This window comes from Erithacus rubecula (assembly GCF_903797595.1).
Source record: "Erithacus rubecula genome assembly, chromosome: 5".
Classification (NCBI taxonomy): Eukaryota; Metazoa; Chordata; class Aves; order Passeriformes; family Muscicapidae; genus Erithacus; species Erithacus rubecula.
This window is the reverse complement of record NC_136687.1, coordinates 20547523-20691701: the sequence shown is the minus strand read 5'-3', so window position 1 is coordinate 20691701 and position 144179 is coordinate 20547523. Positions and strand designations below refer to the sequence as shown.

Sequence of the window (144179 nt, the reverse complement as noted above, 5' to 3'; positions counted from 1 at the left end):
CAGGAGGGGCAGGGGAGTAAAATAGTAGTAGTTACCCTAATTATCTGCAGTCTCTGTTTTGTGTTGGATAGATGCTTTAGGTGTGCTTGCTATCTGTTTGATTTCACTAATGGTACTTCATAAATTATATGCAAATAAAGAATGCAGATGGGAGTGATTTCAGACTAAGTATGAGAATTTTATTGCTGACTATCAAAGACCTTCTAAAATGCTAATTTTTTAGACACAGTCCTTTGATCACTACAGATAGTGAATTTAATAAAATAAAACTCTGACATTGTTCTTGTGATTCTAAATGGGAAGTGAACAGTAGTCTGCCAAATTTTAATTGCTCATTTGGGCTATACTACTATCACTTTGCAAATCTCAAAGCCTAGTATTAGAGAATATCCTTCTTAAGAAGAATAATATATTTCTGGAGACATGCCTGAATATCACTGGCTTGAAAGCACAAGTATTCCTCAGTTCTGAGAACTGAATTAATACTTCCTCTGCAGCAAGTTGCTGTGCTGAGTGTATTGTGGGTTTGCATAAAGGCAAGATTGGACAGAATATTTATAGGTTAGCTGGAATGTGGGGTGATGTGAACTGCCACACTCCTCTGACAGGCTGATGGCAAGGCTCAGCACGGCTCCCCAGCTTTCAGAGCTCTGCAGGCTGCACAAGTGAGGCCACCACAACATGCCACCCACCATCCCACTAAGCCATGGCCTTTTGACATTCAAATTGTGTAGCCAACCAAGTTATGGTTTACCTGAAAAAAAGTGAAACAATAAGGAGGGAAAGGAAACACCCTTGTTGTCTTCTGCCTAACAATCCTCCAATGGGGGAGCTGTAACTTAGCTCCAAAGTATGAAGAAGCCTCTTTGATTGGATAATAGGGGAAAAAAATACACCCTGGAGGAAAAACATTGCAAGAAAGAACAGCACTTTTTTCCCACCTCTTTTCTTAGACTCAGGTCATGCATGTTTATATTTCTCAGGTGTTTATTCTACAGTAAAACTGAAACAATTATGAGATGCTGTTTGTAGATTACTTTCTAATTCAGACTTTCAGGTATGAATCAAAATACTGAGGGGAAAATGCTCATTCATTTTATAAATATTGGGATTTTTTAAAACATCCTTCTGTATTAATCTCTGATAAAACACTTATATGAGCATTTTTATGTGGCTCTATCCTGCCCTTTTCAAACCTCAGTTATAAGCTTCTAACCTCCTTTAGATGGTTTAAGAAGGAATGAAAAACTTTGCATATACATAAACGTGTGCAGTCTTGACTCTATATCCCTACACCAGCTCTTCTCCATGTAACAAAGGGAAATTTCTCAAAATAACCCAGAGAGAGGCTGATTGTGGAGGAAGTACCTCCATCATCTTCAGGGATGAAGTTCCTTCAGGAAGGGGAAAGAGCCACTTCAGTTCTCTGGAGAAGAGGTTCTCTGTGCTGAGAGTGGCTTCCCCACCCTCCTGGCACCAAGCATGCATGTGCCTCACCAGACAGGAATCTCTGTCCTCGGGTAAGGTCCTGCCTTGGGCGGGCAGGGAGCAGGGGAGGGGGAGCAGCGCCCCGCAAAGCCGCCCATCCTCAGCCCGGGGCTGCAGCCAGTGCTGGCAGGAGGGGACACGAAATGGGAGAGGCTGGAAAACTTCAGGGGGTAAAAGTTATCTCGAGAAGGTGTGGGGACACCTGTGGAAAAGACTTGGCCATGGCTCTCCCAGATATTATTATTATTACTATTTATTAGCTCAAGAGCAAAGAGCAAAGGCTCTTTCGTGCCTCTTTTCTTATTTCAATGTTAAAGAGCAGCAATAAGACATATTAATCTTTAACAAAAAATACTTCCTCCTATTTTTCCTGGGAACTCTGTCATAATAATGGTGGTGTCTGGATGTCCCCTGAGCAGGTACAAAGACAGAGGCACAAGTCTTTCCTCACCAACCCTAGGGATACAGCCAGAATGCCCTTTTGACATAGTGCTTGCCATGCGATGTGCTAAGAAGAAACACTCCACTTTCCTGGACACTGTGTGTTTGCAAGAGTTCACATCATGCCAGATAAGCATAAGAGGAGCTGGTATTTCATAGAATCACAGCATGGTTTGGGAACCATTGGTTTGGAAGTGGCCTTAAAGATCATGTAGCAAGCCTCCTGCTATGGGCAGGGAACCTTCCACTCAGAGCCCTGTCCAGTCCAGTGTTGGACATCTCCAGGGATGGAGAGCCCACATACTCTCTGGGCAATATTTTACTTCAAAATGGAACTGTAAAGCCTTTGCAGAGCTTTGACAAAACAAAAGTTGCAGGCTTTTTGTCAGAAGTGGGCTCTAAACAATTTTCACTATGTGAGTGGCACAAAGCTAGTGCCCTCAGAGTCCCCCTGAGGTTCTGCTTCTCTGCACACACCATTGCAGGATTTCTCTGTCAGAGATTTTGTAGTCTTCAACCTGGTGAGGAGATTTTAATTTCTTTAAATACACTGGCAAATTTTATAGTCAGAATAGGTAGGATGCTTAAAGTAAGGTTGAAAAAATCCTTATTTTGTGTGCAAAATATTATTCTGCCACATACATATATGCTGATACACATATCCAGCTGTGGGATGGTGCATTATTCCATTGAGCCAGGACAGCATGTGGACCATGGTCTATTTCTATTCTAACACCACATTAAGCATTAATTTGTTAACTGGCAGTGATGGAAGTTAATGTGGTTTCTTGAAAGGCTGACTGCTTGGCATTCATACTTCAGCAGCAGACAAAGGGTGGTGGGGCTGATACAACAGAAGAGGATCCCTCTGCTATATTTGGATGTGTGCCATGGAAGGCACCCACATACCAGCAGGGAAGTACCAGTGCTGGCCCTGGGGCAAACTAGAAAGAAAGTGCTCCAGGGAGAGCAGAATCCATGTCACTGCTAATATGTGCAATAGAAAGATCTGGTAAGAATATGGCTGAATATGGGATTATGTGTTTTTCTCTTAAATATCTACATGAATAAAGATGTAATCTGCATTAGAATGGGGAAACATAATAGATAATCAGATTATAATTTTCAAATTAATAGTATTCTGATTTCATGCACTGTGCCTTCTACTTTCTGCACCATATTTTATTTAGGTAGTGTTTAAGACCTCCTGTAATAGATTGGGCATCTCTTTTGCACAAATACAAGCTCACAAGATTTCCTGCTTGGGCTCTGGACCATTTTTTTCTTCTGCATATTTTCTACTACAGTCTCCAGGAAGCATACACATGCAAAAGACACTATTTGGTCTGTAATAGGCATATAATTGATAAGAGGTATGATGAAAATTCATGAAAACTTATATTTGAGATAATGCTGGAGTGTATATAGCTACTATCCACAATGAATTTAAAAGCATGAAGGCAAGGATTGTCTGGGTTTATTGCAATTGCACTGCTGGCATGTTAATCATATTGCATGAATGGTGTAAATAGTGCAGAGCATCAGCAAGTACATAACCTGTGCTGGAAAGTAAATGATGGCATGGAAAGAGCCAGAAACCAGCAGGTAGTTCCTTAATTCACCATGGACATTGTCCTTCCCACACAGTAACAGTCCCTCAGACTTGGCTGAAGTGTAGCTCAACCTTATTATAAAGATATAAAATCTTAATTGGAAGCTAATTTCTGTCTCCTCTTTTATTCTGCTGACAAAAATGGCTTTCTAAAAGTCCATTACTCCTTTAACCATAGTCTATAAATGCTTTTAATTACATCACCTTTCATGGTATGACATTAATTACAGATATTTAAATGCTGTACATGGTTCAGGTATCACAGAAAGCAGTTTCTCTTGAGCTGTTATCAATAAAAGCATCCATGATAGAGCTACAGATTTATGGAAAATAGATGGTAATTTTACTTTTGCCTGACATTATAAACATATTGAGATGGATTAAAAAAAAATATTTGTCAAAGGAAATTTCCTATACAAAGGAAAGTCTTTTTTCCACTAGGCCTCAAAAAAGCCCAAATCAAAACAAAACAAAAACCAAAACAAACAAACCAAACCAACCAAACAAAAAACCCCAAACACTAAGCCATGGCTCAAGGCCATTTTTCCCTGTTACTGTTTATGGATGGTGCCCCACACACATGACCAGTGCTGGGCAGAAAGATGGAAATACATCTGAACTCTCTTGAAAAATGTAAATGTCTTTCCTTCCTTTGTAGATCAGGTTTAAACTGGGTATAATCAGGTTATCTGTGAGAAAATAAATATAATAACCATCTGTATATGGCCATTTGGAGGAAGTTAAATACTAAAGTTGCTTTCCTTACATATTTGTGACAGTAAGACCACTCTTAGTCTAATTAATGATAAGAAGTATATAATGGGAATAATTTCTCCTAGTCACAACCATCCTAAAGTTAAAATAACAAATAATTAAAAATATCAAAATCATTCCTTCCAAGTAATATCCAGTAAGAATATTTTTGAGATTTCCCTTTTGCAACATCTCTTCTGTGAGCAGAAAACACTGTTTTTTTGTGTTTATAAAATGGGCACAGTTTTGATTTAATTTTTAATTTAGAAGTGGTCTTGGAAGCAATTTTTAAGCAGCTATATTTCTGTGGATTATTCCCTCGGTGTTGTTCATGACATACAGAATTACTAAATGTCACAAATCATCCTGGGACACCACGTGTTGTACAGGGCAGATTCATTTTGCCAAGTCCAGGTTTTTCTTTCTTAGCTTTAGGATTTGGAAGCAATCCCAAAGGTAATAGGGAAGTTTGAGAACCTTCCTTAAATATGCCTCTTGGCTGGCTCCCTTTCCTGTTTTCTTGGCCTCTCCAGGGACACATAATCAGTGCTACTCATGCAGTCCTTATGCAGTTGCCCACAGGCCTTCTCAACTTCCTACATTTCAGAATAAAAACAAAATAAAAATTTGAGCAGATTGTTTTGAAAACTAGGCTTTTCCTTTTAATTCACAAAGTCTAGCTGCTTTACAGTTCTGGTTAATGAAGCTACACATGACTGCTCCCAGCTCTCCCACACCTGCAATGTGAGGGGTTATAAATCAAGTTCACTACTTTGCCTTATTTTGCTTCAAACCAGGTCAACCTCCCCCCAGACAAAATTCCAGAAAGCAAAGAACCAGAACAATTGGTTGCTGCACATAATGTATCTCTATGTACATATATGTAATGATTCTAATATATCTCTGTGTATCTCATATGTAATGATTCTCTATCATTACATAAAGAATTTAATAATAATAATAATAATAAAAAGCTGAACTTCTTATTCAGGGATTTCACAACTGGAGATAAATGGAGGTATCTCAGTTTGTCTGCACTTGGATGTTCTTTTCAGCTATTTACCTTTTCTTATTATTTTGGTACAAAAAGGGTTGGCTTTTTTCTGTATCCCTTCATTTACTAAATCAAACTCAGGTCAAAAGGCATCAATGAAGTTCAGTACAAGAATTGGATTGATTTTCTGTTTATAGTTAAGAGGGAGAATGAAAGCTGAGTTCCAACAACAGCTACATATTTACATGAATTTGAATCTAGCAAATTGAGTCTGTCAACTTAAAAATTCATTTCTCTTGAATTTTATGGACTTAAAACTCATTTGTCAATAATCACTTTTTAGTTATGAATATGTGTTATAAAAGAAGAACCTTCCTTCTTTCTGTTTCTGGAGAAATTTGGATTTCAAAATCTCACCTCTGTTGCTTTTACAGCTGAAATAATCACCCTTTGCCTGGATGTCAGATGATGTCCTCACTCACATCCTGCCTTTCATACCCTCTCCCCATGAATATTGTGCAATACCAGTCTTGAAAAGAATCAGCTTTGCTTTGAATGGAGCAGAAAGCCTCTTGGAAAGTAGTATGTGGTCAGGCAGAGAAAGTGCTGTTACATGATGTATGCCAAGGATATGAATCAAAGACATTTAGGCCTTTTGCTAACTTATTAAACACCTCCTAAGCAAGGATTTGGGCTTTGATCTTTCAGCCTTAGAGGCCTTTTAGCACTGTTTAATCTAATTATGTCAAACCTCACTGGAGCCAGCCAGAGTCCCCACACACTGATCATCATAAAGTGAAAGCACTGTTTTAATCCCACACTTATTCCTACATGTGGGCAGGTGTGACAGGTGTGCTTGTCACATCTTTCTAAATATCCCAGTGCAGGATCTCCTCACGTCCCAGCTTCTCCTCCTCAGTGCAGGAGTCTTGTCAGCGCCATCACTGTGAATGCCATGGTCACAGTTCTGGATATGTAGAAGTGTTACAAAATAAAACTTTATTTAAAAACAAATACATAAAATTTAATAGAGTATGAGAGCCTCAGTCCAATAGTGCCAGATGAGCATCCTTCTGATGGCAGCCTGAGCTGAGATCTGCTGAGACACACGTGACAGCTACTGAGGAAACTGTGAACAGGGATTTTGTGTGGTCCCTGCAGAAGGACTCTGTATTCCTTCAGAGCTTCTTTTGTGCTGTCAAACAATTCTGTAAAGAAAGGGATTATCTCCCTGGTGCTGTGTTGCTAAATTATATTCAGCTCTAACAAGAGAAAGCCATGAGGAGAGACAGTCTGAGATGCTGGGGTGCAGGGATGTGTAGAAGGTTATCCTACACAGCCCAGGGAGATGGAGCAGGCTCAGGCAAACATCAGCTTTGGTTATTGTTATCCAGTGGAAAGGGCATTAGACATTGTCAGGAGCTGGATTACACATCCTCTGCACTGCTGCCAAGTGCTGCTGCTGGCTTACTGTGTATTTCCTTGGGTCATCCCTCACACTTCTGTTTCCCATCCCAAAGTCTGACAATGTGATCTGGCTTTTAGGGCTCTGCTGAAGCCCTGACTGCCCTTGCACAGAGCACTCCTGACCCCAGCCTGTGCTTTCACAGCAAACAAGGGTGATTCATGCCCTTCTGAAGGTTTGAATTCACCTGTGGTAGATTTGGACATTTGCAATGCCTTTTCTTTACTGTTTTAAATAAATTTCTATTCTAGGAATAGAAGTGTTTATCAAATAAAGACTGAGAGCAAAACAGAAAAAGTAATAAATTTTCTGTATTTTTTGCTCATGGTGGAATTCACAGCCATCAGAGAAGTGAGTACAATAACTAATAGATGTATTTAAATTTATTTTTTAAAAAGGTTTTGAAGTTTTTAAGCAATTTTGCTGACACTATGAAGTAAGGAAATCTTCACTGATTCAGGAATGCCTTTAAAGGTCTTAAGCAATTAATAAGTTGAATTGAACTGATGAGTCTGTTACTTTGATAATATTGTCCATGGACACAGAGGAAGCATATCGTGTGTAAGCAAATAAAAAATTATTAGTATAGTGGAAAATGTAGCAATCTAATTCTAGAGTTGTCATTAGTCTAGGACTAATTGTTGCTGAAATAGATGGATAATTCTTTTTGACAAAGTCTCAGTTATAGTAATGTGGTCCATCTCTCAGGCAACCAGCAGTAGGATAGGAGGACACCATCTAAAGCTGCACCAGGGCAGGTTTAGGTTGAACATTTAGGAATGTTTATGCTAACATGCTTACTTTTATTTTTCTTCTTTGGTCTACAGTATCCCATTACATCAGAATTTAATATATTTGATGCCTTCTACCAAGGTGAATTACTGTTTCTTTGTTCTGCTTTCCCCAAATACAGTTTAGTGCAGCTCCGTACTTTATCATCCCACATCTGCCTTTGTGCCTTCCCCTGTGTCTCTGCTTCTCAGGGTCTCTGCTATTGTATCAGACCTGCTTCTTTCCATCATTGTATTAGAGCTGTCAATTAATATTTTATTCTACAGGAAGCAACTTCTTACCATGGCTACCAATATAAGAGATTGTAGCATGCAATGATAAGCAAATTAATTATCTGTAGATACCAGGTTAGTTAGAAAAATTGCTGCAACAGCCAAACTCAGTAAAGGCAGCTGAGGGAAGCAGCAACCTGACAAGGCTCAGCCCCAAGGCTGTGCAAACTCACTACAAAAGTGATGGTCTGGCTGTAGCAATGATATGGCCACATTATGGAGTTATAGGGCTACCAAGGCCCCAAAGCCTTCTGCCCACAGGCAGTAAGGTTATCCATCTCACTGCAGCAAGCTATGCTTCTCATGCACTTGTTTAGGTCAGAAGGCACCTCTGGACAATCTGGCCCAAAATCCAGCTCAAAGCAGGGCCAGCTTAGGTGGCCTTTAAAAGACTGCTCTTCAGGGCTGCTCTTAACAGTGGCTTTTCTCACCAATTAAAATCCAAGGTGTGATAGTGTTGTGGTTTAACTCCAGCTAAGCACCACACAGACACTCACACCCATCTCTCCTTCCCTGGCCAGATGGGGGAAGAAATAGGAAGGATGAAAGTGAGAAAACTTGTGGGTTGATATAAAACCAGTCTAATAATTAATAAAAAGAATTGTAATAATAATTCACAGTAAAAACCCTCAATGTTAATAAATGGGATGCAGCAGGGCAGAGTGGGAGGATAATAAAAAGTAAAATCCAAGAAAGATGAGATAAAACTTGAAACATTAATTGTAGGTGAAACTCCTCATCATCAATCAAATGATGCCCAGCCAGTCATCAAAGGGCAGTCCCTCACCAACATTATTGTTGAGCACAATGCCATGTGGTGCAGAATATCCCTTTGGTCAGCTGTGTCCCCTCACAGCTTTTGTGCACTCCCAGCCTGCTCAATGGTGCAGTGATGCAAGAAGCAGAAAAGGCCTTGGCTCTGTGTCAGCACTGCTCAGCAGGAACTAAAACATCCCTGTGTTATCAGCTCTTCTCAGCACAAATCCAAAACACAGCCCCATATCAGCTACTGTGAAGAAAATGAACTCTACCGCAGCCAAAACCAGCAGGAGGTGCCTTAAGGTAAAGAAGCCAGAGTCAATGGGCTTAATTTTCTCTATGAAATAAAATAAACCTCTCAAGCATCCCAAAACTATCGCTCTCAAAACAAGCCCTACTGAATAATAATGACTTTAAAATAATCAATTTCAACTTTAAAAATCAACTTTCTTCATGTTATATGGTTGGTCTAACATTATTTTAGTTGAGCAAGATGGAGAGATAAGAGCCTGGGCAAGGCATTGCTGGCACACCTCTCTAACTCAAGTTCCTCCAGCAAGCTTGCCCATCAATTACAAGGACATATCTCTGATGTCACTGCACCTACTCCTGTGCAGAGCAGGAATTCCTTGTGACATTGGGGGTTCCCAGAAGCTGGAGTGTGTCTGCCTGCGTGAAATGTGGAGCCCAGCAGCCTGGGAGAGAGAAGAGTGGGGGAAGTGAACAAGGAAGAGGATTTTTGTTCCCTGGGGCCCTTGGTGAGCTGGGAAGAAATCCGTCAGTGAAAGGTGCTCTATATCCAGGATCACCAAAAGCAGATGTATTTATATGCTTATCTTAGAAGTACATGTTTTTAAGGTATTTGCTCAATGTGTCAATCTACTCAGATGGAAATAATCAGCAGGGGAGTGGTGTTTTATTTAAAAAGTCTCCTTGGTTATATTTCATGAGGATTTATATGCTTAAATAAGTCATAGAGGGGTTACTTGGGTGAACCAGCAGTGGCTGGTGCCAGAACTGAGAAAGAGCAGAGATATCCTGCAACCCTGCACACTGGGCTGACACCAGGCCAGTGTGCCCTTCTCACTGTCCCAAGGAGACTACTCTGGATTTCGAAAAGGAATATGAGTTCAATGTGGCAAAAGTAAGATAAAGTTCAAAGGCTGTGAGCTGTGGTGGAGCAAATATGGAAATAGGAAATATATAAGAGAGGGTGCCAAGAGGATGGAGCCAGGCTTTTATCAGTGGTGCCAAGCAGAGGACAAGAGGCAATGGGCAGAAACTGATGCACAGGAAGTTCTGCCTGAATATGAGGAAGAATTTTTTTACTGTGAGGGTGACCAAGCACTGGAACAGATTGCCCAGAGAGGCTGTGGAGTCTCCCTCACTAGAGATATTCAAGAACCATCTGGACACAATCCTGTGCCATGTGCTCTGGGATGATCCTGGCTGAGCAGAGAGGCTGGACCAGATAACCTCCTGTGGTCTCTTCCAACCTGACCCATTCTGTCATTCTGTGAAATTAATTTCCAAGCAGCGTTAGCAATTAATCATGGAAAGGACTTAGGTGCCATGAGCTCTCCATGTCTCATTTCTAACTAAAATTCTCTGCTAAAAAACATAGAATGATTTGGAAAATAAATAGTTCAGACAAAGCTTTGACCAATCTTATTTACGATGTAAAATGAAAACTTTCCTGGAAAACAATCTATAAATTGATCTACATATTTCCCTCTAGTGGCAAAGTGACATAGTCACTGTTTGATCTCGGGTTGGTAATTAATCTGATGCTGTTGTGACTTGTGGCAGGTTTTCTTGCAATGTATAGCCATAATTTAAATTACCATGTTCTGGATTACTGTTTGTAGTATTCCAGGAAGTGAAACTACTGCTTTTCTCATTCCTTTTTTTTTGTTTGTTTGTTTTCTTGTTTGGTTTGGTTTGTTTTGGTGTGTTTTGTTTTTTTTTTTTAGGTAAAGCATCTTCACCTAAAACTTATTCACTTATTGTCCCTAATGATCTTCTTGAATTTTCCTATTCCAGATTTCCTGTAAGAAAAACAGTAATGAATAAATGTTAGCTATCAGCTCTATGAATCTCAACCTAAATCAAGTATGTAGACAAAGTCCTGATTGATTGGTAATGCTGACATTTTTCATAATCCCAAATAAATCGAATCTTTCTTCTTAACAAAATTATTTGTTGTTGCATCCTTAAATGATCTGTTAGTAAACAACTGTATGTTTGCCTATATAAACAAGTTTTTAGTAAGTAAGGTATTAGCCCTAGAATTTGTTTCTCAGCTTGCTCCTTAGCCAGTTTATTTTGTTGTCCAGTACCCTGCACTAGACATGACTGACCAAAATGTTGATAAATAGATCAGACAACTGGTCCCTGTGTTCCACCATGCAGTCATGTCCTGCCTTTAAGAATTTGAGATTTTTGTTGAAAAGTATGTTGATATTCTAATATTTTCCCCCAAAGCCTTATCATTCCAACATATTTTTTTTCTGAGGCAAATAGCTACACTGATGCATTTTCTAAACACTTTTACTTAGTTTTGACTGGGCCAGAATATGACTAAGTGATTAGGGTTACTTGTGACTGTACCACTGGACTGTGTGGATATGGGCTGAACAAGAGTGGACTGAATTGAAGGGAAGCAAGAGTATGGAATGAGATTCAAACTAGGAGAACCATGAGTTCATTTGACTGGTTTGGATCAAGACAGAGAGGAGCCAATTGATGGATGCTGATGGAGGGGAGTATAGAAAGGTGCAGCTGGGCAATATTAGCTCAGTGGGAGAGAGCTATGGGCCTCCTCCTTTCCAGGCTTAGGTCCAGATTTGTAAAAACTGTTTTGTTTCATTCCCACCATTTCTTCTACACATATTTCTGAAAGCCTTTCCTTTATAGTTGGAAGTGGTGATATATATCACACATTTGGCTTGCAAAGTAATTATCTCCTTCTTTATGCCTGCCTTGCGGGGCTCCTCCAAGAACAAGCTCAGCCATATCTGCTGATGATCTATTTGAGGAAAACCTTTCCCAGTCCCACCTTTCTGGGTGTTGATAGGACAGCAAATTAAAAATTCAAAGCCTCTGGCATAGGGGTGGCTGTTTCAGGTACAGCAGAAACTGAAGACACCTCCTCCTATCTTTCTTTGATGTTAATCAGTTATCAAGACACTGGCAGGTTCCAGCACTCTGTCTAAACCAATGATGTCATTACTACAAGAAGGCTTGGAGTCCTTGGAAAACCAGCCCTGTTTGTTTCTGCAGTCCTTAAGAGCTCTGTTATTGCTATTCCTGATTCAAATTCAAGGCCTTTGGAAATTCAGTTGATGTTAGATCCAAACTCAGAGCTCTGAAGCTCTCCTTTCCTGGACACCTATTGGGGCAGGACCTGAGCATACTTCCTGTGCTTGCCTAAACAACACAGGCAGCAGCTGAATGACCAGGAAGATTTTCTGAATAGTCACCTTGTCCTTGCTAAGCCATAAAATCTCTGTAAGAGATTATATAACAAAATGTGACTGTAGTTGAAATACCAAGAACAAGCAGGATTAGTGGGTCAAGGATCTCTCACTTTTCTCCCTTATCTTCTCTCACAAAATGTCATACATTACACAGAAGTCCTAAAGTCACTTGCATCTACTCTCCATGTGAAGGAGCTTCATACTTCATGCATTATCCAGTGCTACATAACTTTTTCCAGGCATGTGATTTTATAAATGAACATTTATCAGTCAATTCATCATCTCTATTGCACAGTACCTTACCATGACCACAGACATTGAAATTAAGAAAACCATGTCTAATTCATACTTACTCAGAGACCCCACCTGCTCTTTAGTGACTCCCTCTATGCAGCTTTTTCTGATATGAGCTATCAGTTTTACACCAAGGTAGTGGGAGAGTGCCAGCATTCTTCTCTCAAGGCACAGTCACAGAAGTTCCAAGGGTGCTCACTGCTCAGAAATGGCAGGCATGGCAGAGGCTTACACACAAGACCAAGGTGGAAATGTTGGAAAACTGTTTCCACAAGTACATAGAAAACGCAACTATAAATAGGCAGAGCTATTATTTAAGCTTACACATATAGGAATTTGCTGCTTTAAGAAGGATCTTTGGTATTAAAATTCTCCAGAGACAATAACTATAGTGACCCCAAATAATCTAGTTTATGTTTGCCAAGTGACAAAAGCCAGTAGTTTGCTGTTTAAAGGGTGTTGGAAAGGACTCCAAAAAAGAACAGAACATCCTTTAAAATCTAATAAATATAAGGAGATAAGTAATGTCAGATTATCAAAGAGTATGGGCAACCCTCTCTCTGTGGGGAGAGGATGTTTTTCACAGTAGTCACTACTGAACCTAACAGTAAGATCTGGTGATGTAAGACTGAAGCTAGAAAAATTGCTATTGGAAATGAGGTACAAAATTTAAATTGTGAAGTTAATTAAAAGATGGAGGATCTCATTGTGGACTGGGGCAGATTCTTCACCACCTGAAGTTTTATATCAAGACTGAACATCTTGGAAACAATTTCATTATTTCCTGTTGAGATTACTGAACCTTAGAGAGGAATCACTTGCAAAAACTCCATGTTCTGTCGGAGGTGTCAACATGGTCCCTTTTGACTTGAACACCTGTGAGAAAAATCAGAGCCGTTTTCCTTCTCTGTAATAAGAAGGCCTTCCATGACATGTCAGAGACTATGAATGGAGAAATGTGAAAAACTTAAGGAAGAAATATATGACTTATGAAAGGAAATGTCAGTCTTACCATTGCTGTGAATCTGTCACTGGAGCACACAAGATCAAGTGCTGTGTTTATACAGCATCTGGCTCAGAAGGAAGCCAGTCTCTAAGAAGGTAGGTACTCTGATAGGAAACAGAAAGTCTGAACAGAGGAAAACATGCTCCTTGGGATTACAGCTGAAGTACAGCTGCAGGGGAGGTTCTTGAGGCCTCCCATCTCCATGCTGGCAGGAAAGGGCAGGCTGGGTGGAGTTTCTCAAATGTATGGGGACAATTATCATGTGTAACACCGACTGCTGACTTTTACCATCAAATTATATACAGCTGACTGATACTTTCATTGTTTGCCATTTTAAAGGCAATTGGAAGTTTATTCATTTCTGCGGAAATAGGATTTGGCTCTTCAAATGGAAACCTAAGTTTGATCCTGTTTTCTCTGCCACTCCTTTAAGAGTAAGACTGTGGGCTCAGTAGAAAGATTAAAAAAAAAAGTCAGAATCTGTTCCCATGCTTTAGGTTCAGTTCTGAATCCATCGTAAGAGAAGCAAAAGCTGTACCATTTTCTGGGATGGGACAAAGATTGGGAAAGCAACCTCCTCCAAAACAAACAATGTAATTACAATGGCAGAAGAAGGCAGGTAAATAAAGCAAACTGGATCCACCAAATGAAAACACTGGTGCTCTAACACTGCCTTCCTCCACTGATCTCACCCAGTGCAGTGTTCACATAAATCAGACAGGGGTGTGCCTGAGAGGCATTAGCTCACTGAAGACCCAGGTCAGAGACCGTGTGATAAACTGGAGCATGGCTCCAGGCACTCGCCTTGGGATTGAGCAGCAACCTGCAGAGATATGCCCTGCTGAAATGCATCCAGATGATCTGGTTCATCAGGTCAAAATGATCCCAGCTTCCCAACCCACCCTGTGTTCCACCTGGCTAATCCATAAGCAAGGCTTGCCATTCCTGCAGGCTCCTGGTGTCATGGGCTGAGGTAAGCTGAGCTGCTGGGCAGCTCTCACAGGCACACGCTCCACTTCACACGAGGCAGCAAAGTACACACACGTGGCATTTTCAGAAAACCTGCTCCCTAAGTCAACAGGAAAATCCCCACTGATGTCAGCAGATGCAGGTGGAGGTCACTGCTCAGTGCTTTTATGCTCATTCACCCATCCTTGTAGAGCAGCACACCCCTGCACTGGTGTGACACTGTGTGGGACAGTGACACAGAGATCAGCACCAGCCCTCAGCTTCAGCAGGTCTCAGGTCACCCCTCAAAAAAGGTGTGGAACAAACCAGTGTGCAATCTTCACAGCTTGGTACTGAGGGAAGGTGACCTACTAAAAGGTGCTAACAGCCTGACCACACTGCCCCGATGGGAGGAGACTCTTCCTGGGAGATTCCCCAGGGAGAAATGCCTCAGGAGAAGCTCAGGACATGACCACATTGAAAAATAAGGTGAAGATCCATTTGTCTTGCTTCATATGATTGAAGTTCATTTTTACCAATAATTGAAATCCATTTTCATATGCTTTCGAAATAAACATACTCAGTGAGCAGAGCCTTTTCCTTGTGAGCATTCCCTTACATTTCCTCTGCAGTCAATCAATTCACAACCTTTAAATAAAAAACACTGATAGGGCAGTTGCAATCAGCAGTGCCTTTACATGTGTTTTCTCACTGAGCACAGACAAAAGCCTCCTTTCTAGAGCTTACTCGGTCTGTTTAGGATGGAAATAGTTGTTGGGATAAGTACATTATAGAGCTCTGCCTTGCATTAGTCTCCAGACAGGTCATGCTTTCCTGTCCCTCCTGCCCTCACCTTTCTCATGCCCTGGGGAAGCCTCTCTGCCTGCCTTCTCTGCTCTCACACCTGACCCAAATCCTCGCCCTCCATCCTTGACACGATGCCATGTCCCACACCCAGAGCATGTGTCCTTCCTGCCCCTTACACAACTGTGAGGGAGGAGCTGTGGTTTGGCTGCAGACATCCCATCATGGACGTGTCTCTGCAAAGCAAGCTTAGCTTGAGATGAAAGCTGTGGCAAATCTCAGGTGAAATCTGCTCTTCACATGTGGTGGTCCCTTGTGGTCAGCTCTGAAAAGGCAGCCCTGTGTTTCTGAGGAACACCCACCAGATATTTGTGTAAAGAAGATCTGGCTGGTTTTATCCACACTCAGCTCAGGGAACTGATGGCTCTCCCAGCCAGGCTTTCTGATGCAGCCTCAGACTGTGATGAGCTGTGAAATCCAGTCCTGGAGGGGCTCTGAATGAGAAAAATCATACACTAGAAACCTTCCAGACTCCACAAAAAAACACAGCAGTCACTTAAGTTACTGGCATAGATTTACTCTGCTGATGGTTCCTGGAAACACCTGCCTGTCCATCTTGTCACTGGAGAATACTCAAAGCAATTTCACCTGAAATCTCCCTGAAACTAAAGAGGAAAAAATAAGGACAGTGGGAGGTGGATTGGCAGATGGATGGGATGTAAGGAAGTTATCATAACTGTATGACACTGGAGCATGAGAAAGCACCTTTTTAATGCAATATTACAAAGAAATTTCAGCAGGGTAAGTGATGCATGCCAACCAGCATTGCCTCAGAAGCTGTGATTGCAGCACCAGTACTGACTGCATGGCAAGGAGCATTGTGAGATTTTCAGTTTCTCCAATAATTAAAAGCTTGCTCCTGCCAGCTGCTGAGCATGCCCATCTTGTGTCCCTTCCAGGTGAAGGTAAGGACAGTCATATCTGACAAGAAGCTTTGGCAGGATTACAGGCTTTGAGGGCCAAAAGTTCATCAATAAAATCACATTAAACATTTACATGATAAAAAATAAAATCTGAGACTAAAATTAAAAATCAACACCTCTGTCTACCAATACACAAGCCTCTTAATTTTCTTGCCTTTCTCTTGATCTGGGTTTTAAAAACATGCTGAATTGTGGGAAGCTGTTCCAAACCTGCATAATGAAAATGCAGCCTGTGGAACTGATGAATTGCAACTTAGCTGTTAAACACAGGACATCCAATCTTTCCTGCTGCCACAAACCAACCTCTTGGGAAAAATTGGAGAAAACCAGAAAATATTATATATCAGTAGAAAGATGTATCTTTATTAAAGATAAAGAGAGATACAGAGATAATCTTATCTCTATGTCATACATGTTCTTGTCAAGAACAGTCTGGAGAATTTGAGGCAACCAATGGATTCCTAATTTTGCAATTATGTCAAATTTCAGAATACAGAAATAGTAATGGGATGATAAGTACATATTAAGGTCATCTACTGTACAGAGCATTCTGTGGTATTCAAATAAATATATACATTTTATAATCCCTGAGAACACAGTTGATTTGGAGAGTTGAACAATTTAAGGTTTGAGTTGAACAATTTAATGTTTTTTATGCTGCAATTGAGCAAGCAGCTTTTAAGTCATTCAAAGCAGACACTAATTTGAGATAAGCAGTTTTTTTAACACTCTTGCTAATTCTTCCATTAATTCATTGACTGAGGAATATCATTGGCAGTGATATGGTGAACATCAGTCAAAATCCTGGAAGACCTAGATTTCACAGGTGATATCTGAGTCATTGACCAGACATGATGGCATGTGACTGCACAGACTGACAATGAGAGGAAACTGAAATACACAAACTTACAAAGCAGGAAGCTGATAGAGGAGGGAAGATAAAAGGGATATTGAATAATGTAGCAAAACAGACTGGAGAAGTAGAGTCATTCAGGCTGAAAACTTCGTGAGTTTGATGCTATGACATTAAAGAAGATAGTACTGGGACTGGAGGGGAACCAGCTGCTTTTACTGTTTCAAAGTGATGTGTAAATTAAGATTAATGGAGAAATAAACTTCAATTCTCAACAGAATGTAAAGGGAATTTTATTGAATAGGTCAGAGACACTGGGGACCACAAAGGAACTGATGAGAGCACTTCTAAACATTGCTATCCCTCCACATTTTAGACAGTAATGGATGGTTGGATGGATGACAAATGAGAGTACAGTTTAGTACAAGGGAGACACATCAAAGCTACTACTAAAGAAAGTGGAAATGGATTAGCCACTGTCTGAGGAAATCAGATATCAGAGCTAGCAGTCAAGCCATGGAGTCGGGTCTACAGGGAACAGAGAAAAAAGGAAGACCATAAAGATTTGTGCTAATGAAGATTTGTCTGTCTTGGAAAAACATCAACCAACACTGTAAGAAAAAGATGAGTTATGGATCATCTCAGAGGCCCTAAGTGTCTCCTAGATAAGTAATATTAGGAGGAGACCTGTCCAGTATGCCTTAGACAAGTCTCTGTGAATTGCATTGGAAAATGGAGCTGTGTTAAACTGGTGGCTTACATGTGTTCTCATGAGGGTCACACTTGACTGTGCATTGATGATGCACTGGCTGCTTAATCGATATCTGGTTGAAATATATGGTAACTGTAATTTAGGACATGAAAAAAATACAATTTTTAATTTTTGCTCTGTACTGCTGCACTGCTAATGTCCAAAGCAACTGTTGTGACAGAGACACATTTCAGCTTTTTCTTACCCTGTCACAGCAGTGACCTCACTCAGCTTTCCTCCCTTCTCTCCTCTCAATGACTCTCCTGTTTCTCCTGTTCCACACCAGCCAAATTTTTTTTCTCTGGCACTTGTTTCTCATTTACTGTAGCCACTGGTTTCCTTCACTGCCTTTACATAAATTTTGTCACGATGTAAAAGCAAGAACTACCAAGTGGACTTCAAGTTATATGGAGAGGAGGAACAGACACAAGTGGGGACCAGACACAAGGACCTGTATCTTCACACGTTTTGTGGAAAATACAAGTCACTTTCCTTCATGAAGGGGCCAAGCTTCCCCCCTAGGAATCTACAGCAGGAATTACTCTCAGAGAAAAAGAGAGAGAAATGTTTTGTATTCCATATTGGCATGAAGTTAGCTAGTAATTAGTTGGGGTGAGCTAACCAAAACATCAAAAGAAGCTGTGTAGAGGACTCAGACAGCTTTCAGGACAAGAACCTTGCAGAGTGATGCACTGTGTCTAGTGCTTATGAGTCCAGGAAACTATCCATCTAACCAAAATACAGACTTTCATCAGGCAGGCTACTGGAACTAGACAGATTTGGAATTATTGACATTTAGAAACTCATTTTCAGAGACAGGCATCAGCCAACAAATGGGAAATATCCAAGCCAAATGGACTACTGTAATGTGCAAAATAAATAATGCACACACTGAATTATTTATTAATTAATTAATGTTGTCATAAACAAACTTTTACTGCCTAGCCTTTCAAAAAGTGTAAACTCATTTAAGTAAAACACAACTCAAGCTAAAAGGAAGGGAAAATTATACTGGATATTGAAAGCAGTGAAGTAAAAAATCCTAACGAAAATTTTTGTTAAACTTCCTACCTTGGGGTTCACAGAGATTGGCACTACCAAAATACTGATAAAAAAGATGGTGTCTCTAGTGTAGTGATTTATCAAAATACTTCACAAAGTTCTTAACATACATTGTTAAGAACACAAATTCCTCAATGTAATTTCAAACTAGTTATCCTAATATTCACTCATCTTTAATTGCCAGTGACTTCACTCAGGCCTTGTTAACAGTTCCTGTCTCAAGGAGTAGTAGTGGCACAAATATTTGCTATTGCAAACCTTTTTTCCTTTAAACACATCATTATTAAAACAAGTTTCTATAAAGTGTACAGTTTTTTTACCTTGTAGTTGCATACAGAGAATTAATCTCTTTATCTCCTTGTTTATCTCTGCTAAACTCATAGTCCAAATCCAAGTTCAGTCTCAAAGAGAAATATCCCTCAGCTTGATTTTGGAATCATGTTTTTTGGCTGAAAATGCTTTAGGGAACTCCATTCTATTGCAAATTCACACAGTAATGCAGGCAGAATATGAAAAGCCCTGAAGTGAAGTAGACCCAACCATTCCTTGACCCCATTAAAAGTAAGCTTCACACATGAAGACTTAGCTGTTCTGGCAGTTTCCTTGGCTGCTTCCTAAACTTTTTTTATGAGGAATAGCATCTGGTGGAAAATAGTTTCTTCTTCCCACAAAACTACAAGACTTTGAAATCTTTCCTATCCTGAGTTGGACAAAACCCAAGACTTTTTGAAGCAGTTTTCAAAAACCAAGAGATGCTTCACCAGCCAAGAGCCTGGTCTGAGGTGCTCAGCAATGATTGTCCTTGTCCCTCGGCTAGAAAGCCATTTGTTCCACCTGCCCCAAGGTGAGAAGAACCACTAACAAAGAAAAGAAACAGTTATGTCTGCAAAATGAGGAATTTTCTATAACAAGCATAGGAGCTTTCACAGAAACCACCCAAAACACATTTCGTATCACTCCCCAGCAGAGAAAACACTTGGGAAGGAAAACAGTGAGTGCTGTTCCCTTGGCCTGGAGCTGGCAGGGTATGTATGCAGCCTTGGGCTTTTGTCTCATTCCAGAGGAGGGCTCTAATCCCAAGCAAACGGGATGTTATGACCAAATAGCCTGTTCTGTCCTTACAAGCACTGCTCTTTCTGTCCCTTTAAATAAAAATGAAGAAAAAGAAAGAGGGAAGGGAAGGGAAGGGAAGGGAAGGGAAGGGAAGGGAAGGGAAGGGAAGGGAAGGGAAGGGAAGGAAGGGAAGGGAAGGGAAGGGAAGGGAAGGGAAAGGGAAGGAAGGGAAGGGAAGGGAAGGGAAGGGGAAGGGAAGGGAAGGGAAGGGAAGGGAAGGGAAGGGAAGGGAAGGGAAGGGAAGGGAAGGGAAGGAAGGGAAGGGAAGGGAAGGGAAGGGAAGGGAAGGGAAGGAAGGGAAGGGAAGGGAAGGGAGAAAAAGAAAAAGAAAAAGAAAAGAAAAGAAAAGAAAAAGAAAAGAAAAGAAAAGAAAAGAAAAGAAAAGAAAAGAAAAAGAAAAGAAAAGGAAAAGAAAAGAAAAGAGAAAAAAGAAAAGAATTTTTTTGATACATGCACATCCTAGTGAAAGTTTCTCAAGCCTGACCAGAGCAGGCAATATCTGCATTTGGCTGCAAAATTCATGACCCATTCTATTTGATAACTGCTATGCAGAGGTAGCTTTAACCACCGCTGCTCTCTCCGGGCTGCTCCGTGTTTGTTTTTCCATATCCCCTGGTAAATTTGCACAAGGGTTCAAGGTCTGCTGCCGTGTGTGCACTCTTTGCCAGCCTTGTTTGTTACGTGTCAGGAAGCTTCAGGGTGAGCTCTGCAGTCCCATTTCGGTCCCATTCCAGCCCCATTTCAGCCCCCTGCCCCCCGGACTGGGATGTGCCGGAGTGGGATTTGGGATGCAGGATGTGGGATGCAGGATGAAGGATGCGAGATGCGGGATGCGGGATGCGGGGTCGGGATGCGGGATGCGGGATGCGGGATGCGGGATGCGGGGTCGGGATGCGAGATGCGGGATGTGTGATGCGGGATGCAGGGAGCGGGATGCTGCCAAGGGACTGCAAATCTCCTGGAGCAATGCGGAGCTGCTGGGGCTGCCTGACCCTGCGGGACAGTTTTGTCGCTTGGCCCCCAGCACACAGCTCTGGGCGGATATGATTTCTTGGCTTTGCCCCCAGCACACCCTTCCTGCCAATTTCTCCGCATTTGCATTCTGCTGGCGCTCCCGATAGAAAAGGCGCTGCTCCCGCCAGCGCCAGCCACACCTGCTGGCGGGTCACAGTGGCCCAATTCACGGCGCAAACCTTCCGAAACTCCAGCCTCCCCTTCTGCACCTTCTGCAGCCGCCTTCGGGAGCCCGGGGTGGTGATCTTTCCCAGGACAAGCCCCTGTTCCCTTTGCCCCTCTCCCAATGGCACATGGCACAAGCTAGCATGTCCAAAAGAAAAACCTCCAGGAGAATAATTTTAAAGTCTGTGTTAGTTACTGCTCTAAATGTAAAGAGGACAGCAAAGGGAAAAAAATCTACTTAACTTTCAGATCCTTGGTAGCAAAAGCTTTGTTGAGTCTGCAACTAAAATATTAGGGAAAGATCATCAATAAATGAGATTTCTTTGGATGAACAGGAAGGTCTGCAGGAAAAAAAATAAAAGAGACAAAATTAGAGTGGGGTAAAATCAGACAACTAACTAGAGTGAGGTGAAATCCACAGTGGAATCAAATTACTAAATTAAGAAGACATAGCTGAAGAAACAGAATTTTTTAGGCTTGATTTTCGTTAGATACAAGCAAGTATGCATGGAAAGTAATCCAAACCTATTGTGCACCAGCTGCTCTGAGTGAGTGCAGTAAGGACAGCCCAGGCACTGGTGCAAGCTGTACACAGCCCTAGGGCACAGTCTATCCACCAGTCACTTCTGGCTGCACTTCTTCACACCACAAATTATATGTGTTCTCGCTTTTCCCTATCTCTTTCTTGGTTTTCTGTCTCCTTTCCCTTAAATTCTCAGTCTGTAACTAAAAAAAAGGATTACATCACTTAGTACAATGTAATTAACCTACATGGAGGAAATTTAATTTACTAGGAGGAAATCCTGGTTCTGCTCTAATGCTTCCTCCTTGTTCTGGATATTAGGCTCCAAAAGATCAGAGGGAGAGAGTACCTGTTTCATCATCAGTCTGTTTTTCCTTAAAATGTCTGGGCATCAAATGCATGCATTTACTTTGCTAATCATTCATAGCCTTACTGACTGGCATCTAATGACATCAAAAAGTCAACTTATAGCACATGACATATGAAGTTCTTCCAGTTCTTCTTCAGGAGGTTTTCACCATTGGCCTACACCAATTTCAGTGGTGCTGCCCTGCTGCATTACCCCACTTTTTCCTGTACAAGCTTTCTTCACTCAATGCTACTCACATTTCAAAGCACATGGATGCTACAGGTGAAGTATTCAGCTCAGCTTCACCTCTTTTACCTCCTGCAGGGGTTCACCTTGCTAAAGAGGCTCAGGTGAGGCAAGGATGCAGTGGGGATAGGGACTGAGGGAACAGTTTCTCAGCATCTTTTGCAGAAATGTGTTGCCTTGGGGTGCAGCTTGCAGCTGGCCAGCTGTGCTGCTTCAGTGACCCATGGAGACTTGGAATGTACCTATCTGTCACACCAGTGATGGGAGTGCAAGTAGACTCCCCTGTGCTGGTTTATCTATGGGCAGCAATGCAGAGAGCTCTGCTCCAGCTGCAGAATTGCCCAGACACAGGTGCTTAGCCTGTGGGAAGCCAAGGCATGAGGTCATGTTAGGCCATGGTTCCTTTGCCAATTCTGTGAATGGCCAAAGAAATTTTATTGGTGTCACCCTCTCTCTGGACTCAGCACGGTTGTTTGTAGAGAGGCAGCACAGAATCACACACTTGCTCTCAGGCAAAGTGATCTCAGGTCTATCAGTCTGCCTTTTCCAGAGGTGTTGCCTGCTTCACTTCACCTCGTGTGTTTTGTTCTGCACAGACTGTCACAGGATGTATCCTATCACCCACTCAGTCTGTCACGCTGTGCTCCAAGGTGCTGTCCTCCAGGATGAGCACAGGAGAGCAGTCTGGGAAACCAGCCTGTTTCAATCAGTATCAGCCATGTCCCAGTGGTGCCCAGTGGCTCTCACATGTTGATGCTTTTCTCCAGGCCCCCTCTGGTCTTAAGAGTTACTCTTCTCTGGATCTGCCAGCCCTGCTCACACTGAAGACAAAATTAGGGAATTTTGGAGTGCATTGCTCAATAAATTGGGCTCCTGCCATGCCTTGCTCCAGTCCTGCCCTGTTCACACATCCCTGGCCAGTCACAGTGGCCCCACACCAGGCAAAGGGGTGTTTGCTGTCCAGAGGTGCCCTGCCCAGCATCTCATTGCTTGCTGGTGCTGCACATATTTCTCTACTTGCATGGAAAAAAGGATTCATTTTGGTGTCCTTGAAGTTTATTTTTTTTATAGAAATACATTAATTTGAACAAAGGAAGTTAATCACCTTTTGCTAAAAATAGGGATGACTGCAGTGCAGCAGTATAGATCTGTGGTGATTTAATGTTAGGGCCCACTCTTGGAAGAACAGCTAAATATTCCAGCTTTCTAAAGGTTAAGATACATCTAATCGTGATCTATTTAGAGAAAATAGTTCAGGCATCCAATACACAGCCAAAAGTGAAAGGTACTTCTTAAAGTCTGGGGTGGCAAGCAGACTGCTGCCTATCCCTACATCCTAGCACTACTCACAGCCCCCCAGCCCAGCAATGGCTTTCAACATTTTCTGCCTCTACAGTTGAGCTTCTTTGTCCTGGCTCAGTGCCACCATGCTCTGCACTTTTAAGAGTTTATGCCCAGGAAAGGCAGGGTTATTTCAGGGTTAGAGTGTCTGAGTGGGGCTAAGGACTCTCCAGCACCTGTCTCCCTTCTGTCTCTGCTTTTGCAGAGCATGGTGAGCCCAAACAGAAACAGTTAAACTCATTGTGTTTCCACCACTGTGCTTATAAAGAGAGAAAAAATGGGATGTCCTTTGAAAAATCTGCAGATGAAAAGTTCTATAAAAGAGCAGAGAAATGGAATAATGCTTTCTAACTAACTGTATGGTAACACAGATGTAAAATTGCTGGATTTGAATTTGAAGTGACAAGTTGAAAACATAATTTTTTTTCTAGGTAAGATTTTTCTTTTAATTGTCAAATTACAATATGAAGTATTAAGTTTCATCATATTGAAAGATTATGAGCATAATAAGCTGCAATATGACCCAAACATCTCACTCATGCTAATTTTAACAAAAAATCTGCATTTTCAGATCTTTTTCTCTGCTTGTATCTACAAACTGAGCAGTGACCTGGCAGCTGTGCTGTGTGTCAGCAATGTAAAACAGATTCTGCCCCTTATACCTGACTTGGAAGAAAATTGTGAGGTCAAGTATTGCCTACCTCTGGGAGTCTGATATTCAAGACATTCCGAGGCCCCAGAATTAGATAGAACAGCAGGTGCAAATTAGGGGGAAAAAAGCAAGAAAAAAAAAAAAAGGGTTTTCCAGCTGTCTTGTGTGTTTTCTGTGAAAAAAGCACACTGAAGTTGCTCTGCCAACAGTCAGGCACATGCCTTGTGTAAGGTTGAGTGGGCCTTGTGGGTTGCTGTCACCAAGTATGGACAGAAATTTGTATTGTGTATAGAAGACGGGCTGCCCAGAGATTTTCTTAAGGGCTTGTTCTGCAAGCCATGTCACAAGTGCTCTCTTTCTGTGTCCAGATGATCACAATATGAAGAAACTACTGCTTTTCATAGTTAGAGGCTCAAGAGGGTTGTAAAGGTCATAACAATATAATGTGAATCTTAAATTATCTTGTTATGCTTCAGAGCTGTTTGTGACAGAATACTGTGATAAAATCAGTATATATGCTGTGGTGTGGTGCAGACTGGGTAAGCACGATGTACTCATCCTTCTTGGTCTTTAGCCTTCAGAGGCAGTTTTGGCAGAGACAGCACCATTTAGCATCTTTAGAAATAACACCACTTTTGCCTTTTTAAACTCAGGTCTTTCTGACTTGTGTGATTGCTGCTCAGTTGGGGACTGAAATAGACACAGCCACAAGAAGGTGTCTTTGGTGGGTAGGCCAGCTAAAGCAAGCAGGGTAAGCAGTGTGGAATGCATGGGATGCCTAACCTTCCTTCAGTTCCGATGCTGCAGCTTCCTGCCTGGACAAATGAATACAAGCTGAGCCCAGAAGGATATCAGATATGTTAGCTCTGATTAAAACTATTACCTCTCACTGTAAGTGTTGCCTCTCTAGATAAGGCGTGGGCACAGCAACTGGCAATGGGACAGTGCCCTTAGAAGTGCCTGCAAAGACTTTCCTGAGTGAGAGATTTATCTCATGTCTCTTGAGAGAGAGATGAACCTGTTTCTCTGATTTAAAGCAAAACCGACAGTCATCCATTATTCCATCTAGCAAAGAATAAGGAATACGGATCCAAACTTGAAGCAGAGGCATTACATTTTTCTCTTCCAAACCAAATGGTGCCTTTCCATAACTGTATCAAAAGCCATAACAATGTCTGTAGCCAAGACTGGAATAATTTGTTATCAATAATTAATGGAAACACATTGCAGAACTATTGAAATCCAGAATTGCTACTTTAAATTGAACCTCTCTTAAATTTTCTGGGGTGGTACCTTTCTTAATCTCTTGTTCCAAGTGAAAGGTGAAAAGTCTTTTTTTAAACTTCACTTTATTACTAAAAATAAAACTAGCACAGATGAACTTAGAAGTGCATGTAATTGAGTCTCATGTGATCAGAGGATCCAGTGTTGACAGGGACTCTCTTACTTTATATAAGTAAAATGATGATGTTCTCAGCCAGTGCTTGTGGAGAGCAGGTCATTGTTTGCAAACAGAATAAATCTGCTTTTGATTTGTAACATTGGTAGGTCACCTCGAAGAAACAGACTGAACTAATTTTAGGTTCATATTTGTAATACATCAGTTTAGATCTGTCAGCACATTACAGTAAAATGTAATGTTAAGAATTTCACTGAATTTTGTGACAAATCCTAATACAGAAGCTGGAAACCTTAGGTTTCTAAGGCAGAAACCTTATTTAGCTTTAATGTTATGTGCTATTTAAAGACTTTAAAAAACATTTTCCAGAGCTGCACTGGCCTAAGATATTTCCTGGGAGCGAAGCTGCAGCTCTTTGCTTGCAGCACACACTGGAACTGTGCTTCTTCTTGGGGGGCAAGTTAGCACCTTTTTGTTTCATAGTGGTTGTGTTTTGCTGAATGCAAATAAATAAATAAATCATGTTTGTGTGACAAGGGCCACGCCTCAGTCTGGAGTGCAGTCCATGCTCTCCGTGAGCAGTCAAGAACCTGTCCCTGATCTGCTGTTCCTGCAGGGCCAGCACAGCTGGAGCATGGAAGGTGTCTGGCAGTGCTGCCCTACATGCTCTCCTGTCACAGCACACTGCTGCAGGGCCTGCCCCCAGCCCCACTGCAGGCACACCAGCATGTCCAGCCTGCCAAACCCAGCCCCAGCCAGCAGGTGAGAGCAGCACAGCTGCTGTTTTCCACGTATCCTGATATACCAAAGAGGTTTGCTAGTATCATTGCAGAAGTGGTTTTTTGCTCCTCTGTCTCCATTGCCATAAAAGGAGGAGAAGAGCACTTTTCTACTCCCCAGAAAAACTGTGGCTAAAAACAAATGGAGGATTTTGAGTCACTCAGCAACAACGATGGGTATCAGATAGCATAAAGCAGAGATCATTGTGCTTGTCTTCTGCATTCTCTGTCAATTGATTCATTGCTTACAGACCTTTTCAAACTTGTTTCATTAACTAAGACTTCCACGATCCTAGCAATTACAGTACATACAAAGTTTTCATCAAAACATTTTCAAACCAAAAATTATTTATAATAACTAGAAACTTTTTTCTTCTCCTAGTCATCTGAAGATAATTTCTTGGACATATCTCATGGCTTCCGCTTTCTCTTGGAGTTGTTGGCATGGAAGAGCCTTTAAACACAAACTATTTGAAACAACATTACCATCTAGTGGAGAATATGATCCAGCACTTATGTAAATTCCTTAATGCAGAAATATATACTGTGTGACTTCCACAAATGCTGAATTAGGAAGCCAACTAAGTATTCATTTTGAAAACCAATGCTTGCAGTTATCTGGCTGGTCTAGCAGAGGAGTAAAAGAGTCTTTGAGTCATACTGTCAATCAGTAATATTAGAAATGCAGGAAATCAGTGTTAATATCTCTAGATTACTTTTAATTCCCTAAGATTTTCAGAAGAAAACTTTGATATTCATTTTGATGAAGCAGCTACATCTTTATCTGGAAAAGAGATAAAAAAGTGCAACTACGCTCTCTCTCTAAAAAATTATGTAAAAAATTGAGCCTGAATTTGAACAATACAAATCAAACCCAAGCTCTCATCTTCATGTTGGTGTAAATGGAAATCTCGAGGCACACATAGCCACATGACTTGTTCTGGAAACTTCCTTAGGCCTGACCAGGTGCCTTCTCCCTGTCCATCCTCTGGTGCAGGCAGCTCAGTGTCTCTGGTGCTGAACACTGTGCAGCACTTACAGTGTGCAGGACAGGAGCTGGTGACCACCTGGCCAGTGGCAGAGGACAGGACTGTTGGCCACAGGGCTTTCATTTTCCACACCTCCTCCCGCCCTTCCTACTCTTTCTCTCTGATGCTCAGTTTGTTATTGGGTTTCTCTTCTGTGTCCCACCAGTTGCTTCCCCTGCACAGGTTTTGGTAAAACAGCCAGTGTTCAGTGGGGCCTCCACAGTGAAGCACAGCTCTAGGAGTGTGCAGGACATGTAACAACTGTCTAGAATCTGTCTGGTCTCATCTGTGTTCTTCCTGACCCACCATGCTTCTTCCCTCATTGCCACATTCACTTCAGCATTGTGGTTGAAACCAGTTGCCAGTTCTAGACTTGGCTAGTTTGGCAATCTTCTGTGGCCTAAACCCCTCTGATTTAGGCAAAAATTCACTGTTAGGAAAACACACCATCCTCTGGGGACACTAACTTTATACAGTGCTCAAATATTTGGCTCAAATGCCAAAGCAGAAAGCTTGACAGAAAAATCAAGGCCAATGAGTGCTTTTAAACTCACCCATGATGAGGGCCACACTTCCACTTGTAGAAGGTTGCCTAGAGCAACACACACAAGTGTGACAAGTCATACTAGGAACTTGGTGCACTTTCCCTGCTGCTCTGCACAGCCCCTGGTATCATTGAGGAGAGCTGCATCTCATGGGAGCTGCTGTCTGGAGGAGATGGAAGTGCTCTGTGCAGCCACAGTGGTTGCACAACACTGAGTAACCGCGTTACAGCATCTCCTTTGCTTGGGGTCACAGTAGCGGCTTTGCTTTGGAGATTACAGCCTTAGGTCCTAAACTCCAAGGGTAAACACGTTAAAAAACAACCCAGCAGCAACAACAGAGCCCCTCCCCCAGAGGCAGTTTGTTATCTGAGGTAGGAATAATCAGGGTGTCATCCTGTTCCTGTTGCAATTGGTGATGAAATTCCTCCCTGGGTATAAATTTAGGTACTTTAATACTAGGCATTAAAAGTAATGTAAAATGAGAAATTAAAATATCTGCCAAAAGTTTTGTGAGGTTTCTTTCTAGAATCAAATTTCTTCCCTTCTGATAAGATGCAGAAGGATAATACTTCATCATTGTTGGTATTTCTTTACTTACATAGACAGAACACACTAGGTTTGAGGGAGAGAAAGTTCTTAAAACTTGCAATTAAGAAGATCATTATAATCTGCTCAGGGTAAGACTATACTGAAATCAGCCTGATTTTTGTGATGGGCCTGGGTATGAGACCTGTTTAATTTTCAAACCTTCTCCAGTAACAGCAATGGATACATACCCAGGCTAATTGCCTGAAGCTTTACAATCCTTGTGCAAAAGATGGTTGGAGAGAGCTGAAAAAAAAGCCCTTTCATTACAGTCAGAAAATAGGAAAAATGATCAAATGAATTAGGGCAAGAGAATGAGCTTGGCATTTTCTTTGTGGAATATGCAGTACATCTTTTCACAACTCCATCTGCCTCAACAACAACAACAACAACAACAACAACAACAACAACAACAACAACAACATCTTTTGGCTCTGCAGGATCTTCAATGTTCTGCTCTTGTTTGACCCTACGAGATCAAACTGTCATGGAAAGTGGAAGAGTAATCATCTCTTGACACTGCTGTTGGTTTTCCAGAAGAGATGCTTCACCAAAATGCAGAGGATTGGCATTAGTACTGAGCCAGTGACTCTTGTGGACCTAACAGCTCACAGAGGAAAGTACCTGAGTCCCCAGTGATGTTTTTCCTCTTGACTGCCACCCAAAGGATAGTACAGGGTGTTCAAGTGACAGACAACACAGCTTGCAGATGTTTGGCTTATGTCTGTGCTGTGTGTATGTCCCACCTTTTTGTTGCAAGATAGAGTAGCTAGTGGGAGGGGAATACAGAAGAAGGAGAGTATAGTTATAACCTTCCCTCTGAGAGAGTTTTTAGTCACTGCAGTAACTAAAAAATCCTGAAATTTGTAGCCCACAGCAGTGTGCTGTTGCATGTTTTTTGCTGGGATCTTTCTGAAGGTCATACAAAGGGTTTGGATAAATCCCTGCTGTCAGCTCTTCGCTTCTGAAACTCTCATTTCCTCCTTCTCTCGCATACACTTTTGTTCCTTTAATCATAGAACTTCCTACTTCTTTTTTAAGCAAAAGCTGACAATGGAAGTTTTTATCTTTTGTTGAGGCATGAAGTTTTTTAAAAGGGGAAACAGGAATTTACAGTACTTGCAACACAGTGAATAATAACTAGCACAGATCCACTCAAAAGTCCAAATGTACATTCCTTAATTTGCTCACAATTTCAAGCACCTGTTGCCTTAATTTATATCTATTTAGTCATGTCTTTTAAACACAAGCCCCATTTAAAATGGTACTGCTTCCTGGAATTGAGATGCTAGAACAAATAAGGAGAGAATTTGAAATGCTGGGTTTTGGTTTTTTCCCCTCCTTTTAAAGAAATGCTAATAATCTTGGATGCCTAAAGATGTTCTGAGGATAGAAGACATTGTTTATGCCTGCTTGATTTAGGCTAAAACTGACTTATTTTTCCTACCCTATATGGAACTTAGCAGCTACCAGAGTATGGGTAATGGCTTGCTATGGCACCTTTCATGCCAGCCAGCATATCTATGCCAGCATGCAGTAACACTGAAGCCAGCAGTTATATATGACTCCATCTCTCTATCCCATTAAATCCTCCAGGAGCTGATTGGGCCACCTGGAGTTTCTGCAGCTACAATTTCTATTCAGACACAGTAAAACACCTACACATATGTTCTGTCTCACCATCCCTTTTCTTGTTTTCCTGCAAAGACAGTGCATTAAAGCAGTCTTTCTACTCCTTTGATGTAGTTTAGCAGTTTAATGCTAAACAATGAAGTTAAGGTCTGAAACATGACAGTCAAACAATAAACCCCAAATTTGTGAGCAAATAATTTTTTCATTAAACAAAGGTAAGGTGGCAGATATCATCAAAACACAGTTCCAGCAGAGGTTGTATAATAATAGATCAGCATCATGGACTGCTTTTGTGTAAGCTCCAGCAAAGTTACATATTCTAAGTCTCTGTGGCTGAACTTGCTACTTAAATAATTTGATTTCTAGGTGCTATGGAAGCTTGTTCTCAGCATGATGAAAATGGCAGTGAATCCCAGAGATATGACAGAAGCTCTTGCAAGATATGGAAGATATTTCTGAATCAACAAGTTTTCTTTCATTTTCCGTTCCAGCAGGTAATTTTGACCAGCTGACTATGTTATGTAATCAGGTATTACTTGGCTTTCTCCACTATTTGAAAAGAACACTTTATCAGAAAAACACTGCTGACACTGAAGCCTACCTTAAAGAGCTCCATAAGGAACTGCAAAAAACCTGAAGGTTTTCTGAGGATTATCCCAATTATTTCACTATGCTCAGATTCATACTGCCTCTCAGTTCAATGATTATTTGCACTGACATCTCTTTGTGGTACATCAGACATCCTACTGCAGGTCTTGAAAATGCCATGGCTTCATCCCGTCTGGCCCTACATACCTTCTTAACAGTCCATCTCTTTCCATTTTTAATAAGTATCTTGGTTTTTCCTTATCTCAAAATCAGAATCATGTCTTTATCAACTTGCTGGACACATTTACTGTATAGAATGCACTTCAAAGGCTCTAGAATGATTCTGTACTTACATACTAATTGCATTGCTATTTTTCCATTTGCAAGGTTCACTGCTCCTCTGTGTCTGCCTGTTACCTCAGTCTCTAACCACTGAAACCACCCTTTTAACATTCCTTATCAAAAATTACCAGAGACAATTGGTGTATCAGGCCATTAAACACTACACAACAACCACATTTCAAGTTTTGTTTGTTTTGCAATCAGACTTTTTGTGATATGCCCTAAGAGAAAACTGCGAATAATGAGCTGGGAAGAGTTACGTGTGTAACTAATCCCACCAAGAATCCACGGCTTCATGAGCTCAAAGTCCCAACCAGCAGCTGAATCTTGAAGCTACCCTCAGCAGAAGCAAAACAATAACAACTGGAACCTGGTGGGTGACATTGACTGGCTAACTCATCCACGAACTCTGGGACTTAATCCCCAATATGTAATTAAATAATTCTACTTTGTATTTAAATTTAGAACTGTAATATATGGATAGATTTCTTGGTTAAAGAATACCAGTCAAATATTGTTTACTGTTCTTGCACAAGTTGCTGCCATAATCTGTAGGTATCACTGTGAAATTTACCAATTTCTGAAAGACATGCTTGTGAGTTCTAACTTATGGAGGTGGAGCAAAGGCCACTGGTACATGAATGACAGTGAGCCTCTGTTAGAGTTGTTGCGCCTTTCACTCGCCCAGGCAGACTAAATTAGCTGCAGTGAGGCTGTCCTGTGCTATGGGCTGTTCCTCCCCTCCTCTCCTGGGAGCAGTCTGGCAGGAGGGGTAGGAGAAAGGTCAGAGCCACAGAGCTCAGAACAGCAGGGCTGGGCCAGCAATGGCACAAAAGGGATCTAAGAGGGAATGCACAGAGACTCAGGGCTTGTGGGGTAGAATCAGTGCTCCCCCTGATCTGGCAAATAGGGCAGCACTGCAGACTCAGGCATGAGGCATTTATCTGCAGCAATTTTATGAGAGTAAACATAGTGGACATGTCTCATCTCATCAGATAAACATTAGATCCTGCAGTTTGTAAGATGTTTCTGTGCTGTAGATGTGGATGTATGTTTGAGGTGAGCAGCTAAATCTGCTGGTGTTTGCACTAACTCTGGGTCCCATCTGGGTGCTGTCTGGTGGAAGCTCTCTGTCTCATGAGTGGGTCCCAGTGGAGACACCTGAACTGCAGATGCAGCTTGTGGCAAGCAGAGCATTGGATATTTATTAGAATTTATTTTCTGCATCTCAATTACCCATTGGGAATCACTCATTTCAGGTGATTCCTTTTATGTGCCTGGAATGAAAAGATCAAATACCAAATTTTCTAACGGTTTGTAGCTGTCTGGTGCAGCAGACTGGGATGCAGAAGTCTAAAAGAAAAGATGTTTTGATAAACATCTAATGCTCTCCTAATATATAATAATTACTTCAGAATTAAGAAAGGCTTTGCTCCTGAACAAACTTGACAACAAAGACAGATGTAAATGACGGCGTATTTTGGGGGATTCATTTTCTATGTCTCTATTCTATGTTTAATTGCTGTTCTTCTTTATATCACTATATATACTTTATATAGTGTATATATATATATATATATATATATATATATACACTTTATATAGTATTTGATTATGTAAAATATTGTTCTTGTTAAATTGTTTATTATTATTATGTTTATTAGTATGTATTTGCTATTAGATATTTGTCTAATGTTAGACATTTATACTATTATTGTAAGAAATTGATCAGTTATTAAGTTTTTGTTGTTAATAAAATTTAGAATAGAGTCTTGACAAGCTCATAGAGGCCTTGTCAAGCCTCTGAAGGGGGGAAATGAGGCCTTAAGATCCAAGTTTTCTGTTCTGCTGGGGTGTGCTTTCCGTTATGCTTTAGGGTGATAAAGGCAAAACAGTCCGATACCAGCTATGGACTCAAGGACAGTTTCTTCAGACTGCAGGCCCCAAGTATAAACAACGTGAGAAGAGGAGGGCAGGCCAGCCAGGAGAAGAGGAGGAGGAGACCTTACAATGTGAGACTGTTAACTGGATGGTTGACTCCTGTATGCAAATGGGCTGAAGTCTATAAAAATGTGAACTCATGTGACCAAGGCCTCTTTTCCTTCCATCTTGGAGCCGCTCAGGCAGGGCAGGGGCCACATGGTGGCACTGGTACTGCCAGGGCGTGGCCTTTGGAGGCCTCCCAATAAACACCCATTTTATTTCCCCTAACTCTGTGTGATCTCTGTTCCAGCTCCTAAAGACAACAGGAAAAGGGGAAGTGCAGGAAGGAACGAGGAAACGAGAAAGAAGGGAAAAGGAAAAGTGCAGGAAAGAACGAGGGAAGAAGAAAGGAAAAGGAGGAGTGCAGGGAGGAACAAGGGAACAAGAAAGAAGAAAAAAAAGAAGGAGTGCAGGAAAGAATGAGGGAACGTGAAAGAACAAAAGAGGAGGAGTGCAGAAATGAGGGAATGAAAAAGAAAGAGAAGTAACAAGGGAACGAGAAAGAAAGAAAGAAAGAGAAAGAATGAAAGAATGAGAAAGAAAGAAAGAAAAAGAGAGAAAGAAGTAACGAGAAAGAAAAAGAAAAAAAATGAGAAAGAAGAAAAATGAAGGAACATAAGAAAAATGAAAGAAAAAATAAGGAAAGAAATAAAAAAGAAAAAGAGAGAAAGAAAGAACGAAAGAGAAAAAATTAACGAATGAGAAAGAATGAAAGAACAAGAAAGAACGAAAGAGAAAGACAAAAGAACAAGAAAAAATGAATGAGAAAGAAAGAACAAAAGAACAAAAATGAACGAAAGTGAAATAAGAAAAAAAGAGAAAGAATGAAACAGAAAGAAGGAAAGAGAAAGAAAGAACGAATGAAAGAGAAAAAAAAGAAAAAGAATGAAAGAACGAGAAAGAATAAAAAAGAAGGAAAAAGGAGGAGAACAGAATGGAAAGAGGGAACGACAATGAAGATAAAAAGAGGAGAGCAAAGAAGAACGAAGGAACGAGAAAAAAGGAAAAAAAAGGAGTGCAAAAAAGAATGAGGGAAAAAGAAAGAAGGGAAAAGGAGGAGAGCAAAAAAGAACGAGGGAACAAGATAGAAGAAAAAAGGAAGAGCGCAGGACAGAGCGAGGGAACGAGAAAGAAGGGAAAAAGAGGAGTGCAAAAAAAAATGAGGGAAAGAGAAAGAACTTAAAAGAAGAGGTGCAGGATGCAAGGAGGAAATGAAAAAGAAAAAAAAAGGAGGAGTGCAAAAAGCAATGAGGGAACAAGAAAGAAGAAAAAAGTAGGGGTGAAAAAAAGAACGAGGGAATGAGAAAAAAGGGAAAAGGAGGAGTGTAGGATGGAATGAGGGAACGAGAAAGAAATGAAAAGGAGGAGTGCAAAAAGGACATAACAAATGAGAAAGTAGGAAAAAAGGAGGTGTCCAAAAAAGAACGATGGAATTAGAAAGAAGGGTAAAGGAAGAGTGCAGGAAGAAATGAAGGAATGAGATAGAAGGGAAAAGGAGGATTGGAGCAGAGAATGAGGAACGAAAAAGAAGGGAAAAGGAGGAGTGCAGGAAAGAATGTGGGAACGAGACAGAAAGGAAAATGTGGAGTGCAGGACGGAATGACAGAACGAGAAAGATGGGAAAAGAGGAGTGCATGAGAGAAAGAGGGAACGAGAAAGGAAAAGGAGGTGTGCCGTAAAAACAGGGGAACGGGAAAATGGGGAATGAGAAAGAAAGGGAGAGAAAGAGAAGGAACAAGGGAACGAGAAAGAAAGGGAGAGAAAGAGAGAAGGGACAAGGGAACTAGAAAGAAAGGGAAAGAGAGAAGGGAAAAGGGAAATAGAAAGAAAGGAAGAGAAGGAGTGAAGCAATGAAGGAAAAAAAAAAAAAGGAAGAGAAAGAGAGGAGGAACGAGGCAAGGAGAGAGAAAGAAAGAGAGGAGAAACAAGGGTACAAGAGACAAAGGAAGAGAAAGAGAGGAGGAAAGAGGGAATGAGAGAAAGAAAGAGAGGACGAAGGAATGAGAGAGAAAGGAGGAGAAAGAACGAAAACGAGAAAGGAGAGAGAATGAATGAAAGAATGGGGAAGAAAGAAGAGGGAAGGAAAAACGAAAGAATGAGAAAGAAAGAAAAAGAGAGAAAGAAACAACGAGAAAGAAGGAAAGTGAAAGAAAGTATATTTCTCCTTTCGGTTTCCTAGCTTGATATGCTAAGGACTGTAGTTAACTTTGGCATTGCCTGTAAGGCAGGATATGAATGACTAGGTAGATGAATTAGTTTAAAATAGCTTGGATGAGTTTAATGGTAAGAGTTTGTCTGGAATTTTGACTTTGGTGGTGTGTGTATTTCCTATATGCAACAGCAACCATGGCTCTACTGGCCCAAAAGGCCCAAATTTGGTCTTCAGTGGCTTCCTTCATGCCTTCCTTTAAATTTTATCTCAATCTTTGGATGAGGAAGCCTGGAGAGCCCACAGAATTCAAAGGATAAGGGTCACCAGGGATTTATGCAATATATTAATTTTTACAAATTACTGTTTAGCACTGAATTGATATTTTTAGAGAACTCTGGCTGTAGATTTCATATCCTGCAGTTAGCGGTAAGTCCAGAAATTGTCATTATTAGGAAAACTTAGGGTTTTCCCATTGCACAGGACTTTATATTGATATTGTAATTAAAAAGAAGCCTGCCCTGAAAAATGATACTCTGTGTCAGGAGTTGGCTAGACAATTAATTATACACTTAGTATATAATTCTGTATTTTTATTAATTATGCATCTCTTAAATGTGGGGAAAACTTCATTTTAATATTAATCCTTGGTGTTCAAAACAAAATCCCTTGTGCCAATGTTTTTGGTATTTGTGATGTAGAGCAGTGTTCTTCAACAATGATTCATAGAATGGTGTATGATTTGAAATGAATTATTTAATGAAGTAATGACTTTCAGGGTTGATGATAAGGTAGATGTAGGAGAAATATTGCAACTGAAGGGATCTGTCTGCCCAAGAGGGCTGGAAAATGCAGGAATTTAATATATGCAGTCAGAGATGGAATGAATCTTCTCCCACATTTTGGAAAATTTTTACATTATTTTGTGAGCATTAAAAAACATATGATGGGTTCTTGGAGAGAGGAGCAAATGAGAGTAGAGTTTTCATGTCACTTCCAGGGGGGATTTGTCAGCCATGTAGCCTCACCTTGGATTTGTAGAGATGCTTCCTTTTCCTTTGGAGGCAAATTTGGGTGTGGGAGTGAGAACAATTTCTGCCTGCACCAACATGTACACGCCAGTCGCTTTATCTAGCTGTGACCTCCATTCTCATTTGACTGAAAATATTTTTAATTAAAGCTTCTTCATTTTGAGAATTCAGAGATATGATGACATTTTCCACTTGCACTGGAACACATTGGTTTGGAAGGAAATCTTGCTGTTTCTCTCCTGCTCTTGTATCTCTAGAATGCTTTGGTTTTTGGATAAGATTCCTGTACAGAGATTCCTGTGTGGTTTACAGACCATACCCTGTCCCCAGCCCTTTCCAGGATTTTTCAGTGACAGTATCAAACTCAAAAAAATATGGAAAGACTACAAAACCCAAAGAGAACAAGTTTTATACAGGAGAGAGAGACATGCCATTAATGTGTGGGAACATTACAGCTGCAAATTCCAGTTCTTTCTATGTTCTTGTCCTATTTTTTATATAGCTGGGAAGAGTTACGTGTACAACTAATCCCACCAAGAATCCATGGCTTCATGAGCTCCAAGTCCCAACCAGCAGCTGAATCTTGAAGCTACCCAGCTCCTCTTAACTAGCACATGGAAGAAATGCTCTTTAAAACAACCATTGCCTTGGCAATTTCAAATCTGCAACATTACAAGAAATGTCATTATCTACAGAGCCAACAACATCCTATGCATCAAATGCTGGCAACACAGAAAAAAGACTGTATATAGGAGTGTTATTAGTATTCACTCATCCTGTAACAGCTTATGGAAAAAAAAAAAATTGAGAAAACTGAACTTGAAATTTCTTAATGCTGGTTTAACAGTCAACCCCTGCCCCTCCTTCTCCCTCCCCTTCTTCCAAAAGAAATAGGACAACAGAATGGACCAAATTGTAGCAAGACTTTTTCCTGAGGACCATTTTAATTAGAATGACTTGCAAATAACTGCTGAGAAATGGAAACTTGCTGCCTCACTAGTAACAGAGGAGCAGACAGATACAAAAGATAATTATCATATCCTGCTTTTAGCTAGAAAATGAAAAATATATTTCTATCTCCTTTGCAGACAAGCAGCCTAATGTGAAATGTTAACAAAAGGAAAGATATTACAGAAGAGTTCTAGAGAGTGACAGAAAGAAACAGGAATCTGGTTGAACCTAATATCAATAGCAGTTGTCAGAACATTTTTGTCAGTTGTTCCTAATCAAAAGAGAAATGTAATGAAATGTTCCTAAAATCTCTTTGGATCTGAAATGATGCATGAGGAAAGTCAGGGATGGGGAGCTGGTACAAGCTTTTCCAGAAGCCATGCTCTAATCATCTCTGCTCTGTCTGCAAGAGGAGTTTCATCATCTTTCAACATCTATAGCCCCAAAGCTTTTCTAGCACCATAAAAATATATGATACAATTAGACAGAAGGAAAAAGGCATTTATACAAAAGAATAACTAGAGTCTTGTACACAATGAAGTCCTTGATTTGCTTTGGGTTATGCTGAAAAGACCTACTTTGAGGCACAGAGTTCTTGCAGCCTCAGGTTTGTCTAGATGAAAGGAATATTTTCTGGCAGCTACATGAGCAAATGAGTGCCTAGCGATCCACCCTAATCTAGGTTATGTAAAACTTAGTGGGTGTAAGCCACACATGTGCCTTCCGAAGGCAATGCCTGGATTGCACTCCCAATGATTGGCCTGGCTGCCAGTGCTCTTCTTCCTCCCATGCACCTGTTCCAGTAAAGCTCTGTTGAAGAAAAATTATTTCATGTCACAGAGTGTGACACCATATAAATGCTATGCAGTGAACTAAAGTGCCTCAAGCAACCATTCATTGAGCTGCATTCAAAATGCATTTTTTTCATTTCAGGCACTTTTTCTGGCATCATCAACACCAAAATTGTGTTTGCAAATACGGTGCAGTGTTTGATGTGGAAAAGAATGTGAACATAGAATTTTGAAACAGATGGGAGACTAGCAAGGGCTGTGTTACATAGAGCAACCATTGTGCTGGAGGTGCCTAGGCAGAGTCTAAGAGAAGAGGCTGGGTTGTTGAGGGAAGAGCAGGGGCATGCACAAACACCTAAACAAGTCCTGACCAGCCCAGCCCCATAAACAGCAGCAGTGTAGATATGAAACCTGAGCTGTGTGGTGGGGAGCAGCAAGAGCAGGGCTCCTCTTAAGGGGACAGTGAGTCAGGGGCTGAGGGTGACAGGCAGGCAAAGGGAACAACTTACTGACAAGGGCATGTCCCACAATACCCAAAGAACATAAGCAAGGCAGGTGAACAGTTCAGACCACCAGTCAAGGCTGAGCTCAAGCAGGAAAGCCAAGCCCATAGGTCAGGACCAATAAGGACACAAATCCAAATGCAGGTGAAGCTGCAACATAGCTCAGGCAAAGAGCAAGCACAAGAAACACTGTTTAAATGCATCTCCTAAAAATGGTGGCAGTCTGGGAAGCACCTGGCTTCTTCCAGCTTTCTGTTGGATGGTTGCAAGGTCAGCAGGCATTGAGGCCCAAAGTGCCTATAAGACAGATGTCTGCATTATCTAAATAAGCAGCCAAATCTCCAGCAGCCAGATCTCGAGGAGCAGGGGGAATGCAATGAGGGCACAGAGAGTATCCCACATGACTTGGCTAAGAACTGGTATGCTCTGCCATTTTGACATAACAGGCTGTTTTATTACAGTGGAATTACAGCACCCATTGAAGGGGGCTTGAAGTAAAAAAAGGGAAAAAAAAATTGATTCAGTTCCTTGTTCCACTGAATGATGGTGCAAGATCCCAAAGGAGAAGAAACACAAGCTATGCTGTCTTCTTTGCCATGCACAGACTTCTGTCCATTCAGAGTCCTACTAGCTGCAGTTTTGTGACTTAGTCCTAAATAATGCAATTCCTAGCAGATTATTATGTTTGAAAAAATTCCCAAGGATATTGATTGACTGCTATACTACAGTCCTTGCTGCTCGTGATTGCTGGCAGTGCCTCCACTCCAGTGTGTGTCAAGCAAGAGCTGGTGGGTGTTGGGTACCTGCAGAGGAGGTACCTGGTAAGCACACGTGTTTTAGTGGGACTGAGAGAGTTACTTTTGGGAGGTAGGAATAGCTGCCAGTAAAGGACAAGGTTCCAGTTGCTGCATATCCCATTTTACACTGTTCCAGCAGAGCATTGCCTGAAATACCAAGTACACATTACAGACCTTCTGGAACAATCTTTCAGAAAACCAGTAAGACCGTTTGACAAGACTTAGAAGATCTGGATTGCACTGGATGGCAGCAACCAGTGAGAAACTGAAATATTTGGTGCAAGTCATTGCACCTTTCTGTGACTCAATTCTCACTCAAAACATGGGATTTTGTGCCTTTATGAAAGTGCTTTGATCTTCCCATGATGGGGACTGAATAATTTCTCAGATTCTGTGTTAAAAAATGATCTCTGGAAATGGGCAACAGGGCCAGAAGCATGGGGAGTCCCAGCTACCTACCACAATTACTCGTACTTGATAGAAGAAAACCAAACCAGAACTGGTGACCACAACACACCACAGCTGGTCCTCTATCCATGCAATGCTGTTCACTGCAAAGGTTTCAGAGATCCTGCCTTTTTCTTGTTGCACATGTCAACATTAATTCTTTCCACATTTCAGGCTAATCTCTCTCTGGACTATTGCACCCAATTGTGCAATTCATCCAATAGTGCAATTCACTAGTATGCTTACACTGCACCCCCTGCTGCCTTTGTCATGCACCTTTGGAAGCCTAAGTTATACATGTCAATGAACTCCTTCCTTCCTTCTTCACTGCTTCTTCTTTTCTTCAAATATTAGGCATCACTACTGGGGGATTTTTATCTGTAGAAGTGATATGGAGAAAATGTTGATTATTTCAATTTGGATTTTCCAGGAGTGGTTCATTTGCTATTTCTGCTGAGGCATTCAATATATGGATTTGCAGGTGGCTTTAAAAAATTCTCTGAATCAGAAATTACTGTTCATAGGGAAGACAGTATGTGATGACAATTTCTGGTACTCAGAGAACAGGAAATCTAATTTTACACATTCTTAAGGATGTTCAGCTATAGCACAGTTGGAGTATCAAGTACCTGGGACTAGCTCTGGGCTCTGTTACTTCTTGCTCATGCTTCTGGAGGGAAAGCCCCAAGCTTTTACAAAGTTGGGAACTTGGTAAGTGGTATTACTTCCTTTCAATCTCTAGTCCAAAGCCTTTTACTGAGAATTTGTGTAAGTCCATTACTAAGTGCACTTAGACAAGAACTAGAGTTCTGTTCTCAGGGAGCACAACTATGTTTTTCTAATTATATAGAAGCAACTGTTTCACTTTACCAGAGAGCTAAATGGAAATTAACAACCACTGTAGATAGTACCATACTTCCAGGGGAAGTCTCATTTTAGGTGGTTCTGAACTGGCACCCCACCAACTGGGTGTTTTTCAATGTCAAAAAATGTAACAACATAGATGTAGGTATAGATTATTATTTTTATTTCTCTTGTTAAAAAGTCAGTGTATGAACTACGGCACTATGCTGTAAAAACAGAACATTACTGAGTGATCTAACAATATGAGGTCCATTATAACAAGATTTTAGACATGAAGCGTAAGCTTCACTGTGGATTTCCAAATTAAAAAAAAACAAGCTTAAGAGGTAAATGGATTAATAGTAACTGATGTATGTGGAATTTCAATACTAAGTGAATACAAAGTGGACTTGCAAAAACCAAACATATAAAAATCACATCCTGGGTGAATCTCAATTATAATAAAACACAAGTACCTATTAACTCAGTGCTTAGAGACTGAAAAAACTATGGCAATATTCCTAATTCTGAAACAAACCCAAACAACAGCACATTCATGGGTATTATTGCAGTGTTGCTTTAACTGGCTTGCAAACTACTTTTGCATTAAGGAAAGTGAGACTTACTTTTTTAGCTATGTAATCTTATTTGAAAGATGTATAGCAAAAAGAATGGTATCCAAATTAGAACTTCTATATCCTTTATGAAATGGTTTAAGCTTATCTGGCACATCATGAAGCTCTTGAAATGACTTCACTTCTTCAGAAAAAGTCTTTACATTTCTCAGAGGATAGGTGGACACAGAGTCCACCAGAGAGAGAGCAAATAAAGAGAAATAAAGGGAAAAAAATGACAGTGAAGATTAGTTTCCCAGTAAAAAGATGTCTTACATCACACAGCAGATCAGAAATAAATAAGATGAAATTTGAGGAGTCTGAATATAAATCCTTGAATGATGCCGCAAGAGTCACAGGCTTCACCAAATTAATGTCAGTATATTTTGTTAAGAATAATGCAGTTACTATATACAGTATGTTTAGCAGATAATGCTAACTAACAATACACTAAATTAATGGTAGTTAAACAAGAAATATACTAAACCAACATACTTGAAAAAAAAGGAAGGCAACCCCCAGTTATGCATAGTTACATATAATAATGTCCAGCTCCCTGGAGTCCAATGCATTGACACCTTCAAGCATCAGGAAGCAGTTTTCTGAGGTGTAAACAATATAATTAACAGAACCCAGCCAAGCTGTAGGGGAATTACACTGTCAAAAAGCTCAAGTCCAACCACAAATCACCTGAAAATCTTACCACTGCATAGCAGCAATGGGGGCAGTCATCCATTCAAAGGTTTTACACTGACATATATCTTCAAAAGACCTTCTAAAGGATGTGCTATTTAACATGGTGGCAATCCAGACACAAACAAAAATGTGACAAACCCAAAGCACTTAGGTTTAGAAGCACTTACTGAAGAATTTTACTGTATTTACAGTGTATTGTGTACTGCACACACTAGTAAGAAGTTTCTCCTGTTTACTATTTCTTACATGGTATCTTACTCTTCATAGTATTTCTACTATACTAAGAAGAGAAGAGTCTTTTCCCCAGAAACCAGCTTCTCTGATATGGAAAGCCACCATGCCCATATCTTGCTCTGCCACAGTAAGGCCTGTACAACGAACATGACAACGTCAAATCCCCATGGATGACAAAATGACTCAGTTCTTCCCTTTGTTTCTTGCTCAGCTTCTCTGCTCCCTTGCAACTGTGCAGGTCAGTCAGCCTCCAGTTCTTGTCTAGTAAGTAGAGGCTTCCCATCTGTATCACCCATCTTTTTTTGCATCTCTTCCACAGCTTTCAGCAGAGCTGCTCGCTCCTGCTCAAGAGTGAGAATGGACTGCTTCAGTTTGCCTTCATTGGTCAATAAAAGCTCTACTGTAGCTTCAAGGTTTTGGATTTTTCCATTAGCCACCTATCAAAGTAAAAAGACAGGAGGGCAGAAAGGATGGGAGGGGAAAAAAGGTAAATTCATTAATGACCGAAACCATCTTTAAACTATTTTTTGAGATACATGAATACATATAAAATACTTCAGAAATTATGAAAAATTAAACTGAGAATATAATGCAAAGTAATGAAATTAGAAAGTTTCCAAATCTGCAAATTTTATACCACACAACTGCAGGTTAAGATAAGCTTCTGTATGGGTCAGTTGGGAGATATTTTTGGCCACTTGTTTTGCAAAATAAAGACCACTCAACATGTTAGCTGCATCCTCATTTCATTTCAACATTGAGTCCAACAAATACCAGGTTTGAAGGCAAAGGAGAAGAAGAGGATTTAGAGCAATATGCAAATGGAAAACACACTGTGAAAAATTTCAAAAATTCTCCCTCAAAAGGCTGCACATACTGGCATTCTACTTCACGGTGAAAGAAAATACTAGATTGTTCAAACTCAACATGTGAGACCTGTAGGTACTTTGACAACATCAGATACATGTTTGGAAGTTTCAGCACTGGATAACATTAGGCGACATGAGTATGGTCTTTGCTTTCACAAAAGTGTTTGTGTTTGTCTTTTTGATGAGCCCATTACCCATCATGTAATTATGGTGGGTTAGAAAGTTCAGCCTTTGGGGGCAAAATACTGACAAATAATATGGACCCACATTATCTGGTGATGCACTTTCCTCCTGTCAGCAATGGGTCACCTTTCACCCTATGAAACAAAGTCTGATGAAGCCCACCACCAAGACAAAGGGCTTGCTCCAGCACTACAGTGTTGGATAGTTAAGTTCACTGCTGTGATTCTAGCTGCTGACTTGCCAGCAGAGATGAGCTTTGTAATATAAACTGCTTAAGGCTGTCAAGTCTGTAGGGACAGGAGTGGGTGGAAGACCACAGAATCACAGAGTGGATAGGGTTGGAAGGGATCACTGGAGGTCATCTAGTTACAACCTCCCTGCTCAACCACAGTTCCCTAGACCATGTCACTTAGGACCGTGCCCTGACTGCTTTTGAATATCTCCAGTGAGGGAGACTCCACTGGCCATCTGTGCCAGTGCTCAGTCAAGCACATTGTAAAGTTCTTACTCATGTTCAGGTGGAACTTCCTATGCATCAGTTGTGCTTATTCCCTCTTTTCCTACTGCTCTGTACCACCAAGTGGAGTCTGGCTCCATCCACTTCACACCTTCTCTCCAGATACTGATGACCTGCTCCAGGAGCTCCATGTCTCTCATGTCTCAGGAGCCCAGAACTGGACACAGCACTCCAGATGTGGCCTCACCAGGGCTCAGGAGAGGCACAGGATCACCTCCCTCGACCTGCTGGCAATGTTCTCCCTAATGTCCCTAATGTCCCCCCACCAAGGATCCCATTGGCCCACTTGGCCACAAAGACACATTGCTAGGCCATGGACAGCTTGTTGTCCACCAGGACCCCCAGGTCCCTCTCCACAGAGCTGGTTCCCAGCAGGTCAGTGCCAGGCTGTGCTGGTGCCTGGGGTTATTCCTCCCCAGCCAGGACCCTGCACTGGTTCTTGATGAATTTCAAAGCTCTTCTCTGCCTGTCTCTACAGCCTGAGGCCCTTCTGAAGGGATCACAGCACTCTGGGGTATTGGCTGTTCCTCACAGCTTTTGTGTCATCAGTGAACTCACTGAGGAGGTATCTGCCCCTTCATCCAAGTCCTTGATGAATAAGAAAAAATTCTGGGCCCAGTACTGAACCTTGTGCAACACTGCTAGTCCAGTCCAACTAGACTCTGTGCCATTGATCACAACCCTTTGAGACCTGTCATTCAGCCAGTTTTCAATCCACCACACAGTCCACTGTCCAGCCCACATTTCCTGAGCTTACAATCCTTGACACAGGTACCTATAGGAGATCACATATTGAATATCATCCCAGAAATCCATCTTCCTCTTACTACATTCAGCAATTTCCTTGTTCATTTTGCCAAAAGCTTCATGAAAATATCATGTAGAGGAGTGCCTTTCCTGACTCCTCTAAGGCTCAACCTAGAACCTAAAAAAGGATCAGACCTCACAGGATCAGAATATGCAGCTGAAGTAAATTTTTGTTAGATGGGGCAATTTAAATCTGCATGACTGACTAGCTTTAGTCAGGATAAAGAACCAAATGTCTGAGAAAACTAAACTTCCCTCACCAATTATCTTACAAAGTTTATGACTTCAACAATAATCAAAAGGTCGGAAATGTCTGCTTCTTACCCTTGAAGTCCCTTTCTCCATCAAATTAAATTCACAGTCAAAAGTTTTATAGCAAACATCATGTCATAAAGCAGCCAGAAAGCTGATTTCTTGCTCATATAAGCAAAGAATAACCCCTTATGCAGAACAGGTGCACTACCTCTGAAAAAACTTCAGACTGAACAGGCATTTAGCATATATTAAAAGTTATTATTCCACATAATGTTCAAACAACCTGGATAACTGTTAAAAAAATCATAATAGAAAGTATGTCCTTATAGACAATGGATACTTTCTCTAATGTATCCTTAAACTGGGACACTGCAATGAGTTTACCCATTTTTGACAGAGTAGTGTCCCTGCTGTAATAAAGCAGTGACTAAAAATATAAAATGAAGTTGAAAAAGCATTTTAATTTTAGTTATCTTCTACAGATATGATTTTAATTACAAAAGAAGAGGCAGTGTGTTGAATCAGCTTTTCACTAACTACAGGGATAGGCTCTAACCACCCCTCTCTCAGAATTTCTTTTGCATGTAAACTTTGAGGGCTAAACTAAATAAAACTTTTAAGTGGCTACATTTTAAATTCACTAGATCAAACATCAAACCTTCCTGTGATATGATGTAGGACAATCTCTTCTGAAAAGGTGTACAAATTAGAAAATCAGTACATTAATCATAAATTGTACCTGCAGTTCTTCCAGGAGATCAAAGTTTTGTTTGCGCAAGCTACTGTTTGCCTTTTCTAATTTATCCAGTCTCTGATTGTCATTTAAAGATGAATCTATAAGCTCATCCTGAAGCACATGATATTCAACCTCATAAGCTTGCAGCTGTTTGGCAATGTCCATTTCAAACACCTGTTGGACATAAAAATATTATTAGATGCTGTGCAGATCAAAAACATTGTTCTTTCAAGGCTTTAAAATCCATTGATGTAGATCTAACTTAGATATTGAATCAATGTATACAAAAAAGGACTTATTTTTTGGCATTCACATTTCCTATTGCAGAAATGGCAAGCCTGAGGCAGCAGAGAGCAATATATTGGCATTTAATCTACTTAAAAACTTTGCTACTGATTTGCTGCCTGACTTCAGCAAAACTACTTAGACTGAAGGTTTCAAGGGTGTGGGATTTTTAGGGTATTCCCCTTTCAAACTTAATACATCTCAGTTTGGCATAAACCCTTCTAGTTATACCCAGATTAGTTGTCTGTTCAGAAAAAGTGTGCCACATGTGAAGGTGTAAGGCTAAGTAAAATAAAAGCTTTAAATGAAAAACTTTGATTCTATAGTAATTTTATAGACTGAAAGAAGATGAAATGATCTATCCTTAACACTAATACACTTAACAAAACCATTATGTAACATCAACATAGATTTCTATTATTGTTAACTACAAATCATTGAAACTAATGCTCAGACTTGTCCATAAACATTAGGAAAGCCTTTTATTTTAAAAGCAGATAAATAAATTAAGATGCAGAGTGACCCAAAGGAAAAAACCTACTATTTTATTTTCCTTTTCCTAGGTTTTGGTAAGCATTTACCTTCAAATTATTCATAACTATGATTACAATCTCCTCTACAAGCAGTGAAGAAGTGAAGAAGGTATGAATTTAAAAGAACAAGTGTGCCAAGCACAGAACACAGAAGAAATAAAAGTTGATTTAAAAATGTATTTGAAAAATAACCCAAGAAGGGAAGTTCCAGGATCATTCTTTATTTTAAAACCTCTTGTACTTTATTCACTTTGAAAATGAGTCAAATGTCAAATCCCATCTTAAATACCTGTTAAAAATAACAGGAACATTTGCTGATTTTATTTATCTGCTCTGTCTACAAAACTTTAATTTCTGGTTAAAGAAAACATCAGTTAATGAAATGTTTCTGTCAGATTTCCAATAAAAATTATCTTGTACTTAAATAGCAGCAGAAACATATATACTGAGCATCTAAGCACAAAACACTGAAACACAATTTAAATTCAAGTTCGATTACATGTAGGGAATTTTCATTTTCTGTGAATCTGATCATCTCTGGAGAAGACACCCTGTTGAAATTTCAATAAAACAAGCAGTTTTATTTATGTTAGCTCCTCTCATGACCTCTGCCACTTCTAGCCTCTGTGCTCCTGAGGAGGGAGGGAAATCCCTGGTGTCATAACCAGAGAATCACATCTGAAAGAGGGGAAACATGAGGCAATAAAAAGTTTGATTTGAAACCTGGCCAACTGAAGGCACGTTAAGGCACAAAACCAAAGGCCATGCCGCAGAAGGATGATGGGGACTAATCCAGGAGCTGTGTATGGACTGTGGGCTGGTCAAACAGCTGCTCTCTTCAAAGGTAGCCCTGATCAAAAGTGGGGGAACTGCTCATCCTTCTGCTCACTTCTACCTACCCACTTCAAATTTAGAGCAGTCAGGGCTGCCTAAAGAGAGCATCCCTCCCTCCTGCTCAAAGCACATGGTTTTCTGCAGGTCACCTAAGCACTGCAAGTCTTTCAGTCTGGCAGGTAACATATAACCCCCTTCACCCCTTGGAACTTCCTTGCTTTCCTTCCCCTTGCACAGACTTTCTAGTTCTCATCTCTTTCCTTTGATGATAAGCACTAGGAGCCATTTTTCTGGCCCTAACATGGGCTGTGTCCCCAAGAAGCTTTGCTGCCAGGGCTTGGAGGGAGCCCCTGGCCAGCCCTCTGCAGAGCACTGTGCTGCTACTCCTGCTTTCTTTATCAACCCGGGCTTTGATCCCCAGCAGCCACTGGGGGGCTGTCATCAACTATAGTTCTACACAGTACAGATCCCATGTTCTGGACCACAAAAGGCCTTCAGAAAAACGAACTAAAGCCCATCTTCTATTTGTCTGCTGCATTTTAGATGTCAAATGTAAAAACATTAAGGGTTTTTAAACAGGCAAGCCTTAATTGAGATAATTTTCAATTTTTTTCATATTCTGTAAGTATCATCTGGAGTAATCTGCTATCTCAGCAATATTGCATCATATTGCATAATATTGCATCATTTTCCTTGCCTGCTATTTAAAAGAATTGTATCAAGGATTCCAAGTTTTGCTGTCTAGAGTCACTACTCTGCAAGAGTCTGCACTGCCCCATGTACACCTGATAGAATTACATAGGTGCTGTTACTGCATACTGGGTCAGCACCATAAAAGCCAATAGAAACATCTGATGTAATTTCATTAAGGTTAACATTTGTGAGGCTCTTGAAAGTCAATTTTTGCTTCTGATATGAGACTTGGGAGGCAAGATTCTTTGATGAAAAAAATTAATTTCATTAAAGGCTTCATAAAGTGATAATAACCAGTGGTTACCATACCGTACAAAGCTACTAAGTTATCGTAGTTTACAAGTCATCTGCTTCCAAAAGTTTTCAACATCTTCCAAACTACAAGAGAGTTCTCAGCTTGAAGTAACTGTTCTGGTTTTTCTGTTAAGAACTTAACAGGAGCATTCCTTTGCATATCTCTCATGTGTTCAGTTTATTTCATACCTGACTAATGGTCTTTTCCATCTGTACCAAACCCAAGTTGGGGAGAGTGCTTTTAATAAAGTCAACAATAGTTTCTAGATTCTCATGCTGCAGAATTAAGGGCTTGTGGCTTCCCAAAAGGCTTAAAGCCACTTTAAATATAGCCTCTGATCCTTGAAGAAAGAGCATATCTGTGAAAACAAGGAAAAACAGGTTATAACAAGCAAGCAGATCTTTTGACAAGAATATCAAAACAATAAATTGTCCAAGGACAGCAACTTTTGATAGGAATAACCTGGAGGTTAGATACACTGTGCTGGACATGTGCTTTTGGTTATGGCTTTAGAAGTTTTATGGGATCAAGATTATTACTCTGAATAGCACATTTGACTAACACAATCTGATTTGTTTAGTGAGTTTTCACAAAAAAAAAAAAAAAAAAAGGAATTCAAGTTTAAGCTAAGTCTACAATAATCTAGGTAGTCAAGTGTATCAATGTAGCCACTTTTTGTGCATGTAATAGTGGGCTGTTTTTATGTTTGTAGGAATATAAATTTGAATAGAAATCTAATCCAAACACCCTTTAAACATCATAATACAACAGGGAAAAACCTTTACATGAAGACACAACTGAAGATCTGAAATTGTTTTTCTCTTATGTGGAAAAAGCCACAAAACCACAATACAACATTGAGCAAATGAGCCTAAATGCACAATTTCAGTAGCCTCAAGTTTTAGGTAGTATATGTATTTTTAGTATGTGTCTCAACCACTTCTCTTAATATGCTAATAATTATATTAATAAGTACCCTGAAGTCTTAGTCATACAGCTTAAATGTGAATATTGCAGGTAGCCCTGCAATGACAGCACTTGGCATACCAAGCACAATGAAACCACAGTACATAGTGACCTTTCAATGTAATGTCCTTTCCTTTCTTTTACAAAGTGCCTATGTATTTATAGAGTAAATAAATGCAAGTCTGCATTTGACTTTCCTGCTACTGTAACTCAGAATCTGTTCCTGGTTTCACTGAAGGACTTGCTTTGCTACAGACAGAACCCTCTAACAAATGAAACAACACTGATGGAGGTAATGCAGGAATAGAAGATATTGTGGCGTTTTTATCATATTTCCTAAATGTAAATTTACTTTGAAAGGGCTTCTCTCTTGTTCTTTCCCCGCTTTGTATTTGAAGTTGTCAATGCAGCCACAATCAATCACATACAAAGTAGCACAGTGACAGGAAAAAAAAAAAAAAAGGTATGTTTTGATACTAAAAAAGAAAAAAGAAAAATAAGAGTAAAGCAAAGAGATATAAAAAATCTGCAATGCTGTAAAAGAAAGAACTACTAGCACAACTACAGTTAACTCTGATGTAGTGAAGAACCCATGAAAGCACTGCCTAATAGCCTTTCTTAGAAAAACCAAACTCTATTTCCAAATTTGTATCATAATAAAATTCCCCTCTTGCACTCTTTAGCTTGCAATGTTGAAACTATAACTCATTTCACTCTCTCTCTCCAAGAAAGAAAAGCACAAGTAGAAACTAGCCACAAACCTTGCACTTTCTCGCTGTTTGTCCTAAAAGGAGTGTAACATTCTTCAGCTCTGTGTTGAGCTGAACTCCAGTGGCAGAAATGATTAAAAAATGTTAACAGGGCAAGCATCTACTTAAATTCTCTACTGAAACTCAAAACTATGGGAAAATTCTTCATAGGGAAAGCTCTATATTAGGACAGGAAATGCTGAAGAACAGCTAGAAACACAAAGTAAAAAAAGCATAGCCAAAAAGAATGTGTTTTTATGATTCAGCACCTACTCCATAATGTCATTCAGATTAACTCAAGGTGACCTAAAAGTCTGTATGACACAGCTGAAATCCCTCTCTCATTTAAAACAGCAAGTACTTAACAAAGACCTGTTTGTTATCCACTCCCCATGCTTCATATTAAGTGGGCTCCCAACCAAAAACAACCCTGTGAATGTACCCAAATTAATGTCAGCATAACTGGTAGCCTACAGGATTAAAAAAAAAAAAAAAAAAAAAAAAAAAGAAGTTTTATCTACAATCTTGAAACAAAATAAGCACTATTCTATCAAATCTCCTCTAATAATTAGTAAGCAGGGGTACTAAAGAATGCATCTTTCTTAACACTGTACTTTCATCAGCTCCCGCTCAGAAGTGTTGAAAGCTTGGACAGATGAATAAAAACTCAAAAGGAGTTTTGCTATTTGATTAATACAAGAGTCTAACCCACTTCTTTTATATATTGCCTGTTAGATGCCTGCAAAAAGCATACTCTATGGAAATCCAAAGGAATGGTCTGTAACAATTGTATGATTAAATGTGAGTGAGCTGGTTTCAAATACTAGGTGTTCAGAGATAACATATTAGAAAATGGAAGTGCAATCTCAGACTGTTAGTAACCTATAAATCAGTTAGTTCAGCATCAACATTCTTTCCTCCCAAGGGCTCTAACAAGTCAGCAATGAAAATCTATATATGTATGTTCTGCAAGAGTGTGTGAAAACATAGGTCAAAAATGATTGGATTTTAACTTGCCATGCTGTTAATGACAGCTCTACCCATTTTTGTTTAAAGTTGTGTTTCAGAGTCTTTAGTATGGGTGAAGATGAGATTTTACTTTCTAATGTAGTGTCCAATGTTCCTAACATACATAGCTTCAATAAATACTGTTTTAAGGAAATTACTAAATACAAAGGAAATACTGGGTTTAAAGAAATTACTAAATACAAAACTGCAGATGTTGGCCACACTGAACTTTCTCTCTAAGCAACATCAGAGGTTTTAAAGAGGCAACCGTTTCTGTCACACATGCTTTTATTTTCTTGACCTAAAATCAGATGTGTGAAGATCATGTATATGAGCCTTCTATTCTAATGCAAAGTCTTTGTTTTCTAAAGCCCTACAATCCTTCAATGTTAGAGAAAATACTAATCTGTGTACTAAGGCAGAAATCCAAATATACTGGATCATGAGGCACTTCTATAACCTCACTGCAGTCAATTGCCCCATTCAAATGCTTCTTACCATGTACAATACTATGAAAGACTAAGGATAACAAAAAGATGAGCTGATTATAAACTGGGTATATGACACTTGCATCCAGCATTTCATTTTGTTCCTACAGGTTATTACTGTCAGCTACACACTTCTTGCTATACATTAACCTGCTTTGAATTCTTCCAGGAAAAAAAACCTGCTGTTTTCCCTGGAGTTTGAATGCTAATCATGGGACATATAGTTCTACCCTATACACCATCCTTTTTGCCGTGAATTTTTCTAGCACTATTTTTAGCATGCCCTTGAACAGAAACCAGACAGAATTGTTGGTGGTTCTTCTTAAGCTCTATATTACTATTTGTGGCAGACAGGACCATATTGTTTTTTAAATCAGGAAAGTGTCAATATTAATTTACTAATAAACATTTTCTTCATTTTATCTCTTAAATGAGAGTGACTAAGGAATATCAAATTAGCTTCTCACTAGGAGAGAAGAACTGGAAGAAAGCTCCAATTCACCCCACTCGTTATGGATAATGCAGTACCACATAATAATTTTTTTAATTAATTGAATGCATTGAATTAATTAGTTAATTAATTATAATAAATTTAAAAAAAAATAAACAACTGAAAAGGAAACAAAGCATCTTTTCAAACACCAAACAATTGACGACATACACATCCAGAAGATAGCATCAAGGTAAGTTCTTAATTGGAATTTAAAAAGAGAGTTTCTGTAGGCCCCAAATGATTCCAAACTTTTTTGGAACTAAGATTGTCAGGATTTAAACTAGAAACACTAGTTTAAAAGTCTTGAATTTCTGCAGAGCAAATCCATGATTACACTGCAAGGGCCATCTTTGTGTGTGTTTTAAAACACAAACCTGAACCTAATTTTCTGCTGAAACTGTTTGAAATTATGATAATGGAGTAAATAGATACATTTCTCAGATGATGCCTTTGTTACATCTCTTTTCAGCTTGAAAATAAATAATTGTTGGTGTTGAAGTGTCATTGTCATGATACAATGGCTGCCTTCATGGCATCAAATTTTACATCCTCTCTAGAAGTGGTTACAAGGTGGGAAAATGTAACAATTAAGACAAACAGGCATTAAAGACTGTAGTTTACTTTCCTCCTCTCTCTTCCAGTTTTACTGATATACTGCACACTCCATAGGATGACCTCTGTTGTTTTTCTTCTGTTCACAGTAAGCAAAGTATTTCTCCTGGGTGTCTGAAACAGGTTGGATAGTAATGCTGTTCCTAATAACAAGATTTCAAATGTAAGACTTCAGAAAGAACAGAGAGAAGTTTTATGAAGAATTACCAAACACTCTGGATACAAATCCAAGGGGAAACTGAGAGGCAAACATGGTGAGAAACCAGGGAGCAGCATAGAGGCTGGGACCAATCTCATGTTCCTCTAGGTGGTTATAGAGATCTCGATGGTAGTCATGAAGAAGTCGAGACAATTGGTACATCTGGATCTGCATGGAATAACAACAAGGGAGTAAAGATCAACGTGTTTTAACAGTCATAATAGCAAAGTCCATGCTTCATACTTATCAGAAACAGAGAAATGTCAATTGATGTTTGGATGAAATTGTGTGGAGACAAAAAATACTCGAAAGCCTAAAAGACACAGGATGGGTCACCTGTGAGCCTACAATGGGCTCATTTACAGGGCCATTTGAACACAACAGAAGTCTTTTATGGTTTCCATTGTTTCCCCAGAAGTATTTTGATTTGAAAATCATGCATTTAAGATGACATATTCTTTTCCTAGATTATCCTTCCCTATTTTTAAGAGCTCAGTTTAAGTTCAGGTTTTGACAATGCTACCTGTATTGCATTACTATTATTTAACATTAGCATCCTTTACTTAAAAAAATTGGAATCATACCTGTAAAATCGTCATGTCAGGACGATATTGTTTTCTCAGGCCCATGTCAAACATAAGAAACTTCAGCATTTTAAAAGCATCTTCTTCACTCATATGGAGTAATAAAACTCCCGCTACAAAACTAAGGCCCTGGCAATATCCCACTTCCTGGTCTAGAAGTGAATAGGCCTTCAAAATATTGTAGAGTGACAGCTGCCCAGCTCCCAGCTGTGCTGAGAAGTATGGATGTGTTGGAAATGTTCGCCCTGTGAAAAGAGCTGAAGTTAGTGACTTAAACTAAAAAATAAACAACAAAACCCACAAAACCTTGTCATGTTGTCAAATTAAACAGCCTTTCAAAAATGTAGTTTCTTTTGAGAAGTAGATTTTGAGCCAACCCACAGGAACACCATAAGAAAGTTAAGAACATAGAACAATTGACTCTTATACTCTACCACTGCTTTGTTACAGTCGTTGCAAAGTTAATTTAGAAACTGTCAGGGAGTGGGGAAAACATGTTGTTTGGAACAGCTGAATACCTGATTCTCAAAATTGGCTCCTGAGCAGCTTATTCAAGGATAACAAACTATTATAAGAACTATTATAAGTTGTCCTAATAAGGACAACTATTAGGATCCAGACACAGACTTGGAATATCTGATCTATGCGGACTGAGGCCCCTTCTGTTTTCTTTTTCCTTTTGTCTTTTTCATGTAAAAGTGTCTCTTGTCACAACCCTCCTTGCCTTGGTCCCTCCCAGTCTTCATTTGCCTTTTGTCTTTTTTTCCTGCAGTCTGTACAATAAAAAAGAATTGTGTAGTCGTATATAAGCTATCATATATGCTATGTATATGTTATGTGAGAGCATAGATAATGGAGGCAGCCAACAGACATTATTTTGTGCAGCCATTTCTGGGCTTTGTTTCTTTGAGCTTTGAGCATACAGAGATTATGTCCAGGATCAGCAGGGGACTCCTGGAGGTGTGAGGGTACTACTGCTGGCTGGTAAAGCTGATGCTAACCAATGCTTGTCAGTTGCCCTTTTGACAGGGTGCCTGGAACCTTTATTCCAGCTGATCTCTTATAAGGGAGGGTCACTAATGACCTGGGCAGTGGGGCAGAGCACAACCTCAAAAAGCTTGATGGTAATACAAAAGTGGGAGGAGTGACAGATACACCTATCACCACACAGAGGGACCTCAACAGGCTGGCCAAACGAGCTGCCAGGAACTTTATTAAGTTCAATAAAAAGTTAAGTGGAAAATTCTTGCAGTTGGAAGGAACAAACCCATGCACCAGTATTTGCCATCCATCTGGAAAGCAGCTTTCCAGAAAAGGACCTGACCGTTCTGGTGGTCACCAGCTCGAACATGAGCCAGAATTTGTCCTTGCAGCAAAGAATTCTGATGGTATCCTGGGCTGCATTAGGAGTGCCACCAGCAGCTGGAGGCAGCTGATCCTTTCCCTCTACTCAGCACTAGTTAGGCCATATCTGGAATATCCAGTTTTCTGTTCCCACTGCAAAAGAGATATGGCCATACTGGAGAGAGTCCAGCAAAGGGCCACTAGGAGCATCTCTTCTATGAAGAGAGGTTGAGAGAACTGGACTGTTCAGCCCAGAGAAGGAAAGGCTCAGGAAGATGTTACCAGTGTGCACAAATACCTAGTGGAAGGCAATGAAGAAGAAGGAACCAGGCTCTTCCCAGCAGTGCTCACTGAACAGTAGGCAATGAGCACAAATTGAAAAACAGGAAATTACATCTTTTTTTTAATGTTTTTTTTTTTTTTTTTAATTGTAAAGGTGAATAGACACTGGCACAGGCTGCCAAAAAGAGGTTGCAAAGTCTCCATCTATGGACATAACCAAAGTCTGAGCAAACATGATCCTAGGGAAGACCTTGCTTTGAGCAAGGGGGATTTTGACTAGATGATCTCAAGTGCTCCTTTTCAATCTCAATCACTCTGTGATTCTGTGAACAAAAACATTAAAGACTTAACTTTAACAGATTTAAAAAAAAAAAACACTTCCAAAGGCAAATTTTTCATTATTAGAAAAAACCGTCTCCCTGCAAACTTCCTCTGTGAAATACCTCAACGAGGAGAAATTTGAATACCTCTTTTGTTCTAGTATTAAGTGGAGCTTGTTTTCTGGTTGCCCACTTGTTAAATACCACCCCACCCTTTAGCTCCTGGAATGCTGCTGTGCTGCCAGGCAATATCAGAACTCCTGCTTCAAGACAAAACCCACGGCAGAGTACTTCTGCCATCTGGTAGCTGCTCTAGCCTGTCACTTGGGACATGGCATTCACTTCTGAGTAGGTCTCCCTGGCCAGGGTGTCAGAGTCAGATTGTTGTGAGATTAGGTGTCAGATTGTTACAGAGTAAGTATTTCTAGCTTTCAAAGGAGAAGGAGCTTGCATTCCTTTGCTTGAAGGACAAGTTACTACTGCACAGTCTAAAAGCAGACCTGTACTGCCTCACTCAGGCAGCAAAGCTCATTTCATCTATGCAATGAAAAAGAGTTACAAGCCTAGCAAGAATAAAAATGCTATGAAGTTCTAAAAACCAGTAAATGGAAGAGAAGAACTGCTAAACTCACAAGCTGATGTGCTTCTGAGTGCTTTGATGTGGCTTAACTAAGAATTTTAACCTTTATTTTGGAGCAAAGAGATCTGGTTCTGCCAAAAAGAGACTAAATGAAGCGTGATACCTCTAGAGCCCCAGAATGCAAAATAAGTACCTACTACTTTATTTTTTTTGAATGTAATAAAACAAAACCTAATTTTCCACTGTGTTCAGCAAACACCCAGTGCTGGATGGTTTCGTACACTGATAGCACTGTGACATATAAACTGAGCTAGTAAAGCAGTTGCTATACCTTAGCTCTGCAGCCATATGCACACTCCTGGCCTCAGGAAGCACTATTTATGAGGATATTTATCTGAGCATGCATGAATTCAACTAAGTGCGAGCAATAATGCTACAGCTTTGGCTCATACTGTGTTGACAACTATTTAGCCTAATTTGGGCAAGGTTTGTAAGTATTACAAACACTATGTTGCGAGAACACAGTTTTTTTCTTTCAAGGTGAAGTGCATGCTCTCAAAAGGATTCTTAAAGATTTAAGAGAAAATGCTTCTGATAGCCTGAAGGAACACAAGTCAGAACATGCAAATCCCTTCCAGCTGCCTATCCAGTTGAACTGTCTGTTACCACACAGCACAGCTCTATTTCAATGTGAATCACTAGGAAGTCTTCAGCTTCTTAATACACCTTAAGGTTATGACAGGGCCCAATCCCTCTTTCAGCTAGTGGGCTGGCAAATAGCAGCCTGGCAGAAACAACACCTCGCATGAAAACCACCATGAAGTCACCAGTTTGCCAACACATTTGTTTCTACAAGAAGAGCACATAGCTAAGATGAGAAAGTATTTTTGTGCTGAACCAGGTAGAAAATATGAACAGCTTGCCGAGCCAGTAAGCCTCAGTCTGCTACGTGAGACAACAGAGACTGACTGTGCTCCCTACTGTCCAGGAGTCATCCCAGCACCATCCCTCTGCTAAGGTGTTCAATTAATTAACCCAGCACAAAACTGTTCACCTCTTACTGAACCACTTCAGTGTCTCACCCTTCACTGCCAGGACTATTAACGCCAGGTATGCTGGACCAAAAGGTACTTGTTAGTAAATGATCTCTGGCTGCAAATAAACATCTCTCACAAACACAAAGGATTGTTGTCTGGCCATGCTCAGTACAGGGGAATTCCTAGATGTGGTGTGCAAAGTCTGAAGGGAGACAATTTACACACCCTGCCTACTCCCAGCAGTCATTAAAGCGCCTTGGACTATCACTTTCCCAGTGCCACTCCAAACCAGACAGGTCTGCCAAGTAGGGAAAAGGTGAAATCTACCACCACCTTTTCCCACCTCTGGAAATAGGCTCTTTATCATTGAAAGCTTAGGTCACCATTTAAACTTGACAAATCTTCTCAGTGCAGTACCCACTGGAGACAGTCAGCACATTGAGGTTTCAATAAAATAATAAACGGGTGGACCCAGACAGCTCTGGGTATAGGTAATCCTTCCTCATCAGGCAAGAAAGGGGGTAGATCATTTGCAGTGAAAAATGCTTAAATACTTTTGAGTAGTTATAGAGCATAATTATGAAGGGATAATTCTGTACTAGTGCCTTACAGAAAAGATGTAAGAGAAAATAATACAGTGGGTATTAATCATTCAGATCAGTCCAAATACAACGTTCCCCATAAATTTTTATCATTCTTTTACGTGACATTTGGTTACGTGCAGTGCATAATTTCCTTTGATGGAGTTTTTCACTGCAAATTCATTTGATCAAAAGCAGTGATACTGTACTTCTTAAATTGACCACACAGCTCCTCAGAACCAAAGTGTCAGTGCTATGCCCTGGAAGACATTGATTTTTTACCTTTATTAGGGAAGAGCATAATGAATACTGAATTCAACATGGGATTATCCCACACACAAGAGCTGTGATCCTTTTGGGAAAACATCAGCTCGTGGTTTCTCACACCAGATTAAAAACAATTCCTACCAACAACACATTACTAAATAGTGAAAGTCATTTTGTGTATTTCCTTATTTAAGTACCTTACAGAGATTGAAAACTCCTTGTTTTCATTTCAGACCACTACTGTACTTACCTAGGTCAATAAGAATTGCATGCTGTTGGGAAGTTAATTGTTTTAGAAGTTCTTTATAAGGTGTGTCCTTTGGTTGTTGTTTACTTGGAAACTGATGTTTAAGATGGTATTGCTCCGCTAGAAACTTCCAGATCTCCCCACGGTGGTGACGTGGTACACCTGAGCACAAAAAGCAATTAAATCAGAATTTGTATCCTACTGAGTGTTCTGCTACAGTTGAGCTAACAGGATTGAGGAACTGAAGATGCCTATCTGCTACACAGGCAGACAGATCCCTATTGGTTACCTCCAGTGGACCACAGAAGTAGATGAAACTACAGTGCTTTTATTTCCTCAACCACTACAAGACATCAGCACCTTAACAGAAATAATTTCAAGCAGAAAAAATACTAGGAACTACCTAAGGTTAATGCTTACATCCAGTCTGAGAAACATAAGAAGAGGCATCAAGAATTGCTATATTTGTATCTGAAAAGTTATATGCTTATCTCTCATTTTCTATGTAAAGTACACAATAAACCACTGCAGTAGAACTAATTCACACTTTTCACTAACATAGCATGGACTCTACATTTTAGGAAGGTGGAATGCACATATACCAAAAATATAAATAGGTACAAATGAGACATGATCTAGAGACTACAATACAAGGCAGATAATCAGATAGCAAGTATTGTATTTTTAGTTTTGCTATCAGCTTGCTTAATGACTGGTACACATAAAACTGTTTTAAGTTTTGAATTTATTTCTCTTTAAAAAGGGAAGATGCTACTTAACTATTTCACATAAATAATGATAGTCTTCATTTTTAAACTGTATGTAATGCTCTGAGAGTAAAATTAATTCGGCACTTTCAATGCACTTTCACTTGGGGAAGTGTTCTGTCTAATCCATAATGCAGTGGAACCAGATACCACAGCTTGAAGTAACTTACAGCTTGAAGTTTTTAGGACTGGTTTTTTCTTTTGGTATATATGTAACACATGAAGGACAATAACAATAGGAGAAATTAAGAATTATTCAAGCATACAAGTTATGTGGAAAGAGAACAAAACCTATTAGGATTTGATATTGTTAGAAATCTAGATTTACCCAGTCATTTTAAATGGGCAATTTGGTTTAAGTTGCTTGTATAATCGCACATAGTCAGGTGCAATATTTAAAATCTTAAACTTCTGACAGTGGTTAAATACTGATACTTCCTTTACATATTGGAAAGCTTTGTAAAGAACTATAAAAAGTTCCTTGGAGTAGCCATCTTCACCATTGGTCCATCTAGCACCCAGCCTAAGGCCTTTGGGTCCAACCATGGCAAATGTAACATTGAATAATTGCCCAATTTCTTAGAACATTTAGAAAATATCCTTGTATTACTTCTGCTGCAGTGGAGATAGAGGTGGCTGCTCAGCCTTGCAGTTGTGAGGAAGACTGCAGGTAGTTGTTTGCAGGGACAAAGTGTTCTTGAACTCAGAGAAAAGGAATTCTGCAGAGATACCCATGTCTACTGTTTGTGCACAGACTAACACACAGGCTGGAACAGAGAATTTCCAGAAAACAATGCAGAGGGCTTCTTCAGTTATTCACAGTCATTTACTGCCATTATGCAGGTTTTTTTCTTTAATTGTGCAACTTTTAATTTATAAAATCAGACTGTAAAAATTGTAATACATTGAGGTACATCTCCTGGTAAGGGCAGATGTTATTTAAAAATGTATGCTGTAGCTCCAGTGATACAACTGCAGCTGCCACTGAAAGGGACTGGAACTTGCATTTCCATAACCATGATGGTACCAAAAGTTGTTACTTGTTTAGTCAGCAGCCCAAGGGACAGCACTAGAGAGAATATGGTTATAAGGAGGGGTTAAGTGGCCACACTGTTCCTTTTCGGATATAATTTACATGCATTTCAACAACTCAAAAAATAAACTGTTTACCTTGTCCGACAGCAGAGTGTATTTTTTCCACATCAAATTTAATCTTTGACCTTCCAGGTGTACTCAACATTTTTTCCCAAATTAAAGTTACATCTTTTAAGCATGGTGTGATTTCTTCATAGTCAAGTTTCAGGCGTCTGTTCTGCAAATTGTTTTCAGATGCTAAAAAGTGATATAAAGAATGTAGCAGTTAATATTGTTTACTATTTGTAAAATGGATTCGTTTAACTTACAATTCTCTTGTGCTATCCACCTGAAACATTTCATATCTAAAATTTAATGATTCTGGGGTTGGATCAGTTTATTTTGTCTTTAAAAGATATTATATGCTATATTATTTGTGTTTGGACAGTTAAATTGAATTCCCTACTACTAACCAACTCCTAAATACAAAAAAAATGAGTGATGATGACTACTGAAATAAACATAAGATTTTCATAAGAGAAATTTTCACTTCCCCAGCTCTTCAGTGCAGGAGACTTTCAGTAAATAAAAACACAAACCAAATTTAGTCCTCTATTTGTTATGCATACAGGCCCATAATAGTAATGATGAAGTAAAAACAATAGCTGGGAAAACATCAAAAACCATGGCAGAAATGAAAATGATTCTGTAGCTGAGTGTAATTCCAAAGTTTAGAAGCCAAGCAAGAATTTCAAACTGAGTCTTGGTAAAACTTCTAAGGTTTATTTTTTCCTGTGGGGGCATTTTAGTACTAAAATGTGCCTGGAAAACAGGATTTATTAATGTTAATTATGTAAACTAAATAATAAAGCGTGTTTTGTAACAGTGGATGGATTTTGCAGGCAATAAGACTAAAAAAGTAGAAGAGGAGAAAAAGAGGCATAGTTCATATGAGATACAAATAAGTCAATCATCTATTCCTTAAAGGATGAAATGATCAAAGAAAATGCTATAAGGAAGACAAGATGAAGCTACAAAGACAGCACTAAGGAGAGACAGTGGGAAGTTTATGGAGAAATTAACAAAATAGGTTACCATATTTTAACTAGTCTGTAATGTGGCTGAGTACTCAATGCACCTAGTTCCAGGACAAGAGCAGCTCTCTACTTGCAAGAAAATGAGCAGAGCAAAAGTTCAAAATACATAAAAGTCTGGAAAGGTTCTAGAGCATTAAACAAAAATGAAAAGACAATTCCCATACAAATAACACAATTTGAAACTATGTTTATGAAATAGTGTATCGTGAAGCAATCATGTTTTTAAATTAATTTGCCCCGATGTATTATATATGTATTATGTATATATATGTATTTACTTTATTGTGATGATGCAATACTGTAATAGTAACAAGATACTCTTATTATGAGGACATTCTGCCACATGTCATGAGGCTGCTGCTACTTTTGAGGATTTCACAGTATGAACTCATAGAATCACTCCTATCTATTTCAGTCTTGAGACAATCTATGTTAAAATGTTATTATATTTTGATAATTTAACTCTCCATTATTTGTATTTTCAATTCCTTTATATAAATTTAATAAACAGTTACATTGCATAATAACACTATTCACACACTCAATCTCAACTTGTTGAGATCTGTATCAGCAATTAAGGTTTTTTAGAATATTGAATTCTGAGAGTCACAAAGAGTTATCTTGTCCTGTATTCCCACTGACTACACAAGCTTCTGGATTTTAAAAACTAGAAAGAAAAGAACTGTTTATATCTGGGATTTGTACCTATAGTTGCTTTCACATGAGATTGAATGACTTTATTCAATGAGGTTATTCATGTGAGTTGTGAGATTACCTAAGTATTTGCAAGATTTGGACCTCAGAATTCCATTTTTAATTCAGTGATTAATTACAGATACATAATATACACTGCACTCATAGTTTTATTATAGCTATGTGTCCACACAGAAATTCTGTCTATCTAAACCATTTGTCAACTTCATCACATTTTTGTCGGTCAAACCCAACATATTTATAAATCAGAATATAAAAAACTTTAAAACACAGATGGTACTGTATGAATATAACTTAAAGGGCATTTAAATTTCAGCTTATAGGAAAACAAACTCTGAGAAATCTTTTAATGTTTCATCTTCTGCAAACGAATGTTTTGTGGTGCTTGGCAACTTTTCAGACTTTTCTGCTTTATTCAATCTTATGCTATATGCAACAATGTGACATGTGAGGACTGAGGTGAGAATATGCCTTTATCAATAAGCTTATTTAGATACTGACACGCCCAATTCCCAATATTACACCTAAGCACTACTAGTAAAGATGCTGTGCTCACTGCAGCCGAGTCATGTGTTGTTTTCCAGTACTGTCTCACCATCTGAGCTGTTCATGTAGCAGCTACCTAGGACAATTTCTTCACCCCACAGGACATACAGCACAGCTGGGCCTTCAGTTCTGCCAACACCCACCTCATTCATTCACTTAATAGCTTTTTAGACGTGCTCATCTTAATGTATGTCTGATGGTTTTGCAATTTTTTCTTTTGGGCAGACAAAATTGGAGCATCCAGTTAAAATTGCTAAAATGTGTATGGATATTAATGACCTGCACTCGCCAGAAATTTGACTGCAGGCTGTAGATTTGGATAATTTGAATATAAGAGAATTTTCTTTTTAAATCAGGAGTACAAAAACACAAAAGAAGAGAAAATTTATTTCTAAATGCCATAAAAAAGTTACAGAAGTCTGTACAACATTCTATTCCTGAAGAAACTGTATAAATCATTTCTCTAAGTACCTCTTCTCCAGATGGTCTCAGCCTCTGGCCAAGGACACTGTATATCTGCTATCCATTGCCCTATTTTATTTTACTGGATTAGCTAGAACATTGCTGGGAACATGCTTATCACCTGTGGGTTCTTAGGAAACTCAAGTGTCAGGTGTTCTTCAGATAGGGCTGAAATAGGAGAGCTGAGAGCAAACAGACTACAGGTGGGCCAAGTACTTTGGCAGGCCATATCCAATATCCAAGAGATGTTTTGTCTTTCCAGCCACGTGTCTTAGCCTGAGTTTAAAGAAGGATTTCACATTTGATATTCTGAACTTTTCATACAGCTGGGCCCTTTCTCTACACACTTCTTGCAAGTCAAATCTTCCTCAAGTTTAGACAATAAAAATAAATATTGCCATTTTCATGCCAGGTACCTTCCCTTTTGAGGGTTCAGGTGCCTACTCCCTTCCTGAACATCTAAAATCACTCAAGATAAAATTTTGGTCTTTCATATCTTCAAAGAAGCAGTTCTCAAAGGCAATCAGTTGTGATTCTGCATACAGCTGTTCTTTATGTGTAAAAATTGCCTCCAAAATGGATTTATTGCAGCTAAGACATTCACAGAAAAATTGTGGTTAAGAACAATTGCAAATTACTGTTTCTGAAGTTCCTTCTCATCACCCTTTGGACTGATGTAAGTCATTACCATTCTACAGAAACCTTGCCTGCACAGTATGGGTACTACTGCAAGAACCCATAGTTTCAAGTCCACAACAACCTCATTAAGAACTTCCTTTGAGCCTCAAGACTGGCTAAACAAAAAAATGCAATGACCAATACTTAGACAAGCACCTGTGGATATGAATGTAGAAAAGAATTCGGTTCATGATACTGATCATGCTGAATTCCTTTGTGAGAGCTTCTAGACACCAGCCAAAAAAACCCCAGCCATGGTAAAGACAGTGCCCCTTCAGATCAAGCAAACAAATAATAAGGTGAAATATAAAAAAATTATCATCCATTGTCACCTACACTAATGAGTGCTGACGGAGATGTTACTAATCTGATTTACTTGTGTGTTCCTAGAATGTTTCATTAAGGCTTGGTGCGGTCCACTACCAAGGGCACAGAGAAAACCAAAAAGTGAACTTGTATTGCAATAGGGTGTAATACTCTAGAACTTCACCAACCTTGCAACTTCTGGTTTTCTTTCTCCATTCTGAGGAGCAGTATCTGCTGGATAATGGCTTTCTTCCACAGTTCACGAAGCTCATGGGGGGTCCGTTTCCTTTCTTCTTTCACTGGCCCAAAGGGGCCATCTTCACACACTGGCTCCAATGGGGATCTGGGTGGAAGATCTCCCAATTCACAGTAATCTTTAAAAAACAGAAGCTGTTGTTAACTCCTTGGATGTCATGAACAGCTGAATACACACAATTTGAAAGATTTGGCATATATAGACACACACATCTACATATATACACACACTAACTCATGTATCCATCTATATGTAGAGAGATAGATAGATAGATAGATAGATAGATAGATAGATAGATAGATAGATAGATAGATAGATAGATAATAGGTAGCAATACCAAGCAAGGTTTCTCAAATGACATTTTCAAGCAGACAGAAAAGCTGCTTCAGAATAAGAATCATACAGGCTAAAGCCTAGAATAATTTTTTCTATAAACTGGTAAAAACATTGCACCACACAGCAAGACCACATCTTGCTAATTACAACTTTACACAGAGGGAACTGAAAGGAAAAGGCAAGTTTGCGAACTCACAAAAACATAACCTACAGCTGAAACGTGGCATGACTCAAATAGCAGATAAAATCAAATATAGCACCCACATAATTTGAAGAATAATCTCTAAAGCATGCTCAACAAAGAAAACACACGCCCTTAGCTGCACAAACACACCACCACCTAAGGCCATACAATGGGATGATTACCAGTTCTTAAAGTAAATAGGTGGAAAGAGAGACAGGCACTTAAGACATACTTGTTTCCATATTTCATTTTTAACCATATCATAACCTTCTGCACTTTTTCTTTTGGTTTCAGCTTGCCTACCATAAAATATATCATTTTGCCGAGCATGCAAGGCAATTCTAAGACTGAAAGCATTACAAAAGAAAGTGAACATTAAATAAATCTCAGGCAAATTGAAAAATAATTTATTTTTAGGGAAAGAGTGTGTAACATTGTTTTAAATCAAGTAATCAATGCAAGAAGCATAAGCTGTTATACCTTGTTTTCTTAATACCTGCTGTAGTATCACTTAATTTTATTGTTTTATACAGATTCTCTGGATGCTCAGTAGTCTTTGACACAACCTGTATCTAGAAGAAAAATTACTGAATTCACCAACTTTAAAATGAATGGTCAAAACAACCAATCTCTTCCTACTAAATCTCAAATGGAAGGCCATTGCAACAGCACTTCTTCACCCAACCAGAATGGCTATGAAATTGCTCTCTGAGCTATACATGCAGGACAGTGCTTTCAAATTATTGCAAAAAAATCCATTCACTTGCCAGTAGAGAGAAGTACTTCTGTGTGTGCTATTTTGAACTGCTCCTGCAGAAGGAGCATTACTGAAGCAATTATTTTGATGGCAGCTCAGTGATCTACTTCTTTATAATTGCCTAGCATGGTGGTAAAGATTTTGAATTAAATACACATAGCATCTCATTTCTTAAAATGAACAAAATAGGAAGGTTTTCCCCCTTTTAAATTCTGCCCAGACAGTCACTCTGACTCATGCAGTTCATATGCAGCTATTCTTTCCTTGTTTGTTTGAAGGTACTCACACAACTAAGCTCAGATGACTAAGAATGGAAATGTTCCCAGCTGTTCACTTCTGCTTTTCTAAGCCTTGCCATTGTCAATCTTCTCCTCTTGAAGAGTCAGAGAGAAATAGAGTGGCTCCAAATACCACTAATTTCTTTATACAACATTTATTTGCTTGCCACCACAAAGTCTAGGGCTAAAATATACATATTTAAAAGAATGTAACATTTTCAGCTAGCAGAACAATTTAAACCTTTATGACCTTGAACTCTGGATATAGATGTGGATACCCACATTTCTGGTATCTACAGCATTTCAAAGAACAATGAACACCATGGGAATGAGAATTAGGCAAAGGTCAAATATTTTACACTTTAATGGTAATCACCATTTTTGCAAAGCAAATAGGAAAACTGACAGGTGCACTCAGAAATACAGCAGGTTATGACAAGTATCAATATAATGAAGAGACTGTATTATATTCATTAAAAGATCTGGGAAACATTAATCCTTTCTCTTTACAGCTAAATGGAAAAGACTTCAATGGGCTAAGATGCTGCAATTATGAAAGAGATACAGGCAAATGTCAGCACACAGAGAAGATACTGAATAATTTTCATCTTGTATTGACCATAAAGGAAAATTATTTTTATTTGATGGCTGGTTTTGTTGCAATTGTTGACTTTAATGCACATGCACTATCGTCAACAATGTTATGTACATTTTTATGTAGAATTTCTAAATACAGTGGCATTGATCCCAATTTTCCTTAGTGCATATTAAGAAATATTTAAAGGGAAATGGTCTTAAGGATAATGCTGGTAGAATTAACTTAATTTGCTTGAATAAAATAATAAAGAAATAAAAAGACAATCTTCAAGAGAAAAATACAATCTTCAAGAGAAGTTGTTAATTTCCTCTAAGGCAGCATACATTAATGACACCGTAAGAAAGAGAAATCAAAAAAGTGGTCACCATACACCAATACACAAAAAAAGTAAAAGTGATCCAGATAGGAAACCCCTTATCTACTGTACAGTCTCTATGGTCTGTTCACATCTTACATCCACGTTCCATTCTCACAGCATCCAATATGGAATGCAGGCACATCTTAGAGGAAACAAGTCTCTTCTACACATCCTCCCAGTGGTTTATGTGTCTCTATTAGAATCAGATGTGCATTCTGATTTTATGCATGCATATATGCACTAGATAATAAGATAGAAAATAATAGACTTTGTCCAGATACAGTTTTTGGCCACCTACTTGCTAAAAAAGCCCTAAACCCAAAAAAAGTCCCAGGCTGGCAAAATGCATCCAAGGAAATGGATTAAAGACATTACATTCCTAAAGCAAGAATGAACACATGTAACATCTAGACTCTTCCCATCTTCAGTGTACACACCTTCTCAGGACAAATTTTAGGGATTGGTCTTCAAGTACCAAATTCACAAATTTATCAGAGACATTACTCATTCATCGTTCTCCAGTGATCAAACTGTGGAAACACCTAAACTGCTGCAAAGCATTAATTACTGAAGACCATGGTCCTGCTTCCATTTAGGCTGAAATCTCCCATCTGTTACTGGCTAATCTGATAAAATCAGTATTCATTAAAAGAAATAATGCTTAAGGCTATAATAGAAAACTAAAAGGTTACAAAATCCTGTAAGCCGAACAATTATGATTATCAATCCTACCTCTAATGCTTCTGTGAAGAATCCTAGGACTGATTTTGCCTTCCAAACTGCAGTTCCTTTTCAATTTTCTCTTTTGCTTCTTATCACTTGTGGACATTTAACAGAAAGTCTAAAGTCTACTCTGATAAAGTACAACACATTCAAAAGCTGCCTTCCTTCTCGTCTGCATGCTGGCATGAGGCAAGATTTACAGAATGCAAAATGAACCTGTTTAACTGCTCGGGTGGCCTATCAGAAGTCTGCAGAGTTTCATGAGCTGTTAAAGGAGGGAGGAAGGTGGAACATTTAGGTAATCCCTCAAAGCAAAATGAAAAGCTCGGACATTTGGCAAGTCAGCACTAACCCATGAACATACAAGGTGATAGAGACATGCCACCCAGCTTCCAGATCCAGAACAAGAGCAGAAATACTGTGACAAGGAGCTGAGCACTGCATTGTTACGCACCAGGGATCTGGAGGACAGCAGAGAAAGCAAAGATAAACAGCAGAGCGATCCAACTGCACGTAACTGGGAGCTCACATTCCACCGAACCAAACTGCCATGGGGAGCCTTCAGAACTTTTATGAGATTAGTAGGTGCACTTCAACAGGATCTGAATGCTTCAGCACACACTGAAAGACTGTTTCCCTGTTCATCTGCCAACTTAGTCAGCTTTTGTTGACTCTTATGCCACGTTTGACCTGACCCTAACTCCTTGCACGTATAAAATTCTCCTTTGCTTCCGTATAAAATTCTACCTCCATACATGTTACTCCTACAAGCCTATTGCACTTCTGTTCTGTAATTTGGCAAGGATTTGGCAAGTTGATGGAATAACTATTAGTATATTTGATCAATGGTAATTTTCCATTTGAGATTCATACTTGGACTACACTTAAGAATTATTCTATTGCACAATGTAATTTTACAAGTCTGTGGATCAAACCCAAGGATTCCCTGAAAAACTGGAAAACCACCATCTTTCCTGGGCTTGTAAGAACTTCTTCAAGGTACTGAATTGCAGATGACACTGCTCATGAACCAGGTGGAAATGTTACTCAAATATTCTAGTGCATCCATAAGTACCTCAAAAGCACTTCTCTTATGCTTCCACTACTTATAACACCCAACAAAGGACAAGGCCAGTAGGAACAATGGACTGAGATGGAGTTTGTACAGCTCATCTATTCATTTATACTCAGTTGTTGGCTTCACATGGCAGTGCTTCAACCCTAAGGTGCAGAGTATCTCCACACTGCAAAAGGATCAACAAATGCTTTACAAAAACCTCTTACATGGACAGATGATACAAAAAATGAAGTACAAAAGATTAAGAAGAAAGTATCAAGATATATTACTATCAGGGACCACACTAAAGAAAGTCTGTACATGGAAATGATCTCAGTAGTAATTAAAACAGACAATATTTGATCAGAAATTATACGAACAGGAAGATTTCATTCATAAATCACTAAGAAAAAATTAGTTTATCAAATATTTTCCTAAACAATCCACCTTATTATTAAACAAGGTTTAAGTAACAAACCAACCTAAAACCCTAAATTTAAAAAACATTCTTTCAGAAGCACTTAGTCCAACCAACCTGATTTTCCACTCAGGTAGTACAACATCTTCTTTCCCACATGATACAAAAATAACGAGGAATGCAAACTACTACAACCAATATAACATTCCTATTACTTTACACAGCTGCCTGGAATATTTAATTTCATAATCAAATGTGGTAAAATGACTAGGAGCCTTCTGTAATCAGAAAGCTTCAGATACAAAATCACAGAACCAACAAGTTCTTCTAATATGACATAAACTTAAAGCAATGGCTGAATTAGGAATTCTTGGAAAATTGTGTATTTCAACACTCTGGATTAAAATCAGCTCTGAAAGATGCTTTGGACTTTGCTTTTATTTTGAAGCCAAGACTTCCTAAAAAGTACTCATTACCTCCAAATTAATCTCATTTGCTAATCTTATCAGTCCTCAAGAAAGGAATGCCCTGATATTTCAATGGGGACAGAGGCCATCAAATGTTAATCGTGTACTTACTGGTTGTAACCAAACTTCTGTGTGGCAAATCAAGATTGAGCACATATTTGTTCTGAAAGGACCAGAACTGAGTAATCAATTATGAACAACTGGCTTTCATCAATAATTACTGTGTTGCTAAAACAGTATTGGCAAACACATTACAAATAATTTACACCCCAGAAATATTCTAAGCACAGAATGCTAAAGCAACAGTTTGTAGTATTTGCAATGCTACTACAAAATGATTTTTAAAAAATTTGCTTAAATAATCAAGAGATATAGCCCACACCTATAAACAGATAGGTAAGTGTTAACTACAGCTGGTTTCAAGAATAACAGTTCTTCAAACTTTTCTTCAGCACTTAGGATTTAACAGTGTTTGGATTTGCTGCTATCTGACAGAGGCTGAAACCAAATTAATTTTAATTAATGAATCAAGTTCATTTTCCTGTACAGAGATACCTATGCTTTCTAAACCATTTCTTTTCTCACAACTCAAGCTCTAAAATAAAATGTAGTTGATGGTTTTATCTGAATTGATTCCCTGAGTACTGCTAAGTGATATAAGCATCTCATTGCTCTAAATTTCAACTTCTTTCACTGTTCAACAGGTAACTTCATCACACATTACCCACGTTAAAATAAATTACTCACTCTCCAAACTAAAACTGACATAGTTGTTACAAAAATCTTGTTATCTACTTCCAACACAATTCCCTCAGCAAGAAAGCTTCAACAAGCACCACTACTTTCCCACCATTTCTTTCAAAAACTATTCACACCCCCCTTAAATCCAGCAATTGACTTGACTGTGCTGGGAGTTTCTGACAATTTGCAAAACAGTTCTATTATGACCAATTCTGAACAGTCAAAATCTGAAAACTAGTGAAAATTGTCCACTGCACAGAGATTTGTAGATGCTGAATAAATGTAAGTGAATATCTTGCTGCACTGCAGTGCAAGGTGAAGTTTCATTATCAGTCTACATTGATTTAGGGATGTCCTGCTCCTGAGCAGAGTAAGGGCACCAACCCTCACCTTCCTGTCCCTGCCTACTTGTGCAATACTGTGAGTGGGACTAATAAACTGACCCAGCGGAAAATTAGGGCTTTTCAGTGTGTCCATACTTTGCCTGGTTTAAAATGATCACTGAGTTGTTGCTCTCTTCACCTTTTTACAGAGAACTAAAGAGTCCCACTTTCATAGCCAAAAAAAGTCACTCTTGAGTGATGTTACAGAAGTAGGAACATCTGCCTGCAAGTAGGGTGGGGAGGTATAAAGGTTAAAATTAAATAACTGAGGAAACACATTTATAATTTAGAATATGAGTATGAGAACAGAGAAGAGACAGAGCTTTAGAAAAAGAATAATCAAAACCTTCTTTCAAAATACATGTAGCATTGTAACAAATCTAAATGTCATCAATTTTGTAAGGAGACTCTGCTTCCCTTTTTCCATCCCTCCACTTTGCAGATTCAACACTCATTGCAGTCCCACAAACGAACAACTAAAACAAGATTCCGAGGATGAGACACAGCATCTGAAGGTGCCAGTGGAACGCTGCCCCCTGGTGCTTCCCACCACTCACAGCACCAACCAGCTCAGGGGAAGCAGCTAACAGCAGGAGTTGAGGCTGGAGAATTCGAACTGCAGCTCTATTTTCTACAATGGAACTAGCATAATTCCACACTCCATCCTCCAGCTACCAGCTGTAAAGTATTACAAGTCTCTACAGATAATTTCACCCACATAGAAAATCCTTTCTAGGTCTTCAAACTGGAGATCAACCTCATCTTCAGGCTCACCAAGGATCACCTGGCTGTCCTGTCAGGCAGCAAATTGCACAATAATTCTCTGATGTGCTTAATTGTAGTTATGTACTGAAGCAGGAAAAAATACTGGGGGAAGGGGAAAGTGGCAGCACTAACAAGCAGTAAGTGGCTGGAAAAGGGTGTGTAGATGGGGCTTTGCTCCCACAACTACCAAAAGGAATGGTTTCTCTACAGTGCTTTGTGTTGCCTCAGCCTGCTTGCCTTCCTGAGTATGGCTACACGAATCCAATCATCAGGCAAGGCAGGAATCTCAGCCAGCAAGCTAAAAATGGCATTCCAGCATATCTATTTGCAGTATTTTTCTTCTACTGATTTAGGACTGAATATCCTCCTTTGTGTATAGTAAATCCTTTCTTTTAAATAATGGTGTCTGCAAAACAAACTGCATCTGACTGGTAACTCATGATGCAACCCCCAAAGCACAGCCAGCAATCATTTTGCTCCAGCTGAGCTACAGAAAATGAAGTTTTAGCTCAAACTGTTTATGAGCACTTCCTAGAGAATTAGAGGATTCAGAAGTGCAAGACAGTGGGACTAAGTGCTGTTTAAGCCATTCAAGCTTCAAGTGGAAACTCAGGATATCAGACTTTTATCAAGTTCAGTACCTTGAAAGAGTAAGATGAGAATTTCAGCAAAAGCTATCCAGTTGTCTGAGGGTTCTTTTTTTTCTTTTTTAAAACTTTTAGTACATACACCTTCATATCCTGCTGTGTTAACCACACAGAGAGCAGCAATGAACACGATGCATCTTGAGATTCAGCTCACTACCTGCCTATACAAACATGACCACAAATGTCAGAGCCTAGGTTTTTCTGTGAGTATAAAGTTTAAAGCTCTCTAGTCCTTGTGACAATTTATACGTTCTTATGTGCAATTTACTCATTACAACCCAGAGAAATTACTGCCAGGGCAGTTTCATTTTTTGTTGAAAATGTCTGCCCACATGTGCCCAGATATAATCAAAGCAATGCACAGTTGATACACCCTGGTGGATTTTACCTTTAACACAAAGTTTAGTAAAGCAGCATAGGCTAAACTTGAAGTCAACTGTATCATCTCTGAGCCACAGAGATCTAGGTTTCTTGGCTGACTGACCCCTTTCCCAGCTTTTTTCCTTACTCCTCTACTGCAGATCACCCTGTAGTAGGGTGATGACCACGGCATTGGAAGGGAAAAACTTCAGTGGATGTTTCTAGATGTTTATAGATGCAGTGGAGTCTGCATCTACAAAGGGAAATCCATAAATCACAGATGTTCCCTTATTTCCCTCCCTTCATGCTTGCTTTTGCAGAATATGACAAAGCACATTATCTTTACAATCTTCTTTGTCCTCTGTCCAATTTGACCGAAATTGATCTTTTGTACAAATTAAAGGAAATTTAAGAAAGACTTAAAAAAAAGACAGCATATGAAAGAAAAGCAAGATGTTAGTTACATTTACTTTGGAACTAAAGGAGTTTCTTAGTTAACTGTGGTGGTGAGTCCAGTGTTAGATCAACTTTACAGCAGCTCTCTTTAAGGCTACAGAGACCGGATAACAAGTGAGTATCCGTCACTGCCAGAAATGTTCCAAGAGATGCATAAACATCCAAACAGAAAAACCCAGTATTTGCTTTAAATAATTTTAAAAACCCGCTGACTCTGAGTTTTCTTCTGTTCATAAACTGAGTATGTACAGTGAAACAAAAAAGAAAATGAATGAAGAAAAAAGGCCAAATATTTAAAATTGCTGCTCCTATTAATAGCACATCCTGTTTTCCATTTTGGCCACACTTGTTTCCCAAACTATTCTGCTTACCCAGCTGTAGGTTGTTAAGATTGTATCTTGCAGCTATTATGTCTCAGAGGAAATGCTTGGGTAGGCAATTTAGGTGGATTTTATTTTCCTATTTAATATGGGAAAGTTTGTGGCTTTCAAAAACAAGTAAGACTATTTCCAGTCACAAAGAGATGCATCAAATCTGTAAAAACAGAAGTTTCATATAAAACCCCTTCACATGCCTTTAAGTACAACAGAGCATTTCACATCTATGTTCACACAATATGCTCCTGAGATCACTTCACTTTGAAGTAAACTAAATTTGAGAGGAATCTGTGCCCATATGCAGCTTACCTCAATGTCAGACAAATTACATTGCAAGCAGGGCATTAAGGACAGAAACACTTCTGCTATGTGCTATTCCAGTTAATCAGGGTCTCACTTTAAGATGCAAGAAAAACATCTCAATGACATTAAGATTGTTACTTTCCACTACATTTATTATAACGTACTGTTCCTTTCTGTTTCCTTACACTTTTTCTTATTTCTCTTATTTTTTATGGCCTTAGAGGTAAGTCAGAAGTTACAGCTTACAAAGCTCATGATGTGAAATTCAAACTTTAGTGAGCCAGAGGATTTTCTCAGGCATTCTTGGTTCCCAGCATGTCCTGAACTAGCTGGCTTACATAAAGTGAATGCACAAAATGATGCACAAGCATGCTTGCGCACAGTGGTTTTCTTCTAGTCTCTGGTTCTTCAGTTCTACAGAATTTCACAAAATAATTACGGGAACGGTGGATAATTATGACTCAAGTGGCAAATGTTACAGACTGGAGCAGCATACACAAGGACAAAGTATGTACTACAGAACTCAGCTGAGATCATAAAAGAAATGTAATTGCTGCTGGTACACCTGGATTTTTCTAGTCTGTAGTTCTATACTCCAACGCAGAAGGATGAAAGAGAAGCATCCTCTTTTTTCAGTGCTATATGTGTGCATTTTTTCCCCAGAACTAAAATAGCACAAAATAGTACATAATTTCTTCTTTGGGAAGTTAACATGAGACAGTAGGGAAAATTCACATATGAAGCTGAAAAGTAAAAAACACAACAGCTAATGAGCTGAGTATTACCAAAAAGTAGGTGGCAAACTGCAATGACAGTACAAACAGAGCACCAGGCAAATATATCTCCTTGGCAGACACAACGATTTACACTTCACACACTACACACAGAAACAAGATCACAGAAGCAATCAAACCCAAACACTACCATCGTATCTGCTGGGAGAATCACAGGCTTTCTGAGGGGTGGCCACCCGCAGGAATATCTGCTGCCTCCAGGAATGCCTGCGAGTCCTTACGGGGCTGTCCGCATCCAGGGCCTGCTGGCCGTGCTTGGAGTCGTAGTCACTGGAACAGCAGAACACACAACAGTTTGTGAGCAGGTCCCCTGGCTCTGCCAGAAGCTGTGACACAGCCTGCAGTGAGCACATGGCCACTGGGAGTGCAGTGTGCGGTGCACATGCCGGGGCAAGCTCGCAGTGCTAGGAAGGTGCAGCACACCTGCTTTGTGGCAGAGGCACACACACGGCTGCAAACAGCACTGAGGTTCACAAACAGGGGCTGGCTGCTCTGTACAGTCAACTCTTACCAGTTTCAATTAATTTTCTGTTTTATTTGCAGCAGTATATTAATAAGAACATATTAAAGATACATACACAATAATGTAGCTTTACCATTACACTACTTATATGGCATCCACCAAACTTAGCACTCCTTCACAGGAGACACAAAGACTTGCATATTACTCCTTTGATGTCATCCACACATGCCATACAGAAGTTTTTATTCAGAATATAAAATGAAATAGTGAGGAACAATGCTGTTTTCCTATTAAAAATCCCACCAATAAATTTAATCTGTTAAACCTCTAAACTATTTGTTGTTTAAATATTCTAAACTTTATTCCAGCCATTGGCTAAATGGTTACAAAAGTCTTAGTAGAAGCTGAAAGGGATAAATGAAATCCAGATAGCTCTGGCAGCAATAGGGAGGAGCATTTTACAGGTCATCCTCTAGTTCCAATTTGAGGACACTGATATTGCTTAAGATGAATCACATATTCTCTTAACTGAAAACTCTCCTATGTCAGGAGTAATCACAAAAGTACATACATGGAAGTTGCATGACCATTGCAACATCAAAAATGGCTAAGATCTGCAATCCTAAGGGGAGAGTAGTGTGGGATAGCTTCATCCTTTTGACAGCAATTACATGCAGAATACAAACAGGTGAACTGTTGCACAAATCAGGTTTTGCAAGTGCAAGAAGCATTTAAAATATTTCAGACAAAGAAATGTTTGAAAATACAGTTTTACCTCCAGGCTTTAAGAGAACACCCTACCTTGTTGTGCTCCTAAAGTCAGAGGTGTTATTTTCATCTACAGGAGCCAGAAATTTTAAGAAATTTGGCACAGAAGAGGAAGAATGAAGCTTTTTCCTTAAGGCAGTACGGTAGGAGATGCTGAGAGTGCAGTTGGGAAAAGTATAGTTTAGAACAAAGAAGTATAAATCCACAGAGTAAAAATAATACACATTCCTAAATTTCAAACAAAAGGCAGCTAAATCCTGAAGGTCTGAATATCAAGGAAATCAAAGTCAAAACCAAAACTGCTAACAAAGTCCTAGTTTGAGATATATGCGTGTTTGGGCAAACTAAAATGTTCCAGTGTATATAAATGTTCCAGTAAAGTTATTATTCTTAGGTGTAACCCAGGATTTTTAGTGTATGTTTCAAATAAATTTCTTTAATCTAATAAGAACCAATGCCAACTTCATCGTATTTTCTTAAATATCAGTTTCAATGACTGACTAAATTTGGGGGAAAAGGTTAGGGAAAGTTGACACTGATAATCACTGGCAAATGAAAAATAAGACTTTGGCAAAAACTACTTTGTAAAGCATTAACAGGGTTTTATTCAGACAAATTTGGAACTTTTAAGTTAAAAGCTAAGCCTTCTGACTGATCATTCAGGATTGTGGCTCTAGTTATGCAACAGACAGGAGCACTAATCAAATTTCATCAACAGTCTTTTGGCCAACATAATTATTTAAAAAAAATTATTTTAATTTAAAAAAAATATTTAACTGTATTTTAAAATAACAAGTCTGAAAGATGCTCCAAAGAAGGTTAATAGAACAAAGTAAGAACAAGTCAGATAATTAAAAGTTTTTGCATGGAGTGAAAATATAGAAAACTACTTGGTTGATGATACTAGAGACCTTTTCTCAGACACAAAATCACATGAGTAGGAGAATTTACTCCTGAAAAAGTAAATCTAAGAAAGAATTGTTTCTGATAAACCATAATGTTCTATCTGATAACATTTAGCAATGTTTCTTGAAGATGTGAAAGGAAGTGGAGGGGGGGAGGCCTGGGGGCAGAATACTCTGGGATAATCACTAGCATTAAGTGAAGCAGGTTCTTTAGTAGCTGGCACTAAGATAAAGAAGATAAGTCTGCAGCATGGTGTGCCCTGCAAACAGGGGTCACTTCCAATTACATTGTAAATCCATTACAATTACATGATAATTCCACTTACAGATTTGGGAAACTTGACTGTATTGATTTAAACTCATTAACCCATTTGACATCCCTATCAATTTCCATTTTCAGTCTTGTTACTTAGATGTTCAATATGGCATATCCTTAAGAGACAGGGAAAGGAAAGAATTCTGTGTGCACAGAATCATTACCAAATCAAGTGAAAAAAATTTGCTTTAAGAATTTAACCTTCAGGATTCAAGTAAGTCCTATTAAATTGAAGAATGAACAGGATTCTGCAGACTCATTTCCTGCCCTGAGCTATGTCATACTTCTGAGGTAAAGAATTAAGATATACTAGTTAGTTTTCAGCAAGTACAACTGAAAAAACGTGGTAAAACAGCGTCCTCAGTTGAATATTTTCTCAGGTTTAGAAAAAACACCACCTTGGGGAAACAGGAAACTGTCACATGAAATAACAAAAACGAAAAACAACAGCAGCAGCAATAAAAATTGCTTGCAAAGGCTAGTGAATGTTGACAGTGCTTCTGAGGACATTTGGTCTCATTAGCCTTTTGAGCTAAAATAAGCAGTTTTAGACCAAGGGGTTAAGAAAGAGTTTCACAGTTTATGATTTTTAGAGAGCCACTTAGTTTCAGGTTCTAAGGGAAGTGTTAATGCCCCTTTCTTCAATGCTCTCTCCCCATATATTTTAATTCTAAGAAAGAAGGCATGGAAAACTAGAATTTGATACTTCTGCAAGTAACCAAGACAAATGATGGGTTGATGGACTGGGGGTTTTGTTCACTTGTTCTTGGGTTTTTGTTTTGTGAGGAGTGCAGATGGTGGTTGGGTTGTATGTGGTGGGATCTTTTCCTATCAGCTCTCCATATTCCTGCTGCTTCTTGCCCCGTGTAGTTAACTTAGTCAATTTGCCTTTAATGTGAGGCACTAAAGAACAGTAGTATGTTTTTGTGTTACTGCGAACAAAGGACAAAACCAAATGCTTCAGGAAGGACAAACTGAGCTCTCAAGTTCTTGGCAACTTATTCCTTATACAATTTAAGGAGTACTGCTGTCTGCTGCATAACAACAAATTGCTTTGCAACAACTGTCTCTGAAGAAAGAGCCAATGTCTGAAAGAATTTGATTAAAACAATAAATTATTTAAGTACCAGCTCTACATTCAGTAGTTGAGCAGTTAAAGAGCTCCGTCTCCCATAAATATCTACCACCTCTGTTCTATACTAAATAATTTTAATTATTTATGCTATATAGTTTCACATTTATGACATAGGAAAACAAACCCTACCCCAAACTATTTACAGGTACTAGCTCACCTTTTTTGTGCAAAATGCCCACTTGGTTCTCCACTTGAATTATGCCTTAGATATTTTAAAAAGTTGGGTGAAGAGGCTGAGGGATTAAGACGAGCTAGAGTAGGAGAACGTGCAAGTTGACCAGAAGAACTTTTAGATTTGCCGACAGATTCGTTCACACCATATAGTGCGGATTCCAACCAGAGCGATGGAGTTGAGGTAGCACAGAGAACAAAACAGAAAGAAAGGAAAGGAGGGAAAAAAAATGAAATCCCTTCTCTAGTCTTTGAAAGAGAGCTGGCATATGTAAATGAGACAATTCCTATGTTTTACACAGTTAATACAGTAACTGTAAGAACACAAACTTTTTTTAAACCCAATCAGCAAAGTCCCAAATTCATGCTTACAGGCTTCAGCAAGGCATTTCAGAATATGACTAATATGACTCACCAAAAAAATGGCACTAACACCCCCATTTCTTTTTCCTTATATGTGCTTCCCCTTGATTCCTATGATAAAGTCAGGCATATGATCAAGAGTTCCAGTGAATGAGAAGTGAAATGCTATAGGTGGAATTAAATTTAGCTCTACTTTGAAAACCATTTTTGAATGAGGTTCTAGAACACTCATAAAACAGGACTTATTAAAAGTCTATAACTCACGTGATTTTTGAGAACTTTAAAGTACACTTATCTTGTAAGTTTTCCATTTCCTCTGTTTCTACACATTTGCAATGAAATAGAAGCAATAGAGATTTCTTTTGGGTTTGAGTTACGTAATGAAGCAAGCTCTCATGCCCTACTAAAAATTACATGGCCAAACCCAAACATAAATAACCAAGGAAATAAAAATATATTCTTAATTTATAGCTGCATTCCTATAGTAAAATAGTAAAATAATAGTAAAAAAATAGTAAAAAATATAGTAAAATAATAACTGATTGAACAAGCATCTACAGGTTCCAGGGAAGCTCTTGTGAAGATAACAGACTATCAACAAGTCCTAAATTGCACTACAAAAAACATTCTATAGTACTTTAGAATTAAAAAGATTTTAAAAAGGGACAGGTATTGTTTCCTTTCAAATACTATAATTCTCTTTTTTTTTGCTGTCATCATCCATTTCTGGCATGCTCATTTATTGCCCTGCCTCCTGCAGGAAAAAAATGGGCTGAAACACAGAGATTTCCTATTAATTTATGTAAATGAGCAGTTTGGGCAGTAAAACAGAAGCCTATGGGGCAAAGTGTTTCAGCAGGAATTGGAAAAAACAGATAGAAGGAAGGGAGAAAACTGCCATAAAGTTAAGAGGGGACTAGAGATGCAGAGGCAGGCCTCTGAAGGTGAACAACTTGAAGAATATTCCTATTGAAGCAAGTAATAGTTTGTTTTTGTGAATAAAATCTAGACAGGCTTGAAAAGCTAGACAGGAGTCCCACCTCTACCAACATACAGGCACTTTAAGTCACTTTTGGGTGCTATTTCAAAGCTACATATGAAATTACCAATAATAAGGTTTCAGGATCACAGAGGCTACTGAATTTTTCTCTGTAAATAGAAAACAAGAAGTAGCATTTTTTATACCTCTTACAGATCAAAACAACAAAAATGATTGTTTGGAAAAATATAAATGAATCAAGCAGTTTTGTGACACATACTGTGGAACTACACATCTCATGTCTTCTGTCCCCTGTGAAGCACACAGGGTTAAAGGTGTTTTAAAAAAGAATACCTACAAACCTCCAAGGAGTGACACACTGCTGCAGGACATCCCTTATCCATTCAGAGGACATACCTGGTATGCAATTATCATCCCCAAATATGCCCTCAACAAACAAAATCATAGCCTGCTTTTAATAAGGCTTACTTTCTTATGTGAGGAGTCTCTGTGCTCACTGAGTGATACCTCATAAGTTTTCTCTGAGGAACAGATGGTGATGTTTCGACAGGTCCCAGAGATTCCTGGCTCTCTGTTGGTAAATGACTCAGTGTGTTCGCTCGCCTCCGAAAGCTCTGCTGGGGCAACGCAACAGACTGCTCCAGAAAGGAATCCTCTGTGTCACTGCAGAGATCATCCACTGACCCACTGGGCTTGACAGCATTTTCTGCAGGAAGCACAGGAGCTCTGTCTTTCTCCTTTTCGCACAATGGTGGCTCCTAGCAGTGCAAGAAATGAGGTATAGGAGCTTAGAATCCATCTTTCAGATTGCAGTACCATGTCATCTGCTTCAAACACACATTTTTATCAAGCTAGGTCAAAGGAAGATGTTAGATGTTTTATGTCCTTGTCATTCATCACTTGGACCGCCATGGAATAGTCTTTACTTTGCAGAGAAAATTTCGAGTAATTTTGAGAGTAATTTTATTTTATAGTATGCTGAATACAATTCAGAAGAAATAGGGTCAGAACAAGAGAGTGAGGTTTGCTTAACAGTTAAAAGGGTGGCATTGCAGAATGCTGTATCTTTAGCAACCCATCTAACCACATAATACTCCTCTTGTCTACCTGCAGATTCACACAAAGAACTTAAGCCTATGACTAGATGCCTGTTTCAATCCCAAGCCATGCATTTTCTTTATTCCTCACCTTGTACACTTCCTGCAGAATCAGTGATTCTTTCAAAAACATAAGCAGAAAGAGCAGACTTTTGTTTACATAATGTCAGGAGTCTGTAGGTGAGCAGGCATTACAGCAAAATCAATAGCTGTATATCTAAGCCTGCAGAGTGCTATGCTGCCTCCAGGGAGGAAGACTGGCTTCTTCCACGTTGTTTGTACTGTGTTATACAGACTAAAAGCTTTCTGACCACACAAACAGGGAAATTACTTCTTGTTTTAGTTTTATGTTTCTTTTGAATACAGTCTTGCATTCATGAACTTTCAGGGCTAAAACCAGACAGACAAGCAAGGTGATTTAAAATATATATAGTACAAGGCATTTCTAATTCAATAGCACTTCTCTGCTTTATAATATGGAACAGAACAAAAAGCTTGAAAGCAACTTGAAACATTTCACATCTGACCATACTTCATACTTGCTTAGTTGTTTCAGGGAATATTTTTGAAGTGTCTAAATATGTACAATTATTCCAGGCTTTACTTACCTTATTTGTGCTGTTTAAGGTACTGGACACAGAGCTGTCCAAATCCACAGAACCAGACCTGTCTAGTGGACCTCTGGCTTTACTGCCCTGTAGAAATAAAGCACATCAGCAGTTAAGATTATGATATATAGGGCACACCAAAGAGATTTAATTAGCTGAACTGGGAGCTGTAATTTTCACAGACAGTGTCAAATTTAATTTCCTGAAATGCCTAAAAATACCTTTTTTCCCTATGGGAAACTGAAGCTTCATTCAGAATAGTCTCTGTCAACTTGAAGGATCCTGCAGAATTCAAGAATTCTCACTATGTGTTTTCCATGATAGGTACATAATCACATATTTCCCATGTACTAGAACTAGTGTTAAAGTACCTTCTGTATTAGGTATTTACAAAGATACAGAGAAATGAAAAGGATGTCTTTTACAAAGGACTAAACCCATATAAATTTAATACACAGGAAAACATAATTTCTGGTATTACCATTTCAGTGTTTACAAATCAGAAGGCATAAATATTTCTCTAGAATCTGTCAACAATATTTTTGTATCATTTGTTTGAGTAATGTTTTTGTGCAACCAAGAAAAATATCAGATGAATTCTGATGTGCTAACACAATTATGGAACTTGCATCTTCCTAACCTTAAATCATATAATTCTTTAATGTTCTGAAGTTAAATTTCATGTTCTCTTTGAAGTTTTATTCCAGCTAAAATACAAAATGTTGTCATTATTCACAACAGTGACTATCTCTCTTTGAAGTTCAGCCAAAACTTCTGGCTTCAGATCTGATCAAAATCAAGAATTTCCTTCAAAACAGCAATGCCAGTGAAAATGCAACCAGTGTACAGCTATGCTGATATGAAGGCAGCTTATATCAGTCAGGACAAACTGAAAGAAAATTAGAACAGTACTACAGCTAATGTAACAACACTAACATTATGTTTCATATCCTGAGAACAGCTGCAGCAAGATTTTATAGGGGTGAATTCCAGAAATGCTGTCTGGGAAGTAACGAGAGGAGATATGAAACTAAAACTCGTCTCTATATGGACAATTGTAACAGGAAAACCATGCTTTTCTTATCATTTTTCTTAAGAGAATGGGCTAGATAAGATGTCTGAAATAAGCTTTGAAAACCTAGTTTTGTCACTACCAGTTGCTTGTCTGTGAACTACTAAATTGTATTAGTTATTGCTTCAATGTAACTTTTTGCTGACTATAAATGAGAATGCCCTATTATCTGTTCCTGAGTATTTGTTGCTGGCATTCTGTCACAACTCTTTTGTTTTACGGGAGAAGGTTTGATTTTTTAACTCCTTTATCAAGCAGAAGTCCTTACAAGCCTCCTACTATTTTCCTCAGACTTTTCCCATATGGTGCAACATGAAATATATTTGAATGAGAAGACACTCAATAGGTTTAAATCGCTATTAAACTTGACATCTGATTTAATTTCAAACTGCTGCTACTTACTTTCAGCAGCTAATTTCTGTGACCTGTTCATGATAAACATTTTCACAGAATCACAAAATTAACTAAGTTGGAAAAGAATCACTATCACATAGAAGCTCAAGTTTTCTCCTTTAATCAGTATTTCCAGACACTGTCTACAGAGAATTTTACTAGATGTAATATTGCATAGATGCCTTCATGTTCTTAGTGCCATTCTTTATATTCCTCACCTTCAAATAATCTACAGGATCTAAAAGTTCAGGTATCACACTACACATCAGGTCTCTGTCACTAATAAACACATCTCATTAGAAATGCTCAATCAGCTCCTTAGCAGTTTCCTTCTACATAAAGAGAAGTGAACAATTTTAATAACTGTTTTAATTTTCTAAATCCAAAAGAGGAATAAACCAATTGTTGCTTTTTATAAGTCCTCATGTTAACTTCATATTCATTTTTTTGAAATGCCTATATACCATCTTTCTTATCTAAGAATTAGCTCACTTCATCCACGACTTGGTATTCTCTCTACCAAAGCCCTGCTTTTTTTTTCTTCTAAAATGTACAGTCAAATATTTTTGTCACTGTGACTTTAATAACCTTTGGGCTACAGCCTGGAATGATAACAACTATGACTCTTCTATCAAATAAACAAAGCAAAGACATTATGTTTAAAGACAATAAACATGAAGATACTTACACGTGATAAAATACTTTCAAAAGATTCTGTAAGAGACCTTTTTGCTTTGTTCTTTAGCATGTCTAATCTGAATCTCGGAGCACTGCTGGACACTTCATTTACAGCATTCTCAGCAGGAGGTTGTGAAGCCTGTAAGTGCATAAAAACAGAAATACTCAACAGCATGGAGAAAATCTCAGTGAACAGTTTGAAGACTTCTATAACCTGAATCAATAGTTTTTACTGGTGTCCTCAATTTGTCATGCCTTTTTCTCTACAGATACTTGTACTGAAGTTTAACAAACTACCCTAAAAAAGGACAGAAATTCTCCTACAGGAAACATGTTGAGTGAACAAGCATGCTTCAGAAGAACTGCTGTTTTAATACAGATTTTCAGCTCTGTTGATAAATTTTCATTTATGCCAATGTAGAATTGTACAATTTCTAAATGTTGAAGTGTAATGGATTAGCGATTTCTCATGGATTTCCTTTTCTTCAACCAAGAAAAGAATCAAAATCTCATCATGAACAGAAACTCTCAACTTTCTCCATTATAGTAAAATGGGTCTTTCTAACATGTATAACAATTTAACTCTTCTATGTATTTCACCAGTAGAAATATTTCCACCTTAAAACTATCAGTCAATTGAGAGTTTTGCTTCTTAAATAAATATTTCAGTCCATTTTTAGTGCTGGTGAATAATAATGCAGCAAACAGAAAAATGGTACTATGATGTAGATATTACTGTTCAAACCCAGTATCTGCAGTAGAAACTAGAGCTCTATTTTGGGGGTTCATCTTGAAGATGACAGGCACCATACCCCTCCCTACTTGTCCCTAAATTCAGAGATCTGAATGTTTGATTGGTGCAATTACTAGTGCTGGGCAGCTGAGTGACATAACCATCACCAAATTGTCCTGTCTAGATGTCTTTTTAAAACACTATTTCCAGTATGATAACTTTACAGGCTCCTGTATTTTATTTTTACCTTCTGTCCTGGTTATGCCAGGACAAGGTTAATTTTTGCAGTACCTGGGAGGGGGCATGGGCAGGACCTGAAGGATATTTAATACCATCTGTCATTGCTGGAGGTAGGGGGAAAAGGTCTCTCTTCAGAGAAAAGGGGCTCCTTCCAGTCAAATAAATGTGTCAGCAGGGAGCCTTCTAGTACTACCTCAGTCACTGGGGGGTGGATTCAGTGTGAATAATTTCTTTTCCTGTACCCTCTGTGACTAGTATTGCTACTATTACTGGTCATTTTCTTACTTCACTGCTGTTTCCTGTAAATTGTTCTTATCTCATGCTTTTGCCTTCTGTGATCTTTGCCTTTTGTGCCTCCAATTGTCCTCTCCATCCCACTGCAGAAGGTCCCTGGCTTGGAGAGTCTTGGTGGGGCACTGAATGGGGAGTACCATTCCTAAACCACATCACCTTCCCTTACCTTATTCTCCAATGGTAAATCAGATGCTGCATGCTATTGCATTCTTATGAAAGGACACTCACTTTGAAGTGTTTTTGTTAAACAAGATCCATGTAACTAGTATCACACTTCATATTTTTTCTCCCCTGATTTAAAAACATATTTTTTAAAGGCAATGCAAATTATAAAAATGCATATGCAGAACAGAAGGGAATCAGAGTGTCATGGGTTAATGATTGCTGAGACAAGTAACAGAATATGTGTTCAAAGGTATCTGCTATTACAAGGCCTGGAGATAAATTATCAGAGTAAATATAAAATATTATGCTGAGACAAGTGATAGACTGAAGGGTTCTCTTCTCAGAACACTGGCATCTCTGCAAGTATCAGATTAACCAATTTGATTTCAGGAACTGAGCAAAACAGATTGCAGTAGGCCTCATAAACTTTCAAATCATTGAAGACATATTAAGATCTTATCTTGCTTTGTATATCCCTTTTTCCAAGCAGTGATTGACACTATTTGACCATCAGCTAGCATTACACCAAATAAAAATATGTCATATATGATGACAGAGGACCTCAGGCAATGTTTCTTCCTTTTATCCCACAACTGAAATGCTTTTTTCTTAAAGGCATATTTCTGGTGAGATGCCCAACACATAAATCAAAAGTGAAATACACAATTCTCTTTCTGTTTTCTCAAGGAGGTCAATAATTAGCTAGTAAGCCATAAAAGCAGAAGAAATTAACAAAGTGAAAATACAGTAAAGGAAGATTTGCTGCTACTTTCCTAATTTCTTCACAGGTCTCATTACTTTTCATTTGCTAGTTTATATCACAAATGGCTAACAGCAATCATAACAATGAAATTACCAACACAGGGACAGTCAAGACTGTTTAAGAGGGTCTAAATAATTGCTACTGAATGTTTTCAGAGAATGGATGGAATCCTTTTTTAAAAACTAACCTCCTTGAGTTGTCTCACAAACCAAGGCATCTAAAATCACTAATCCTTCGGAAAAACCTTAAATGTGCTGTATAAACAGCCAGTTAAACAGCATTGATGGAACCTCATAGAGAATAAAGGATAGTTCATATCTTTGGACATGGATGAGAGTCTCTGCTGCTTTTTCTGCAGCAATCCTCCTCCTCTTAAGGCCACTTCAAATGGTTGTTTACACACAAGAAATAACTTTCAGTCTTGGGTAAGTGCAATAGGCTTTATCAATGGTCAAGTCCAATGTGTTGTCATTACACTGAGTGAATACTGAGAGTGAGATGGCAAATGCCACAGATCAGCTGAGAGCAATCACAAATTCATTATATATTGAATATATAATTATACACCTCACATATACTGAATTTTCATTGCAGGGAGAACAAATAAACAATACAGTAGTAGTCTGCCTTGTTTGCACCTCTGTCTCCTAGGCCTGGAATCAGACTGTACCAGGGACCTCAAATTCAGAGATACCTGTTTTGGCACATGAACCATAAGCAAACTCAATATGCACCACTGCTTACACATTGAAGTTTCAAATTGCAAGTGATGAAAATTTGCCTTTGGAAAGATATAAAAAGCAAATTTTTTTTTTTTCCTGGCTTCTCTTTACATTAACTAAAATTGAATGATTAGTTACCTGTTTTGCTTCTCCAACATGAACATGGTCCTTCTGTTTTTCTTCATACATGTGTCTCAGAAGAGAGATAACCAGCTCATTCTCTTTTTGCTCATTTCGTGGTCTTAATTTCTGTAATTGAAAACACCACAAGCACAGTAATTATACATTAGTGTAACAGTTAGCAAATATTTACTCTTTTCATTTGTCACTGTAATAAATCATCAACGTAGGAACAAGTTTAGTCTGTTAATGCTACTACTCCAGTCCACCAGAGGACACCAGTGTTACAGGCAAAGCACCAATACAGCCACAAAAACACTTGACCTCACTTCATACATGACAATTTACACCTAAGAGGACAACTGTACAGATATGAAACTGCCACAAGCAAATAAAGGCTTCAAAAATATTTTTGCCAATTTTCTTTTGATAGTAGTTCAACTACTGTAGTTCTGAGTTTGCAGCACACACAGAGTACTGTCCTAGAGATAGGATTCACTATGCTTCTACTAGAACTCCTTCACACTGGACATTTAGTTTGTGGGAAATGACATAAGTTTTTTATAAATTAGTGCACAAGGTGAACGTATTTGTCCGTGCTGCATTTTATTTAGATCTGAATTATTGTAAGAGAAGATTTTAAAACAATTTATTGAAGAATTTAACCCCAGAAACTTAACTTTTGAAAAACATATGCTGCCTTAAGTCTACTGATATAATACAGAGGATATAGTATGAATCAATGCTAAGATAGCACATTAGATCAATAAAAGCACCACATGAAGACAGTGACCTAAAAATGCAAATCATGGTAACAATACATGGATCTGCAAGAATACAACATTCCAGGCTGTCCAACTGGGAAAGTTAGCTGAGAAAGATGGGCAGGAGATTTGTACTTTACCCTTAGTTTTACCAAGTTAATCGTTTGCAGACTCTCACCAGAAGTAATTAACAGTTCCCTGTGACTACTAGAAGCTTTAGACTGTGTGCAGAACACTAAAAGGCACCAGTGCTGCTATCTGCCTTATGCTAAGAAATTACTTAGCTCATGGAATTGGTCCTACAGAATAACTTCCAAATTTGGTATTGAGTGATAAACCACCACTTGGAAACACACAAGAGACTTCAGTGACTCAAGAGAGGAAGGAAACACTACTTTTTAAAAAGTCTGAAATTTCTTAATCTTCAACACTGTGCCAATCCCAGTGACATTTCCTACAATGCACATCATCTGTTTTAAATCCAGCTATGCTTTCCTCTGTCCTAAAATAGATTTAATTAAGAAGAAAGAAAGTTTAACTTCTTTAGTTAGTTTGACAAGAATTATGATCTAGCATAAATTTTAGGCAAAAATTTTATGATCTGTGAATATAACAGTAATTTGTTTTGGTCAAAGTAACAGTTTGAATGCCCTCACAGTACAAGCTATTGCCTTCACCCATAAAAAATGTGTTCAGTGTTATTCAGTGAGAAGGCAACATCTTCATTGAAAGCAAGGAGTATTAAGGGAAGAAAGGTGAGTAAAAGTAATTTTCATCAAAAGGTAAGTTTTTAACAGCTCTAGAAGAACAACTGAAATTAAAGCACAAGCTGGCTAACAATACAGCAAAAATAATGAATGATTAACAAAGAATGAAAATAGCTTGTGTTTTACACAAATGTTAGCAAAAAACAAAACTGCTTTAAAATCTTGTAGGAAACTTACCTGAACCTCTTCAAAAACAGAGGCCTGTTCCTGGTTATTTAGTGTGGTTAGATGCTTTTGTAGTTCTAGTTTAGTCTTAGAAGGGTGCAACCCTACCAAGAGGAACAAAAATTAACAAATTACAGGGTCAAACTTTTCAGAATTAATCAATCACATAAATATGCTCATAATTTAAGCCAATGCGTGTCAAATATTGGAGCTGGCCAATTTCACGATTTCATAAGAGGGCTTTAGAAAGAACTCCAGGTTAATTTAAAGCCACAAGTAAACTCATGTCTTTAAAATGAGGGACATGAACTCTGCAATGAGGAGATTTATTGAGCACAGACCAGGATTATACTCTTAGCTGAAGATTCTATTATCACACAAGATAAAATAAACCCACAATCTACTGCATTTTAGGAGACTGTTTTGTTGGTGTTTTGTGCAGTGCTGCTTGGATTTTGTTTATGGCATAAATCAAATTCCTCTCATTTTCTCCAATTTTTATGCTGTGGGCTTCTGAAAACGAGTAAATTTATTGCTTATTAAGTCAAGGTCTTACTTTGCCTATTGATGAAAAAAACATTTATTGACAGTCTAAAGCAGACTACCATTTCATTCAGATTATGCTTGCTATTTTCATCCTGGATTAAATTCCTTTCTTCTATTTTCTGTAGAAAAACAGCAAACCATCAATAGTACTGTGCACTTCAGTTTCTGATCATGGAATCCCTGCTTCAGAAGCAGATGATATGATTAACAAGATGGCATGATTGAAGGCATTAAGGAACATTTGCCTTTAAGAAACTTCCCAAAAATCACAGCTAGCTGAAAACCAAAATAGAGTGAAAGTAGTTTTGGAAGTTCTCCAGTTTCATTAAATTAACACTAGGCAGGTTTTAGTCCAACAAGCCACTGTCATGTGATCTGACAAGCTGCTGTTGCCCTTTATTCACCCCAAACATCACTTCAATGAACCAAATCTAAATGTGAAATTTGCTGAAACGTAAAGAGGTTTTTTTATGTCTTGAACTTCTGGGAAACAACCACAATTCTAATCTCTGCATTTTCATGAAGGAGCATAAATCAACATCACAAAAACACATATTAAAAGCACACTGTTCAGTTCCTGCTTAGTGACACTGTTCAGTTCCTGCTTAGTGATAGCATACTGCCAGTTTCTAAGTGGATTCAAAAGGACAGTAGGCCATAGCTATTGCAGCATCTACCCTTCAGAGGTTCCTTATCTAGTCTTCTGCATTTATAGGGCTAATTGAGCCAAACAAGCTGCAACTCACTAATGTTTACATTTGCAAACAGTTTTCAAAAGTTCAACTAAAGCACAATAAAGGAGCTTAACTCTTGTTAGGAAATTCTGATTACTTTACAGAAAACCTGACACTACAGACCTCTACATAAAAGTACTGGCTTTCAACTTTCCACCCCAAGTCCCAAGCTCTTTTTAAGCACTAAATTCCTTAGAATTTCACATACTGTCCCCAAATGAAACTGCTGGAAAAAATATTCAACCAGAAAACCTCACCTTCTATCTTTTCACAGAGTTTATGCAAACTTTGCATAGGACACCCTTCACAGAGCTGGGGCTGTGCCTTGGAAGTTTGTTGCACAGCAGCCACAGTGAAAGCCTGTTTCAGTGTCATCATGATTTCATCAACCTGAAAAGAATGGCATGCAAAATAACAGAATTTTACTCTTCACTGTTTACCTTAACACAAACACAACAGTCTTTTAGAATGATATTGCCCCTGCTTGGGAATGTGCTTATGATTAAAAAGACAAGCTGTCCCTATGTTGGTTCTGTGCACAAACACACAAGTATGATAAAACTCATCATGAACTCATGTCACTTCCAGACCCCTCTGATTTTATTACCATGGTCTAATGAAAGATCCCACCCTCTATCTCAAACCCCTTTCCTGTCTATGATAAAAAGCCTTACTGCAGCTGTGGTACACTGGCCTTACTTAGAGCACAGGAGTGCAGTCCTGATTTTCAGAACAGGTGCCCTAAAGAGAAAACTCTCCCAAAAAAAGGTCTAGCTAAGTTTGTGAAATGAAAGGAAGATTTTGTGGATATTAAAGAGGATTTTAACTTCTTGCCCTTAAAACAAATGAAAAGGTCTCTTGCAGACTGCTACATTAGTTGCATTTTTGAAATGCCTGTATTTCTGAGTGGCATAGGATTTGAAGACATTAAGCAAAATAAAGAGCATGGAGAATAGAAGACTTCTAGAACCTAATATTCTATTTGACTATCCTTTTCTTTCACTTACCAGTGCTTCATCTGTACACTGAAACACATAGCAAACAAAGTGGAAACCTCCATTTTCTGAAGACTCTCTGCAGATGAACCCAAAGTGATCCACATGTCTAATTCCCTAGCAAAGAAACAACAGCAATGAAACAGTCATATCTACTTTCAATGTTTTGTACCTGTATTTCTTTCAGGAAGAAAAGAACAAAACAGCATTACATATAGGTCACTTATATCTGTCACAGCCACATTAAAGACATCTGGCCATTAAAATTCTGTCCTGTTATAGAATCTAATACTTCATGAATCTGTTGAATTTCAATTAAGTCAGACATTGTATGGTTTTCAGTTTGTCTTTAATGGATGAACTATAAAAGACCCATATAGCAGACCCAGAGGGTAATAAATTCTATTCAAAATGTATTTTACTCTGAAAATTTCAGAATATGTGCCTGTATGTTTAGTGATGAAAGCTATTGCCACCAAATTAAAAAAACAAAGTAATTTATGGAAAACAAAACCCACAAAACAAACAAAAAAACTCAGGCAGAAAGGCAGAGAAGCAAACTCTGTGGCACAAGGAACAGGGATTACTAGTGAATGAGGAGGCTCTGAACATGCCTGCCCTCAGTGCATCACATATACTACCTCTGTATGGCAGAGGACTGTCTTATTTAAACACATGCAACTTATATTCTTGGAAAGAACATACTTTTAAAGCATTTTTCAGGTAACTGTTACATAGAATTTTTCTCCTTTCATTCTCACTTTTTGAAAAATGTGGCTCAGATCCAAAGATCTGCACAGCCATAAATCACGCTCACTGCAATCTCAAACAAGTGTGTGTTCCTGACCAGTGTGCTCCTTCTAGCTAATATTATGTATCCACTGCACATAGAAGTGAGTCATTATCTCAGAAATCACAATGCAAAGCATGAAAGAATGATGGTCTTATGAAATTACTGATTCATTAGCAGCTTTTCAACAGCAATCACTGAAACTGATTGTTGAGAGAATCCATGTGGAGTGCAAGAGGAGAAGATTGCATGAGCATTCACAAGTAGAGAAGATTTAAACAATAAAAGAAGAGAAAAAGAATACACTACAATCTTACCTGAGAACAAAAGGATATTTCCTTAAAGCTTTTCTCAATTGCAACTTTTTTTGTGTCGGGACTGATAAGGTAAACTTCAGACTGGCCAATCTAAAAAGAACAAAATAAATTGCAAGGTGCCAACAAATAACATGACACTTCCTTTTGTCTCACTATGAAAATGCTTCCTGAATATAAATCTCAATTTTTTTTTTCTACCTGTATATTTATACCAGTTATTATATTACTACCAGAAAGAACACCGAAACAACACTGATAATAATGATTAAACAGATGAGAGCAATGTTGTATCACAATTAACCTACTTTGCACTGAGAGAAATACACTCATGCTCCCTTTCCTTATTATGTGCAGTCTTGGAATGCACTCCCTTTCCTTATTATCTGCAGTCACAGAAGCTACTTAATGAGATTGCCCTGAAATTTAAGTCCAAGTGTGCCTCTTCCTGTATTCCACCTAATAACTTTTTAGAGTTTTATTTATTTATGGCACACATAACATTTAATTTAAAGCACTTAACTCAAAACCTATACAAACGAATTTGCTGGAATATATTTTCTAATGTAATTTAATCTGTAGGCCATTTGTTCAATCAAAAGACAATAATAAGTATGGATGGGCAAAGGCCATTTTTAAGGTGAAACTGTTGTTTTCATTTTTTCAGCTTCTGGCAACAGCTTTGTAAGATAGTAAGAGAAAAATTTAAATTCCTCATATTTTCTAGCACATCAGAGGATGTAAAAACAAGTCGCATATCAGATTTTAGGAAGGCAGGTGGAACTTGGATCCACTCATGAGCATGACTTAGAGAAACCTGCTTCAATCACTACCAAATCCCAAAAGATGCACATAAAAACATCAGCAGGACCAATATAACTGTACTTTCTTAAGAAAGGGGGAAGGGACAAATCCTGTGTGTGAATAGATCAAGTCAGATGTGCCACCTCTGTATGTCTAAAAATGGTCCTGTGTATTCACTTTCCAACTCTTTTTTCACTTTAACCAGTCACAGTGGTTTCCCCCAGATGCCTGCAGGTTTCCTTGTATTGTCCCTGGGCCTGATCTTGCCTCTGTTCATGGGGCTATTCCATCCAACACCTAATCAGCAGCCTCCTGATTGCTGCTGCCTTCCCCACCCTGCAGCAAGAGGCTCCCACATCATTCTTTCACCTTTGGCCCCTGGGCAGTAGTGATCGTTTGAAGTCAACTGAACAAGGGAAAAAACCCAAACCAACGAACCTCTTCCCCCCCACCCCCAATATACAGTCAGAAGAAAAACCTAAAAATACCCCCTCTTCCCCCCATCAAACCATAAGAAACTGGCTAGGAAAGCAGATCTTCAGGAAGATACATGAAAATCAGGACTGTTTGAATCAGGTGAGGAAAGCTGGCAGATAACTAATCTGAATATTTTTCACACCTTATGCATCAACCAACTTTTGCTTCAGTTGTGGAGAAAATCTAAGTAACTAACTGAGAATATACCAACCATTTTTTTTTCCTCAGGATATTAAGTTACTTGTAAGCATTTCATATGTAGCCACACACAAAGGGATGAGACCTGAGCATGCCATCTGCAGTCCCTGACTCAGAAGCTGCTGAACACAGGGGACAGCTAACCAACAACCTCAGCTCTGCCATGAACTGCTGCCTGTGGATACTGAAGGCACAAACTAGAGTTACTTCACTTCCGTATATTCAGCTGAATTTAGACTGGTTGAATACAAAAAGAACACAGCTGTGCATACTAAACAATATTTTCCCAGGTAAAAAGCAACCCAAGACACAAAGCCAGATCAGCAAAGTCTCAATTCAGAAATGTGCCTGAAAGCAGGTGACTGACATTATATCCAGGCTGAAGCTGCAGTTATCTTTGAGAACTACTGCATCTATTTAATGTAAATTAAAAATGCACTCACTAGAGTAAGAGGATCTGGACCTACCAGCCCAACTGTAATCTCTCTGCTTCTAAAATATGTGCCATGAATCAATAATGGAGTCATGATTTATTTAAAATTAGGCATTCTTATTGCAAAGGGTACCTATATTTTCTATGTGAAATACACACTCAAGGAAGGAAGGTGAATATGGCTTTCTTTTTACTAGGGAAGAAGCATCTCTCCATCTTCCTGCCACTACCAAACAGAAGCTTTAATTCAGGTATCGCTGACTGCAACATTTTCTGCATGCTACTCTTTACAGACATAGCACAGTGGCAATCCTTCTTAAGGAATCTCTTTTCCCGCCTTAAAAAACCTGCTATAATTGTACACACTCCACTCCATTACTGGCCTTAAGAACACCCAGCTCCAAAAGCAGCTGAGAGATCCAAGATGACCTTAGGAGAGTGAGTCTTTGCAGTACCAGCTCCAGGTTTGTATTATGTTCAGAAGACACAAGCTAAATAAAATACGTTACATAGCTTAGCTATCATGAGGATTGTAAGAGGAACAAATACCACATTCCTTACTTGCTTCGCAGTTCTCGGAAAATAGTTTTGTTGCTCATCTATCAATGCAAGGGCATTGCTAGCCACACCAAAGCAGGGCAGGAGTGGAGGCATGTGTGGAGTAGTGTAGGAGGCTATTACACTTCTACTCCTTCATTACACACACAGGTTGGCAGCAGGAGTACCTTCATCAATTAAATTGCTTATCCTGGGAAAAAGTCTACTAGCTCTCAGTCATGATTTGGTCCTTCTGCTCTAGTTACGGGTAATTCATTCCCCTGAAATTTATTTCTGCTGATACTAGCTAGTGTAAGTGTACATACCATTCTGCAATTGCACAACTACCTATTAACTTGCAGTAACTTTCTAAAAATTTTCTTTAGAAGCCCAAGGTTTCAGGTACAGTTTTAAACTATTTAATATAAACTTATTTAGAATATGTAAACCAATTTACACTAACAAGTAATGCTCTCCAGAGAAATAGGCAAGTTTAAGTTAAGCTCTGGTAATTGCAATTAAGTTATCAAAGAAATAACTGCCATCTGTCAGAACATCTGCTTTGGTGTCTGCTACTCCAAACTCCAAGATGTGCAAATGCCACCAGAAGCTGCAAATCTTGCTTTACCGTAAACAACATAGTCCGGTTTTCTGCAATGTCAGTTGGCTGCACAACACTGTGTCCATAGATGAGTTGACTTCTTAGGTTCAGTGAAATTGCATCTTCTTCAAAAGACCTGACAAAGCTGTTACTCCTAAGGCTTCCCTCTTGGAAATCCTTCTTAAAAGCAAAGGAACGAAGTCCAGGTTGAGAAAAAGATTTCCTAATTGGCCTTTTTTCCTCCTCTTCATTGACCAAGGGCTGAAATACAGACCGCAATTTGCTGCTGAAAGAGAAACCTCCAAAGTTGTTGGCAGTTTCATGTTGTTGTGATGGTGAGTTGAAATCTGAATTTTTTGTACAACTTGCACGGTTAAATTTCTCAATGCATTCATCTATGAGTGCTGGAGGTGCATTTTTATGTGCTACTGTTACCCGTCCACAGAACAGCACCTCAAACTTTTTGGCAAAAGGGTCTTCGACATCTGAGAGATTATTCTGAAACTCTTCTTGACGGGCAATTTTTCCAGCTTGTCGAATAGAGCTTATAATCTCAGGCACCTAAAGGAGGGGAAAAAAAAACGCATTAGCATTGGGTGCTTTATGATAAAAAAATTGCAAAATTAAGAGACTCCCTGTTGTGATTTTCCTGGAAGGATACTTTGATTTAGTTTCAAAAATAAAAGACCTGTTGAAGGAATCTTGTATTTATTTAAGAGACACATTATAGCAGTTAAATAACACTAAGAAGAGGAATTTCTCATTTGTTCCCTTCCCAGGAGTTCACTATCACCAACACTTTGTCAAAAGAGCTTTGTCCCTTGTAATGCTCTTCATCTTCAGTAAAACTTTTGCCGCTGAAGCAACCAGTATAACATGACAAATTCCAACTCAAAATGAAAGACAGAAGTACTTCAAAAAGCATACAAGAAGCCTTGGACTAATTAATAGGTAAAATTATTTAATCTCTGTTATTTTTCACTCCTTTCTCTTACTCAAACACTCATGTCATGTAGGTTAACAATTCTCTTGCAAATTTGCTTTGCCCTTCAGAATAGCATATTACATTGTTATGGCAGTTTGGTGAGCTTTAAAAAATGTAAATAGCTGCATTTTTTAATAACTATATTCATTATTTTAGATGTTAATTTTTATTCTACTATCCTAGATAATAATAATATTACTATAATTACTAATTATTACCATAATAATATTACTAATTACCGATGATTATTATTATAATACCTTAAATAATATTACCTCACATACAGTATGACTTGCAGGGCATCTGTATGAGACAGCAGTCTGCTACAGATCACAGATGTTGTAATTAGAACCCAAACTGCCATGTGACACATTCTGAGTGACAGTAAACGGTCCCAGTTGCTGATATGGTGAGACAGTAGTGATAAGCATATGCTCTATGCTAAGCTGCTGTGAGGCCAATGCTTGGTTACATCACACTGCTTTGACTGACCTAGGAGATTAAGGGTCTTCTGCAGTCTGTGCTGCTCCTGCTGTAATGAAAAATGTGAGGCCACCATCTATGATTACAACTGCTAATTTTGCCAGCTTTTTTATCAAAGTTTCTTTGAGAAAAATTTATGCAAATTGTGATAATTTCCTGACAAAACAAATTTCCCCTGTCAAGCAACAGCTGGAATTCACTTTACTTATATGTTTGTAGATAGTACAAAAAAAATGTCTGGGAGCATCAGACTAAAATAGCAGCCCAGAAGAACTCCCTCCCCTACAAGAAAGGCATCCCTAAACCCAGAGAATATTTTGGAGGGCAGGCCTCTGTTTTTTTTCAGACATTTTTATGGTTATCTATTGCTTTATCACTATGCAGCAATGTGCATAAATCAACTGAGGAAACAGCAAAGGACTTTGAGGGAAAATCAAATTTGAACAGTGAAAATTGAATTAATATTCTGGGTGCTCATAAAGACTCTAATAGGATTCCTCTTATAGACAAGGAAACAAAGACAAAGATATGGATAGGTAGGTAGGTAGGTAGAGACAAAGAGAGAGGGAAGGAGAATGAGATAGGTAGAGAGATAGACAGATAGATAAATAAAGAGATATTCACACACATATAGCTAGTGGATTTAAAACAGTAAGGAACACATTACAAAACAGGAACTCAGGAAGCATTACTTCACCCTTCAGCATAAGGCATGAGTCACCAGCTAATCATTCAGCAAGGACAAAAAGGAAGAATGGGCAAGAAAAGCAGGGTCAGGAATTCTTAAGTCCATTCTCTAATATGTCACAAACCAGTCAGAAAGCCTTGGGCTCAGTTTTGTGCCTAACTCCTTAATCATATGTAAGAAGAACATTAAGGGTATAACAAATCTTTAGTACCTCAAACAACATACATTTACTCTACAGTGAGCTTAGGGTCTACCTCAGTTTTATTTACTCAACACTCCTTCAAAGAAACAATTTTGAGTGGTATAACCTATCAGAATTACAGTAAAACATAAAACTTCATTCTACCCACATCTGAAGCTGCAATAGGTTAGAAATTTTTAATAAACATGCTTTAATCTTGTGGGAGTGTCTGAACTCACCAGCCACAGGCAATTTTACTACTGAGCTGCCCAGGATACATGCAGAGACCAACAAACCCATCTCCAATTTTGCTGAGGCTGCAGGGGCAGCAGCAAAGGACTGAAGCATTTTCTGAACTCTGCTTACTTAGTTAAAGCCAGGAGCATCAGCTCTCACCCACGCAAAGAGAGCCACTATCTCAACCCCAGCTAAGCTCCCCCAGCAACACACACAGTCAATAACTGTAAGGACAATTTCCAGCAGTACAGGTGCTGCAAGGGTTACAGCCAGCACATAAATGCAGTTACTGAATTTAACTTCTTCAATGATTTTTATTATCAAACACCTTGGACAAAACAGCTATTCAACAGTGACTATACTTTATATACAGACAGTGGTTAGGGAAAGACACTACATCACACAGAAGGACTTTGCAGTAGTTAATAAACTTTGTGTCTGAGGAGACCCACCAGGCCTGTTGATGAAAAATCAAGGGGAGTATTTATTTATTTATTTTCACACATGCTAGGGCTTGAATAATGTCATTGATAAGTAACAGCTGGCTTCCGTGCTACACTTACTAAAAAACACAGACTCTTCTGTTCTCACTTATAGACCTAAAAAAAAAAATCATCCTGCTAATAAAATTTTATTACTTATGATTAGGCAATTGATGCAGCAGCAAATCACTTTCCTGTGATGCTTAAGTACGTTAAACATTATCTATTTTCATTAGTAAAGACAAGATCCATGAGCAATGAAAAAAAATAGATATGTATTTCCCTGGAACTGCTCCTTGCCTGATCAAGATTTGTGCTCTTTTTATCTACCTGTACCACTCCAGACTTTTTATGCAAGTATGGAAAATGAACAATCCACTTGCCCTCTGTATCCCCTGACACTGGCATTCTGACTAAACAGATGTGGATGTTGAATAAACAAACATGAAGTAATCAGTAGTTAAAAACAAATATATTATAATTGTTTCAGGCTATAGGCTCTATCTTGGCAAATGTTTATTAACCACAGATGAAACATTTCCAGATTAAGGAGCATATTAAGCAGTATGCCAGTGGGTGATCACTAACCACATCTCTTGCAAACCTTCAAAAACTAATTAGGATGTAAAGAGAATCAGGTTTTATGGCTCTTCAATTTGTATCAAAATGCAGCATGGATGAAGTTGCTCCTGAATTAAGTTAATGTTGTTTGTCTTTTAAAAGTTGTGGGCTCTTCATGAACATAAGAAAAATATTTTTTTTTATTGCAAAGTTGGCCACAAGCTGGCACAGGTTGCTCGGAGTGATTGCAGAGTCTCCACCCTTGTGGATACACAAACTCTGACTAGACAAGGGCTGAGCAGCCTGCTCTAGGTGACCCTGCTTTGAGCAGGGGGCTGAACTGGATGACCTCCTGAGGGGCCACCCTATGTCACTGTGGTGATACAGATACTACCAACTGCTTTTACACACACCTACTGGTAAATATGCCTACTAATCTGAGCTTGCTAAGACAGTAGGGGAAGACTGTTGCACACAGGATTTCTTCATGACATGCAAATTCTCTTTTCTAGTATACTTCTATTCTTAAGTGTTTTCTTATTTTTTAATATAAATATATAATTAGTGGATAAAGATTATTTCTGTAATCAGAAAAAACACTGCTTCTGACCTAAAATTATTTCCCTAAAACCACAAAACTATGTGCAGAACATCAGTGTAAGCAGCAATGAACCTTTACCAAATAGAGAGCATTACCTTCTTATCACTTCAGGCCAATCAAGCCTGCTGAACAGAAGACACAACTGAAATGTACTAGGGAAAAGGTTTTGTGCTTAGAGTGTCTGAATTAGATACAAAATAGGGATCATGTATCTATAACCATTAAAAATAACACTAGACTTGTGGGGTTTTTTTTAAAGTGTACCACATTATTTCTGCTATAATGATAATGTTTACTTTGCAGAGACAAAGCAGGGAAATGAAATGCTGAGTATTCTTGTGACTTGGCTTGTGGGTATTCAACCAAAACAAAAACCAACACCTAGGACTTCCTTCTATGTCATGCACCAAATCATGACAAGAGGCAGCAAATTTTAAGAACGCACAGGTTTGCTGCATCTGAAGAACAAAGAACAGCTTTTCCCCCTCACATAAAATGCAGTTGCATTTTTACCCCTTGAAACCAGCAGTCACCCTGCAAATTTACATACAAGCATGTAAGAGGTCAAGGTATTTATCCTGTCAGTAGATTTAAGAAACAGAAACTATTTAAATAAAAAGAGCGCAGTAACAGCTGAATGCAACAGCTGACTTTTGGTAAGTAACACTTGACTTAAAAAAAAAAGATTCCTTGTTTCTTTTATACATAGTAGCTAAGAAAGCAAAATGGGCCACAGGAAAAGAACTAGCACATCAGCTGGGAGAACAAGGTGAAAAAGAAAAAAGTGGGATAATTTATTATTTTATTATGAACTGTTTATAACTGCAGTACAAATCTACCTGTTTATATCTACCAGTCTCTGCATAAGATTTCTGGTCAGTGAAGGGTTCAAGCACTTCCTTATTAATTCCAAGGACATAGGGGGTTTTGTTTAACCTAAGACAGACCTGTGCTGACAGGAACTGGTCTTATGCAACAGACTCCAGAAATGGCTGGAGACTGAAAATCATTAGGGTCAGATTCTTAGGCTGAAGAATAGCTAGAACAAAGATGTGAACATCTTCCAAGAACTCTTGAAACAAGTAGATGTTTTGATTGAATTTTGCTAGCTTCCCAAGTGAGAGAGGACATCTGAATTATTTTAAGTGCTTTTACTTGATTTTTTCTCCCGATCAATAGAGCAGGCTCCATAAAATATGTCAAGAAATCTAATACTACTTGCTGTTAGTATTTTTCCTTCTTTATTTTAGTAGAGATTATGGCTACAAATAAGATAAAGAACACAGCTTTTTAACTGTGGGAGAAGCTATCCACTTGTATCAGGACAGATAGCAATATTTTTGTCACCCGTAAGTTACTTACAATCAAGGAATGTTTTGTAAAAGTAGCAGAATGAAGAAATTAAAGTAATTTTTAATCATATACAACACATATAAAAGGTAATACAGCACAATAGTTGCTTGCATTTTTACAAATTCTGCATAAAAGTTTTTATTTCAGCAGTCTGATATGTAATAAAAAGCAGCTGGTCTGTTTCCAGCACACTGGTGGCAAAACAGCTGTCCAGAAATCAACACACATCAGCATTTCCTGTCCTTACCACTCCTTAACCTGCAGTAGTGGTCAAGTGACTTCTCAAACACTTTTCTCCACTCACAGGATTTAACGTTCACCATTTTTAAACCAAAAGCAATTTAATTCATATATTTTACAGATACTCTTATTTTAAACTGAAATACTGCATAATTTCTCCTTCCAAAATCACAGAATAATTAAATTTGGAAGAGACTTTTGATAGCACAGTCTCCCACATAAAGCAAGGTAAACTTCCAAGCTAGATACAACTTCAGACTTTGATGAGTTGCTAGGGCCACATCCAGCTAAGTTCCAAGTAGGAATACAAAGACATAATTTCCTTACTCTCTGGCATTAGCAGAAATTCAAGGTAGAAAAGAGTTATAAACTTTGCAGCTAATTTCTATTTCAGTGAAAGGCCTTTTATATTCAGTTCTCATCTCAAGTGTCTTAACCGGGCTTTTTTTTTCTTCTGTCATCTTGCTTAGAGATTAGTCTACAGTCTCCTACACCTCCCTGAATTTTTCCAGCCATTAACTTTAATTCTTGTTTTAAAACCTTTTTACCCATTGACCCTTAATAAACAGATTTGATTTGATTTTTATTCCTCCCACAAAGCCAATCAAATTCAGATCTAATTCAGAGAACAACAAAGTTTACAGCTCTTCCAGCCCCTGGCTGACTACTATCCTTGCAAGCTCCCATTAGGTTTTCTGTGCATAGCAAATGCACCATGGGTAGAACTAAAGCAACACCTACCAACAGCTCATTAAGTACTTAAGATTGGCAGGTGCACAGAGATACAAGTCACCTTTACTCCATGACTTCACTTCTCAACACATACGATCCAAAATTTTGCTGCTGTATCCTCACTGCTCATAAAACAGCAATAAACTGTGCCACTCTTAGCAGCTTCACCAGCCACACATGTTGGTCTAGCACATTTCTCTCTATAGTACATTAGATGCACTGGGTGTCTCTCTTAACCAGGCAACTCACAAATGTCTTTTGAAGAGGAGAACAAGTTGGATCACAACCAGAGGGCTGGGAGGGGTAACAGCCAGCAGAAGTAACCACAGCACAGGTGTGCTGCTTAGAAGGGGCTATGAAACCTACAAAAGCAAGACAGAGTCTTATTATATTAAGCCTGATTCAGCCTTAATAAGGCCGAGTTCAACAGCTGAATATCACCACCAGCCCATGAAAAGAAGGAACAGTCATACATATGTTACTTGTGGGCATGGTTTCCTTAGTAAGGTTGGAATTGGCATTTTACAGAAAAAGGAATAAGTGAGGGTGGTAAGACTCAGATTGCACTAAAATTCAAAGGATATTCTGTGTGGGGCAGAAGAAACTTACCTGTTGAAATCTAGTTCTTTTTGACCTGAGTGGATAAATGCCACTCTTATCGTTTGAAATGACTGACACCAGTAAGCACCAAGAGCAGAGCTCCATGTGGCCAACACACACTCTTAACAGTTTACACATTATCATAAAAAGTTGTAAAGGGGACTAGACTTCCCACACACACCAAGAGCTACCTCCAGGAGATTGTTAAAGTACTGCAGACGGATGTCATAAGTACTGTATGCCACTTTCACAGTATCACATTCCTTTTAATATTACAGGCCAATCTCAGCTCGAGAACATTCCTCATGATTCCTCAACCAGACAGAAAAGAGTACACTTTTTGCAAAATCATGTTGAGTTTGAGAGCACTCCATGTAATTTAAAGAGGCAGAAAAGGTTTTCTTTCCTTTTGAAAAAAAACCCCAAACCAGTATTTGCAGAATCTGTTCACAGAGTACTGTAAACAAGCTTGGAAATAGAACTTAAGTGTACTCGGTATTCTAATGAAGTTGGACTGTTCTGTTTTGTGACGGTGCTTTCTCCCCAGGAGTGATGCAACTGCCATGAAACTGCCACGTCCTAGATTGCTTCTTACTTTTGGACCCTTCACCATGAAAATGCATGACCCAAAAGCAAACTCTCCAAGTCTCCATGTGTATTTAGAATACCTCCAAATGCAACAGCACCTGACTGGTTCTGAAAGGAGTATTCTTACAAATTGTGCTTTTGGAAAGAATATAGGTAAACTCTGGTGGGCATATTACATGGTGTTCACTAATTTATATTTGCCCAGTCTTTTCTGTCCTTACAATAAAAACCATTTCTTTTTATTCTCCACAGCATTATCAGCTCCTCCATTCAGTACCATAAACTTATACGGAACCACTGCTGAATAAATCAAAAGATATTTCAAATAAGGCATTAACATCTTCAGATGTATTTTCTCCATATTTTGTTTGAAAGGTTTCTTTTCACATAATTTCACAAATGAAAACAGCATATCAAGACATAGAAGTAGTTGCTGGTCGTACCTGCAGGCTCACTTTTTTCAAGGTGAGTATGAACAATGAGGCAATACCTGTTGTAAAGTAGTAACTAGAAATATATCTGCTCATTCATTAGCAACAGAGATTAAATACTTTTTTTTTGGGAGAGGTGCAAGATGGAACTGCAAGCAGCATCCTTCACTGGGTAGAGACAGGCTTGGGACTTTGCTGGAGGCTATGGGGTGGGAAAAAGAAGGAAGCCTATTCTTAAACAGCTATAAATGGAAAAAGAGCAATGACATTTTAAAACTTCCAGGACAAGTGTTCTTTTCTGTTTTGATTTTTTTTTTTTTTTAAGCGGAGCAGAGAATTTGTCTTTTATTATTTGTGTATTTTATTGTTGCCTTTTATTGAAAGGCAATAAGAGGACTTAAAATAGGAATTTAGGTAGTACCCTTAATTATTAATCAGATTAAATTTCATTTGTACAATAGGATACAGGCTCTCTCCTTGTCTCCTTTGCTCTTGGGCTTCTGGTACTTATCAAAATCAGTCCAACTGGAAAAATAGGGGTTAGCTAAACAGACAGAAGTGAATACAATTTCTTTACAAATTAAAAACAAGCCTGAAATTCTGTCCTTTTTATCAATATCCAACTCCAAACAAGAAAGGAGGAAAACTCCATGTGTATCCTCATAACAACTAAGGTTATTTCTGATATAAGCTTCTTGACAGCTGACACAAATGTGTGTCAAAATCTCCCTCCCCTCAAAATTTATTTTGATATTTTCACAAAGGAAGGTAGTGGGGGGAAGAATGCTTTTGGCTGACATGATGAGTAAATTTTATCTGCAGCAGAATAAAACACCATCTCGTACTCTGACAACAGAGTTGACAGACTTCCAAAGAAAACAGACAGCCACACAACTCTTCTTCCTTGGGTTGCTGGTGGGAGGCACAGAGACAGATAATGTTTTTAATTGGAAGAATCTTATTTGAACATTAAACTTACAAAGGCCCCAGGGGAATCTGAGTGAAGAAGCTGATCAGCTTTTTCCAGAATTCTGCCTGACTGGTACAAAATCCTGGTGAACTGACCTGCTTGTGGATGAGCACATTTGCTGCTTTGTCACACAGTAACAGATTTCAGCTGCCTTAGGTCAACTCACAGGAGAAAAGGATGGGAAAGTAATGACTAAATATCCCATGAAAACCACTCCAACTTTCACTTAAAAGAGCAGTTAGTTCACCAGTTTCCATCCTTCTCTGCTGTAAAACAGAAGGAAAAAAAAGCTTACAAATTATAACAAGCTACAATAATTTTTTACATTATTTCACATTTCACGAAAAAAACCACATCGGCTTCATGAACTGTGTTTGCATATAAAAAATATGCTTTAGTCTAAAAAGGTCAGCCTTCAATGACTGTATGTCAAGCAGAGATGTTGCTTTCACAGAATGATAAACTCTTTAGGTAATATATTCCAATGGGACATACCCAAATCTGAAATTCCAAAACATATTACTGGTTCAGGTTTTGGGTAGGTACACCAGTTTTAAAGACCGGCCCTTTGTACATAATAGTCTAGAACTCCAAAGCACTTCTACAAATTTCCTTTTCCATGACTTGCATTTGAGGAGATTAGAAGCTATAAAAAGCTCCACAGAAACAAAACCAGCACGAAACATTTAGTGCCAACCATCCAAATTTCCATGACAACGGCTTCAGTAAGCTCACCTCATTGGTACTACAGCAGCAGACCAATAGCTCAGTAAATATAGAGAGGCAACTCTTAAGATCTGGTTAAAGTAAGATATTTGGCTACATAGCTCCTTGAAATAAAAACATAAATTCTCCAAAATGGTTCACTGAAAAAGAAAGGAGTTGTTTAGTTTAGCTCAGCTTTGTCATTTACAGTAGCAGGGAGTGTGCCTGTGTAACTATGCACAAGCAGCCTCTTCACCCCAAACCTGCAATTTCTCAGAATATCCATACCTGAAAATCCTGTTTGGTAGCTGCATATCAAAGGTGTCCCCTGAAAAAAATGTTTTTGATTATAGTCATGGTGCTGGAGAGCTATAAAGAAAAACATTCACATATCCAAACCTAGCAACTTTTGAGCTGGAAAGAAGCTTCCAGCTACTCCAGAATAACGTTTGATTTGGTTTTAAAATGTGATCAACATGTGTGCTTACATACACAGTGCCCTGAGAATGGAAGATAACAAACATTTTTATATTCTCTTCAAAGTTCTTCAGTTAGTAACATACAGAAGTCTAGGGCACAGAAATTCCAGATAACCTTTTCAGGCCTGATATTTTCATTAAGCACGAGCCAAAAGGTCAACATCTCAATAAAACTAAAATTTCCTGATGGGCTCCTATTCCCTCCATCAGTGCCATCCACTGTGCCACAGTGTGTCCACACAGCCAAAGCCATGTGTATGTAAGCTGTTTGTCCAGCTTTTCTAACTGGACTCTCAAGTATAATCTGGTATGACTACTTCACTATTTTATTTTGAACCATGAATGTGTTTGAGAGTAGATTCTCCCATTTCACTTCTTGTGTGACAGATTACATTATGAGGGTGTCTCAAAACACCAGAATTGTCACTCATTTAAACAAAACTAAACCTTTATTCTGTGATACATTTCACTGCAAACAGGCATTTGGTTCACAGCACCAAATTACGACCACTTAAAAGTCACTTCCTAGAGTGAGGTGTAGAACCTGTCCTCAGCACCAGTGGCCCTCCTTGAACAACATGTTGCTGCATGGCACTTACTAGCTTAGATGCAACCCACAGGGGATTTCATCCAGGCTAAGAACTGCAGCTTTCATGCACCTGGTCAGCTGATCCAGGAACACTGGGCTGGCCTTTTGGCAAATTGAAAGGGAAAAGACAGAGAAGAAACCCTGTTGTTATGCTGTAGTACACTGAAACAGGATAAGGGTGCCTGAACCTCCCTCTTGCTTCTCAGTAAGAAAACTATGCTTTTCAGAAAGATTTTACTTTAAAAAAGGGTTACTAAGCAAGTGTGCAGATAATAGAAAATTGGGAGTAGCTGACTCTCTCAAAGGCAGGGAGGTTCTGTAGAGTGACCTTGATAAACCAGCAGACTGGGCAATCACCAAACATAGAAGTTCAACAAGGAGAAGTGCCAGATTCTGCACCTGGGATGTGGCAACCTTGGATGTACAGATAGACTGGGAAATGAGATTTTGAAAAGCAGTGCCATGGAATGGGACCTGGGGGTCAAATGGCAAGTTGAACATGAGCCAGCCAGGAGGGCCAAACGTGTCCTGTGGGGCTCAGGCACAGCATGGCCAGCCAGGCAAGGGAGGGATTGTCCTGCTCTGCTCTGAGCTGGGGTGGCCTCACCTGATGTGCTGTGTGCAGCTTTGGGTGTCACAGTATAACAAGGATATAAAGCAGTTAGAATGTGCCCAAAGAGAGAAATGAGGATGATGAAGGGCCTCGAGGGGAAGCTGTATGAGGAGTGGCTGAGGGCACTTGGTCGATTCAGCCTCAAGGAGACTGAGATAAGACCCCATTGCAATGTACAACTTCCTCATGAGGGGAAGAGGAGGGGCAAATTCTGCTCTCTTCTCTTCGGTAACCACTGATAGGACATGAAGGAATGGCCTGAAGTTGTGTCGGGGAGGTTTAGGCTGGATTTTAAAAAAAGGTTCTTCACCCAAAGGGTGGCTGTGCATTGAACAGGCTCCCCAGGGAAGTGGTCATAGCACTAAGCCTGACAGAGCTCAAGGAGTGTTTGGATAGTGCACGTGGTGTGACTATTGGGGGTGTCCTGTGCAAGGGCAGGAAGCTGGGCTTCATCCTTGTGGGTCCCTTCCAATAAAGCTTATACTGGTGATTCTGTGAAAAAACTCCTGTTAAAGTTCTACGTTTATGCATTAATGCATCTCATGATTTGTTATTGTAACTTGGTTAAAAAGCAAGAATAACTGAAAACCATTTCAATACAATTCAGTAGAGTTAACTCAGTGATACAACCAATACACAGTAGCTAAAGTCATTCCCCTGCCTCAGCTTCTGCTCTTTGAGTTCTGGCTGCTTTTCCCAGCTCTGCTGCCTCACCTCCCCATACAAGTTAGTAAGCATCTCTTGACATATTTTGTCTATCCTAACTGATATGTAAAATACTACCAAAACAGAGGCTGAGAATGTTTTTCCTCTGAGTCACTGCCATCCATAAGTATTTCAGCTTGAACAGTTGAGCTGTAAAGGCTTCTAATTAAAAAACCAAAAAAAAACCCAAAAAACCCCCCCAAAAAAAACCTCAAAAAACCAACAATAATTCTATTAATTGAATAATGATTAAATAATTCCATTGAGGATTTGCTTGTTAAGTCATTAGTCAACCTCTGTACACCCCATACAGCCTCACACCCTTCAAATTTAAAATAAAATGGTTCAGAAGACTTCTTAAAGTATTTAAAGATTTTATTAAATGGCACAGAAAAAAAATTCCAAAAATTCCTTAAAGCAGAGGTTTCTCAGAAATGCTGCACATTCTACACTGGGGACGATGGGAAGCTACAAACTGTAAAGAGGTTCTTTACCTGACTTTTCCCTAATGATGTTTCTACTTATGGGACCCAGAGTGGAACTGCTGCTTTGGTGTTCTCAGGAGCACTTCCAGTACAAATAAAAGACTGCTTCCTTACAGTAGCCTTTCAAAAAAAGGCTATGATGTGAAACAGTATTTTAAATCATCAAATGTAAGGCAAATGAAGTTAAACTGCAGTGCTGCAGACATATGTTTATATATGGCAAAAAATCCAAACCAACCCATAGTTGTATTATCCATCTTTGACCTGGGATTTTCCCTGATCCTGCAGGATTTACTAGCTGTTTTGCTGCTGGTTGGCTCAGAACATATTAACCACATGAAGACAGCTAGCACCAACTTCCAGAGTGCCTTTCAGCAAAGAAAAGCAAACAGTGTTTGACTAGAGGCTAAAAGTTCTGTTTTGAATTGCAGAGGACAGAACCTGTACAAAAGAGCAAGCTCAGCTACCTTGTCAGGCTTGGCTTGTTAAATCTGAAGGTCAACATGAACCTGAAAGAAGATACTCATGAGAAATTAATTCAGAAAGACATAAATGATTCAAGAGAAAAACCTTGCTAAACTGCAATCTACATGGCCAGAAATTTCTCTGTGGAAAGCTCTGCTCCTTACTAAGCACTCTTAATGTACCTGACAAATGCAGAGGACACTGCCCTACTACACCTGCACAGCCAAATAAAAGCCATGTGAGCAACTGTATTCCATCCCTCGCCCATCAGACAGGGAACATCTAAGCAGAGCAGGTGCAATTAGAGCCTGGCATGCAGAAATAGAAATGGAAGGACAAAGAATAAAAGCAAATAGTTCCAAAGGGAACTTAACTGCTGAGTAACTGAGGGGTTTCACCACGGGACTGACTTCATTTCAAATGCTGAGCGCATATTCCTCAGTCATCACCCAGGGCCCCGCAGGGGAAGGTGGGGAGTGACTGGCATACAGAAAACAGTGCATTAGAACTGCTTGGTATTTTGTGATAATCTGCGTTTATCTGAAAGCTGCAAATTGGCAACAACATTTTACCCCAACATAAACTGACCTGGAGAATCACACTGAGCACAAACGTAGCGTTCTCTGACAAGGGCATTGTGCAATCTTGGGCACCAAAACACAGCTCTGGCAGAAATCTGCACTTTCTCTTTGCTACATTGCTGGCATCCAGCCTGGGAGACAAGTGAGGGTCTGTCCTTTCAGCCCTACCCACAGCATCAATGGCTTCAAGGAGATTCTTCCACAAGCAAAGCTATGGCTTTTGAGCCTTCCCTCTTCAGTGATTCCCAATTCTTCCCTGGCACTAGTTCTCTATTAAATACTTGATTCTTGATACAGTATGAAAGTATTCAAATTCCTTTACAATAAGGGTTATCAGGGATAAATGCACTAGCACAAACATGAATAGCACCCTATAGAATACCACCACTACTAACTTACTTGCCTACCCAAATAATTTATCATGAATAAGGTGGGCTTAACAAGTAAGACAGGTTTAACAAATGTGTAAGTTTTTTGGCTTTAGACAGCTTTTAAGTGCCTGGTTATGAGGGCTCCTGAGGAGACCAAAACTTGATTTGTTTGGATAAAATGTAAATCATTCACTGAGAGATTAAAGATATCCAAAGGCACTCAGAGTTGCTGCAAGCTGTGGGGAATAAAAGAAAGAGGCATGTCAGTTAAACTGGAGCAAAACATCCCTATAAATGCGTGTGATATACGTTAGAACAGACCAACAAAAAAGCCAAAATCATCCTTCCAGAACACTCTTAAAAAGGAGGAAAAAAAAGTAGGAAGGGATTTCTTGGCCATCCTGATTTTCAGTCTGTCATTCTTCTTCATTTCTTTGCAGAAGGCAAATTAATTTAATTTGTAGCTTCTGACCTAAACTAAGAAATATATTGTTACTCCCATTTACTCAAAACTCTCTATTTATACAATTTCTTGCCTGAATAACTGTTTCTATTTCTTCAGCAATCAGTTCTCTAATTCTGGTTGCTATAAAGCTGCTTCTGAATAGAAACTTGCATTATAAAATTAAATAATTTGTAAAGAGTTAAGATTATTTTTTTAATTAACGACACATTAAATATTATAGGAACAGAAATAAAATTACTTTTAACACTTGTCGCTGTATAATTAACTCCTACTAATGAATTAATAATGTGCCAGTTTACCACTAAAACTCTGCATGTCTATTTTTTTTTGAGACTTAAAGCTTTGACATTTTTCAACCCCACAATGATTACTTTTACTAATAGCAACTCAGTGACCTACACTGAATATGAAAAGTCTTGCTGTATTTTCAAAAGCAACTCAGAACAGTGTAAACAGTCTACACTTTCAAGAGACTGTGCTTTTAGGTGCTTAGTCTTACCTTTCCCTTAAATCAGTTGTCTAACACTATCAAATCATGCAGGAAAAACAGGTATGACTATTCTTTTTTATTTAAATAGTTTCAGGAGACTAAAACAAGTCAGTACTTTAGAATTCATTATCCACAGAGCTATCATTCAGGGATTTAGCCAGCATCCATATGGCCAATGGGGGCAACATCAATCCACATCCGACTCAAGCAGGGCTTTATCCTCCAGCCCAGAATGGGCCCCATGGCTGAGCCTGGCAGCACTGCAGAACTCAGCCCTGAGGAGCCTGTGTGTAGGTAAGAGACAAGCTGGGTAAAACTGCATGTAAAAATGTGTAAACAAGACAAATTAAAAGGTAATGTTTATACCAACACCAGGGAAATCAGATTCATAGCACAAGGGAGTAAATTGCTTCACATGTAACTATCTGCAGGTCTGGTGTCTTGCCTGGTGAGAATAAACACTTAATTTAAGCCGGGGGGGGGGGGGGGGGTGTCACTAATTTTTAAGTAATAAATGCAAAAGGACAGCTTTCCTTCGAGAGGGGCAGCTTCCTCCTTCCCTGTTCTAGAACGGCTCACCATCTCATAAGAACTGGAAAGGCTTGCATTTATGTTGAAAGCGCACAGCAAGAGGTCCTACATATTTACTGATCAGATTTTGGCAAGCAGGAAAGCTTTCTCTATTAACAAGCCTCATTTTATATTTCTAAGTACACTGCCTTGCTTTCCCTCCCAAATTAGTGCTGATGATTAATGGCCATCAAAAGAATAAATCTAAGAAGTTGTGAGGAACCAGCATTGAAATAATTACTTTTGGAAGCCCAGAAAGCATTCCTAAAAGCAGTTAGAAGTGTGTTTGTGCAAGAGCTTGTTTCTCTAAAAACACAGTGAACTCCGTGTGCTACAAGTTCTGACCTCCTCCGACACCAGCTCCTCTCTGACCAGCTGCCTGCCCAGCTGACAAGCGAACAATGAGGGAAGGAAATGAGCCATACTTTGGGGTTATCCCTGAAGTACGTACTCAATGGCATCACTCATCTTTGGCAGCAGCCACCTGCATAGGAGACTGGGACATTTTTATAAGAGTCGGGACAGGCATCAGCTGCTATCATTCCTCCAGGTAACACGGCAAACCGGGACTCATGTTATGCATGGGACAGAGCCTGAGGAGTGACAAGAGAGGAAACTAACTACGCGTGCTCCATCCAACAGGTCTTCATCCAGAGAAAGCAAGGCAAGTGGAAAGAGAAAAGGATACAATCAGCAGTTTCCTTTCAAATCCTTCTCCAAAATAGAGCGAGTCTGAGAATCTATCTGAGAATCAGAACAAAGAGAACAGTCAAGTATCAAGCACTTTCCCTCTTAGTATCATCCGAGGGTGGGTGTTTCACCTATTAAATATTCAGGAACAGGGATGCAGAAGAAATTAAGCAACTGACCATTTACAACTGACAACAGAGAAGAGAGAATCCAGTTCTATGCCATCTGCCAAGCAGCCTACGCTGTGTTGAATTTCAAGATATAGTTTTTTCCCCAACTACTTTATTCAAGGAACTTAAAATTTTTGATTGCCATACAGCTGCTCCAGACACTTCTCCTCTTCTACGCGTTAAACTGAGAATGTCATTTGCAACTTACTTTAAATTCAGAATGACTGTTACTCTAGATTTTTTTAAAAAACATCAACACAAAATTATATTCTAGAGATCTTTAAGCATCTTTACTGCTTTACATCCATACGTAATTTCAGTTACAGTGGAAAATCCTGAAGAAGCCCTAGACACACAGATGAAGACACCAGCACGACACATTCATTGTCACAATCAAACATGTAAGTGTCCCACTAAAATCCAACTTATTGTTCCTCATAAACTCAGAGCATGACAAAAACCATAGGGAAAAAAAAAAGACTCCAAAACAAACAGTGGGAGCGCTGTTACACATTCCCCAGAGTGCAAAAGTAGCGTTAGACTTCCACAGGCACTAAGATCAGGCCTTCTGAGCAGTTTTAATTACAGCTCTCCCCTTCTGCAGATCCGCACCAACGCAGAACAAGTCGTCCAGACCTGCAGCCTCGCTTTTAGCCCCTAAACCCAAGGCACGTCTGACAGCAGACTGACTTTACCGGTCACTCTGAGTGCTCCCTCTTTACCGTGGCTGAACAATACAGCAGGGCTCTGCTGCCTTTCGCAGCGATGACTGACTTGCCTTGAAATTACACGCGAACATCTGCAAGCCCTAAGGCTGGACTTGACTTCCCGAGCGCGGAGAGCGCCGCGCCTCCTACCTTGGCCACCCAGCTGAACAATGGTGACATCCTAGGGGCTGCGGCGCGGCGATCGCCGGCTCCGGCCGCTGCTCTCCGCCTCTCCCGCCCGCCGCTGCGCCGGGAGGGGAGCGGGCGGCCCGCGCGGGCTCCCGAAGCGCCCCCGCCGCCGAGCGCCGGCCGGCGGCACCGCGAGCTCTGCGCGCCGGGACACTGCCCGTGGCGGCGCCGGCTGCCGCCGCGGGGCTGCGGGGCGGGAAGCCAAGGCAAGGGAAAGGAAGGGCCGCGGCCGCGTCCCGCCCCCGCCGCGCTCCGCCTCCGCCGGGGCTCCCCGCGCCCGGGCTACGGCCGCCGGACCCCGGCGGGCGGGAAGGGAGCGGGCTCGGGACGGCCGCGGGCTCGCCCTCCGGCAGCGCGCCCGGCAACGCAGACAACCGCCGGCCGCCGCCTCGCGCTGAGCGGCCACGTAATTCAGCGCTGATGACGGGATTCGTAACGAAAACTTTCTGGGAACATCTCGGCATCGAAGCTCTTACTAACATTAAAGGATGGAGCGAAAAATCATCATTTTGAAACCACTGTGAAATGTTACACTCCAGTCTGTCTCGCCATTCGTGTTAGCCTAATGGCATTTGACAATACACACTAGCAGCTCAACTTTCAGAAATCAGACTGTCGTGGAAGGCCAGACAGTAGTGTACATGTTTCCGGCAGGTCCAGGGATGTTACTCGCCACTCAGCCAGGAATGCTCATTCCTGTCGTTGCTCCGGCTGAGCTGGCTGTGAACACTCCCCTCCCCTACTCACTGGCCGTAGGGCTGCCTAAAACTACCAATTTTCCTGAATTTGGAGGAAGGGCACAGAACAAGGAAAGGAAAAAAGGCTTGGAGTTCACAGGAAATAACTCACTGGGCTCAAAACAAAAAGCCCTTTATTTTCCATCACCTCACAGAAACAACATGAAGAACTAGATTTGCACAATCGTAACAGGAAAGCATAGGGGTCTGCTATGCAGTTCTCAATAAAATTCAACTGCTCAAAGTTAGATGATGAAGTGCCAAATTCAGCTCTTCGTTTTACCCAGACACTCTCATTACTACTGGAGACAGCTACTCCACTGTGAGAGTGCCCTGCATATGCTTGCACCGGCACACTTATGGCTAATGGAACAATCTCTGGGTTAGAGCTGACACTGCTCCAGTTATTTGAGTTATTAAATGAAAACAGGAGGGAAAGAGTGACATCCACGCACATGGGCTGGGGAGAAGCAGAGCCAATCTCACAGCTCACTGAGGCAGAAAAGGGGTAGTTTTGGCACCTGCCCCAGACTGCATGACCCTGCAGCCCTGGGTTTGGTTCATGCAAAGCAAACAAGGCACTGAGCTGACAGAGAGCTCTATCACCTCCCGACGTGGTGCTGGTGAGGGTCCCAGCTCTGCTGTATGTCTGTAATGGGCAGCAGAGGGATGAGGACACTACACAAAAGGGATTCTTCTCAGGCTGTACCTAAGCTAGTTTCTGAAATGAAAAACTTAACAAATACATTACAGATCTTCATAAAAGGAGAATAGAGTTCCATTTGCTAATAGTTCTACATCTTACAGATAATTTACAACGATAGCCAATGGCTCTCTCTGTAATTATAATAGTGGCCATACACATTTCGATTTTACAGATGTTCTTAGCCATAAGCCCAATAAATGACTAAATATGACTGATATCCATTCTCCTAACAGTCTCTCAAGGCATACTGGCATGATAGAGGGGGAAATTTTCACTGCTGCTACTGTTCATGATATGCAGAGCACATATATGAAAAAATAACATCTGTTCTCAGGGCCTTAAACCCAGAACCTGACAAGAACTAGAAATATTACCAGGTCTGCTTTTATTTCACGAAGTAGCTGAGGGCACAAGCAAGGCAGAATGCTCCTCATTATGTGCTGCTCATAGTTGTACTGCATAACCACTGTCTTTGATGGTAGCATGAGAGTCTCAGGAGCCTCATTTCTCTGAGTGTGAACAATATTACTACTAAATAATTATTTCTTCCCTTTTTTCAGGGAGATCTGCCAGCCTGGGAGCTTTTCCAGCTCACCCTTCCTGACTGACACCTTTACACAATTTTAAACTGACAATACACTCATCTGCCTCTGAGTCCACATTAAACACTGATGTCAGTCAGGATATCTGGCTTCTCAGCCTGTCTGCAACTGGCTCAAACAGCCATCTCCAGTGTGTCACTTCACACTACCTAACTTTGAAACCTGCTGCATGTAATTGTTATAGTAATATTTGTATGATTTTAAGTGCACTCTGAAAACTTCTACATGCTTCTACAGGATTAGGAAGAAGAGTGGTGAAGATACTGAATTAGGAGATAGAGTAACAATGAATGAATTCCTGCTTCTGCTGTCAACATGACTTTCAGGCATGCTACATAAATGCTCTCTCTGCTTTAGTTCATCTGTTAAACAAAGATGACAGATGCTGGCCTTGAACGAAGGAGAAGCGGGCACACTTTGGCATTTGGGAAACAGCTGGAAGTGAGGCTTAAGTGTTCAGCTATAAAAACATTTAGTAATGCATGAAATTCTTCAGTGTAAATGAAAAGGTCACTGGGTTGCTTACCTTCCAAAAAAGATGCATTTAGTAATGTAGTGGGAACAATAACTGCATTCATTTTTCAGGATGTTCATATTTCTAAAAAGACAACCTCTGTATTTTAGTATTTTAAGCTTGGCTTGTGTAGATAACTGTATCTCCAAAAATACTACATCCCCTTTTTGGGGAAATGGAAAAATTCAGGGTCAGGGAATAACATCTGTATTGCATAAATAGTAAGTAGCACTTGACACCATCTTATCCAAGTGTATGATCTCCTAAAAATCAAAACAAACCCCTCAGTCCTATAAGCTTTTCCATGTCATCATGGAAAGTACTAGCAAGATATTTGTGGTTGTTTTTAAAATAGCAACAATTAAAAATACTTCAAAGCTACAACTTAGAGCTTGCATCATCAGAAAGGTGATCTTTCTGTTTTACAGATGTCCTACATAAATTAGCACATACACAAGTTATTTTTTCATTATTTTTTCTTCATTAAAAGAAGCCATTTGGAGAAAGAAAGAGATATAAAATAGGAGGGAGAAATAATGAAATATACAGAAGAAAGGAGGGTGCAGTCGATCTCCAAAGGAGGAGTATTTCTGACTCATTTTCCTCTAATTTACATTTCTCTAAGTTTTATAGCCATAAGTATTTTTGTGAGTCTTCACAATATGCCATCACTGAATGATGTCTCACAAGAACTTGCATTAAGGGTATAGCCACAGCTGTGATACTTGAGATTGGCCTCTGCTGTTGCTCTTGTGTTACTACTAGTGGTGATTTTAAAGCAGATGTCATTTCCATTTAAAGTTTTTTCTTCTGAATTGTATTTAAACGTATTTGGCAGTTATTCAAATGATCTCCTCTGTCCACATTCACTTGCAACCTGTAATTATCTCCTTCCTTCCTGTACAGAAGAAGGTCTTGATAAATGCAGGTGAAAAAAATATAAGAAAAAAAAAAAGTTCGCCATTAATTATCACTTTCCAATATTTGGTCCTTGTTTAAAAACACCCACAATTTTTATCCTTTATCACTTATTTCTCACTGTTCTTTTCCTGAGTATTATCTCATCCTTTCCTGTTCCAGGAGTGATGGTTTCTACTTTATCAAAGAGAGAAAAAATGTAACTACTGTGAGAATACTGTTTGTCATATGAATTCAAAATGTAATAGTTTTGGTTCTTAGATGCAACTGTACTAAATCACACCAAAACAAGGGTGTCTAAAGAGACACTGGACTTTCATGGCATCTTCACACATGAAAGACATAAAAATGGATTTATCTGAATCTGTTAACACAAAAGAGTAATGAATACTCTGTATTTCATCCTATCCAAGGACTCAATCAAGTCTAACTCAGTAGCTTCTGAATAAATATTGTGGTGAAGAAAAGAGTAAGCTTCTTTTGCCCAAATTATAAGGAAACTTTTTTCACAATATAAAACAAAATATTAATCATAAAACCAAATTACTTCACCAAACCAGATCTGCACCAGCCCCATGATGAAAAACAGCAGCACAACCCAACACCTAACCACAGGCTGGCTGTGACTGTCCCTTTGAATTAAAGTGCATAGGAGCCCACTGCCATGCTAAAGATGAAATCCAGCTTTCACCAAAGCACCTGCAATGACTCCTTTGGTGATTTCTAGATACTCAGTGGAAACAGAAATTTCACAGATTTGGATAATCTTCTTAGTACTGCGAGTGAAATTTTCTGGCTATTTGCTAACCAGTAGCAAATATGAAAAATGCTGACATTGGGCGGGTGCCCAGAGATAACTTGCAATTCACTCCCTGTGTGGCAGACAGAAGATAACAGCTCCTCACTAGACTGCTGGGCACTGATTCAGCAGCACAGTCCTTTCCAACCTCTCCTGAAGGTTTAGCTTACCTATAATTGAGCTACCATCTGCTGAGGCCCAGTTGCACTTCACCAAGAGAACTGAGGGAAAGCAAGATATGCAAAGGAAAGGTGATTCTATCTGTAGGAGAGAAGGGTAAGAGCACATGGGCCATGCTGCTCACTCAGCAGGCAGCGAAATTAGTCTTTCTTGGGCAAGTAATAACCTAAAGGCAGGGTTACATCAACTGGAGTGAGGTCATGAGACCATTGGAGGATAAACCACCTCATAAAGTTGAAGCAGCTTTCCTGATTGGCTACCATTATCTTCAGATGCTTCCTCATGGCTCTGTTTTGGAGTATTCAGGTATTCTTTTTTTTTTTGTTTGAAAAGTTACATCTAGAGAAAACTGTTTGTGCTTTTCTTATGCCCTGTTAGAAGGCAATTGTGGGTGACAGCAGATGCTGAGATGATCAGTCAGGTACCTTGAACAGAATGGATAATTTCTCAGTATTTGTTCCAGAAAGTTCAGAGTGGAAGGGTTTTGGTAAAATCCTTAGTCAAATGAGGAACTGGAGAAAATACTACTCACAGTATGTGGAACCCATCATCCTGCAAAGGTAACCAAGGCTATACATAATCAGCATAACAGTAACAAAATCTAGCTTTAGGTGCCCATTCACAAACATTAGGGTCATCTGGTGCAAAGAGCATCTGGACAGAAATCATTGTGCCACTTCAAATACTTACAAAAACATTGATGAGCAAACTTTGTATTGGAAAGCTTTATGCTGGATTGCATATTTTTTGTCTTTCCACAGACAGAAAAATAAAGCCTAAAGCTGTCAGGAACTTTGCCATGGGTTCTGACTAATTCTACTCAAGCATAATCATATGTCTGCATTTGACCTAGATGAAATGCACACTGCTGAGTGATCTAATTGCAATCAAGTGATCAGATCTCTATAAATGGGTGAAAAAAAATGCTTGAATCTATAGGTAGTCCAAGCAAGATTTATGAAGACCTCTTGTGAGGAGATCACTTTGATCTGAATAGTTAGATGCAAAAACCCACAAGGACAATGTGGCAAATTAGCAACAGGGGAAAATCAGAGCAAAACACGGAATTGCCACAAAGTGACATCAGAGGTTCCACGCATTCTGTTTAGTAATAAGAGTTTTCTGGAAGCTGTGAAATGAGCAGGAGGAGCAGAAAACAGACAGAGCAAGGAAACTGCAGAAGCAAATAGAGCTCAAAATAAATGGGGATGCTCACAGTGTGTAATGACAAACACACAAGTCAAGCCATTGAGATCATCAGCTAAGACTTGACTGTAGCTGAAACAACCCAAAACCTCCTGGTTTTCCTCCTTGTAGGACAGTTGCATTTGGTCTTCTCAGTGTTGCCAAAGTGAGGGATGAATTAGCTTATATATTTAGATTATATTCCTTCTCAGCTGTCTTGAAAGCTGAAAACTTTATCAGCGATGTTCCCTTGCACACATTTTTTAACTTACTGTTCCCAATCTCTACCCTTCCTACTCTCTTCTGCAGGCTTCTTAACCCATCGAGTGTATCTTTGCCAGTGATGTGGACTCTTTTGCTTTTGTAGTTTTTGGCTAAGTCATATTGGCTTTCAATTACAGAGAAAGCCACAAAATGGCAATAAGCTATCTTTCAAACAAAGATTCAAACACTGTCTCTACCAATCTGAAAAATCACTTTCCCATGATTCAGCTGGCTTTCCACTCGAAATTTACAATTCCAGGTTTCACCACAAACAACAACGTTTAGTTACTTTAAGACAATTCTGTTTTAACTCCTAAAAAACACACTGGAAACCATTTGTGAAATATAACACACAATAGAGAGGCAGGATTTGTCCATGTGACTCTTTTGTGGTTTTGATAAAGCTACATCACTTCAAAGGGCTCAGGATATACTACTGTAAGTCACCACTGCACATTTCACCCACATGTGCTGACTGCACTTCCGCTCCTCCGCCAGAACAATAGAAGCCTTTGCATGCTGAGTCAGCCATCCAAAAAACCATGGATCCACACAGACTGAATGCAGCCCCTCACCATAGGTTCTGTTAACCATCTTATCACCAAGAAGGGGAGATAGCTGCATCATTTCATGTAAGACTCATGGAGTGGGTAAAATTTGGTAATGTGTAAATATTTTCAGGAATAAAATCTAAAATATTAGTTGACACGCAGTATACTACTGAAATACATAAATAAATGCATAACTAATCATGGGTCAGTTCTGCCATTTCCTCCTTTCTGGGTATTCTAAGTACCAATAAGGAGCTCTGGCATTCCAGGAAAAACCTGCACAGAGCTGGATGGATGGGCTAGACAGCTGAATTCTTCACTGTAGTGATCTGGTAAGTTCAGATGCCACTGTAACTTGCAAGTCTGAGCCCATGTATTTGAATAATTTGCAAGTCTTAACTCACATATTTAAATGTGTTCACTGGTTCAAAGACTCAAATGGATAAGTGAACCTTAAAAGTCATCTGAGCAAGTCTTTTAGAATCATAGAATCAGTTTAGGTTGGAAAACAGCTATAAGATCATCAAGTCTAACCACGAATCCAGCACTGCCATATTCACCACTAAAGCATGTCCTTAAGTGTCACATGCACACATTTTTTGAATGCTTCCAGGGACGGTGATTTTACCACTTCCCTGAGCAGCCTGATCCGACCCTATTACTGAGGAATTTTTTCCTAATATCCAATTTAGACCTTCCCTGATGCAACAGAAGTCACTTCCTCTCATCTTGTCACTTGTTACCCAGGAGAAGTGGCCAATCTCCTCCTCACTATAATCTCCTTTCAGATCATTGCAGTGTGATCTGGTCTCCCCTGAACCTTCTCCAGCCCAAACACCCCCAGCTCCCTCACCTCATAAGCTTTGTGCTCAGACTTTTCACCAGCTCCATTGCCTTTCTCTGGCCCAGCCCCTCAATGTCCTTCCTGTTGTGAGGGGCCCAGAACAGGACACAGCACTCAATGTGTGGCCTCACCAGTGCAGAGTCCTGGTCCTGCTGGCCACACTATTTCTGACAGACCAGGGAGCCACTGGATGCCTTGGCCACCTGGGCACACCCTGGCTCATGCTCATCCAGCTATGGCCACATTCCAGCCATTCTGCCCCCAGTCCATAGCACTGCCTGGGGTTGTTGTGACCCAGGTGTATCCAGGACTTTGCCACGTTGAACCTCTTGCAACTGCCTTGGCCTATTTATTCCTCCTGCCCAGATCCCTCTGCAGAGCCTTTGTGCCCTACAGCAGATCAACATTCCCTCTCAATTTGGTGTCATCTGAGAATTTACTGAGGGTGCCCTTGATCCCCTTGTCCAGATAAAGACATTAAACAGAACATTTCATCCAAGATATATTACATTTTCAAGTGTATCATTGCTTTCAATTATAATTTATGAGTAGAATGTAGGCCAGTTTTAATCAATCTTCCCGGCTTTTTCTCTTAGCATGCAAAAAACTGTAACATAGAGTCAAACAAGAAGAACTTAATAAGAACTAAGTATGACACTCTCTCATTGTAGATCCATAATGTCATCCCCATACAAGTGCTTCAATTTTACTCACAACTTCAGTTAAGATAAAAACCCAGAGTCTAATTCAGCTGATGTTTCAAGCTGGCATCAAGACTTCCAGAACAGGTCGACATGCCTGTGAAAACATGTGCACCTAAAGTGAGGGTTATCTGGCTAAGATTAATTTGTCACATATCTAGGTTTTATATGGCTTGTTAGAAGTACATTGTCTCAACATGTGTGAAGGGGTTTATCCTGAGACATTGGCAGTTTCTGTTCTGTAACTTTAACAAGAAATGTAATCAGAAATCTGTGTTTTGTTTGAGGTTCCTGGGAACTCTTCTGACTCTTCCAAATTGAGCATGCACATGGACAGTCCACTAAACACAAAAACTGAAAGAGAAGGAAAAAAAAGACAACTCTATTCTAAAGAAAACCTTGTAGCATGCCTTCTGCGGTACATGAACTCCCTGCAGAAAGCCCACTGAAAACCTCCCAGTAAAGAGGAAGCCTGCATACAGGCAATGCATGCACTTTGAGATGTAAAAGCTATTCATTAGAGAATTGCCCCACTTAATCACAGATCAAGTTGCTACTATATCCTTATGTGTCTTAAGGATGTATCTGGTTCAGTACTCAGTTAATAATGTACATGTAAAGAACATACAGAAGTCCTGCAAGTTTCTAGAAGATAAACTTCTGTCACACACATAGAAACTTATTATAGTAAGCTCCTAACATGACTGAGAGCTAATGTTTTCACATCTATCAGATATTCTGCTGAGGGGAGCTGAAACACCCCAGAACATTAGCTCATGTCAAACACTAGCCAATGTTAAGCACATCTTGTTTTGTGAAATTTAACACACAAGAATAAACTTCAGGAACAGCAGTATTTCTGTTCTACAGACTTTACATAGTGCTGCTTCTTGTTACATAGTTTGTTACATACAAACTCATTCCAATAGTTTAAGAGGCATTGCAAAAATATTGAAAAAAACCACCCAAAAAACCTCAAAACAAACAAAAGAAAAAAACCCACAAAGAATTTGGGAAAAAAAAAAGTAAAACAGAAATTGCAGTACTGAAACTTTCTTACTTAAAACCCACCAGCATCTCTCAACTGATTTCAATCAGTTTAGACAAAGCCTTAGGTATCTCCACGGTAAGGCAAGCAATTCTCCTGCTGGTGGAAAGCAGAAGCAGAAGAGGTGAAAACTCACAGCAATCCCAGTATCTTACATTTGCTCTGGACAGCCACTAAGTGGCACTTAAACACCTCATCTTAAACCCTGATGAATCTGCACACTTGTGAAGGGATTGAGGGGACAAAAGGAGTTAGCACTCTGGGGAGTAATCCCTTCAAGAACAATTAAGCTCTCTTCCTGCAATTAGAAAGGCTTCCTAATGGCCTGGCTAGGAATGCTACTGTCAGGAATGCTGTACAGTGCTCCACAGCAGCAGAGATACTGCAGAAAGCTCCGCAGAAGCCACTGCTTTCTCTCCTAAATCCCAGACCCGATTTTCATACTCTGCAGTGAATTAAAAGTGATGAACAGGACATTGCTCTCCTTCAGACTTCAGTAAATTATTTCTTCATAGACATATGGCATACTTCAATTTGAAATTTTGAATAAGGAAAGAAACCTAATTTTTGTAATAGTGGTGTTGAATCAATCATGTTAAACATCTTGAATATATTATTGTATTTGAATTATAATTTTTCTTGTCTGGTTTTAAAAGTGCTTCTGTTTCATAAAAATCTTTGTAAATGAATTAATTTCAGGTATTTAAAAGCTTTTTTTCCTATGTGAATAACATAACAGTCATTGAAAAAATCTAAGGATAAACCCAAGCAGAATAATATACTACATATTATAGTGCTAACCAAGCAAGTATCTGCAAGCATGTTTAAATAATTGTTGCAAGTATGTCTGTTGTCTTCAAAGGAACTAGCCTGAAGTTAAAGAACATATAGATTTTCAGCCTCAAAGATTCAGAAATAAGATTTACATATAACTTGCTTTCTGACTCTCAAAAAACATTTCAGTTTCTCCATTTCTGTTAGCCATAGGTTTAGATGCAAATACACCACCAGATATTCAATGCAAGCTCTACTTTACACCTTTGTGCTGAACACATGGCCTCCAAACATCTCAAATGAAGAGTTATAAAATTTAGCTTTTATTCCCTCTTCCTGTGTAAGTTCTTTACAATATAAACAGAAGTATAGCACATAAGCAACAAAGCAACACAACAAATCCCGCCATGATTATTAAAAATACAATTTTGAAGCACATTCTGCCCGTGTGGAGCTAGTTTTGTGGGGTTCTTTTAAAGGCTGAAACAAGAAGTTTGCAAATGAAAAGTGCTCAATCAGTTATGCAGAAGGACCAAACTTAACCCAATGCAAGAGGAATCATCATCAGTGAAACTGCTTTTATGACTAGCAACAGATCTCAATTACTGTTCCTCTGGGAAAAGTGGGGGGAGGGTGGGAAAGAAAGGGAAGTCCACATCAACCAGCAGTTTCATACAAAGGACAAACCAAGTATGAACTGGCATTATCCACTCAATCCTTGTATCAGATCCTCGATGATCAACCTTTAGGGCAAACACACATATCCATTTAAGCCTGTATTTGTCCAGTCACACAAATCATTCTTTAGGAAAATATTTCCCACAGCCCTTCCCATAACTTGACGTCCACAGAGAGGGCAAAAAAAACAGAAATACAGAACAACTGTGTCTACAGGCAAGGGAAAGCACAGATTTTACGACAATGATTTTCTACCATTATTCACTTTGACATATAACAGGATGGGAGATTGTGCTGCTAAAGTAAATACAGTGGTTATATATGCCTCCTCTGCTTTGGTTTTCTGCTCCACTACAGCCAAAGAGCCCCCATCTGATGACCTTGGGGGCACAGCATAAATGTCAGCCCAGTAAAGGCAAATTCTAAATGAAAAGCCAACTGCATGGAAACATAAGGAGCTATTTCAGAAAGGTGATTTATTCAGTATCATAATTTACAAATTGACATCTTCATATTTTAATGTGGATGGCTTGCATTTGTGTTTTAGAGCCATTTTAAAATCTGAAAAGAAGATACAACTACCTGAACATGAATATCCATGTCTAAGTAGCTTCGAATGAGCTAAAGCCCAAGCGTCCCAATAAAACTTGCAAAGCACAGAAAATAAGGTTTTGGTTTTACTAGTCTTGAGGCAGCTTGATGTCTTAACTGATATCAATCAGTTATGAGCCAGAACCACTCTTGAGTCTGTCTGTAGAGAACTGTACCAACCAACATGACAGGTGCATCCTTTGGTTTATTCATGCATTTGACAAAAACTCTCTTCTCACTTTTGCGAACTAAATCACACTGTCCTCAATATGCTATTGTACTGTGTGCCACAAAAACTAACACTGTTTTAGGTAAGACTGATTTTTTAAATAAAAACTGCTACTTTCTAAGCATTTTTCCCCCTAATATACACTTTCTGGCTTTAAATTGCATACAATTATCATTGCACTGAGTATCCACAAAATTAAACCAAGAACTTCACAACTGTGCATACTTCATATTACTTAGGTGTGTTAAGTAATTAAACAAAAAATAAAAACCATCTATAGAGTCTAGATTAGACTTTCTGACTTGAGTTTGGAGATCAATAAGGCAGCATTCAATCTTACTAACTTCTTCTTGTCTTAAATCAACTTCAGCAAGCCTCAGCAGTGAGTAACTGAGAAAATACGTTGGAGTTTCTCCATCATTAAGTATTTCTTTGTACAGTAGTGTGGATGCAGTTTATATTTAATACTGCTATAAATCAAACAGTATTTTATGAACTCTTAATTCTGTATATAGAACTTGTATTTCCACATTCGTATTTCTCACTCAGAACTTTCCATGGGCACAAGTGTTTCCGTTTGGTTTGGGTTTTTTTATTTGCCCAGCACTGTCTGCTTGCTCATGTTTGTTTGAAGCTGTAGGACTGATGAGGCTCCAAGGCAATGAGGAGATCCATTACCTTTGTGTCTTGCATCCAACACCACTGCAGTAGTCAGACTTTACAGCCCCATAGTAAGGTGAGCTGGATAACCTTGATGCTACACATTTATTATTGTTACAAGTTGTGAAGCCGAGAACTTATCAACATGATTAGTGCTTGCGTAATATGTGGATAGACAGTTCCTCAACTTTAGACCACCCACTGGGTGATGTTCATGTCTTTTTAGAGCAAGGCTACTTTAGACTGGGCAGGTATGCAGTGACTTCTTCCACACACTACCAGGAGGGCAGATTTCAATGTCAGTGACACTTCCACAGAACATTCTGAGCTGGGAGGGACTCAAAAGGATCCCCAAGTGCATCTTTTCATTGAATGGGCCATATGGGGATTGAATTCACAGCCTTGGTGCTAGGAGCACCATGCTCCAAACAAGGTGTCTCTGTGTACAGAGGCCAAGGGAGCCTGCAAGTGTCCCTGTGCACCTCCATGGTCACACTCCAACTTCTAAGATCCATGTCATCCTACAAAGAAAGGACAACAGGACTGCAACAACTGGGCCTGCTCCATGGCTCAATCCCTTTGGAGTGCTCCTGGTGTAGCACTCTATTTCCTCCACCGGCTTATGAAAGTACCAGGAAAATCGTGTCCCAAATTATTTTATGTTCACTTTAGTTTCCAAATTTACGTACTTGAAATTTGACAAAAAACATCTACGGTGATCTAGCAAGGTGCACCAAATTAGTTTTGGAGCAGAATGAAATTAGTTTATTTTACCTTAGCCCCTAAAGCAGTCCAACACAGAGCTGACAAACATCAGTGCCAGCACAAGGGAAAACACCAAGAAAGTACATCAAGGGATGGATCAGAAGAAAAAGAATAATAGAATTGCCTCTTTAGACAGAGGACAGCTATACAATCTCCTGAGTGTACCATCATAGATTACACTTGAACTAAAACCCCAGGGCAGTTTAAAGCTGAACGAATTGGGGATCTTGAGGCCAGGCCTGCTCTCTGCTGTAGGTGGCGATGTGCTGACTCTCACCGAGGTCACATGAAAGTGTTCTGTGATCATGAAAATAGGTCACTTTTCCTTTGGAATATTCAAATTTCTCTGAAACACCTCACTGAGTGATACCACAGTATAAAGAATAGGGGGAGAGTTGGGAATGTGCAAATCAGCAAACAAAGGAATACAAGGCCATGGAAAGCTGACTCAAACTTGGTTAGGATGTTAAGAGTGAGCTTCACTTAGGAGGTATGTAAGGAAAGCTATTCTCTGTGTGAACCAGAGCTTCTCAAAAAAACTCTTCTACAACTCTGGAGGATGCTTAATGGCTCCAGTTACCTACGCTGGACATCACAGGCCACAAGTAAGACAGAAAGAATGGTTAGTAATCAGATGAGAAGCCATCATAAATCCACTAATTATGCTTTTGCCTCAGTTCTACTGTTTTGTATCTCTGCTACATTCCCCAACAGGAAAAGTGAAGGAAAAGCTAATAGCCTAGAACAATAAATACCCTTGGCATGAACTCTGACCCTAAAATAAAGTGCATGCAACATCACAACTAACACACAGCTACTTTCAATATAATTTAAGCTAAAAAATACAGGAACAATGTCATCTGATACAGTTTACTATACAGTTAACTATGACACTAAGATAAGAAATCACAAGAATATATAATTTTTATGCTGCTGCTGCCGTAAGAGTGGGAATAGGCAACTCTTTTTACAAACCTCGTGATTAATTTAATCTTCCATGATCAGAATTATCTCTGGCTGTAAGTCAGATAGCAGAACTGGTATTACACAAATTATTTTCTCCATGTGGCAATCACACAAGGTTTAGGGAAATCCCACAATATTTTTTGATAAAATGAGAGTGAACACACGAGCACTTAGATGATGCAGCATGTCACAAAGTGACTCTAAGATTTGACAAAGAGCCCCATAGAGGCTTGGAATAATGTTGCTAGGGACAGGGTCACTGGCCACTAAAGTTCCCTGACAGAAGAGTACACTTACATGAATTGTTTGAACATATCCCAGGATAGAACTGGTGTCATCATACTCATGCTCAAGAAGCCTGCAAAGCTTGATTAATTGTGAGAGTACTGAAAGCACAGCTGGTTGTTTGCATTATACAGGATATTCTGTTAGGATTTACACAGCTAAACTTTGACCTACTTTATAAACTGGACTGTGAATGTGCACAGCACAAATATGTATTTGATTTTTTTATTTGTTCTGCTGCATTTTTTTTCTTCTGTATTCTACATTTTCTTCAGTGTTTGGGAGACAGGAGAGATTTCCTAAATCAAAAAGTAGTTCACAATTACACAGATTCAATCAAAAACCCCAAAGGTGCATAAGGAGGCAGAAAACAATCAAATTAAGTTCTCACTTGCACTGACATTATTCTAATTACTTAATTTTGTTTCAGTGTTTTAATGGGGGTTTTTTTTTGCAGAAGAAGAACCATATTTTCATCTCCCTAGATTCATCAGGCAGTAAAATAAAAAAGAAGATCACATCTATCTTTAAAATTATCTTCCTTGAATTATTTTAAGGAAAGGAAACGGTGCTATTAAAAATGAGATAGTTTGTGAGGCTATACCTTAGAGTCTAATGTAAAAACAAGTTGTGTAAGTCGACAGTCATGCAGCCAAGCCTCACAACAACTGCTTAGGAGTTCACTGGGCCCCTGCCATTCCTTTTATAGATGAATAATGCGAAGTTCAGCTCTGTGCAGCCTCACAGAGAGCTAAGTGTTGATTATCTGAAACCAGCTTCTTCAGCACATAATCAGATCATAAACAACATGTAACAGAGTGCTGGATTCCAGGTAAGACAGCGTGATCTACTTAAGTGCATAAGCTATTTTAACTCATGGAAGTAGGTGAAGGTTGTTTAAAATCATAGTAACTGTTAAAGCAATAGGTGGACAAAAAACCTGAAGACCTCTAACAACAGAAGACATCATAGCTGTTACCAAAAACCTCAATAACAGGCCAAGTGCTACAATTTGAGAAGTGCCTCAATGTAAAGAGATGGGTCCTATCTGTGTTTGCCTTGGGGCAGATTTGGCACAGGTGAAGTCAATCACAGGCTCAGGTTTCCAGCAGGTGTCCCAGTCTGCTGCAACCATACAGACACTGCAATTCTCAGGGTAACACTCCTGCAGCTGCCTGGGCCAAAAGCTGTCCCTGATTGATGACACTACAGAGACAAGATTCAGAAGCACCACACAGACTTGTGCACAACTTGTGCAGCTGTGATCCTGTTTAAATCACAGGCAATATTTTCCTATTAAGCAGAAAAGTTCTACCCAGTGTTTTGCTATTGTAGCATTAACTGCTCTGGTAAACACAAGCATATATTACAGGCTGTTATGACAACTTGTGTCCAGAGTCTTGGGGAAAAAAAAAAACCTAACTTACACAAACAAAAACACCAGTACAAAACGTAACCCTTTAAAAATCAAAACTACAGTTTTGCATTGGAAATGTTACAGAAATATTTTCCTTGCAAGACATAAGGCTCAAGTTTAGGCTTTCCCTCAAACTCTCTAGACCTCCAATTCACAACACAGAATAAAAAAGGGGAAACTTTCAAGCATTCTGAGCTTCACTAAAAAATAAATTTAAAATTACAGTGCTGTCAGCTGACTTCTACTCTGCATACAGGAATTTATTTTACCCTGTGATCAGAAATAATAGGTGGATGATGGACTCCACAGACAGCTCAGAGTAGCCTCACATTAGCATACCCTGGTCCTGATGAGGGACTTCAACCACTCAAATATCTGCAGTAGAAAAAACACAGCAGGGCAAAGTCAATTCAGCCAGTTGTCAGAGAGCCTCGATAAGAACTTGCCAACCCAAGACAGAGACATGATTAGGAAAGCCAAAGTTCACCTGGAATTGAATCTAGCAAGGGCTGTCAGAGGCAACAAAAAAGTCTTTATAGCTATATAGGTGATAGAAGGCAGGCTTGGTAAAACGTGAGCCTGCTGCTCAATGGAGCACAGGACATGGAAAAAGACTGAGATACTGAATGTCCTCTGACTCAGACCTCTGTGAAACCATTACATTTAGAACTGTTAGTCTTCATTTACAACAAATATAAAAGTAACAGGAAGGACAGCACAACCTTAACTTGCCTTAAATCTATACTAGCTCAGGGCATGAGTCAGATAAACTAGTGACCCGTGTTCCATTTGCCAGCCCAAACATCCATCAAGTAAGATTAAACATATCTAAGTAAAACAAATCATTTGATACACCAAAGAAGGATCAACATAATGGCATCTGGAATTACTTTTCCAAGCTGAAAGTAAGAACAGAAATTACTCATCCTCCATAACGTTTTGGCTACTTTGCATTTGCTGGAGGGGGATACCATGCTACAGTATGCCGTTAGCTTCACATTATTTCTCTCTTTCATTTGTTGGACTGATGATGCGCTAATGCAGGGCATCATACAGAGGGAAAGCTGGGGAGAATCAGCTCAAGAAGGAAACAACACACTTCAACTGCAGTTCCAAACACTTTAGAACTAGCACATCTCAAATGTAGGACTAAAATATCAGTAATTTTTTAAAGCATATAGTTTTCAACAGCAACAGTGATATCAACAGCGTCACATTTCTGTAGTACATAGCAAATGTCAGACCAGAGGCCACTGGGGACATACAGAGGGTGGAGCATGTACGGTTTAATTTCCATTGCACTCCTACAGTAGCCAAGCACTTTCAGCAAGGTGTTCAGCAAGGCTGTGTTCTTATGCTCAAGGGACTATTCTGCAAACAGATTTAGTGGAGATTTATTTTTTCCCCAGCTTCCCCCACCATTACTCACCTGACCTCTAAGTAGCCTTCATAAACTCCCTGCAGGCAATATAATTGAATCCAGCTCCATTCCTGAGCACCTACAAAGAATATGCATTAATGCTTCAGCCCCACCCTCAGGCAGAGACTATGAGACCTCAATTATGAGGCCACATCAGAGCCTCTACAAAATGAGAGTGTAAGGATAAGAAACTCCACTATTTGTAACTAGTGGGAACTTACAAAGGTTATACATGAAGGAAGGAACCCTCCAGATTCCAAGTCTGACAAATCTACTAGGAAAGAAGACTCTAATCCATAAGAGAAGCTCTCTCTAGGCAGAGTAAACCCATCCTTTAAGCACAAGGTAGAGAGGAATGATCTCCATATCCACATGATTCTTGTCAAGTAGTGCCATCTCATCCTTCCCTACTTACTGCTATCCAGCAGGGAAAGTGAGGCATACATTGCTATGATGATACAATGGAAACAATTATAGAAGATCCTACAGAGGGCAGACAAAGAGCACAATGGGGCACTACCTTCTCTTTTACCGCTAAAGAGCAGCATGAGAAAGAATTCCTTGCAAAGAATCCTGACATTACTTAGTGTTAATTACCTGTCTACTTATTTCTTCTCTAAAGCAGGTATGATGGAAATGCAGCAACAAGGAACCCAAGAGCCTTGTATTCATATGCAGGAAAAACATCCAGTGGCATGCACCTCCATCAACTCTAGAGCTGAGCTAAACATTACTCAGCAACATTAACAAAACCCTCATATCAAACAGTAAAATAACTTTTCATTAATCAGATGTATGTTCTTGCTCAATTTGTGTTTATAAAGGAGTAAAACTACAGTTAATGGACTGCAGTCTAACTGCAATGTTGATGCTAAAAGCCTGACCATTCCTGGATTTCTGCACCTTCTACCACCTCCAGTGGTATGCCTCTGTCTGCATGACTTTCAAGTTTCTTGTCCTCCTCTTAAAGGCTTTAAGTGCTTAGTCTTCTACTCAACTACCTCTTTGTCTTAACATCCTAATCTTCCTACTGTACTTTTCCCACAGACATACTCCTGCCCACTTTTATTCTACTTATCTTAAGGTGAGAATATATACAGAACTTACTTGCAAAGCCACAAAGTACCTTTGACTTCAAATCCTCAGTCAGACCTGACTTAATCCAAGAACTCTTTGTCAAATATAACCCTACTACAGATTTATATGTGCAGACACAAAGAATTGTGGCTCTTGCAGTTTACAATATTATTGTAATTAGTAATTATCACAAAAGTCTAGATGTCCAAGACTGTTGTCTAAAGATTGTTATGAACATGTAAATTCTGTGACTAAATGTATCTGGACAGTTGTGATTCTTTTACAGACCTGAAGCAAATAGGGGAAAAAACAAAACAGAATCCTCACAAGCAGGAGTGCCAGCACAGGAATCTGCTGAGTTGCACAGGCTACAAAAGTCCAGTTTCTAAAATTTATTTCTTTTGAAATTGAACAAAAACTGTAGTAACAATTCTAAAATCTCCATCCCAACTCACTGGCTTTTAACAACAGCTCCTAAAGTTTATAACAAAGGCATATGTGTATTCCCTATTCTTTCAAATTTGGCATCTGCAAAATAGGTAACATCAGTTCACTTCTTCTGATAAATACACAAATATCAATTAGCTAAAAGGCATTATGTGACCATATCCAGGGCAAAGTAACAACACCCTACAAAGCACAAAAAACTTACTTAAAATTGGAAATTGCACAAAACTTAAGTAAAAGAGGCATGGCTTCACTTTAGATGGTAAGAACACCTGGCATTTCCGTTACCTTTTTGTTAAAACATAGGTCCACAAATGCTGATTAGATGTCTACCTAGATTGTGAAGAAATCAAGAGAACCAACTCTTGCATGCAAGGCAAGAGACCAGGTGGAAGGTAAGTTTTTGAAAGGATAGATAGCTGTGTTAAAACAGGCATCCAAAAAACTTTGGGTGTTGTCTCCAGAAACATACAGACACAGCTGCAAATTTAATTAGAGACTTAATTTTTTTCTTGAGCATTTCAAACATGTGCAGGAATTTGACCAAACATGAAGAATCTTGAATCTTTTGTTGCAAAAGAAAATGCTGAAAAAAATGTACTGAAGGTGAGCAGTGCTGTGTTCTCACCAGAATCCTGGAAAACCACAAGCATAAGTAAATGCATAAGCAAACTGGAAAATGCATTCACCAGTTGCTATCCAATGCCATGTTTTGGAATGTCTGTTTCTTATTTCTGCTCTTAGACACATAAACTTGGTATTCTACATTTAACTTAACAGGATTTCTCTCTTGAATGCTTATGATTTACAACATATTTGCCTTTTAATTTACTGGAACTGCCATTTTATCTGGGGGGCTTTAACTAAAGCTGTTTCCATATGTTTTGAGCTGTAAGCTTGAGACCACAGATTTGGAATTGCACAAAGTTTTGCTATTGAGCAGGCTGGCATAAATCCCATGTGTGGTGTACATTCACATAAGACTTCCAGGGTTCTTTAGCAGGACACCACCTATGAATCAAGTGAACATGCTGTTTTCCAACATTATGGAGACTAGAGTCAACATTCAAGAGGAGAAAGATACATCATCATTTTGTGCCCAATAGTTTACTCATTATGAGAATCAGTGTCTCACACTACTCTCAAACAGAAGAGATCAACAATTTTAACGCTTCTACGTTTTCAGCAAAGATACAACTGCTTAGGAACTGGTTAGGAAATGCAGACTAAGCCAAATCATACCCACTGCCAGACATCCATACCCAATTCCTGTCTCACACCAGGCAGCAGCAAGCCTGCATGTCATGGAGGTGCTGAGACTGTGCCTTGCTCCCACTCCCTAAACCTGCCTGCCAGGCTTTGTGAATTACAGAGCTAGGTAAAGGTTTTCATAGGTCCTGCTGTTAGAGATATGATACATATGGAGGCTTCACACTACCCTCTCCTCTTTCTGAGAAAGGAGGTATCTCTGTTTCCCAGTCACATAGGTCTCAACTCAGGAAAACAGAAACTTGAGAGGTCTGAGTGCAGGATTAGATAAAGTTCACAGTGACTCGAGAGTGAAATCCTAGCCCTAGTGACATCAACAGAAAAGCTCTCACTGACTTGAGGGCTAAGATTTCAGCCCATATCCCAAACTAAAGTGTTTTTTAAACTGATGAAATTCAGGTCCTGATCCTGTAGAAGATACATGCACCTTCCATTTCACATACTGAGCAGTTCAAATTTCACTGTGCAATTAACATAAAATAAAGTAAGTATGTAAGTTTTAATGAGCTTTAGTGTCTAATTGTAAGTACAACCTTAAGGTCTTACAGTGTAGTGAAAGGATTCAAACAGCACAAAAGCAACTCCAGAGATGCTTACTTTGGTTCTTTTCTTTTTACTTACTTTTGTCTGATCATCAGCTTTAAATACATAGCAGATACTTTGCTGATTTGCTGCTTCATCCTTTATCAGACAAGCAAAGTAGCTTGGATCATGGCTGTTGTGAATCAGTTTGTGGACCTGCTGTGGCTTGTACTCAAACAAACTTGAACAAATTAAAGGATCCCACTGCTGGGTTTTCCCTGTGTCTGGCTCACATCGCAAGCTGGCTGCTGAAACACAAAGTCGGATTTGGCTGGCGCTGGGTTCTTCTTTGGAAGTCTTTGCACTGAGCAACTGGATCTCGGCCACAATCCAAGGCAGCATTGACATAGTGGTTAGGGAATGCACTGGGAGAGAACCCACGAGCTGGAGACTGAAACTTGCTGAGAAATCATTTGGTGTTTGACACTTTTTAACTTTGAAAGTTATTGGCTCCATTTTACAGTCCTTCAAGGAACCTGGACTAATTCACCAATATTTCAGTCCCATGGAATGACATTATCTGGATCCTGGATGGCTCCTTAGATTAAGGAACAGAAGAATTCTGAAAGGAAAAGAAAGAGTTATGTAGGTGCTGGAACTCTATGAAAAACCAACTCTCAGTAACACAGATAATAGCTTAACATCAGAAGAGAGCTACCACAGCCCATCGAGCAAGTTCCCCCTCTTTACATTGGGCCTTACTATTTTAGGTGCTACAAACATAATTGTAATAAATACATTGCTTGGAAAAGAATCAATCCTGATTAAAAATTTGCTTTAGGACCTTAGCTCAACTATCTAATGAGTAACTAAATTACAATGAACATTCTTTCCAGCCTGTGTCTGTTTCATGGGCAGGCACATGAAGATCACACTGGCCTATTTCAACCCTGTTATCACAGGAAGAACTCAGCTGAGCTATTCTGACCTTCATGACAGTTGAAGTCACTGCCTGCTAAGACACCTACACATTTACGGGAAAAAAAAAAAAGTCAGCTTGACAACTTTCTTGTCCATAGATAGATGACTTTGAATTTGGCTACTAACATGGAGTTGTTTCCCTAGGTGTAGTTTACCCAGTGATTATTGGTTGTAATCAAACAGACTTTTTCAATAAATAACACTTTAGAAATCACTGTCATCTAAAAATGCTAGCAGCAGTCAACTGAGTGATCACTGAAAAACCTGCCCAGCCACAAGCAACAATCCTTCCAGCATTCTGGGAAGAACAGATGATGATCACAATTCATGCTTGCATTTTAACTCAGGTCAGCCAGACAGGATTACTGACATGTTAGCCAGACTGACACTGCGTCATTTTCATTTCTTAAAATATCAAATGCAATATACCAAGTGACACACAAACCTGTTGTAACCCTGTTATACACAGCATCTACTACCACTACTGTTATTAGATATTAGTACTTTTAATAATGAAATCCAATAATTGCATTTACTTATAAATTCAATTTCACAAAAAGCAGTCCACAAAAACGCAGAGATTGGCATTTGTTCCACTACCCTGATTTAACTCGTCTTTAACTGACCCCAGCTTCAGCTGTTACTTTATATTGTGTGAGACTGACACGAGGCTGACAGGCCTGTAATTGCCTGTGTTTAAATACCAGTTTAACCCTCAGTCTTAGAAGAGTTTCCCTTAATAAGAAGGTAAAACATCCCATAATAAGAACTATCTAAAACAACATAAATAGTATCAAGATATCCTTAATAAACATTTTCATTCTATTTGAACAAGTATTGAATAAGTGGCATCTGTTTACTGTGGCAACAGTATTTCTTATCTTTGTTCATCTACAAATATGATCAAAATCAGCACTATTTTTCTTATGAGTTTCCATTAAACTTTGTCCTTCGTTTGCTCTTGTAATAATATTTTCAGACTGAGTTTTTCACCTTGTTGAAAATAAAAGGAAATTTCAGCATTAAAAAAGCCCCAACACTTTTTAAAAAAATTCAAGACAGAAATTAATCTTGAGCTGTTTAAAATGTAACCAATCTGTAAATGTCCCAGTGGGGAAAAATGTTTCTGCAGTAACTTTAAACAGGCAAACTGTAAAACTAAGAGAACTGCAGAAATCATCTTTGGGTGCATTTACTTTTTTGAAACTTTTTAATCTTTTGACAAATGAACACTGTGGACACATTACCAGTTCCAAGAACAGCAAATTTAGCAAGAGTGCAAGTTTTCAGGATACTATTCAGTTAATTCCTAATAATAGCAGTCTAGATGTGTAGATCAAATTTTTAAAGTCTTTTCATAAACCTCTGTGTGTGTATCTGCACAGGGGAGGTGTGGGAAAAAGGGCCATGAAAATCCAGAATTTATACACCTCATTTTAAGTATAATACAACTGGGAGGGGTTTTTTTTTTGTTGTTTATTTCACAAATGAGCAAGAAAATAAGCATATTTTAGATTCACACAAATGCATTATATCCTAAATGAAATGGCATTAATCTGTATATATGGCATTAAGCTGGTGGTTCACGCTGGACATCAGGAAGAATTTATTCACTGAAAGGCTGGTAAGGATTGGAAGAGGCTGCCCAGGGATGTAGTTGAGTCACTGTCCCTGGAAATGTTCAAGAAACAACTGGACTTGGTACTTGGTGCTATGATCTAATTCACATGGCAGTGTTCAGTCAAATGCTGGACATGATGATCTTGGAGATCTTTCCCAACATCAAAGATTCTGTGACTCTAAACAGGATAACAGCTTCAGCAAGCATTTTTGCACCTTATCAACACAGATTGCTAAATGCAGTTACATTATAATTTTCTGTCAGCCAAGAATCAAAATGGTCTCTGAAAAACTATTACAAATTATTTCTCCTTAACTGCAACAATGAAAAATAGTTCAGCAACTGCAGAGAAGATTTGATTTATTCATAACTACCGTGGTGTGTAGTCTTAAACTACATAAAAAGTGAGGTTTTAGCTTCTAGTGTTCCTGTCACTTAGCAGCATAGATAATAACAGCAGGACAAGAAAGCCTAAGAAAACTTCATTCTTAGCTGAAAACAAGAGAACTGAACTACCACACAGACAGTGATGTATTAGCCACATATTTTTTGTGGCCAATTTCTTATTTGTGTTTTCTGAGAACAGTTCTTAAAAAAAAGGTAATTAAAGGCACTTAAAAATACAGCAAAGTCACCTTTGTTTCAATCAACTTTTCAAGTTTCTTTTTGATTACCACCATCTACCAAGCTCTTTTACCCAAGATCTACAAAGTAATACAGTCTCAAAGATAAATAAATATCACAATATAATATATTATTTTGCATGCTAACTCTAATGACTGAACACTATATAAAAAACCCAATGCTGATATTCTGTCATACTTAAATAAACATTGTGCTGCTGGAATGCATTTAATATAAATGTGAAGCTTCTTGGCATTAATCTTTTTTTAAAAAAATAAACACCTTGCAAAGTCAACAGCATAAATACTCCAATGTCTGCATTTGTTATTTCCAAAGAAAATCACTTACTACTAAACCAAATTTATTAAGTAGAAGTCAAAATGCTAGGTTTTTTTTCCTAATGTTAGGAGAGGCTGAAAGTGCAGTTTCTCAGAGCACAAATTCAGCAGCATCAGAAAGTCTCCTTTATCTAACCTGTATTGTTCTGTATGTTACTGTTCTGTGTATTCCATTTCCCTTTCCCAGTCATTCTTTCTTTGTTTTCCCCCTCACTGTAAACAAAGCCCACCAGAAATAATGCCGATTTCTGCTGCTCATCTTCATGTCCTTCAAGTTTACACCAAGGAGTAGGTTTTACTTCAAGACCATGAAGTACTTATGTACATGCTTAATTTAGACGTAAAAATAGTTTTATTCTTCTCAACAGGCCTAGTGCCAGCCATAAAATTAAGCAGACATTACAAGCAAAAAGTAGCCATGCTCTCACCTCATCCATGTCTGCCCTGACTCCACTGCTTGTAAATTTAGCACCTTTACCCATCTCTGGTTGCCCCTTTCAGTTCATCCCCTCTAAAATTCGGCTCTGCAGGTGCCATAGGAGTTTACCATACATATTAGTACAGTAGGATCAAACAAGTTTCCTCTTCCTCCTAAGTGTCTAACTTATGCTTATTAAATGTCTATTTCACCTCTAATCCAAGAGGAAATAGAAAAGATGTAAAAATATAGCTGTCCAATAGTTTCCTTCTACCTCAACTTTGATATTTCTTTGGCAGCTCTAAGCACCATTCAGCTACATTATTCTGAGCTTTCCTTTGCACACTGGATGTCTCCAGGTGTTCTCCTAGTGCTCACAGACATAACTGGAACAGTTCCTCTTCCCCTCTCCACCAGCATCTTTTTTGAAGGATATTAGTTGCCCCTGCACTCAAAACTGTGAACAGCTCGAGTGGCACTCCTCAGCTGACAGCTTGGCTGCTGAGTAAGATAGTTTATAGAGATATAGAGAACATGAACCTTATTGTTCCTGCTGCTTAGCCTGCTTTGATTCAGCTGTATTTGCTCCATCAGCATAAAAACAGCCAGACAAACTGAATGCATAAGATATTTACACAAACCCCGTTAACAGATCTGTCTCTGCCTTCTATACTAGAGAGCACCAGAATGACTCATTAATGTGGAAGACACACATAGCATATACATATGTGTGCCCTGTATCCTCAACTTCTCTTTTGCTCTGATACATCCAGCCAGTTTTCACAAGTGAGGAGCAGACTTAGAAAGCATTAAACACTACACTGACAGTACTGTTCCAGCAAAATCTGATATTGTGTTTTTTAAAACCTTAACCTAATTAAAAAAAAAAAAAATTAGACTCTTGTTCTCCAAAATCAAGTTACATTCTCACCATGTTATGCCATCAAGTTAAAAGGGACCCCTTCAGGGAGAAGCCAGGGTGATGGCAAGACAGCACAAAAGGGAGAGTTACACAAATTATTATTTCTGCCATTGCAGACCCCACGTGAAGGTACATCTCTAAGAAGCATTGCATCATGCAGGACATCATTCTTCAAAACTCACCTTCTCTCAAGAGAGCAAAGACTGTATCACAAGGGCAAGGTATCAGCTCCAGGTGCCAGTTGGTTAGATGGGGTCAGGAAAGCTCTGAGGTCAGAAAGGAGAATCTTATGAAGTTATTGTGTTAGTAACCTGGGAAAATGAGGCACTGAAAATCAGGTTTGTGCACCTGGGTAACACCAGGAGATCTGGGATAGATTCAAACTATATAGAGAACAGACAAAGAGAGGAGAGAGAATGTTCTAAACCAAAAGAAAACACACACCCTCCCACCCACCCCCTCCAAAAAAAGAAAAAAAAAAAGCCAGAAACTTTGACAGTGGTGAAGTGTTATCCTTCTTTAGTCCTTTCTTTTGAACTGGACTAAATTCAATATAGACATGCAGTGAAAAGTTTTAAACTATTGTTCAGAACATTGGTAACTGCAGACTTAAGCAACCCTTCACTCTCCTCCAGCTCCTTCCCTGTTTTGGTTGCAGTTGGAGTGCTGGAACTCACAGCAGAACTGATGAGCTTAGAAGATACATCAAGCAAGGAAGCAGTCACAGCTTTCAGACAGCAATGAATAAATCAGGGGTTTGACCTGGCACTTGGACAGAAAGATACCATCTTCCTTGACCTTTGCAGTTTTTCTGAGAGACAACTGTGCAGTTACTCCACATCAGGCTCAGGACATGACAGCAGCTTTAGTCTATGTAAGTTTCTGTAAGTCAGTTTTTCTCCCCTTCAAGAAGCCAAGCAAAAAATGCAACCGTACAGCAAGGTCTTATGAAAAACAGCTGGTTCTTAAATAGCAAAAATTTGTTCAGCTCTTCTCTGCATGGCATTAGCACTGAACCCTGTTGACAAATGGAACCAGAGGCACTGGTACTGCCTGCACTTCACCACTGATTATTTTAGCAGAAATATCACACTACTTAAGGATTATGAGAAGCCCTGGCCTGCAGCCAGAACTCTGGAACACTAGCCAGAACAAAACACCACTTGTCTCCCTCTCTTTCTGATCCCTAACTGAAATTTACATTGTCTTTGCTCAAGCTGACAGATTTCTCTATCCACCTGGCAGGATATACAGAAAAGCACAAATGGGAATGTATATTAAGTATGTCATGACACGATCACTCAAAAAGTCTTTTTTATTTGATTCCAATGGGCACTTGGAAACACAACACACCCCTCTTGTTGCAAGTATGTTCTTTTTATCTCACAGCTACTTATTATCTGCTGTTTCCTTCTGAAGCTATGGTTTGCTGTGGGCAACAGCATGTGCAAATACAGAAACCAATTTGCCTCAAACATTAGTTTTAATTTCCATTATTTTTTCATTAAATGCTAATTTTGAAAAGACTTAATGCTTAAATGCTGTCACCAAGTCCAGACTGGGTACTGAATAACATTTGACTGTATACTCTGGTACTGGTTCCAGTAATAAACACACCTAAAATATTTATCACTACAGCCAACACTTATATCACTTCTCAAATTTAAAAATAGGCCATTAATAAAAAATTGCAGTTTGTTCTTGATTGAAACCAAACATTTATAATCAACTATCAAATGAAGAAAATAGCTGACTATTCCTGCCCTTAACACCTGTTGCTATTTCCTTAATCAAGTCCATGGAAATTAATATGCTGATGATTGAAGTCTTCTGACTCAGCTTCATACAGATCTGAACAAAATATTGAGATGTTCTACAACTGTTGAACATTCCTTTTTATCCAACTGCACATCCACAGCCAAGATGCCAGCATTCAACTTTGCAGTTAACCAAATTAAAGTGAAAAAAGTGTAAAGTCACCCACATATCACTGAATGTGTTTCACTTTCTTTCCATCCTGTCGTTCGTTTCACCTGCAAACATTTCTACTTTTGTGTATTACCTATGATTTTCAGTATTCCTGTATAACAACGAGACAAATTTCTATTTCAGCACTTACAAACGTTAAAAGTATAGTCATATGCATCAGCTCAGAGGTATTCGCTATTCAGAAAATGTATAATTTATTAATTTTGACCCACGATGTTCCATTCAATCTCTGGGCTTAACGCAGATACAAATCCCACCATCTGCACTACTAAAGGTTCCTACAGCAGATCTGCCATGTTAGCCTCTCTCCCAAATAAAACACAGCACACAAAGGCCTCAATCTTTTCAAAGTGCGCTATAAATAACCACATTCGTTCCATACCTCTCGTGAACGCAGTTTCAAGAGATCATTCCCTTGCTGCCTTAGTTGGCGAATTTAAAGGGCCATAAGAGCGCCGCGGGCGGATGTAGAGTTGCCCTGGGCTGTGCCGCGGGAGGAAAGGTCCCCGTGTCCCCAGCGAAGAGCCGCTCTGCCGCTCTCAGACACAGCGGGCTCTGGGAGGAGCTGCACCCACCGATTTTGCATAGATGTGCGAGGAAACGGCAGGCAAGAGAGAAAAGGAACTAAAGGCACCTCAGGTCACTGACAGATTAAATTCAAGCGGGTCTTTTGGTTATCCTGACGAGGAGCCAGCTCTCCCAAGACCCCGCCAGCCGAGAACAGCAGCACCGGCGCTCCGTCCCCGCTGCGCTCCCGCCCGGCCGCCCCGTCCCGCAGCACCGCTGCTCGCCCAGCCGGAGCTGCGGCTTCGCCGGAGCCGCGTTAGGAGCGACGGCGGGACCGCGCCGCGGGCTCGCAGCGCAGCCCTTCACGGAGCGGCCGGGCCGGACCCGCAGCCTTCGCCCCTTCACAGCGCGCCTGAGGCACGGGCCGGCCCGCGCCGGGTGCCGCACTCCCCGCCACAACTCTTCACTTCCTCTGCGCCAAGAGCTGCTCTTCCTCCTTCCCCCACCCTCCCGAAACGCTGCTAGCCCCGCCCGGGCCGACCCGCAGCGGGGGCACGGCGGCGCCACCGCCGCCCCCTGACAGGCCGGGGCTGGGGCTGCCCGTGCGCCGCTTACCGCCTCAGGATGTGCGCGCTGCAGGGAAGTGCCCTCGGCGGGCAGCGGCCGCGGGCTGCCAGGGGCGGCCGGGCACCTCCCGCGCGGGGAGGCGGGCCGGGCCAGGGGCTGTGTCCCGCCCGCCGCCTCCTGCACTGCCCCTGCCCGCTGTGCCCCGTGCTGCACGCCGCCTCCGGTGCTGCCCGCTGTGCCTGTGCTGCCCGCTGTGCCCTGCGCTGCCCGCCGCCTCCTGGGCTGCCCGCTGTGCCCTGCGCTGCCCACCGCCTCCTGCGCTGCCCGCTGTGCCTGTGCTGCCCGCCGCCTCCTGGGCTGCCCGCTGTGCCCTGCGCTGCCCGCTGTGCCCTGCGCTGCCCGCTGTGCCTGTGCTGCCCGCTGTGCCCTGCGCTGCCCGCCGCCTCCTGGGCTGCCCGCTGTGCCCTGCGCTGCCCGCTGTGCCCTGCGCTGCCCGCCGCCTCCTGGGCTGTCCGCTGTGCCTGTGCTGCCCACCGCCTCCTGCGCTGCCCGCTGTGCCTGTGCTGCCCACCGCCTCCTGCGCTGCCCGCTGTGCCCTGCGCTGCCCACCGCCTCCTGCGCTGCCCGCTGTGCCTGTGCTGCCCGCTGTGCCCTGCGCTGCCCGCCGCCTCCTGGGCTGCCTGCCCCTACCTGCCGGCGGGCCGAGGCGAGAGGGATCCGCGCCTCACGCCCGGCCCGGCCGCTCGCCAGCGCGGGCCAAAATAGCAACAGGCGGCGGGTCCCGGCACGGGCAGAGACGGCGACAAGGGGGCGCCCATGTCGCGATAGTGGCAGCTGAAGCCGCCTCCTCTCGCCCATGAGTTCTTCTGGAAGAGCATTCCGGCGATGCTGCCCGTGTGTCTGGCGCAGCCTCTGGTCTCTCGGATGGCGGGGTGAGGCGGACCGGCGAGCGGAGTTGGCTCGCAGGGCTGGAGCCAGCCCGGCCGGGAGCTCTGCAGCGCTGGAGTCCCCGCTCGGCTGTGGGCCCAGCCCTGGCCGCAGGGCAGCCTTCTGAGAGCTCACCTCAGACACCCCGACGGCTTCCCCGAGGAACCACACTCGCACACGCATAAAAGCATTGTGAGAGTAGGTATTAGTTGGTCTTCCAGTTGCAGAAAGGGTAAGATATGACTGGATCCGGAGACTTAATTATACTTCTCTGCAGGCGATGGTTGAGGCACCCTACATCCCCGTTGTGCAAACCACTTTTGCACTCAATTAATTTCAAGTCTTCTTGGCAGTAGGACCATTGATTTAGTTACTTATAAGCCTGTGCACATATGTAGAATCAGAGCTTTCAAAAGGAAATCTGCCCTGTTGCTGTGAGGGAGACAGTCAAACTGTTAAATGCAAGCACAGTCTCGCCCCAGATTATGAAAAACAAGTCAGATTTTGGTATCCTGGCACATCCCCTTCTTGCAAAGTGTAGGCACACACGTGGATACAAAGTGCATTGTGTCTCCATGACCTTTGGCATCCAGGTGTACTTCCGTGGGATAGCTGGTAAGTGAATTGAGGTCTGTAAGTAGCAGTTCACCCAGAGAGTTTGTTCCCAGTCTGTGCTCAGGTCATGGCTTGCTGCTTCCACTTCAGACATGGGAATAGGTACAAGTGTCTCCTGCTTTCCAGTGACAGCTTTATGGTCCATGGAAAGAAGAATGCCATCTCCTTTCAACCAGTGCCTGTTTTAGTTTTTAAATCATCACAGCTAAGGACAATGCTTTTACTCCAGTTATCACCCAATATGTGTACCTGAGTCAAGTATGCCCTTTTGCTCATTTTAAGCCTAACTGAGAATTTATGCCTCTGGTAACCACGCTCTAGCAGAAGGTGAACTGCAATTCCCACCCAGACAGCTCTGGCACTTCAGCCGAGGCTCATGAATTCCTAAACTACCAACAAATGATCTTAGGAAGACTTGTTTTACTGCTTCACTGTTGCCTTTCAAAAGATGTAATGAAACAGATAAGGATCCTACAAGACTATAGCTTGCTTCTTGGAAAATTCTTGAACAACAACAGAAGTTAATACCAGAGCATCACAATTAGAAATACTTTCTTCTTTCTCCTCTTTGACACTGGGAAAGAAATCAGCCTCAGAATGTTCAGCCTGCCTGCAATGAAAGTTACCTAATCATCACCTTTAGGCTACATTAGACAGCATTCCTTCTCTGCTTCCTGATGAAACTGTTACTTAAGGAGGGGGGAAAAAAAGAACCACTGTGAGGTTCCAGTCCCTAAAAATTAAACACTTTTATGCATTCCAGGGACTGGGATTCCAATACTCATGTGAAAGCAATGAGCACCAGACTTTCTAATAATTTCCTATTTTCTGAAAAAGTAGATCTCTGTTATTTCTTCCTTCACAGGTTAGATTTTCTTCACAGTAGCCTATTAACAAAAAACATATACCACCACATTAACTTCCTCAGACTGAAGAGGAAAATCAAGCTTTACTTTCCACATCCTGCAAACACCAATTTAACCATTTCCTCTTTGTCCAGTCACACTCTCAAAAAAATGCAAGGAAAACCCTAAACCCTACCACTGCCTTTTGTACAGAACCTGAATTTACAGGCTTGTATGAGGCACTCTGTGAGAACATGTGGGTAATTAAGCTTCTTTTGTAGGTGAGGGAGCAGAAGTATCTACTCACTTGGTCCCACCTGGGGTAGGATTGTAGATCAATATAAATTTAGGCTGGATGTGCCAGGCAGTGAGGGCAGAACTTGGTGCTGCACCCTTTGAAGCACCATGAGGCAAACAGGAAGTTGCCACCCAAGATACTTTCAGAGTTCAAGTTGCTCCATAGTAGGGCAGCAGCTGAGCAGTAATGTTTTTTGGATTGTGAATTTCAATACAGGCACCTATATTGTGTTTCAGTTGCCTTGTAAGCTTCTGTGCTTTTCCCTCTATGTTACCTATAATGATGATTTTTTATTTTTGTTACATAAAGCACTCTTTTCTTGTGACTTCTGTCATGTAAATTTGTTTAGTATGTTATTAAGGGATGCTATTAACTGTTTTGCAGTGCTTTGACTTAGGAAGCCCTGGATGAAGTACTGCATTCTTATCCAATTGTATCTCCAGATGCTATTTATAGTCTCAATTAATAAACAAAATTTACATAGCTCTTATTATAGCATATTTACCTACTGCATATGCTGTAGGAATACATGCCAGTGACATTAATTAGTGATTATCTTAGTAGACGAGAGGCTTTCTATTATCACTGATGAGTAGTCAAGAAGGAGCTGAGCTACTCCTACAGATCCTGCCTGCTGATGTCTGTATTTTTGAGCATTTCAGATGTCATGATTAATCCCCTCTTGCTTTCATTCCCAAACATACATTTTAAAATAACTTACCAGTGTTTGTGTATTTTAAGCTTTTCCTTTTGTTTGAAAGCTGCTGTTTCTATGCAATCATCTATATTACAGTTTATTTAGGCGAGTGTTAGGATATAATTGGAGAGCTTAATAGTCTCATCTCATTATTCACAATGTTCTGATGGTGCATGACCTCATTTCAGTTACCTGGCAATTGCTACACAGCAGAGTGGTGTTGGCTTCTACTTGGAAGTTGATCAGAAATGCTAACCTTGATGAGTGTGCATCTTATATAGTGCAAAAATACACTGGGAAGGAAAGCAATTCAGTTTAATTACCTTTGATTAGTTTTGTACTTGGAGACAGAAAACTGTCTTATTGGTGATTATTTTTGTTTGCAATTAATTAGATATACATATGGCATCCAGATGCTTTCAGCATCAGAATCCTAAAAATCCTCAAACGTGTTAATACTTATGCTGGTAGTTAACAACTGTTAATTTAATATAATTTTAATATTGCTATTCACAATGATTGTTATCAAGGACATAAGATTTGCCCGTTGGTCGTGTGTGAAAATAAAATGCATGACCAATGGAATTTTTGAAAGGTCTAACAAGGAAAAAAACTTAATTTTCAGAAACTTTGCAGGTGAATCTGTTACATATTTAAATCCTTTTTTAAAATGAATTCCAGTTATCCTTGTATGATTTGTTTGGATATAGTAAAATTATCAAAAAATCCTTCTTCAACTCAATGCTTGAGTATCATAAACAATACTTTTACATAATATGCCATAATAAGTTGATAGCCTGTAAGGAAGGTGAAATGTATTTACTTCCTTCCATCCAAACTGTTTCAATCCATCCCTGAATTTCAATTTATTCAATTATTTACATAAATTTTATGATACTGGGACTTGTAAAAAAACTAATAACCTTCAAGCGAAGTCCATTAGTCTACTCTTAAAGCATTACTATTTTGGGGTTTTATTTTGGCAGTTTTGAGTACTATGCTAATTCTTCTCAGTCTTTCCCTCTAGTCCAATAGGCTTGATCCCCTATAGGATCAATGTTTACAACTGTCACTGGAATTGTGTTTTCACCTGTTATAAAAAACAGGCTCATTTTAAATGTTTTTGGTAATGCAGGGATGTGTCTTTCTCTAGAAATAGCCAAGAATTCCCTTATATCTGAGTTCAGTCTGGGCTGCCATCACCATTATTCCAGCCATGGCAATTCCCATTTCTGGATAAAATACTAATGTACCTGCTTCCAGTTCAAGGCTGCGTTTTTACAAATTACATTTGTGTGTTTTAATATCTGTCTTGGGACTAATAATATCTAAGTAGGCTTTATTATCTTACACAACACTTTAGAGGAAGAAATAGACCAGC

General features: G+C 39.5%; 1 protein-coding gene across 11 annotated transcripts; it reads right to left on the bottom strand.

The window, feature by feature from the left end:
- Positions 1-40713: 40713 nt before the first annotated feature.
- On the bottom strand, positions 40714-139594 carry TBC1D1 (TBC1 domain family member 1). 11 transcript variants are annotated; one of them, XM_079305533.1, is made up of 22 exons: positions 139465-139594; positions 131549-132071; positions 93921-94454; positions 90847-90936; positions 89752-89856; positions 89002-89134; positions 87477-87568; positions 85787-85897; positions 82742-82870; positions 80589-80675; positions 79352-79641; positions 77507-77635; positions 75027-75146; positions 73893-74032; positions 63693-63878; positions 59798-59959; positions 57864-58022; positions 53203-53447; positions 52627-52786; positions 48292-48461; positions 45467-45637; positions 41486-42533 (listed from the first exon to the last, which is right to left on the bottom strand). In XM_079305533.1, exons 2-22 carry the CDS (start codon positions 131963-131965, stop codon positions 42336-42338), a joined length of 3828 nt encoding a protein of 1275 aa, XP_079161659.1. In that variant the 5' UTR covers positions 131966-132071; positions 139465-139594; the 3' UTR covers positions 41486-42335. The 11 variants fall into 11 exon arrangements, with proteins under 11 accessions (XP_079161666.1, XP_079161665.1, XP_079161657.1 ...); XM_079305530.1 differs by lacking the exon at positions 139465-139594 and adding an exon at positions 138725-138864; XM_079305535.1 differs by lacking the exon at positions 139465-139594 and adding an exon at positions 138725-138864 and having other exon boundaries at positions 79391-79641.
- Positions 139595-144179: the final 4585 nt, after the last annotated feature.

What these genes read in the sequence shown, in the direction of transcription:
- TBC1D1 (XM_079305533.1), bottom strand. Translation starts at nt 131,965, where the DNA reads ATGGAGCCAATAACTTTCAAAGTTAAAAAGTGTCAAACACCAAATGAT. An exon ending in ATGTTGGAGAAGCAAAACAG is followed by an intron (nt 82,871 to 85,786) that starts GTAACTAATCAT and finishes ATGCACTTACAG; the next exon opens with GCTTCACAACCTCCTGCTGA. An exon ending in TTCTCCCAGCAGATACGATG is followed by an intron (nt 63,879 to 73,892) that starts GTAGTGTTTGGG and finishes TGTTTTTTAAAG; the next exon opens with ATTACTGTGAATTGGGAGAT.